Source organism: Ischnura elegans, chromosome X (assembly GCF_921293095.1).
Source record: "Ischnura elegans chromosome X, ioIscEleg1.1, whole genome shotgun sequence".
Taxonomy (NCBI): Eukaryota; Metazoa; Arthropoda; class Insecta; order Odonata; family Coenagrionidae; genus Ischnura; species Ischnura elegans.
The window spans coordinates 92,393,899-92,524,087 of record NC_060259.1 but is presented as its reverse complement, the minus strand read 5'-3'; the positions used below and the strand labels follow the sequence as shown (position 1 = coordinate 92,524,087).

Sequence of the window (130,189 nt, the reverse complement as noted above, 5' to 3'; positions counted from 1 at the left end):
CATCAGTTAATAATGCAACTGCCTTATAGAGACTCATAAAGACTCACCTAGAACTCGATTGGCTCTGATGCAATGAGGATCCAGAGACCCCCCCTCCTGATCTCTATGATACGGTAGATTTTGGTTTTGGGGGCCTTGATAAGTTAAAGACAGCTGCTGATTGGGGAGGAACCTGCATAAATAGAACCCAATTGAAGTATTCTCTTGATTTTTCTCCAGTGACTTTGAAAATAAAACCATTTAAATGGGCTGTGCATTGGTGGTATTAACCTTTGACCTTCCAGAGATTGTATTTTTAAACAGATTTGAACTTTTTGCCTCTGCATTTAGTCGAATAATCCTCAGCAAAAGTACCTAGCCATGAGTACTCCTCCTTACATGTTAAGTGAATGTTTGCTTTGAATAGCATCACATTCCTTGTTTTTAGACTACCCTACATACATGTTGAGTGCTGTCACCATGAGATTTGATTTATGGTAATATCTTCATTTTTTATAGCAAAGTTTATCATTACATACAGTAGGCTGCTGATAATTGGTATTACTAGATCCATCAATACTGCACCAAATTAAGGACCGTCTACCCTGTATCAATGATTGATATCTGGCAGAGATAATGAGATAGTGAGTTCAACTGAAAGTTTTCATTGAATAAAATCTGTCCCAATCTGCTAGGAACTGGGCAAAATATTTTTACTCTTTCATGAGTTGTAGGAATTCTGAAAAATTTTTAGGACTACCAATCTTCTATTCTTGCTCATTGCTTAACTAGCAGCTTATCAAAAACTTCTGAAATTAATTTTCAGTTGACCTCTTGCCTGTCATTTCAGCGTTCATGCATTCATGTTCAAAAGATGTGTCAGATCATTGGGGAAGTCACATATTTGGAATTAGATACTCTAATCCAGGTGTGTCCCTATAAACTGGAGTACATTGTACTTATGGTATTGGCATTGTATACCCTTCATCCCCATGTAGTAATGTTGCTTATTGTGAGGTGCAACTTAAAATCTTTGATGGTAATCTTAGTACTCCAAATCTTGATCGTGGATCCTTCACTGATCTTATATGAATTTCTCAGTCCCAATCCAGAAAGATAGGAAATTTTAATAGGCCACAAATTCTTTTTGAACTGTTTCTCCAGACCTTTACAAATTGTTGGCCCTTGAAGATTCAAAGGAAAAAGGGATTTGTGGTTTCCACAGTTTTTTATGCCTAAAACAGGTTTAAAGCCCCCTGAGCTAATGGGGTTATTTCCCTCTCATTCCTCACTGAAAGGGGGGCCAGTCATATCCTCTATCCTAACTATTGTCTGCCCATGGATACTCTAATGAAGAAGTTAGCATGCTGTAGACCATTTCAAAACTACATAAAGTTCCTATGTCTTACATTTTACAGATAGTTACCGCAATAAAAATGCTACTAACGGAAATTGAGCAAATTACCACAAGTGTCTACTAAGGTGTGTAGCTTTAACCTGTAAACACTGAGAATGACCATGTGGCTAGAAGAATTTAAACGAGTTTTAATGAAATCCAGTTGTCAAGGGTGACCATTGGGAAATTAATTTCAGTAGTTTATGGTTAAAATTCTCATTTTATAGATTGAATGTGGGAAATTGCTCAAATGAGTGAAATTTTGAATGCATGAACCAAAACTGCTTTTATCCACATTTTACAATATTACAGTTCTATAAGTAATAACAGCTTATACCACTAATGTCTACAGGTGATGCCCATTGCACGTAAACTACAAGGTGTGATCAAAAAAAGACCGTAATGAGTTTATTCTGAACAAACCATTCAACAGATCCAAATGAAATACAGAGTGCCATCTTGGGACACATCTGGCGACTAAAACAAGAGACGTTGCATTTTTTATACGGAGTGATTACGCAGCAGCAGTGGTACCTGTCATCGGCCTCGATGGTAGTGGGGTAAAGTCCTCGCCTGCCAAACCGTAGGTTGTGGGTTCGAGTTCAGCGTGGGTAGGTTGCCCCTACCCAGGGTATGGGTGTTTATAAGTCTATGTCAGTTGTTGAAACCCCACGGTGTTGGAAAGGTGTCTGCTGTTTTCAGGTGTAAAGGAAATAAATAAATAACCTGTTCATCACCATGTGCAACGGCAGCAATGAAGGAGCTAGAGGAACAGTGTGTGTGTGTGTGTGTGCATGAAATTTTTTCAAACTTCGCAGAAGCGCTACGGAGACATTTAGAATGATTCAACTAGCCTTTGTTAATGAAGCTATGAGTTAAAGCCAGTGCTTTGAGTGGTACAGTCGTTTTAAATTGGACAGAACCTCGACAGACGAAGATTCTCAAACGCCTTCCACATCGACAGACCCCAGCCATGTCAAATTGGTGAACAATTTGGTGCAGAAAAATCGCCATTTAACTGTTAGGGAGATAGCTGAGGAAGTGAGCAATAGTTTTGGATCATGTCAGACAATAACACTCCAGCTCACTCGCTGATTGTGACCAAGTTTTTCACAAAAACCAGAACTTCCATGATCCCGCAGCCAGCCTACTCTCCAGACATGGCTCCATCAGACTCAGACAAAGTTAAAATCAACCTTGAAAGGGCATGTATTCGACTCTGTTGTGGACATAAAACTAATTGTAGAGCAGACCTGAAAAGGATCCCTAAGGCAGCTTACCAGGCAAGGTTTGAGAGCTGGAAGAAACGTTTGCAAAGGTGTGTCATCAGCCAAGGCATGTTCTTTGAGAGCAACAAGTTCTATTAAGCTGAATCATTGAAATAAACAAGTTGTTAAATCAGTCCGGTCTTTTTTTAATCACACCTTGTGTGAACTTATCTGTATCTTGTGATAATATTTTTTCATTCTGATTATAATTTTTTTTCACTGGACCATTGTTTATACTGAACTGTTTATTCCTTCCTGAATCAGTTTTTGCAAGGAATGAGGTTTCTTTGGGAAACTTTTTATAAAGGCTTTATTTTTAAGGCATTTTTTTGTTTAAATGAGAGGATGTGAAGCTAAGGGGTACAGGTGATTTTTTTCTAAGTAGAGTTAGGTACAGAAATTGAGTAGAGAAAACGATCGAGATTAACTTAATATTTAGCAGTGAATTTTATTTTCCACACGATGTCAGCGCGAAAAAGAGACTCACTTGTATCTCTTGGCCTCCAAGTTTACGTATATTTCTTCTATCAATTTCTATACCTAACTCTGGTTAGGAAAAAAATCACTTTTGCCCTCGGCTTCTCACCCCCTTAAAGTTGTTTGTAATTTAGCCAAGCGATAAGAAAAAAGTGGCATTTATACACAAGCCAAGGTTTTTGTGTGAATCGTGGGGTTACTTTTAATCATCATCATCATTAGCCGATAATCCTAATACTGGTTTGACGCAGGTCCCCATTCCACTTCCTCCTCCGCTAGCCTTTTCATGGTGACGTATTTCTTCTCTTTTACATCCTTTAAAACCTGTCCTATGTGACTCATTCCAGGACGTCCTTTGCCCTTCTTCCCCTCCACCTGTCTTTCTACGATTGTTTTCATCTGACCATCATGTCTCATAATGTGGCCAACTAACCCACATAAAACAAAATATCTTCTAGATATCCAGGGCATATCCACAATGTCTTGGATATTTTAAATACCGACTATATGTCTAGAATATGTCTTTTCTATGAAATATGGCTACTGTTTAGCTTTCAGAAATGCCGGAATTTTAGATACTGAAAGTTATTTAACAAAAAGATTATTTCACAAAATGACACATATGTATTTCAAAAAACAAAAATATTCGCTATAAAAGAGCACACATCTAAAATTTAAGCAAAACATATTATTTTTTAATTAATCATAATTGGTAGGTAACTATGAACTGTCTCAGCTTAGTTACCATTAATAAAGAAATGCAATTCAGTGGAATAAAAAGTAAGTCAAAATTCCTGTATCTTCTTTTTTAATTAATTCACAGCTAATTTTTTTACTATTGAAACAAATATTGCCTTAACCTTTTTTACGTATCATAGTTATGTACTCATTCATTTAAAGCCCTGATGTAGGTGTTTATATACGTTGGCAAAACTTACATTAAAATTCTTCAAGGCCTATACTGCAAGACACTGAATCAACATTCATTGATAATGTTGCAGGCTACTTTGAGAAATCTAAAAGGAAATTGTAAGCTGCTTTGGAAACTTCAAATGTGGAATCGGAGGAGGAAGCCCGTATTAGACAGAAGTGAAAGCCAGAGAGTCTCCAATAGGGTAGTTTCCTTCATCAAAGAAAACGAAATGCATTGATTGCGATTCCTTACCCACCATTAGTGTATTATTATATACAAATTATTTGGTTTTAGTAATCCTAGTTTAGACGAATGGCAATGACCAATTTTAACCTCATTTGAAAAAGGCCAGATTGGTGCCCATGAGATTCCACTCCACGTGACGTCACAGGGACCTAGTTTCTAAACGAGTAGATAGGAGTTTTACATCGTCTGAGGTTACCAATGCATGCATGAGGCACAAAGCTCAGGGAAACATGTCTTAATAATCACATATTAAAACTGGCTAAGGTGGGAAAGTTTTCTTCGTTTGATAAGGCATTAATAATCCTTATTTAAGCCAAATGCTAACAGCTAGCATGGTACTCAGCTACCTGCTAGCATCCTGCGTCGTATCAGCGCTCAGAGCCTCGCCCCAAGGTCACCTCACTTGCGGCAGCAGGAACCAGAACGACGTCACACGGAGATTTCCCGGCATTCATACTTACCCGTCACGTTTTCGCGCGCTTGAAAATTTTCACTTTTCATTTAAGTGCAAAAAATTGATATCGTCATTTAAAAATCTAAAAGTGTGAAATACGTACTCTAGGAGTAATAATCTTTTGATTTAGGCAATAAAAAAATAATAGGAAACCACCCTATACTCAGGAAGAATACTCAGGAGACACCCTACCATCACCTCCTGCTCCACCAGCAGGCTGTCAGTTGAAAAATAAACTCTTGTTATACCAAAACATATTATATTCGAGTCATTTATCCTGAATTTTTGTAGTGGGTCCAATTTGAATATGAATGTCTAGAAAAAAAATTCTCAAGATATCTTGTAGATATCAGAAAAGCAGACAAAGACATTCATATACACATAAAATGTCTAGAAGATATTACAAGATGTTTTCTAGATATTAGCTGAAGACATTCTAGGTATTATGTAGACATCTAGTAGATATTTTCTGCTATGTGGGAAGTTGCTTAAGGTTTTTAGAAGACTTCTCTTCTCTCCCACTCTTCTGAGCACTTCCTCGTTACTTACACAGTCGATCCATTTTATCGTCATCATTCTTGGGTAACACCACATAATGAATGCTTCCACTCTTGACCTCTGTACTGCTGTCAACATCCAAGCCTCGCTTTTGTGGAGAAGCATGCTCTATATGTAGCATCTGATTAATTTTTCCTTACTTCTATACTTGTACTCTTAGCTGTATGAAGATTCTTCTTTTTGTGGAAAGCCCTCTTCGCCTGTGCTATTCTACTACATATTTCTTTCTTGCTTTGTCCATCGCTGGTAATTTGGCCTCCCAGGTAAGAAAACTCTTTCACCTCTTAAAGCTTATGCTTTCCTAGCTTAATATTTGTCCGAGCCTATTCTCTATTGCTGCAAACCAATATTTTAGTCTTCTTTTTGTTGATTTTCAACTGATATCTGGCTATTTTTGTTTCCATATTTGTCAAAGTCTTCTTCAAATCCTTCTCTTCACGGCTATGACTGCTTTGTTGTCAGAAAATCGCAGCATTAAAATTTTTTCTCCATGGATTTTGACACCCAAGGCCTTCTCCTTGATTTCTTTGATGGCTTTCTTGATGTAAACATTAAAAATTATGGGGGACAGTGCAGGTCCTTGTCTCACTCCTTTTCGAAATCTTGCTTCTGCACAGTTGGGTTCAAATTTTATCACAGCTACTTGGTTTTTATACAAACTCAGCACAATTCTGCAATCATCGTAGAGCATCGTAGATTTCTTTCAAAATTCTAAGCATTGAATTCCATTCCACATTATCAAATGCCTTCTCTAAATCGAAAAATGCAAAGAAAGTCAGTTGTACTTCTCCATTCTCTTCTCTATGTGCAGCCTAAGAGCCAAAATGGCTTCTCTTGTGCCCTTGTTTTTCCTAAATCCGAATTGGTCCTCATCCAGGAATTCTCCTGCTCTTTGTTTCATTCTCTTGTAAATGATTCTTGTCAGTATCTTTGAAGCATGTGTTGTCAGGCTAATGGTCCTAAAATCTTCGCACTTCTCTGATCTCTTCTTTTTGGGAATAGGAATAATGATGTTCTTTTCAAACTCACTAGGTAAATATCCTGGTGAGTACATAAGCAGATAGTTTTATGCAGTTAAGACCTTTTCTCCTGCATTTTTTATTTACTCTCCTGGAATATCATCTATTCCTGGGACCTTATTCTTTTGCAGGTCTCTTTTTACAGCATCAAATTCCGATCTTAAGATGCTGGCTCCCATGTCATCCTTTTTTATTTCACTTTCCTCTTCGATTACTTTTGACCTGAGTTTGCTTCCATTGTATAACTCTTCGGGGTATTCTTTCCATCTCTTGGTGTTGTCTTCGTTTGCAATTAGAATATTTCCATACTTGTCCCTTATGGTAATACATCTTGTGCTTTGTTCCTTGTAATGGTTCCTCACTATTCTATTGGCCACTTCCACTTTCCCTCATTTTTGCAAATCCTCGCATATGTTCATCATCCATGCTTTCCACGCTTTGTGATAAATCTCATTCCTTATTCTCTTGTAGCAAGCCTGTCCTTCCGCAGTATTTGCATTCTTATACTTTCTCCGTTCATCAATGAGGTCTTGGACTTTGTATGTGATCCATGGCTTTTTCTTAACACATTTTCTTCACCCTAGAACTTCTCTAGCAGTCTCCTGAAGCTCACTTTTAATATTTTTCCTGCTATTCTCCACTGATTTCTCAGTCTGATCTATTTCCATCTTGCTCTCCACTACTTCCTTGGAGGCCTGTTGATTTTTTGATTAATTTAGTTTCTTTAATAGCATTGTATTCTTTGCTGATTTCTTCAGTTTTATACAGACATGTGAGGTCTTCAAAATGTGCATTGATCTCATCTGTATGGCTATAATGCTCAAAACAATCTTAAACAATTCAGTTGAAACTTTTTGAATGCTAATTCCTTGCTTTGCTTCCCTGTTTGGTTAGTTATGCAGTGACAAAAGTAGCATGCTGAACTATTGCTATAAGCCATGAGCCTCAGTCTATTTTACCCAGTGGCCAACTTTAAGATACCAGCGATGCAATTTCTTGTCCAATTCAGTAATTACAACAGTAAATTCTTTAAAACTTTCCTAATCAAAATTGAGCCTTCCACAGTTTTTTCCTAGAACTGTCTAAGTTCTACATTAAAAATCCCCATAAATGTGAACAAGTTAAGAAACTATGCCAAACCACCGAGATGAGTTTTCATAGCTACCATATATTTTTGAGACATTCCAAGAGAAATTTACCCTATATTTTTATTAGCGTTCTAGGCAACTTTCCTATTTGTTTATAGTCCGTTGTTCTTGCTTTCCATACTTTAAACTCGATTTAGCCTACCTGTTTTAAAGTTTATTGATTCAGAGAAATTGATACTTGTATGGAGGAAGGACAATTAAAGCTTAACAGAATGAGGGCCCTCTTGTTGGAATCCCTTCACTTAATTTAAGTATTGGAAGTAATATCACATATGTACACAATAGCATCTTTGAGGTGATGTACATCTCTCATTATTATCAAGTATCATACATTGTTTCTTCAAAAAATACATTATCATGAAAGTTGGAAGTGTTTTGAGGAAAACTTAACTGTTTTCATGATGAGCAGCACTTTATGGTAGCTCAGGTCATTTCAGCTCAAGTGTTTAAACTTTACATTCAGGTTTCAGAATAAAAAGTTCTAAGGCCATTGTGAGCCCTCAAGAGCTCTTTGATGCCAGACCTGCAAGCCCCCTTGGCCCTGTTCTTTCTTCAATGTTCCCAGAGTTCAAACTTAACCCTTAGGCTGCGGGAGTTCAAGATTTTAGCTGCCAGCCAGTACAGAAGGGACCCCCTGTGCATGAGTCACCCCCTGCCACGAGGGCTGCTCTGGTAGAGTTAAGCCTCTTGGCAATCCTTATGGTCAGGTTAAGTGCCCAATTGCAAGATATCCTGGTAGCAATAAACATTTTGGGTAAATTCCCCAGTCAGTGTTTAAAATGTTTAAAAACGTGTCAGCACTCTAAGGGTTAATTCATGTCGATCGAAATTTTTTAATATTTGTATGATATAAACACAGTTTATGGCACTTATAATTTTTTACATGAATGTATAACAAAATCTAATCTAACATGGTTGAATTTTATTGAGTATAAGACCTGAAAAAAGTCTTTTACTCGAGCTTTTGCCGTAGAAGGATTTTATTAGCCCAGGAACGGTTTAATTGAGCTTAATGACATAGTTTTTTAGTTATAGAATTTTTAGGCATGAAAGAGATTATTTTACTACTTATAATTAATATTTAATTACATTTACTTGATGTTAATTACATGTTTAATACATTTTAACATTTAATAGTGAACATTCATATGAGAAAATGCATGAAGGCTGAGAGTTAATGAGATCAAGAGCAGAAAACCGAAAGTGTTTATTTAATTAAAACCAAAAAAAATACAGACAAATTACAAATACTTGCAAATTTTTTCTGTCTATCCATAAAAAAAATAGATCATATTTTTCAGTGTATAAAACATTTGTGCTGATCATGACTCGACACTTAAAGAAAAAAACCTTGTTTTTCAGGTATAAAATTTTGACCCTTGGTTGGAATACATTTATTTTATAAAGGTATGAAAAGGTGAGAAATAAATTTATTTTTCGTATTTAATCAAAGCAAAATTTAGAAATATACTTTTAACTGGGGAGACACATTTTTATGCTGATTCGACTACATATTTTAAGGTTCAGCAAAATGATGAAGATGATAGCAATTCAATCACACGACATTATGCTCCTTTTGTGTGTAAATTAAAATCGACCAATTTCAGATTCATTGGTAAAATCAATTATGATGTCAGATATTGTATATCTTAGTTCCATTTAATTATCTAATAATCCAGCAGTAATTACTTTGAACTTCTCAAAAAAAAACTTAAGAATGTAGATTTCAGCCAGGTTTTATGGTAGTTCACTCCACTGTGTGAAGTGACGATTCAGAACCGCTACTTTGGTGCACCAATTCGGGACCACTACTTCAGTGCAATTTAATTTTATTTATGAAGCAGAACTGTCACAACAGAAAACCACCCAGCCCGATAAATGGTGACAATTGTGACGATATGTAATCATTTTAAATTAATGTGAGCAAAAGCTCGATGCATACCGACATAGCAATGAGTAATAACGCAAACCGACTTCATTTTATGTGATTCACAAAATGGAGGTGAGCAAATACTTAATAGTAGACTACGCTCACATAAAAAATTAAAATAATGGAAAAGTATTTTGTAATGCTATGATTACTCAAAGTTATCATTAACTGGAATTAGAGATTGGATAACAGCAAAAATTAATTAAATTTAAAAATAACGGTTGCAAGCAAAAATCGCCAGAATGATTACCGGTAACTTAATTACTAATACTCGATCATGATAGTGGCCATCACTGATAATTAGTAGATGTGATTTCGTTAAAGAAATAGTAAATAGCCTTTTTCAAAATATTATTTGGCTTTTAAAATATTAGTACGTGAATAAGCGCCGAATGCAATTGATGAATGAACAAACGTACTACTGGAAAACGCGGCAGTAGGAAATGGTCGCAAGTAGAATTCAAATTTAGCGGTAATGTATTCAATTAAAAGCGCCACAGTGGGCGCCTTGTCAACTTCTAGATTGTCCGCTAGAGATCCCGCGCCTGGGTTTTGAGAGCTACAAGGGCATCTCGTGATCTTCGATTGTTTCCGACTGAGGTGTTGTTGATATGTTGTTTTGAGATGAACTTGTGATCTCAGACGTACCTGATCTTCGTCTAAGAGACTAGGTTAAATTCTGTTTGCGTGTGCGAATTCGTTCCACAAAGTTCGCGAAAAGTGCCAAATTTCTGTTATGAAGTTGAGCAGTTGTGATCCGTCGCATTCAGTACTTAGTGGATTCAGTATTTAGTCGTTTACTGAAATTGCCTCTACTAGTTAAGGTTTATTTGATAAAATGGATGGAAACAATCGCAAACGCATATGTTTCGGCATAAGGTCCGGCCTTTTACAAAATGTGGCTTCCAATAAAGTTATTGATGACGAAGATACTGATAGGAGTGCGTGCTTAGGTAAGTTAAGTAGCGAAAATGATGATGCTGTGAAGACGCTTGATGATGTTCAAGGTGGTGGAGATTCATCCCTTGTTAGTAAAGGAAAGCGTAAGCACGATTCATCTCACAACGTTGAAGAGACCGATGGACAAAGTGCTAGGCAGAACTCTGCAAAAAAGGCCAAATGTTTCGACATACAGGAGATGTTGGAAAAGGCGAAAATATCTTCCAAACAGAAACCTGAGAGTGAGTACTGAAGCATTTTAATCCAATTTGTTTTCGTCGAAGGAAATAAATGTGTCCTGCTATTTGCTGTTGTTGATTAATCCTTCTGTACATCATAACATATAATTTCCCACAATTCAATATCATTCATGCTTTCAAGTTTAAGTTCACATATTTTGCTATTCAAGGTTACATATTATTTCCAACTGTTCAGTGTGGTGAAGTCGTTCGCACATAATCAATGAAAGAATCGTTGAAATTCTACTTATTTCACGAAGAAATGGGTTCATCAAGTATTTATTCCATTATTTTTACAATTGATAATTCCTTATAAATTGCTGTGTTTGTGTACGCGTTATTGTTAAATGGTTGAAAACCCCCATGTAAATGGCCCTATGTTTTCAGTGGTATGGCAATAAATAAAAATTGAATGACTATTTTGTATTAATTATAATACTCCATTGCTGATATTCTGACCATTTTTGGATTTTACCTCCTAGCCGGATTTATATTTAACAATTTATGAACCATCTGTGTGAATGTTTGTAGAATATACACTGTATTTGTTGAAGTAAAGAAATATTTGTCATCTATCCCATCTAGTCCTTCCTGATTGTGCCGGAGATCGTGATAGAATGGTTGGAAGCGATGGGGAAGAAGGAAACATTTTGCAGCCCCCTGCACCAAGTCCTGATCTCTTATCCGATTTGAATGAAAGTGGATTTGGGGATAGTGGGGACAGTGATGCAGATTTAAGTGATGAAGACAACACGGTAAGAAAAATTCTGAAGATAGTATGGTTAGAAAACAAGCAGAATTTGGAGTTTTGTGTATGTTCATCTGTTTATTCCTTTTCAATGTGAGGCAGTTCTTTATTAAATCCATGACCTAAAATGATAAATGCCATAAAGTGAGGAACACTCTGGCTTTTGAATTACCGAGAGTAGTGGTAGCGAGTAGACGAAAAGAGTGCATTTTTTTCAAGAGAAGAGGACAATGTATTTCATATTACAAGCAAATGGCTTGTATGAATGCTAGTGACCAATGGATGTAAGGGCTACAGGATTCAGAGATGTACTTTTGATGACAGGAAACGTTGAGATAGTTTGTGTAATATATCCAAGGGTACATATCCTTATGAGATAAGATATTAAAATATACAAATTGCTTTCCTTGCTTTTTATTTAATGGCGGCAATGTTAGGATATGCCTGGGTTATTCAACACTCCTTTGTCCATTTACTCTCTGCGATAAGGGCAAGCATGCATCAATATATATTAGCAGAAGGGGAAAGGAAGGGATAGGAACACATGACAGAAAAAACAGATGAGGACAACTGTGTTATTGAAGATGGTGAACTTAGAACCTTCTGATTGTCGGTTGGATGCTCTTCCCATTGTACTGCCAGGACACTTATATTCAACACGATTTTGGTGGGAAGTTTATAGAGCAGAATACCCCTTTAGCTCAGCCTGCAGAAGTGACCCAATGAGTGATTGAGGTAGAGCATTGGAACAGTAATTTGGTAAAGGTTCTGGTTTCAAGTCCCAGTCAGGCTGTATTTTTATGCTCAAAATTTCTTGCTTTTAGCATTGTCCATTTCATGCTGTGTATGTAACAGGTTTTGCATATGGGACGGTGTCAGTGATCTTTCCCATTTTATTCCCACTCACAACTTCTTCCCATTTCTTCCTTTCCTCTACATGTATATAAAATTCAGAGGCATTATATTTGAAATGGATATGCTTATATGAATTGTAGCATGATTAATATTAACTTGGGATTTAAGGAATTTAGATGCAGATTCATCATAAATATACAAATTTATACATGTCGCTAGACATATGGCTACTGCACTTGGCTGATACATAAATCTTACTGCTGCTTATATTCATTCCTTGTTTCATATGAATATCTATTGGGCTCAAAATTTCAAACTGATCTAGTGCAAATCTTGACGGTATAAAAATTTTAAAGTGTAATCCAGGCTGCTATTCTCTACACCCATTTCATAGCTTAAGAATGATCACTGGAGCCCTTGAAGTATGAGAAGTTGTAGTTTTTAATGTTGAAGAAGCTGTTTTCCTATAACTTATCCATTGGAATTGAATAAAGTCTTATCAGTTTTTTCAGAATTTGTATTAATTATTGTAGTTTGTTTAACATTAATCCACTTTTAAATGTTAGACAAGAACATTGGTATAGGGGGAGAGGTCCATAGAATTTTATTCAGTCCTCCCACGAGTATGCATAGAAAATTATCTCTAGATGTCGCACATGGGTACTAGAGTGCAGTTTGTAATGCATACTCTAGTGAAGGGAAATTTTGTGTGGATGACATAGGTTGCTTTCAACTGAGGTGTGGCTATTGGCGAGTATTTATGGGCTAGCAGGTGGTTGAAAAAAAGCTACAGTGATGTGGTTTTTCTGTCCTTCATCTCTATTCTCATTTAAGACAGAGACAATTTTAATTGTCCTTGATGCTTGCTGATATGCTTATTACACGTTATTTTTGTTTTCTTACCGTAGGCATGCAGCCTCAAATGAAATGGTATAAATGTATCATTGTGACTTTTACCATTTATTGTGAACCTCTCATACATTGGAAAGAGAATCACTTTCAATTTATGATGAAAGCCATCTGTGATGATGCTTCTTGCATGAAATCCTTACATGTCCCAGCCTGGTATTTGGACACAATTTGCTGAGTAAAGGAAGATAATTTTTCAGATTTTAGGTGACCTTTTTCTGTCGCAGCTGGTGGGAAAGTCAAGAACTCTTCCTACAAAAGGGGGAGAACTTTTTTTTGTACACTGGTCATTTACATGAGAAGATTTTCTTTTTTATTGCTGTAGCAATTTCAAATTTTCTGAATTTCAGATGTTTTTTTCTGTTGATGATTTGATATATATAACTTGAGCCATGCCCCAGCTCGTTAGCCATTGGGGAGCATGAATTGGGACCCTATGCAGGTGTTGCCATCTGCTGGGCACTAGGCCAATGAAAAACAAAGAAATTTGGAATGATTTGAACAAAACCCACATTATTAACATGTGCAAGTGATTTTGAGGTTTGGATGTCAAAGAAAAGCATTTTATCATGATTTTAGTGTATTAGGGAACCTTTTTGTTTTAGCAATAATAAAGTAGGATTTTTTTTAATTGGTAGATTTATTTCTATATTAATAATTGTTAATTAACAATTGTTTTTTAAGTCGGTACATAGTAGCTTAGTTTGTTTCATAAGTGCAGCATATATACATTTTCTGTAGTTTATCTGTAGTTCCAATCATTCTCTCAACCAAGTACGTGTTAAATTTCCTTATCTTTCAGCATTTTAATTTCTAGTTTCATATTTTTAAGGTCAGGGTCATTTAGTCTATTTATAGCATTAGTGTCTTTTTTGTAATTATTTTCTGAATCGTTTAGAGGTTTTCCATTTAGATTTTTAGCCAATTTATTTGAATATAATATATTTGACGTTTATAAATCAGGCTTCGGCATTTTGTTGGTCCATTCTAATTATCACTGTAGATTTTAATTTTTATTTATTTTTCTGATTCGAATTTTGGCTTCCGTCAAATTATGCCTCCTTCTCTTTTCTAGTTCTAACTAATTTCTCTGTGGTGGAAATACAAGTATTTCTTATGGGCACAATGTATCTTCGTGACCAATGAAAGAATATGGATGTAATTTGCTGGGGACGCGCGTACGACGATTCGCAATCAAGCATCACTAGAGATGCTTTGGTTGTCAGCCCCATTTTTGAAACGTATTGATTATTTTGTTTTCATATGCGATTCAGTATCTAACAACTCATGGTAATTATATGGACCATTGGCATGTATGTGGACTTAATAATGAGGATGACCATTGCCTTTAAGGGTAACCATTATAGCCATGGTAAAACTTGAATGAGCATATCTTGGTAGGTATTTCTGTTATATCAATGAAATTTGGAAAATTTAAGTGCTAAAATGCTCGTTTTATTATTAAAAACAGAACAAAAATTACCAAGTACTCTAATTAGTCTCAAAAAATCAACCCTACTTGCAAAAAAATTGTTGACAGCCATGTTGCACTTCCTCTTATTTCACCCTGAAAACGCTTTCCATGCTTTGAATAATGGGTGAAGGATGCATTCATGGATGCCCAAATTTGGTGGCCTAGTTGGCTGCCCTAATTCCCTCTCTTATGCTGCCTAACAAATTGGGACATCTTTCCAAGATTACGTCATACTGGGATTTGGGTAGCTAACTGGTGAATCGGGACACAGCTTTAAAAACCTTAGAATTCCCTGTGTGGTAATCATGAAAATAGATTAAAGTGTCACACAATTTGTAAATTTATCATCACAATTTTGAAACCAATGGAAAGTACATAAATCATGCTTTTCGAAACAGAGTAGAAGAGGAGCAAGAATAGAAAATATTCTTGCGGGGCAGTGATTGTTTATTTCCAACTGCATGGTTTCAACTGACCAACACTGCTGGATGATGAATTGAGAGAGACCAACTCGTCTCATGACATAAAATGTCTGTTGGGTTTTCTGATTCGGCCGATGCGGCTAATAGAGGCCCTGGTGGCATCTAGGTTGTGTTGGCTGCCACTCTAGTACTTGGCGGTGCCACTGTCAATTAGGCCCACAAATGTATCGCACCTGTGTGGAAATGTAAGAACTCTTGAATCTGTTTGCCTATATCTAGGAGCCTCCTGACACATGGATCCCAGTGAGTGAGGAGTTGTCTTTGCAGCATGGACACAAAGCTGTGCTTGCATTAGCGGCTGATCCAGCAGGTGCTCGCTTGGCCACTGGATCCATTGACTACGAAGTTAGATTTTGGGATTTTGCAGGAATGGATGCATCTCTTCAAAGTTTTCGTACTATGCAGCCCTGTGATAAGTAAGTGTATTCTCATTAGTGATGCATTGGAACTTTAATTAAAGTTAGGAGTGTTTAATGCTGGTTATAATTATGTCAAAAATATTGTTTTGCAGTCATCCTATTAAAACGTTGCAGTATTCGATGACGGGTGATCACATATTAGTTGTGTCTGGAAATGCCCAGGTTAGTAATTGTGTATCAGATAACTAGCAAGATGTTCATGAATAGATTTAGTAATCCTTTAATGATGCTGAAGATGAAATTAAATGTTTGAGTGGAATGCATTTGAGGACTGCAAAACTGCTGATCAAATGATGGTGTTCTACGTGCCGGTCTGCTTTCTTGTCTACTTAAAGTTACTCATGTTGGAAATATTAATGTGTGTTGAATTCTGTCATTGTCATTAGCATATTATTATTTCTCATTTTCTTTTTGTGATGTAGGCGATTGTCTTGGATCGAGATGGCCTTGAAGTGGCTCAGTGTTCCAAGGGTGACCAGTATATTACTGACATGGCACGTACCAAAGGCCATGTGGGCACATTGAATGGTGGAGCTTGGAACCCCCGCGTAAAAGATGAATTCATTACGTGTAGCATTGATGGGTAAGTCTTCATGCATTATATATGATGTGTGAATGTGACAACTTTATCTTGTGCTTCATAGTTAGGCAGCCTACATCAGTGTTGGAATACTTTGTTTTAAATTGTTCACCAAGGAAATATGTGGTAATTTATTGAGTGTACTTATGTAGCCTATGAATTTGCATCATACCATTCGATATTTAAAGCTTGCGCATGTCTAACCAACTACATTTGCTGTTGAGTGTTTATAATTAATATTACTATTAATATATATAACTAATTTGCACAAAGCTGCACAAGACACAGTCATAGTGGAATGCAATACCATGAGCAGGCAGCAACATTGGACCATCCACAGACATTCATCTTTCTTGGATGAATCCACATATAGCCATAGGTTTTTTTGCAAACGAGGTTGCCTTTGTTCATTGTCAGTAATTGTGACCAGTCAGTGTTGCTCAGCATTTCTTTTGGCTCATCTAGAGTGAGAAATACTTATTTCCCAGATTGGATGCTACTGTGGTTTCAATTTGTTTCATTAATGACATTAATTAGATCCAATTGGGGTTGTAACGGACCAATGATAAAAAATAACAAAGCAATCACTGGTGGAGATCGGTGGTGTGGGCTGATGTTAACTAGATTCTTTTCCAATCATCCATTTTCCACATGGCCTAACCAATGGAAGTCTATCACAAATCCAAGGTAACTCTGGCCTTCACCCTCACTCTCATTTTGCACTGCCGTCTAATTGGTCAGATGCCTCAATAAGAAATTATGCACAGATACCAAAAATAATAAGCAATGCACAGATACCATCAGTACTCTCTGGTAAGCATGATAATGCGTCATTTGTGGATCATGGAAACTATGTATTTAGAAGTAGACTTAAGTGGATACATGTAAATTGTTCTTATTTTGATTGCTCTTTCAGGACTTGTAGAGTTTGGACCACCGATCAGGCACACTGTCACAAAAGTGTCATCAAAACTCGTGCGCAAAATGGTCTAAAGTCAATACCAACAACTTGTACCTATAATAGAGATGGCAAATATATCTCTCTTGCCTGTTTGGATGGATCTATTCAGCTCTGGGATACACGGAGACCATGTGTAAGCAATTACTACTTATTAGGGTGGTTGGTGATGCTTTCTTTGTTTTCCATTAAGGTGCTATGTTCATTTTAATTCTCATAATGGGAATGTATCTTTTCTCTAGATTAAACCATCACAAGTTGTAAGGAATGCCCACAAGTGCAATGAAGACATCACAAGCATTTGCTTTTCTTATGGGGGATATCTTTTAGGAAGCCGAAGTCTGGACTCTACGCTGAAAATTTTTGATGTCCGTTTATTTAAAGATCCGGTGAATACAGCAAGTGACCTTTTTTGTCGATATGCAGTGTGAGTATTGCATCTAAAATATCTGATTAGGGAACCGGCAAAACTGTGATATCACCTCCAAAGTACAAGGGATCTCATTGCTCTGATATGAGAGCTGATTTTTAATAGTATTTAATTTGGAGAAAGTTCATCTTCTTACACTCTCAAGAAACAGCTAATTTTTCTTTTATATCCATTTGCAATCACTATGTGAGTCCCACTCAAGAAATCTGTTTCTATTGTGGCTTCTTAGTTATAGGTAAATTATTTATCTTTGCTGTTGCTTTCCCAGCTAATTTCAAAATGATCGACATGGGCTCAAAAGATGTCACTTGAGTGGGAATTAAAATGTGTTTGAAAAAAATGTGCTCTCTTTAGTGCCAAGTTAAAGTCCAGGACACAAACAGCTCCTGTTTTTGGACTAATTTTAAAGGTTTATGTTTGAAAACTTTAGAGAAACTGTAGAGATTACCTACCAAATTTTCTCCCAGATGACTATTAGGAAAGAAATACATATGCAATTTATTCATAAGTATAATGTTTCTCTCTCCATGGCTCATCATCTTGCATGTAATTACGTATTGCATGTCAGATATTATGTACATTTGTCCCAAAAAACTTCCCTCCCTGCCAAATTTATCTATGGATATGCATTTGCTAACTACTCTTAAGCAAAGTCCATTAATTACAGATTATAATTTTTGGCATAAGTAAATTGGAATGGTAAACTATTAAATGAAACCCATTTTCCACCTCACTAAGGGGCTTACATTGGACCAGTCAGCAGTTTTATAGAAAATGGATGCTTTGTTTTAGTGGAAATGCGGACTTGAAGTTTTTCCTGTTGAGAATGGCTAGTACTTGTTGAACAGACTTATGGACATTAACATAGCTTTAGTTTCTGATGCTGCATATCTTGCACCAGCAAAAAATATCATTAATGTATGTCAATATGGGATGAGAAAGTTATGGATTTCGTTCAGCTTGCTTTGAATAATGGTGCGATTTATAAGTCACTCGCTATTGTATGTATAACTATGTTGGCTGTTGTCAGAGTAATGAATTTCTGCGATAGAAAAATATGCTTTTTGTTATATATTGTTATATGACTAAATAGTTAATTTACACATTCACATCTACAGGTTGTGTCAGGAGGAATCTGTAATACTTTTGGAGGTGGTACGGGAGACATTTTATGCATTTTTTGTCCTATAAACATGGTGTCACAACTTCTTACTTACTGAGCTATGGCAATGCAAGCATTTTATTAATGCACTTTGAAGTAATGATGGAAATGGTGTTTCTTGGGTGTCCAGCTTTTTTGACATTTTTATTCAATATGTACTTTGGATTTTTAACACGTTGCGTACCAGGGTATTTAAATTCCTAGGAATGCCGATTCTGAGAAATATGTGCCTATTAGGGCGTAATGCCTTTGGTTTAAACATGGTTAAAAAGCTAATGTTTAGAATATAACTTTACCCAATCAAACGTTATGATGCATCAATTCATTATGAATAACGAACAACAACTGAAAACATACTAACGAATACGTATTGTACGTTTTAAAATTGTTTAGGTTGACGTGCCTAAATAATGAGAATCTTCGTCATCCGTCCGGAACGTTCGGGAAAAAAATGACGAGAATTTTTGCCATCCGTACGCAACGTGTTAAGGACATTAAATAATCAAAGTTGGATGGAAATGTGTGATTACAATTGTCTGAAACAATTAATCTTTTAGCTTTACTAAACGAGACCTTTGTGCGAGTATCTACTACTTATATGATTGCAAAATCTCACCCATTTTGAGATTAATTATTTCAGACAATTGTTATCGCACATTTTTGTTTGCACGAAGGAGTTGCAACCCCATGTTTATGGACAAAAAATGCCTAAATTGTCTCCCCTACCACTTCCTGAAGTATTGCAGATTCCTCCAAGCAAACCCTTCGAACTGTTGAATTGCCAGTCTTTCCACAGGAAGTGTAATTATTCCCATGTAATGAACTGCAATCTCATCACATCTATATTAGAAATTATTGTGTTAACATTCACTTTTGTTTTACTTGAATTCTCTCCCTCCAATACTTCATTTCAGCACAAATTGCACATTCAGTCCTAATGACAGGATGCTCATTACTGGAACGTCTGTTGCGGAGAGAGGGGGCCACGGGAAAGTCCACTTCTTTGACTGCACTTCTTTTGAGAAAGTGAATGAGATCAATGTTCCCGACACGGTGAGTGCTATCTCCGTGCCACCTCCTTTCTTGTGCTCCTCGTTTCCATTGTATTTTATCCAATTTATTCTACTTCCCGCTTCCTTCCTTCCATAGAGGATGCATGGCTGTCACTTTTTCATTCCCCTTCACTCCCACTCGGCACACTCCCACCTGGAGGTATGTGCTGCGTATACTGAATGTTAGTCCATTGAAAGTCACCATTATTGCTTCACACATGTAAACGAATTGCACCCCTGGTAAAAGCATCTGTACATGATTTGCACATGATCTGTACATTTCTAATTCTTGGGAATATTTTGAAACTATTGTCAGATGATCGTGCCAATTTTAGGCAAAAAATTAATAAATGGATCTTTTGATTATGAATCATTTGTGAAAACCTTGCATCTCTCACTTTTATTTGGCTGCCACCTTGTGAAGTCGTCAGTAACAGGTTGGTGGCTGCTTTAGACAGGTTTCAGAGGACTTCTTTTTTGTCAGCATCCTGGCACTAATATTAAAATTATTCTGGAATGGATTTTTCATTCTGTAATGGAATCATCATTTTTCTGGAATGGAGTTTTCATTGAAAATGTCTTTTTTGTTCAAGCATGCAGGTTTTAAGCAATCATTTGATTTTAATTACAAATTCTTTTTTGTGGACTCAGGCCATTTAAAAAAATATTTCCTAGTTCAGGCCATCCATAGTCTAGGGAGTACCGATACACACCGACTTTGAAGTGTTTTTCCACAAATTCCTCTCACTCTTCCATGGGCTGTGAATCTCAAGAGATGGTCATTTGTTTAATTTGTATTTTAATTTAGCCCATGAACACGAAAGTTAATAATATGTATCGATATGTATTTAAGTTTTGATGAAGTGGAAGATTACTTACATAGCAAAAATTAGACTGCTTGTGTTGAAGGCGTTCACAAAGCATAAAATTGCGAGATTCTTGTTAGATGGTGTGGAATTTGTCCAGATTGGAATCATGAGAGGATATTAGCTGCACAAATGTTTTTGACAAAGTGCATCTTGTTATTCCAGTGTGTTCACATAAGTTTCACTTGCTCTGGAAATAGCCACTTTGCATAATATATTTAGCTAGGTGTTTCAACTCTTTATATCTTTTGATAATGGTTTTCATTATCATTTGGGTGCTTGTTATTTAATAAATTAAAGTATTATTTTATTAAGCTTGTGTGCAGTTGGTATGTATGTAAGGATGTTAATTGCTAATCACTCTCAATATTATCTTTTCAGCATGCGATTAGGACACTTTGGCATCCTAAACTCAACCAAATAATGGTTGGTACAGGGAATGGCACTGTTAAAGTGTATTATGATGGTGCCCGCAGTTTTCGTGGTGCTAAGCTATGTGCAGCTAAAACGAAAAAGAAAAGCAAGCAGGTATAACTCTCTCCATTGTTGGTGATTGCTTATCTTTTCATACAGTTTCCTGTCTTTTGGTCTGAATCCTTCCATGAACTTGCGTCTGTTGTGGAATACTTTTTCAAATGAAAGCTCTTATTTTCTAATCCTCCATTTTGACCACCTTCACATCTGACAGTTATGTCATCATGATGATGGCATGGTAAAATGTGCAGTTTAATTTTTTTTTAATGCTGTCACCTATCTTCAATATCCAGGAAAGGGTTTCTGTGGTAATTGGAGCTATGGTATGAATCTTCCGAGTCTTGGTGGCCATAGTAAATCAAAATTTCATTAGGTCACCCCCCTCTGGGCTGGATCAGCTCCATCCTGGACATAAATGTTAGTTTGCATTAGCATTTTGTAGAATATTTAAATAATGAGCCATTTAAGAGGCTCTTTGCATCAGTTCTGTAAATACATGAACCCCCTCTGTTTTGGAGCAGGAAATGACTGAATGTTGTTAATTGTAGTGAAGATGATCTATGGGTGAGGGAATGGTATGCTGGCCATACTTTGTTGCTACTAGACCAGGGATGGCTGTGAGTGATGCAGTCGCATGGGCTCTCAAGGAGAGGATGCAATAGGAGAGAGGAAACAAAGGGGAAATAGGACTTGATTTGCCAGCATTATTCTCATCTGTCCACTGCTGTATTAGTTGCAGGTCATGTAGTGTCTAATCGCAAATCACTTTAAGTCTCATATGGTATATGAGAAGACAACATAGACATTGAATGAAGATCTAAGAGATTGACTCATTTATGGGAGATTATGTGGCTTGATTGATGTCATAATGATAATTTTTCACTTGAAATATTTCTCGTAAGGCAAATAGCAAAAGTAAATGGGGCAAATTAAGTGTAAAAATTTTGAGCTGGGAAATAAGTTAAAAATTTCTTTAATGTAGCTGTCTAGTTAAGCTGTAAAAAATCCCCTTAACCATAAGATCCTGGTGGTAAAATTTTATGCTGATATCCCTCTAAGTAATAGCTTAATATATTTAATAAACTTTACTTTGCTCCATTAACAGGTGGAAGTGGTTGCAGCTCAGCAGATCATCACACCTCATGCATTGCCCTTGTTCCGACAAGACAAGCCAAAGTCGGTCAGAAAACAAATGGAGAAGGATCGACAGGATCCAACCAAGTCACGCCGACCAGACCTTCCTATCACTGCTGGTAATTCAGATTGTGCTACATTTGTAGTCACCTTCCCTCGATTTATATTCATAGCATATGTTTTTAATGTGAGGACTATTAGTACCTGCATGTTTTTGGCCACTTTTACTTATGGCCATACTTACAATGCCATTGGTCTAGTACATATGGTTTTGGTACTAAACTAATGAAGGAAGGAGAGGTTTCTAAGATTAACAGGAAATTTCAGTTGGAATAGATGTGTAGTTGGGATGATCATATATTTTGACAAGCTGATACCTTGGCCTGCTTTCTGGTAATCACTATGGAAGAAAGGATAGGATTTTACTCTACGTGCTATTTGATGATTCTGTCAATTCTATTTACTAGGCTGATTAAAATGACAAGTGTGTGCCTTCCTGAAACATTGTAATCTGATTTCCCCAGCTAAGAGGACTCATCACTCCTTAATCTATAAAAGTTTCTTTCTTGCAGAGTGCATTTACGATATCAAATCTCCTGCCACTTCTAAATGTTTTACTTGGTAAAATTATGCATATATTTATACTTCAAATTTTGATTAATTTTTGGTCATTGTTGGTTGCATATTCATTACTAAAGTATAAAATTTTTAAGTTGACCCCTACTACCTTAAGTAGAAATACTAAAGATTGACTATGTGCTCATTTGGTTGATTCAGTCTGTGCATTCACTTGGAGACTAAACCTGGAACGTCTTTGGTCTGCAATGGACACGAGGGCCATTCTTTTTTTTCATACATGTGCTATGTTAAAATTTAAACTTGCATGGTGAAAGTTGAATTTTGGATTTAGAAACATGCTGTAAAAGTAACGGTTTATGCCTGATTTAGATTCAGCTACACTCAATTTATACTAGAGATGTGCGAATAGTATCAGCGAATACTCGAATACCTCGAATATTAGAAAGTATTCGATATTCGAGGTTTCGAATAGTTATGCGAAAAGTACCTCCTCGAATACCTCGAATACTTTGAATTTCGCGTCATACACTGTCGCACGCACGTCGTTGGTAGTTGACTCGGAAAAATGTAGAGAACTGTAGTCATTTAGTGCTCGCCGCGCCGTTTTACGCAAGTTGACGAATTACATCAAATTCGTGGATTTTAGCGGTGAAAAGAGTTCGACGAGGGGAACCGAAAATAGTCGGGTGAAAAAATACTAATATTCCCGATTCCCCCCACCAGGAGAACCTCAGTGCCGTGGGATAGCAACCTTAGGGCATTTCCCACGATCCGCTATCCCCCTCCAGTCAGCACTCGCCTCACCCACTCTGACGCTTTCCTCTTCTCCGAAATCAAACAAAAGGTCCCACCTCGCGCAGGGATCGCATTACGAAGACCCCTGCTTCGAAAAAAATATCGAGTTACGAGAACAATAAAAACTTGTTTCACGCCCTCCCCCTCCCTCCCCTTTCTCACCCACTGACCTTTTTCTGGCTACCTGCTTCGAAGTTCCCCATTTCTGGAGGTCGACTGCTGTGTGAGTACCGTGGGATACTTACATTAGCGCATTTCCCAAGATCCGGTATCCCTCTCCATTCAGCACTAGCCCCCCCCTCTGAGGCTTTCCTCTTCTTCAAAATAAAAAAAAAGGTCACAGCTCGCGCAGGGATCATTTTACGAAGACCTTAGCTTCGAAAAAATACCAAGTTACACGAGAACAATAGAAACGTGTTTCGGGCCCTCCCTTTTCTCCCCCACTGACATTTTTTTTCCTACCAGCTTCGAAGTTCCCCATTTCTTTGGAGGTCAACCTCTGCATGAGTCATCTATTAGCACAAAAGGTGTCTAAGAATGACTTTCGTCAATTGATGTGACACCTTTATTGAATTGAAACATTAGTAATGTGCGCGTAATTTCTAAAAGAATAAGACCAAACACGACGTATTTCTGAGTTTATTTAAGCATTTTACGCAAAGAAATAAATGTCAAAATACGACGGAGACTTAGCATTCTGGCGAAATTCGATATGAGCAGCAGAGCTTCTCGGAAGTTGATGCGGTATTTTTTTCCGAAAGCATATATCAAGTTACAATAGGGTAGTTTCCTTCATCAAAGAAAACGAAAGGCATTGATTGCGATTCGTTACCCACCATTAGTGTATTCATAATACACAAATTATATGGTTTTTGAAATACCGGTTTAGACGAATGGCAAGGGTCAAATTTTATCCTCATTTGAAAAAGGCCAGATTGGCGCCCATGCGATTCCACTCCACGTGACGTCACAGGGACCTAGTTTCTACACGAGAGGATAGGAGTTATACATCGTCTGACGTTACCAATGCATGCATGAGGCACAGAGCTCAGGGAAACATGTCTTAATAATCACCTATTAAAACTGGCTAAGGTCGGAAAGTTTTCTTCGTTTGATAAGGTATTAATAAACCTTTTTTAATCCAAGCGCTACCAGCCAGCAAGGTACTCAGCTACCCGCCAGCATCCTGCGTCCTATCAGCGCTCAGAGCCTCGATCAAGGTCACCTCACAAGGCGGGAGGGGGAACCAGAAATGCGTCGCACTGACTTTTTCCCATCATTCCTACTTACGCGTCGCGTTTTCGCGCGCTTGAAAATTTTCACTTTTCATTTCATCGCGAAAAATAGGTATCGTCATTTAAAAATCTAAAAGCGTGAAATACGTACTCCAGGAGTAATAATCTTTCGATTTAGGCAATAAAAAATAATAGGAAACCACCCAATTAATGAGTGGTGCTATAAATCTTTATTGTTATAGTCCCAGACAAAGGGATATTTTCTCAGAATATTTGGTTTCTCCCTGATAGCAATTCCAATTCATCTTCTTATCTCGTGAGAACTCCCAAAGATGGACTGAAAATAATTGAAGAAAATCCGGTGGAATAGAGCTTGTATTTTGCAAAATGCCTCAGATTGTCAGCTAGCACTTGGCAGCAGAAGTGGGGGTAAAGCGATGTTAGTTGAATTAATGATATGCCCAATTGTTTCCATATAATTAAAATATTCATTAATCAGCTAAATTCCTGTTCGAATCATTTAAAGGAAATCAAAATTACTCCCCAAAATCTTGTGTTGCCTGCTGCATAGGCAACCGAGTCAAATATTCCAGCATTCATCATTTAGTATTCGAAATTCGAAGTATTCGAATATTCGAGCAATGATTTAATATTCGAATTCGATATTCGAATTCGAGAAATCTGCTATTCGACCCATCTCTAATTTATACCCTCAGGCAAGCAATTATTGCAGGAGGTGACACTCTCAGTTTATCTTCCTCTCAAAGCTTAAACCCAAGATGGTGAGAACATAGGGAATGCCGCCTCTTCCTAATGGCTTTTCGTGATCTTCTTCCATTAGTTTATGGTGTCTGATGGTTCTTTCCGAGGCCTAGTAAAAATCTCTGTCACTGTATCTGTTAATTTTGAGCGTGGTATTTAAATGTTCCAATTCAGTGGGAAGATTTACATATCAGCTACCATTTTGGCTCTTGCTGGAAGGTATTTTACGTAGGCTTTTGGGAGGGATGGTGGTGGCTTCCTTCATTTTGGTAAAGGTTAGTTGAGTAGGTTTTCTATACACACTTCACTCAATGGTCCCATCAGGTTTCTTTTGAATTAGGATGTTGAGAAATATTTCTCCTCCATAGTAAATTTGATTTTCGGATGCTGCTGATTCATTTGATTCAAAAAGTCATCCGGTGTATTCCTTCCATGTTGCCAAATGACGTAAGTGTCATCCATGCTCTGGAAAAAATATCTTGGCCGAAGTGTAACCAATTTCAGAACCTTTTCTTCAAAATCCTCCATGAAGAGGTTTGAAATAGCTGGAAAGACTTACAAGGGGAATACACAACCATTGGGTGGCCGATCGAGCACTAATTTTGTGATTCTGTAGATCATGGCTATAAATTCAATATTTCAAAGCGAGACGACGCACTTACCATAAAATTTTGAGAAAAAAGCAATTGAAGATCACAAAAAAATGAAGCTACGGTATATAACCTGTATTGAATGGCATTAACTCCAAGACAGCGGCAGCCCAGTGGTTACGGCAGTTAACTACAAAAGTAATGATAGCGAGTTTGATCCTTGCCCGCGGAACTTTTTTATTTTATTTTCCAAGGAAATTTTTAAAGATGTTGTCATTTCTTCGTAATTTCTATTAAAATGTTTTTAATGAATTTTTTTAAGTGCATATTAATAAGTGCTAAACAGGGTAGGAAATGAAGCAAGGGCTATAATAACCTTTACAAGGGCAATTTTGTATTTATTTGTTCTCTCTAGACGTATATTAGAGTATTGCGAGTGTAAATTGTCTTATGGAGGGGTGGGCTGGGAATAATATCATTTAATTAGTGGCTTGGAGGGAAATCTACCCTGGAGATTGATTGTGCTTTCATTGGGAAAATAAAATGGATTAGCTTGTGATTAGAAAGAGAGGATGAAGGGTGGATGGAAACCCGGCATCGGAATGGCACTCTTAACTCTTAACGAATGACCTGTGGTCCCACCACAACTGTGGTTCTTCTCGAAACTTTACGAGAGGTGTGTCGTCTCGCTTCGGCATATTGAAGTTGCAGTCATGATCTACTGAATTGCAAAATTTGAGCTCGATTGGCCACCCGATGGTTGTGTATTCCCCTTGTTCATCTTAACCTAGCTGAAGCTCTGGGCAGAGCATCATCCAAGTATGAAAACTGTTGATTGATAAAATACTACGATCATGGACTCAATTCAAATTCCAACACCCCTGATCCAATTAAAATTGGTTGGCCAACAATGGGTGTCAACCATCCTTTGGGTAGATCATTATGAAAACCCGCCATGGACCAAACTGGGCAGTCAGTCAGCCTTGATGACAATGAGGCAGTTTCTCATCGAAATGTTGGCCTTAAACAGCCTTACTCAGTGCCAAACCCTAGATGATATTTATCAATAGTATTCGCCGGGAAAGCCAACGATAATGCTGTAATCTTCTTGCTGTTCAAGCAATTTACTACATTCCAAGTGGATTTGTGACTGTGAATGAGGATGTTTACTTCCTTTAAAACTGATGAAATACATATCATAGTTTTCAGTGAGCATTGTGGAAGCTTTGCTTCAAAATAAAAATTTCATGCAAGACATATTATTTCTTTGGTTGTTGTTTCATAATTTTCTTTTGCTCTCATAAAAGTGTAATTTGTGGCAGTGAAAAATGAGAAGTCGTTAAATTTCTTCCCATGCCAATGCAATGCCTGGATTTCTTATTCCATAATAATTCCTCTTGCCTCATTGCAGGTAATTATTTAAATGTTTGCATTTATTTTCTTTGCAGGTCAAGGAGGCCGTGTGGCTGCTTCTGGTGGAACACTGAGCTCCTATGTCATTCGAAATCTCGGCCTCAGCAAGAGAGTGGAGGATGATCAAGATCCCCGTGAAGCCATTTTACGCTTTGCCAAAGAAGCTGCAGAAAACCCATACTGGGTGTCCCCTGCGTACTCAAAGTAAGCAATGAGGAATTTTTTATACTAGCCATTATTTGTATCAACTTGCTATTTATTTCTCATGTTGCAAAGGATGAAATTAAGAAAAAAAGTCGAAAGTTGGGATGAAGGGTAACTTTCGGGGTATTTATGATGTCCTTGTTACCACTTCTCAGTACCCTGAAAATCATGTGTTTTGAAAGAGTGTTGTCTTGAAGTATACATGTATTTTGCTCTTAACTTTGTCGCCAATTGGGTGGTTTCCTATTATTTTTTTATTGCCTAACTCAAAAGATTATTACTCCTGGAGTACGTATTTCACGCTTTTAGATTTTTATATGACAATATCTATTTTTCTCGATCAAATGAGAAGTGAAAATTTTCAAGCGTGCGAAAACGCGACGGGTAAGTATGAATGCTGGGAAAAACTCCGCGTGACGTTGTTCTGCTTCCTGCTGCTGCAAGTGAGGTGACCTTGGGGCGAGGCTCTGAGCGCTGATACAATGCAGGATGCTAGCAGGTAGCTGAGTACCATGCTAGCTGGTAGCGCTTGGCTTAAATAAGGATTATTAATACCTTATCAAACGAAGAAAACTTTCCGACCTTAGTCAGTTTTAATAGGTGATTATGAAGACATGTTTCCCTGAGCTCTGTGCCTCATGCATGCATTGGTAACCTCAGACGATGTGAAACTCCTATCCTCTCGTGTAGAAACTAGGTCCCTGTGACGTCACGTGGAGTGGAATCGCATGGGCGCCAATCTGGCCTTTTTCAAATGAGGATAAAATTGACCCTTGCCATTCGTCTAAACCGGTATTTCTAAAACAAAATAATTTGTATATTATGAATACACTAATGGTGGGTAACAAATCGCAATCAATGCCTTTCGTTTTCTTTGATGAAGGAAACTACCCTATTGAATTAGTTTTCATTACATACTCAGACTCTCAAGGGATGTATCATCAGCTTGGTACAGCTTGCATAAATTTTTATATTTACAACCTGAAGAAAATCAGCATTTCCTTTATGAAACAATGATGAATTTCTCTTTAGTAATCTGCCTGAGGAGAGCCTGTGATTCCGTGTTATAATGTGTCTTGGTGCCTTTCTCCAGGGTAGTAATCAACTCTTTCCAATGCAATGAACAGTTGAGGACCCTTCTCTGCTATGAGATTTTTTTTACTGATATCTTAAATGTTCAGTTTGGAGTGATCATTTAAGTGCTGTAGGTTTCATCTTTGATAGATTAGATTAGATTATTGATGGTGGTGGAGCATTATGCCAAAAGTACCTAGGCTTGGGTAGTAGGGAGGATTGGAAAAATTGATTTTTTTCCAATCCATCTGGCCCAATGAAAAAAATGTTTCAGACACGGACTGAAATTTAGCATTTTGTGGCTAAACAGTGGTAGATACATCAAAATGCATGAAATTTTTGCACTGTAAGAACAGTAACTATAGGGAATGACCATAAAATAATAAATTTTTCAAATTTCAACCCTTCCCCATCTAAATTGCATTTGAGCGAGGGTCAGGGGTTCACTATAGAGAGGTGTCAGTAATAGCCACCATTTTTTCATATCCTTCGGAAATGAAAGGCTCTATGTACTGTCTTTTAAACCATAATATTTATGCGTTTAAATAAACATGCATGCGTTAGTGAACATATATTTATTATTTAATAATTACAGAAAGCGAGTGCTATTGCATGATTTTTACCATGGTTGGAGGGAAAACGATTTGATCTCTCTTAGTCACTTCAATAGTCACTTAAAATGATTGGGATAGTTGGATACTTTTTTTTTCTTATTTACTGTTAGGTATGCTCTCATATGGAACAAAATGGCCACAACTAATGATCAACGTGAAAATTACAGCATATTAAAGGTATATAAGAAAAAAAAAGAGTGAAACATTTACTTCTGAAAATGTCATTCCATGTACGTAATCGCGGCTGCATTAATGGTCTCTAGTTGTCTTGGTACAAATTGTGGAGGTAGTAAGGCCATCACGGGGGGTCTCCTTGGTATGATAAGTGAAGGTTTTATGAGATAAAGAGGTTCACTACAAAGAGGTTTGCCAATAAATTTACGTGTAAATCTGACGGGATTGTTGGGGTGGTATGGAGTATGGAGGTTTATGATGTAAAGTGGTTCATTACATAGAGGTTTTACTGTACTATTGTCGCATTGTTTACAGTTTTATTACTTATTTACTGGAAGCCTTAATATTCCTATGGAAACTTGGTATAAAGTGTGCTGGAAAATGCTCGCTATATTAGGCACGTGTTATATCTGAAGCTAAATGATCAATGTCCTCAATTTCTGTATTCATGTTTACTTACCATCTTTATTACGTATCGGTCCTATTCCACACATATATAAGGTTTGCCTATTTGCCTTTTATTTTGATATTTATCCATGGTTTTGTTAATGAAATCTCACAATATGATAATTGCCACTTGTTACCTAAACCATCCGTCCGCCATAGTGAGCAATGTGTGGCCATGTAATCTTGGATCATCTGGGGTAGCTAAAATATGTTCAGTTACCGTGTGATGGCAGAGACCATATTCCAGACACTGGGCCAAATTATCACATAGCATATATTTGTAAGATAGCAGGTATAGTGTGATGTGGTTCTGTGAGCATGTGGAGTTATGGCACCTTCTTGCTATCTGTAACAATCAGAAATCATAAACATATTGCTCTTGTAAAGGCAATCAACACGCAATGTATGTACTGAAAATCCTTGATTGTTGAGAGAAAAACAAATCTCCATGCTTATCCATTCAGCTTATTTTGCCAAATGGTTTAGGGTGTAGTCACTCTGCAGTGATTCTGAACATTTTTTTTATTTCAGGACACAGCCAAAGACTATATTCCAAGGTGATGGGCAAGAACAGGAAGACAAGGATAGTGGTGACAAGAAGACATGAATGTCTTATTAATTTTGTTTATTGCATGAGGTATTTATTCCAGACTTTTATTTATATGAGGACCTAACATATGAAAAACAGGTTAATATTTGTGGAAGACCTAAAAATCAGTCTTTGAGATGAAGTAGGTCACTTCTTCCATCAGAATACATAAATAGAGTGTGATTTTATTCTCTTAGTAATTACATTGCCATTTTTGTAATTTGTAGTTTGATTTCCTCATTTATTCCAGTTGCTTTTTTTATGATATAGCAGCTATATTTTGAACCAAGATTTTTTCATAAGAGTGAAATTGATGAAAATGATGGTGCATAAATGTGTTAAATTTGTCATGTTTGTTTTCTTGAGTTGCTCGTCATTATGTAAAAATAGTTTTGTTATTCTTTTGAAGGCAATGAATTGCCGTGACTGTTCTTTATCAACCTTCCATTTGTGATTTTAATTGTATCCATTGCACATTCATTAAGAGTTGTTAACTTTTTACTGTAATTAAAATTATTGTGAAAATTCATAACTGCGTATTGTTGTTACGCAGTGATTTAAATTCCTTCACAATACTTCAAGGTAACATATTGTCTATGTGTTTACTTCATTGCTCAAATATTTTGTTATTCACGGCAGAGTTCATTTAGGATTCAACTTGTGTGTTGAATAAATTTTATTCTTTTTTCACCCATGTTATAATTTCCATCTTGAGATGATTTGGATGGTTTTTGTCAGATTTTAATATTTTGCTGTGCGATTTATACATGCAGTTGGATTAATGGCTGTTATGGTATAACAGGCAGTAAAAGTGGTACGTATCCAAATTTTCTCCTGGATATTTTGGTTGAAGTAGAATTTGCTTTAGTGTGTTGTTTTGCAAATTTTGTTCTGCCACTTTCTATTTCATGCTCAGAAAAAGGCAGTATTAGTGGGAGTTACTTTGTTCTCTGGTCCACATGCATCATCCACCCTTCATTTGCTTGCATAGAGTACCCCTGTCATCCTCACTCCATAAGTTCCACTCGGAAGACTAATGCATCGCTCTTATATTTCATTTTGTATCTTCAATATAATATTTGTACTCTTCATAAGGAGTACATAAATTATTTGAAAGAAAGCAAAGTAATGCCATCAAGGCTGTATGGACTAGCACAGCGTTGTATGCATTAAAACCATGAAGGTTCGCGAATATGTGACATTGGGGGAACTAATGATTGATTTTGTATGGGTGTGTAGCATTCCAAAAAATAAAGAGGCCAGTGTAAACTAGAGGCAAGCAAAATCCACTCTCTCCTAGCCCATGGTCAGCTGAGCCTGTGCCTGGGTCTACCAAGGTTAAGGAGGCATCGGAGTGTGCTTGGATGCCCGATCTTCTAAGAAGAGTGATTGGCTTTCTGTCGTTGGCATCCAGAAAGAGAGTAGTGTGTGGAAGGCAGTGGGTGAAGTCTTACAAAGGGCTTTTCCATATTCCCTCACACTTAATGGTGAATATTATACTGCCTCCGCCAAAACCTGAGGCCAACAAATTCGGTTCCCTTATCATTCAGTGACAAAATTCATGCACCTATTTGCCACCATTAATTTGGTGCATAATTCTTGTCGTCGTTGGCAGTGACCTGTGCAGGATCTACGTTTATTGCATATTTCCTTGAAGTGGTTCCTCACTATCCTATCAACGGTCTCGACTTTTCCATGCACAAGATTGTTCATTATGTTTAACAGATATTTTTCATCCAAGCCTCCCTAGCCTTCTTGCTTTACAATATATCTACTTTCTTATTCTCCTGTAATTAAAATCTCCTTCCTATATTTTGGTGGCATTTTATAATAACAAAGTTGTGATTAAATAAAAAGTGAAAATTTTCAAGTGCGCGAAAACACGTTGGCTAATAACACAAAGCTTACAAGGAGACATTGCGAGAGTTATGTCCAGGATTTTGATGCCAATGTTATTTTCTGGAACTATATAGGTAAGGTAGAGAAAGTGTCACGGCTTTTTTCCACGTAGGCCCGGGTTCGAGAGGTACATATTTGCATGTAAAGATTTCGTGCACCATGATTGAATAATTGCTCACTTGCAATGCCCTGATCCACAATTTTTTCTTAAGAAGGTAACTCCCTTCAAAATGAAGATAAGTAAATGATTTTTTCACTAAAAATAACTTTGTAGTTTTCTTCAAATTTAAATTTATAAAATTATAAAAAGTTTAAATTAAATTGATACGCAGCATATAGGGACTTATGACGTAAGAAATATAAGTTAGTAGGTGACTACTTTTTAACTTACAAATATCCAAATTTTCATGTACATAGTCAACCTTATCGCCTTACCTTGCCAACTCCTTGCATGTGGTGGGAAAATTTTTGAGTGGAAAAGGAGATTTTTGTCAATCCATACTAGGACATATGTACTCCTTTGTTAAATATCCTGAACTGAGAATACTCATACGTTTTAAAAGCAATGTTTTTATTTCAATACGTACATTGAAACATGAGAGGCTTGGAAACAAGACGCAAATTTCGCTTTGGGTCTTTCTGTCGATCCCCGGGATCCAAATAGAAATAGAGATAAAATATCTCATAATCCGTGCAAAGCACTACCCCTTCCAATGCATGCCTTTTACAAAAGGGCACTCTGCATTTTACCTCAAGTTCCATTCATAGGGTACCATAAAACATTTGCACGAGAAGTGACCCCAGCCAAGGGGCCAGGGGAAGAATTAGCATTAATAAAAGGGGTTCGCTTTGTAGTTGCATTTTTTGGAGTGAACGAGTGTTGTGTGGTATAGTATAAGTTTGAGTTCTGTGGTGTTTTTTATACCTGTCTCTGCTGTAACATACCCTATCACTATGTCAGATACGAAGAGGAGGAGAATAGGTGAGAAGCTCAGAAGCTACAAAAGTGAGTTGGTGATCAACGTTTTCTCGTACTTCACAAAATTTCTCAGCGTCACTGAAGCCTGCTGAGAAACTTCGAGAAAGGCAACTGGGTCTACCGTATATAAAGTGCGAAAAGGTTCCCATGGTTCATTTATGATAGCTTCAAAAACTAAAAAAAATAGACCCTTACAGAAATTCGAGAACAGTGATTTTCGACAATTTTGTGAGAATCAGTATTTTAAAGGAAGGCAAATGAATCTTTCCTGGAAAATACTCCGTGGACTTTAAAATCGATCTTTAGCTTGGTAAATATGGATGGTGAGATTTCAAAAGGACTACTTATATCATCGTCTTGAGGGCTTAGGCTTCGGAAGACTAATGCATGCGGGTACAAATGTGGAAGAAGAAGAAGCATCCTTATTGAAAGGAAGGAAATTATTCGTTGGCGGCTAATTACACTAGGCGGCATGAAAATCGGCCCTGACACCATTCCTGCTGATTCTTATGTAAAATGACCTAAATCTGAATATGAACTACGTTTTTCCCCATCACCCACCATTTTTGGGGGAGCTCCCCCCTACAATTTTTATCACTTTTTGGTCATTTGGAGGAATTTAAAGGGTTATTTTAGCATTTGAATTTTTTCTAGGGGTTTTGAGGGGAGCAAAATCCTAAAAAATTAATATTTATGGTAGAGAGGTAGATTCGGGGGGAATTAGTCTCCGTAAATTGTGTAATACTTTCTATTTATACAAATAATATAAGATTGAGGTTTTTATACTCTCATTGGAGTTAAAAAGTATTCTTTCTCCTTAATCATGGAGTTCCATAAAGTATCAGCCACTCAAATCAATTATGTATATTGAAGTTGTAGTCACCTTCCCTCGTATACCTCTCGTGATCGCAGAGTCAACTATCGGTGTTCTGGACAAGGATCCTTTTTTCAAAGTAGTTTCAATTGTGCAAAACAGTAAAAGTTCTTTTACTCCGGCTTTTTCCAAGTGAATACATATCAGTATGTGGGCTTCAGTTGTGATTATTACTGTGATTTAATGTGTAACTATGTTACGCGTGTGTAAAAATCATCCTCATCGCTTCTGCTATGTTTGCGGTGAATTGACTTAAACATCGCAACAATAACCTATTTCTTTAATTCTTAAAACTGCATATAAATTTTACTCTGCCAAATTGGCGGTCAGGACTTGGATTATGCTCTTAACTGTTTGCTGTACCACTTGTTACAGTAATTTGACGAAATACTTGGTCAAACTACTATTGCTGCTTCTGAACTGCTTCCTTTGTGAATACAACAGCCGCACCCGAGAAAAACATTACATCTTACGGAATTGGCCTCTGCGAGAAAGCTTCACTCATGGTTATAAAAATGTCGCTCATGTTTCCCTAGTTCCGGCAGAAAATATTCACTTGCCACCATTGCACATCAAATTAGGACATATGTGTGAAAGCAATCGATAAGACAGGAGCTGAATTTCAATTTTTAACTTAAAGTCTTCGTTTTAGTGAGGCTGAAACCAAGGAAGAAATTCGTGGGCCCCCAGAAAAGTAAATTTTTCCAAGGTTCGACGTTGATGAAACACCTGAATCATAAAGAAAATTGAGCTTGCTCTGGATTCTGAAACGTGTGTTAGAACTTTTTGGGTGACAAAGAAGAGATGATTATGTTGCCCATGTCGAGGAATTGCTGTCAGCATATTAAACCATGGGGTGTAACATATCACTAAAAATGCATTTCCTTCATTCACACCTGGAACTTTTCATAGAATATTTTGGAGCAGTTTCAAATTAAAATTGGGAACGGTTACATGAAGATATCACCAAAGGAGAGGATATTTTCATAGAAATTAAATGCAGGCATGTTGGTATGTATATTAGGCCTACTGCTGGTTTTTGTATGATAAACTTCTACCTCAGTGTATAAAGGGAAATCAAATACCAAATTACTTATGTTATTCATTGCTATTCACATTTGTTACTTTTCTCTTTGTTGATGCGCGTGTGGTATTGAGGGCGCCAGCATGGTAGCGTACCTTCTGAACTGTTGGCACAAATTTTCATTATTTTTTCTATGCCGTGTTCTTAAATATTTTTATTAATGCTAATATGAGCTGTTGATATATTTTTCCATTATTCTTGGATATTTTGGGTAGGGGAAAATGAAATGGGTGCTGAAAAGTGAAGAAAATAAGTGAAAAAATTGCCAAAGGAATGAAAGGTTGATAATTTTTAATGCGTTTTTAAAATCATTAACGGAAACTATTCCCCCCAAATCTACATCCTTACCATTAATTATCATGTCTTACAACTTTTCACCTCTCAAAAACCTAATAAGAAATATAAATGCTAATAAAATCCTTTTCATTCCTCCAAATTACTGCAAAAGTGATGAAAATTAGAGGGGGGATTTCCCCAAAAATGGTGGGTGATGGAGGAAAATGGATGCCATATTCGGATTCAGGAGGTCATTTTACATTAGAATCAGCAGAAATGGTACCAGGGCTCGAGAAAAAATTATTTTTTGATGTTCAGTGTTATTTTAGGCCCCTAACAAATATTGTCGCGAACAGAGGATCATTGTATTCACAGACATAACCTGGATTAATGTTGGAAAATCAGCAGAAAAAAATAGACTTGCCACCATTGGCGTTCCCAGTGAGGGGCAGCTGCCTCCTCCAGCCCCCTCCTAGAAGCAAAAATTGCATGTGTCTTTAAGGAAAATAATATTTTTTCAAGCAAATAATTTTAAAAACTCATAAAGAGCTGTTATAATTTCTTTTAAATTTTGGTTTCATTCACCTTTTTCATGCTTAAATCTTACCTATAACTTGAAAAACCAATGCTTGCCCTCCCCCCCCCCCCCAAGTTATGGTCCTGGGTTCGCCCTTGCTTGCCGTGACAGAAATAGAAACTACGTGTCAGACTTTCCTTGCTGGACTTACTGTTAGTACTCGGCATTCAGCCCCCATTTCCAGAGGACAATTTGCAATTGTGCAAGCACGGGTGAAAAAAGGTCTCATGAAAGAAGCATCGCATGTGTTTCTATGCAAGAAGAATTGGTTGAACTCGATGGATGGGTATGATGAAATTGATGTCGAATGTTAAGAGAGATGGTTTGAGCCCTCAAGTCTAGTTAACCTAGCCGAAGGCTTTTTCATATTGGTAGATCATGCCTCTTATCTTTGAATCCTTGCCAATCACTAGATGGAGGACAATACTGGTAAAGGAATTAGCTTTGATGAGGACAGCTTGAAAAGAGATCTTTTATTTATGGTTAACCAAGTACGGAAAAAATGAGATTGATGAATTAGCTAAGAAATATGGCTGTAGAGTTCTAAGGCTACCACTGTATCATTGCGAGTTAAATCCCGTTGAGATGGTTTGGGCTCAAGTAAAATGTTTTGTACATTACATCGAAATTAAAAATTCAACTATCAAGAAGACTGAGGTAGAAAAACCTATCGTTGTCTTATACAACATCACCTTTCATGGAATAGTAGCCAGAGCCAAATATTATTACATAATATGGAAGGATTAGAAATTTTCAGAATTGGCGATAAATTTTATTATCCTTCACTAAATTGTTAATTTTTATATTAAAGATTTTTCAGTAATCAGCTTGTGCATATTTAATAAGTACATATATACGATAACGAAAGAATTTTCCTATTATATTGCAGCAAAGATATTTAAGTTTACGCAAAACATTTCTTCATTTATGCCGTCTTTCGTGAGATCCCGATTTCCTTTTCGGACCAAGCCATTTTGGCTCTGTTATGGGTAGTTGCATACGCTGGGAGGATGCATGCCGGCGGAGTGGAAGCTTAGCAACACTGGGTGCTTACTGTTCTCCAAAGAGCTGTCTGTGCTCGTGGTGTCAACTAAATGTGGAACCCACTTTTCAGTTACACATTTTTTTTTTATAGATTAGGGCGTGTTTGGCTAATTGCACTGGACATATACAATAAGAGTTGTCACTAAAAAAGACATACTCTAGACATCTACGGAATGGCACATTGAGTACGCCGTGCAAATTATTTCTTGACCTCAACCATAATAATTGTGTGAAGCGACAAATCTTTTTATTTTTTCTGGTAATATTTGCGTAAAACATATCGTAAATGATACTAATTCTTTCCCTAATGTATTAGTATTTCAAATTAAATTGGTACATGAAATGACGCGTGCGTTAAAATATAAAGGCCAAACCTTATTGAACTATGCCACAAGAATGCAATTTGAAGCGAATGTCCCGCGCTTCGTAATGGGGGCTACGCCTCCAAGCTGATGGTTTATAATATTGCCGCAAGAGAACATTAGCGGCGTTCGTCCCGTCCCCTCGGTTCGGCGCCTTTTGCACGAGGATCGCTATTTATGGAGGTTTAGTGTACTATATTGCACACAGGTGTCGCGAGAATAGTCAGATGAGGAACGGTTTTGGATTTCGGCATGTAAACGGAAAAATTCAAGGGACCTACGGTAGAGACATGGTAACATTGGTCAGTGAGGAAATGGTAACAAGGCCGGTTATCGATCGTTAATCATTTAGTTGGTGAAATAGTAGTGTTGTGTGCTTTATATCTGCGAAATGAGGTAGCTTCAGTGCTAATAAGTGTTGGTACGGTGTGATACTATTTGTGTTACTGATGGCAGAGTGTTGTCAGGGTCAGACTGAGGAATGGGTGGTGATAATTCGTTATGGAAGAAATCTGGATCGATCCTGGGAGTATTCATTGTACGTCGAATGTGATGGATTACGGTATATAGGTGAGTGTAGCCCGTTTGTTTTAATCAAAGCAATTCTCAGTCACGGATATCTGGATTTGTATTCAATGAGACCCAACAGGATTAATGAATTTTTGTCATCTATAATTTATTTTTGGTAGATGGCGATAATTCTCTTGTGTGGATGATTGGAATCGTTATAATTTTTGTGCATTCCTATTAATTGATATTTTTCTGTCTTGCATACTTGTATGTTTATTTAATATACTAAATTTAAGATTTATTTTGTCCACCTTTAACTATATGGTCCTTAAATTACTAAGGATTACTTTGCTATCAGTTTAACATCAACGTTGCCAATTTGTATTATTGTTAATATTATGTTGTTTAGCAGCATGTGAAGTTAACCGTGGAGAATACATTACAGATATGTGTATTCCGTGCAATTTACTCTTTTGTTGCTTCAGATTTAATGATGCGAAGTCATCTACATTCCATTTTCTGTTTATATCCTCGCGCACTTGTTAATGATACGAAATACGTTACGCTCGTCAAATTTTATGAATTAGATTACTGCTTGTGATAGTGTTGTTGACACCCGACTGTGAGGTGTATTTCAATTCTGCCGCGTTGACGGCTGTGGTATTATTATTAATTATCTTTGGAATCAAGGAATGGGGTAGCGTAGCGGTCTAAAAAATGGCCCGGAAAGCCAAATGACTGTGATTCTATTCTCAGTTCCGGGTAATTGTTTGCCATGGCAAAGAATGTGTATCCCAGTTGGTAAGTTCGTGAGGTTTCATTTTGGGAATGTATCTATGCAGGAAAAAATTATTAAAATGGGGATATTTAGTTTGATAACGAATCTATATTTTCTTAATTTAAAATATCTCAAATTTTGCATTGCTTACATGTCTTACCATATTTTTAATCTTACTTTTTGTGTACTTGGAGCTTTTCCTTAGGTGCATCTCTCAGAAAGTCACTGATTATTAAAATTCATTCAAAGGTCATAGTACTGTGGATTTATCATTTTGATTTTGAATGGGCGTTGTCCACCTTAAATGCGCCTAAATAATAGGATACAAAATATCGGTATCGCTCCTGCTTTTTTAGTGTTTAATGGCAGTGGGTGTGTAGAATTTCTTTTGATGTCGTTTTACGGCTCAATAACACGGTACAAGACGCATACGAGTCAATGTGTAAATTTATGAACTCCGGAATCAACGCAAAATGCACCCTGTTATCACTCAACTTGTGCAAATGCTTCTAAAGAAAATTGAACTTGTTCTACTTTGATTCATGCAATCTTAAATTTTCCGTCCCTGTGCCCCAAAATCGTTCGTGCATTTAGGCATTAGCACGTACGGGTTAATGTACTGTGTAACCAGGCCTTGAAAGGAATATGCGATGGTAAAGCCATTTGGGATAGTATATGGCATTCGAGAAAGCTCAATTTAATCGCGCACTCGACTCTAGTGTTGAATATATTTCGTTTGAATGTATTTCACGTAGTCATTGTCATTCAGTCAGTGTTTTCAATGGCATCCGGTATTATTTTTTGGTGTAGTGGTATTAAGAAAAATCATGATATTGAAACCATGAATATTCATGTTCAGTGCATTGCTTTGGTGCGAGATGAAGATGATGTTTTCGAAAAATGAATTTAAAATTATTTTTAAATGCAGCGCAGTTATGGAAATAATTTAATGTACAAGTGCGATTTTACAATAAAAAAGATGTGGGGATTCCCCGTCGATTTCCTCCCGACTGGTTTAGGGTGTGACATGCGAAGGGGGTGTGGGCCGAGGAATATTTTTAGTCTGCACTCAGCTATTATGTCCTGATTTATCGGAGTGCTTTGAGTATGCTCTTTACAGCAGTTTGTTATATCCGTTAGATTACTGTTCTAAGTACTGAAAATTTTTACATGTAATACATTTTCAGTTACTGAGATTTGTTCTCAACAGAGCGAACCTTGAGGATTCTTTTCCTCCCCTCAGCTAGGTTGCCAGTCGATAATTTCCCAACACTGTTCATGGCATTCAAATTGTTTCGATGGTTTCTCTTTGTACTTGATGCTGGCCTCTCTCCTTCCAGTCTGGGAATTATTTGTAGTAACCTTAAGATTATACCTATTCCACCTGTGTCATCGAACAATCTTTACATCCCGCCACACTTCGACGCGGTCATTTTTTCCGATTAACCATTAAGCCTTGCTCTCTCTCTCTCGACCGCTCGTATTTTTTGTCTCGGTGGCAGATTACTCGGATTAGAACTTTGGTCATCATCATGAAGTAACCAGGATATATAGAGAATACCCTCGTCTGCATTTACTTGTATGCTTCATAAGAAAAATACCTCGGAGAAAATCCTGTTTGGAATCTTTAATGTCTGGTACAGTGGCGCAGCGAGGGGGGAGTTTTGGGGGTTAAAACCCCAGGGCTCAGAGAAATTTTTAAGTTTGATCCATTTTACTTAATTGGATTTATATTACTAATAGAACAGTGTAAGGATTAATAAAATAACCCTCAGAAAGCCGTAAAACTCACCATTTTGAACAGTTTATCTTAAAATTCCGCAATTCATAAATCTCGCACCTACCGTTTATCCTGGTGGGTATTCCATACCCCCACACACCCCGGTATTAGTTGCACCTAAACCCCCCCAGCCTCAATTCCTAGCTGCGCCCCTGATCTGGTACTCTCTATACACCTGTAAGTTTCAACAACGTAATCTAGACGGCATGAAATGAAGACTGTTGGAGTGGGGGTGATGCCTCATCTTAAGGAACGTTTTCCTAGGAACGACTGTAGCGGTGATCGCGATAGACTTCATGCGCTGTTCTGCTGTATTTTCCTCCTATAGTCTGTACAAACTGGGAAGGCGGGCAAGAGACCGGACGAGAGCCCAACTGCCGTCCGTCACACAATAGCCGGGGTCGTTCGACCGCTTGCATAGTAAGTCATGAATCTCTGAAAAATTATCACACATAAGTTGACGTAATTTGTAATTTTTTATTACAGTTTTCATTTCTACCTGCGATTTCATGGAAAAGGAGTTTAAACACGATGGAGTTAAGTCAATTAGTTATGCAACAATAAGTGTTTGCAAAAAATTTTATGTTGCTTTTTTTTGAAATGTTACAAACTGATTGATATAATTCCATCGTGCGCGCACGCGGTCGACCAGACCCCAGCTACTATTTGGCGGATACGCGGCTATTGTTGGCCTCTCGAGCGGTGCCTTAGGGCGAAAGTTGATTGCCCCGTTAAACGATTTTCCTATTTGGAGTGACGATTACGATACTAACGTCGTGAAACCTTCGCTAATATATAACACTGCATTTTTTCTGCATAGTTTATCTAAATTGACATAAATTGGATATTGTAAGTTTTACATGTTGTAATTAATTGAATGTATATTATTTTTGGAAAAAAGTCACGACTAAAGAATTCTAGCTAAGTTACCAATCTAATGAGTCTTTTAAAGCTAATGTATATGCAGGTGTAGAGTAATAAAGCAAATAATTATAATAATGACAAAAACACGACCCGTCGGAGGAGGTCGCGAGCGGCGAGTTGGGGAACTAGAACGACTCATCCGCTCAGGGGGGCTGCGAAAGCATGGGAGGGTAGTGGCCGTGGTGGGGATGGAGAGTATTCTCTGGGTGTTTAGGAACTCTGCCTTCCTAACAGCGAGGCACTGGAGAGAATACGAACGGGAGCACTGGAGGAGCGTGTAAGAACATGAAATTTTGTGAAGTCTTTTTTTTTCTAGGCAGAAACGTGCGAGCTAATTGATTTGTGCAGTTTGAGTTTGCATTCTGTCCCCTTTTATTTATTTTAATAACACATGCCTGCATTTTTACGGTTCTTACATATATTTTAAGTTCTGTTGATGGAATACCATATTTTTTGTGCGCTGAATCCGAAAATGTCGTATATTGACTAGATTGAGTCAGAACTTTTTTTTTAAAATCGCCATGTGTCAATTTCTAAACTGTCATGTATGGAAGAAAATCGAAAATATAAGACGCACAATTACATGTGTGCTAACGTGTAGAATACAACTTAATGTGCACATACCTACTTTTTCTACTTATTGCATGTAATCTTTATTACTTTCATAATTGGAGGCATCGGTGGAAACAATGTTCATACTTTTATGCTAATTCAAACAAAATTATGCTGTTGTAGTGAAAACTACTCATCGCTTTTTGGGTGCGGTCTAAAATACGAACTAATGATTCATTGATAAATCGATGAATAAAAGTGACGGAACCATGATTAACGAAGTTAACTCATGTCGAAATTGCGTCATATTTGGACCCATACTTAATATTTGGTGTGCATTCCTATTCTTGAAATTATACGGAGGTAAAACACTAATTGCGGGAAGTTATTGGTAGTCATCGAAGAGCACAGAACATAGTTGACTTATCCTATCAGCGTGTCTCAAAAATTGGAGACCTGGAAGGCATGTCACGTGAAAGGGGGGAGCTTGTAAGAAGGATAGGGGGGGGGGGGGGAGCGCTTCCCATTGTTCTCAAGTAACTTGAAACTTCTACTCGACTTCAGCGAAATTTTCTCCGGCTGTAAATCCCCGGGCTCTTTCCATTCCTACATCCCATTCCACTTCCATTTTTAATCAGGGCGCTAGGATCATCGCTAAAATCGCTCCTCGGAAAACGTACCTTTAATCGGAAAAAATGACCTGTAAATGTCCGCCCTTTAGTTACTTTTATCTTATGAATTGCGCCAGTGATGGAATATAAAGTTGATTCGTCGCAGTTCCTTAGTACTGGCGGCGTCGAACTTGGTAGGTGCGTGTATGACATTTGGCCAAGTTAAGTATCTTTGTTTTTTCGGTACTTCGGAGCTCATCTGACTCGATTTTCTGCTATATGCTGAGAAGTAGGAGAAATGTTAGATTCCCACCTGCCTCATCGACCACTTCGTCGTTGATACAGTGTTCGGGAGTAAGTGGTGCAAGATTCCGAGGAAACCCTTCCGACTCTCGTTTTCCATTGTACTAGCCATCGTCCTGCTCACATTCGCGCCCACCCGCGGCTCAGAGCGCGCGCATTGAGAACCTGATCTAATCGTGGTGACTAGGGATGGGCAAAAAAGAACCGAACTACCAACATGAACTGTTCACTGAAATGAGCCGGTTCGAAAATGTATCCGGTCCAACAGATATGGTCACCAAGTTTGAACTGCAGCTTACTTCGGGAAGTGCGTTGTGGCTACAGCAGATGGTGGTTACGATGCAGACCATCCAAGCCCACCGAAGTGCGTCATAGACGACCGAGCCCCTCCCCATCCTCTATCATTCCACTCCGTCCACGAATACGAAAAGTTTAGCTGCTGAACGGTTCGAACGCCCTAATATTCCGAGCTGGTGTTCTAGATATTAGGTTCCTTTTTGGCGTTCGTTTCCTCAGGGTGTTCATTTTTCGGAGGCTGTTCGTTTCCCCTGGCCGTTCATTTGGAATCTCGCGTTCACATTCATTTCTTGTTCATTTGAAAATTTGCGTTCGATGAACAGGATGCGATGGTTCAAGTTCGCGGTCAATTTACGGGTGTATTATCTGTTCGTAATTTGTGCTATGATTCAAAGATTTTAAATATTAGGTTAAAACTTTATTTTGATTAGTTATATTAATGCAGAAAATCAGTTTCAGCAAATGAGTTACCCAGAAATGGTTTAACTATGTTATATTCACTATATATGTCTTTATTAAATTATTTGTGATGATATTAACTTTTAACTAAATCTATATTTTACCCTACGTTGATTTAAGAGGTCTGAACTAATGATTTTAGGAAACAAAAACTGACACAGACTAAAGAGGAAAAAAAATTTATATTACCAAGGAGTCTTAAAGAGAGATTCACAAATGACGTTTATACTAAAAATATTTATAAAGATCAGTTAGCTCTGTATGAAAGTCTAAGTTGCCCATTAGAGGAGCATTTGAAAACTTTTCTGGTGCTAAATACTTGAATAACGTCAGACGATAGGTTGATAAATATTAATTTTGGCTTATTCTACAAGTGTACATCAGTTATTTTCCTGCAAACAGATAACCAAGTAAAGACCCGGAACTGAATTTTCTTGAAATTACTAAGACTGTGCGCAAACCATATGATACCACACTAAGCTTTCATGTACTCTCAACGGCCGATAAACAGTATTTTATACCTGAATGTTATTGACTGTTCGCCATGATTAGATATTTTGTACTGTTCTTTTTACTGAACAGGATCAAAACGAACGGTTCATCAAAATGAACTCTTTAACCCAACGCTAGTGGCGACTTTTTTGACTTATTTTTACCTGGTGCGAATTGGCGTGTCGTTCGTAAATATAGACTCAGATCCGTTCCTGGAGGGTAAACTTGGAAGATGAGCATGTGGTGCAGTCAACATAACACAACTCTGCTGCTTTTTATCATCGGATATGGTCATTTCGTTTTTATCTCACGCATATAATGCACCCGAGAAAATTATCAGGTAAAATTCTCGAACTTGAGTTACGGCCAAATGTTGGAAAGGGCCTTCTGTACATATATATGAACATTTCCAGCTGATACATGAGTAGTGCATCGCGAACGGTCTGTTGGCCTGGCTGGCTTGTTCACTTGGGTGCATTATTGAAGTTGTACTGTTTTTTATAGCCAGTGAATTACATGTAAGGTTTACCTACACGTGACACTTTACTTACAATTATGGTGTGTGCACGAATGAGTGAAGTGCGAGTAAAAATGCGAACGAAAGAAATTCGTATATATCTGTACGTTTTACATAATGTTTCCAAGTTCCAGTGCGTATGCATGATGTACTTAAACACTACCTATAAGAATATTTCAACGATTACGAGTGAATAATGTTCATGAGGTATATGCGAGTGAAGCGGCCGTAGATTCTAGCTCATGGAATAGTTGCTGGTTATCACCGTTCAGTTATCCACTCGGGAACATCATATCTAACGCTTAGGGGTGTATTCTTTGGTGCGTAACATGCATTATTACGCGCACGCCCTTCAATAACTCGTGCACGCAGTTGTCTGTAAAGACCTTAGGTGTAATGCACCGGTCAATTTAAAAGTTTTTTTTTAATTGAAAAGATATACATATTTGATAATGCGAGAGATTGAGCGTATAACTTGCTGGCTATCATAAATTACTGAAAGGGTTTGAAGGTCGTAATTTCACTTTGCTGGTGTTGTTTATTGCTTGAATCGGTCTTATTTCAAATGGCTGCAACCTTTCGTTGATACTTTTTTTAATTTTAAGGTTTTATCATGATGGAGCAGTTAGAGTGACATAAAAACCCTGGCATATTTTATATCAAAATTTTGAATAAGTTACATGATGTAAATACACTGTTATTTTTCTTTTTTCCATTGAAAGCATTATGTTGTCGTTTCCACGGAAAGCTTCTCTTTACAGTGTCCGCGTTCCTTAGGCTACGTTCTTTCTCGCTTCCTTGCGCAGGAGAAAGCGAAAAAGCGGCGGAGCATTTTGGACGGTGTTTCGGTGTCGGTTTGTTTCATGGAGGCTGGTGTTTTATGGCATCAAGCGGGTCCAGCTAGTCGGACCAACTCAATCAATTTTTCTCGTTTACTTGATCTCTATATAGAGCACTGACGTTGTTGCTGGAGTGTTGTGGTATTGAATGGCATTAAACTGTAAAAGAAGTTTTTATTGAACTATCATCAATGTTCTCTGGGTAACGAGACGGTACAACATGTAGAACGAACATGTTCGCCAGACTGGGTACAACAAGTCTCACACGGTCTCTTTAGTCTCCAGAAAAGGGACATTTTCTTGTGTCTTGAACTTCCACTGCCAAGGAAGGAGTGGCACGTCACGGAATCGTTCTTTTCTGACTCTGAAATCGATGTTGTGAGTGAGCGGCGGTCATTGGCTTGGCCCGCAGCCGCAGTGAAAGTTTGGGCCTCCCCGTCGTGATCGAAACTGCCTTCGCGAAGGTGACGGAGGTTGATGTCGCGCAGCTGTAAGCCTGAAAGGGCTCGCATGTGATTGAAGGGGATGCTCTCGTCGATCGCGCACACTTTTCTCTTCACGCACGTGATTCTCGAAGACAAAATGCGCCTTTTTGAAAGGTCGACTTTTGAAAGGTCGTTTCTTCAGCGGAAGTGAATTTCTCGTTGGCTTATGAGGCCTCTCTCCATGGGCCGCGCGCAGGTCCTTAATAATATTCCCGTCTCTCGAGATCCTCACTCAAGACGTCCGCTTCCGATGTGACGTTTCTGACGTTATTAAGGAGTCTTTTGATCCATTTGCTTTGTGTTCCTGAAATGTAGATTTTTACATCACAAATATTTGTAGTTCTAATAGGCACCTTGAAGCAATAGATATATACAACTCCCCTGTTGAGGCAGCATGCTAGTTAGTATGTTGGTGAATATACCACATCCATAAGCTTTTAAATTGTTGGATTTTGTATTTAATTCACTTGAATTTAGCGATAATTTGACGTGTCCATAGTTTCTGTGAAAAAACCGCTGTCGATGTAGATACACTACTTATTTGAAAAGGAATTAGGACATTGGTCTCTGTTAAATTGATTTCAAAGCCTTAAATATTTGATTAGTGATTTATGACTCGCATTTCAAGCGTAATTTAGAGAGCGCGGTAGAAAACACATAATTTTGCGGAAAAATTCGCCGATATAGGGGGAGTTGTTTTTTTCAAAGGCTCTTTGAAGACTCTCAAAAGTCTTTACATATTTCGTTTGATAATTAATGGAGTTAACAAATCAATTGGAAAAAGTGTCCTTAGGTGTGAATTGTTTTTGTTTATATGGACTTGATGAAACGATAAACCGTAAATTACTATTTTTCAAATCCTTAGTTTGATGAAAAATGTTAGTAAGGCCATTCCTTACAAGTAGTTGCCTTTGAATTAAATAATTTTTCCTCAAATTGCTGGATAAACTATTTATTTTGAAGGGCTACTACCACAGGATTTCAGTAAATGGTATTTATTTTTTCTTTGGTTTGTAAACCTTTATGGGGCGTGATCCTTTTGCAATCCTCTTGAGCTATTCTTTTCCGCTATTGAGCGACAGTTTTCTGTTGTGCGTGCTCGCCGTATTCAGTATCCAAATTCAAGTGATGTTTGATGCTAATATACGATACAAATTTATTGTTTATTTAGTTTTCACCTATCACGAATTGGCTATATATACATACAGCTATCACGATAAAGAAGGCCTACGTCATGATCATAATATTTCCGCGTCCTACTCAAAAAGGTTTGTGTCATAAAAATGCATTAAATTTCTTTGTTTATATTTAATTACAAGGGAAATTCATGTTTGGCTTATGGACATTAGCACAAATAAAAACTAAGCTTCTTTCTTCTTCATAAGTTCCTTAAACTTCTGGTGCCAGGTGTAGACTTTTTCCTTCGCTGGTGGACAGATGCCCGTTACTTCTTCCATAAGCGGCATATATCTTTGGTTGTAAGTAATTTAACTTAAAATCTTGAAATTTGACCGTGGTATCGTAGCCTTATGCGATCGCAGGAGCCCGTCACTAGAAAACAAAGGAAAAGCATTGAACATAATCAGAACAATAAGATTTTGAGGAGATGAAGCATTGATGAAGAAACATTTCAAAACAGAATGTATTGCAGCAAATAGTTTGTTGATAATCCCATTTTTTCTTTACCGATATCCTCCTCAGAGAGAATTCTACAATTTTACTCACAACAAGATCATTTATTGCAGGAAACCCGAATAAATCGTACCATTTGCCATGACAACCCCAATGGAATCAGTAAGTGGATTCACCTTTATTGCTTATGCCTAAAAGATGGATATGAAAACAACAATAGCAAGCTCTTGTGGTGCTATATTTATTAAGGTATATTTTATGCAAAAGAAAGAGTGTTTCGGGTGGGGAATGGGAAAACAGGAGGGCTAGGGTCGCCGGCCTCCCTCCTGCTCTCTGAGATAGGGCGTCCAGGGTCCTTTCTAGAGGTACTTTTTGCCCTCGAGGCTTGCAAGACTGGTAGTTATACGTGAAACGCGAACAAGTACGAGCCGCGGACCTGACATTTTTGTCCCTCTAGAAAATTCAAAATATGCCCTCACCTTTATTATATGTAGTTGGACGATGGTACTTGGTGACTTTAAATTAATTCTAGACTTCTCTTTTCGAAACAAGAACGTGACGATTAAACAAATAGGTTTTGAAAAAAATTTACACACATAACGCCGCGGATGGCATATTTTTATCCCATGCGGCGATTTTTCAAAGCAAATAATATTTTAGGGTTTTTGGTGATTTTTTCATCGTAAAATTTGTGCATACATCATTTCTTTTTGTGAGAATTTTTGTCAACCTTGGTATCTGACTTATCGATAGCTGAAAATTAAGTTTTTAGGTTGCATTTATCCTGAAAATATATCAGCTAATCTTGACAATGTACTTAAATACTGCAAGTGCGTGCAAGACATGAGACGTTTGACCTGGTTTATAAAAATTTGAGGGTGCAAATATCGGTGCAAGGCAAACCGGGAAGTATTGAAACTGGAATATTGTGAACCACACCCTGGTCGTTAACATTCTGCGGCCGTGGGCATACCCAATGGAGACACCGGAAATAATATTTTTCTTTGGATATCTGGCCACCTATAAATCGTGGTATTCAGTCAAGAAAAATAGTTCGATAAGAATTATTGCAATTTTAAAATTTTCTATCACTCCGGAATTATACTATAAGGCCTTAGTGGTCATGCGACCCGTACTGCAAGTACCATTAATGCCCACTTTATTGCTTTCGTGGAGCAGTGCTGGTGGGCATCTCATCTATCACTTATTATCACCTAGTGTTAAATGTCATAGAACATGAAGTGTTAGAAATGTTGATGGAGGCTTCCTCGGAGTGGTACAGTAGGCGCGGATTGGCGTCCCGGTTGTCCTCCTCATCGACTCAGCTTCGTACGAAAATTTCGCCGGCGTTGCCGTAGGCGTTCTCAGTCGCGGGTGCAAGTTCATCCGTCCGTCCGCATACAAATTTAGCCCAGTCTTTATAGTTGGTAAGTAGCCAGCTGCCTGTGAGTATGAAAACCACCTCTTCAGCGGTTCGAATCGTGTGAAAATGCAGACGTCAGGGAAGAAATGACTCAACAAGAGTATAGGGACCAGTGTAACCTTTCCAGTCTAACAAATAGTGAAGGAGAATTAGGAAGACAGGCTACGAGTTACCGCGTGTAAGGCACTCTAAAACTATGAAGACATCGAAGTCGCGAGTGGTCCGATTGGGCTAAAGTACATTAAAATACGAAAACACTGTTTGTCTCGAGTTTTCATCGATTTTTTCATTTTATGTCGGATGCAAGTTTTTTCCCGTCTTAGATATATAGGCCTTGGTTTTGGCCTGGTTCGTCCTGATTGGTCGGTTTGTGTAAGAGTTTCTTCCAGGCGTTGGGGAGCGAATAGCTGTCCTCCCTGTTGAAATAAGGTGTTTTGGTTATTTCAATAGCCTCTCGTTTGAGTCGGGGTTAGTAAGGCTTCTCTCTACCGATGAGTTTAGCATTTTCCAAGTCCACGTTGTGCGTTGGTCCATCCCATACGTGCTCGACGATGGCAGATGAGCGTAATTGTCTATTCTTGGTGGGCATTTGGTGTTCCTCCATTCTGAGTTTCAAGGCTCGTGATGTTTGGCCAATGTAGGAGTCTCCGCACGAGCACTTGACTCTATATTCCGCTTCGTATCTCCATGGGCACACGGTCCTTGGCCTTACATATGTGATCGGCTGTTCTCGTGGCACAGTGAAAGCGTGTGAAACTTTCGTACGAAGATGAATCGGTGCGGAGGACAACCCGGAAGCCAAGCTACGCCATGGAGTGTTAGGTTAATCATTTTCAACTTCTATGAAATCATATTGGTAAACATGTATCTACTCTCTTCATCCCTGCGTACTATTTGTGAAGATAAAGGTAAGAATAAGTTCTCTTGAGACGTAAGTATTTATTTCTTAATTAAACCATCAATAGGGCGGACTACTTTGGACACAGGTTTCTAAGTGGGACCAATGATAGGGCAGACATTACTTCAGAGCGAGAAGAATTACGGAGGTGAGGAACGCGATGTCGGGCTACTGAAATGAAGAAATTAACTGGGCGTTCAAGAATTTTCAGGAGGGACAGGCAGTGGAGTAGATTACGGAGCAGTATTCGAGGATTGGGAGAACGCATTCAGTGAAAATAGCTCCCATGGCAATAGGGTCGGTAAAAGTAGTGAATCTATATGGAACTGCCACGACTGACATGGCCTTTGATTTTATATTGTTGAGGTGCGGATCAAAAATGAGTTTGGGATCGAAAGTAACACCCAGGTCATTAACGGAGGAATCAATCGGAACAATTTCATTAAAAATAGTGTATTTATTATGAGCGACGGTGCGTTTTAAAGAAAAAGGTTTGTATTTGGATTTGCTCGTATTAATTTTCGGTATCTCAGAGGTGTCATACTTTTATATCTTCGCCAAAGTATGCGACGCGGGCATTAGGAAGTAGCAAGCACTGAGGTAACATTGAACCATTTAGCCAGGCCATATCGTATGGCCCGGCTAAAAGTCTTAACGCCCTTTCTGCAGGAGAGTATGAAAAATATAATTGGTACTGATATAAATTTTTTAATTGAAAGTTTAAAGGTTAACTTTTTATAAACACTGGTCATTTTTTGGTAAGGTATTTTGTTCCAATGAAGAGAAAAAATCAATTCTATGGTCCTTAACCGTAATGGACTCTAATTAAAGGATAAATTTGGATTTTTATATTAGTGAATTGTACATGTAATGAATAGAGTGAGAACGTGAGATCCCCTTGTCGTTCTAACCCCCTTCCTTTCCTTCCAATGATGTAACAACTGTCTCATGGGTGCAATCAATAGCTCCCAAAAGCCAGAAAATCCAGCTAATGTACGAAATCTAAAGTATCATTGATCAATTTTACTGTCAGAGGCTTACGTTTAGGAAGCTGTATACATTTTTAACATCAATATGAAATTATAATTCTTTCCTTGATTTGTGGACGGACTTTGTTCTTTGAAATCGACTTACTGAAGATTGCCTGACTGTCAAAAAATGTCTCGCTCTACGTTTTTTTGATACCCACCCTCGTGAACCGTAATGCAACGAGGACCTTAAAACACTAAACAATTCAGAGCGGACATTTCAAGTTACCTACAGCTTGTTGAAACAAATAAGTAAGAAATCTGTCAGCATATGTAGCACAGAAAGCAAATAAAAGGCCGTTCCTCCGTTCACTTCAACAGAGCATCCATTTTAAAAGTATTTCTAACTTTTTAACTATAAGTGAACGCCAAGTCTATCCAATAACTCTACTAACAAGGTAATTAACAACTTCTTTTGACGAGCGGAAATACGTAATAAAAATATCATCATCATTTGCGAACGGATTACAAGTATCCCTTATCCGCCTCATTATCAGATGAAATCGACGTCTTTCTTTCATATATCAACTCAATACCCGTTGAGTCCGCATGTGCTCCCCTGCAATATTCATATATTTCATGAAACAATCGCTATATAATCGATGACACTGCGTAAATTTCGCTTGTAAGTCCCTAGGCGTGAAATGTTATTTCATATGGCCCGTGTAATGACTGTGTCCTAGGCAGGTCATAATATTACAGCCTTGAGGCCTTAGCTACCGCCCGACTTATGGCCTTTTGCATAGATGAGAATCGCTCGTATCTCAACTCCGACCTCTCCTCGCTCGAGTTCTCATTTCCCATGTCCCTCCTCCGCCGCACTTCTGCCCAAACTTCGCCACCAGCTCGGTCAGTGAGATCTTGGAAGAAGGCCGACTGGGAAGCCATCAACTACACCCTCTCCCTCCTTCCCTGGGATCTCCTGGAGAGCGGGTCCCCGGATGACGCTACGGAAGTGTTTTATGACGGTGCACGGTGTCACGGGAAATTTTGTTCCCTCCCGAAGGATATCGAAGAAAAAACCCACGTGGCTCACACCTGAAACCTCCCGAGTTCTTCAAAACAAAAGAGCTGCTAGGAAGCTTTGGAAGTCTTTTTCCCAATCCCTACACATATGCCTCATTTTCTTGCCTTCGTATTGTCGCGGAATCTCCTACGCCGCGATTATAGCAATAGCATCAAATCAATTACAGATGACATGGCTTCTATCCCTAAACGCTTCAGGTCACTATTTAACTCGAAACGGAAATGAACCCGAATACCCATCGTTAAATCAGACCAAGGGTCATTCTCGGGGCCTGAACGATCTTCAGCCTTTGAGAATTACTTTTATTCAAACTTCGCCAATTCCACTCTACAAATCTAACGTTCAACACTTTATCCGGTTTTCTCTCAATCACTCACCATGGTCTCTGTTACGCCCGAGGAGACTCTACGCCTCCTTAAATCTTTGCCTCTCAGCAAAGCCTCTGGTGGTGACGACCTCGGCTCACTCTTTCTACACCGAACCGCTGATACTCTCCACATCCCCCTCTGCATATTATTCAACCGATTCGTTTCAGTGGGACCATTTCCTTCAGCCTGGAAAACAGCAGTTGTTACTCTCATTTTAAAATTCGGCATAAAGCAGAATGTAAGTAACTGTCGTCCTGTACCTATCCTCCCCATTCTTTCTACTATACTCGAACGTGTTATTCACGACCACCTTTTATCATTTACTATCGCTTTCATCTCACCCCAGCAGCACGGCTTCCTTCCAGCTAGCTCCTGTGCTACGAAATTATCTATTCTTCATCACCATATCACCGCTGCATTCGAAGCCTCTTCTCAATTGGACTTTTGCTATATTGACTTTGCGAAAGCCTTCGACTCCATCAATCACACTCTTCTCATTCCCAAACAGTCTCATCGATATAATTTCCACGGTTCTTTTTGATCAATACTCTCGAATTTCCTAACCGACCGCACTCCGCGCGTCGTTGACGGATCGTCTTCTCCAAGCATCCCCATCCTTCCAGGCGTGCCCAAGGCAGCGTTCTCAGACCTCTTCTTTTCTCCCTCTTCACTGATGATAATGCCAGCTGTGCACTTTCCAACGCATGCGGAATTCTCCTCTTTGCATACGACTGCAAAATATTCCAAAGTTGAGAATGCTTCTGACTCTCAGTCATTGCAGTCTTCCCTTCATTCCCCCAAGGTCTGGTCCCTTCAGTGGCAACTTAAAATTAATACGAACAAATCCAAATACAAACCTTTTTCTTTAAAAGCACCGTCTCGTCCATCAGCTTTGAATGACATTGGACATATGTGAACTTGTCCTTGTCGGGAAGGTAAACAATGGGTGACTGAATCCCATTAGAGCCTATGCTGACTTGTATTCCACTCGTGATTGACTTCCAACAAATGCCATCTTGCGTCAATCGTAGCAACTGATGGATTGTGCTAATTGACTTTCTACCTTGTCTATGCCATTGGCATTTGAATGTAAAACAACGAAAAACAATTGAAAAAAAAACGAAATTTCAATTTCTTCTGACTTACTGCTTTTCCCATTTCAGCCCTGAAATTGATGTGTGTGCATTTACGTTCTTTCAAAGGACATATTAATTATTTGAGAATTCGTTTGGGTCACTGTGCTTCCAAAGTTTTTATATGTGATTTTAAAATTCTGATGTGGCGTCAGTGGCAAGATTGACGCCACGCGCTCATATAATTCACGGAATCAATCATACAAATTAGAACATACTATAAATTTCATTCAAATGACAGAAATTTCCGTTTTACACGGTGAATAATAGTCATTTTTATGATCATTCGATTGAAAATTCGCCGTGTAAAACGGCATTTAGAAAGGAAATCGTACAGACTGTCTGTGTCCGCAATCTTGAATGGAGCGGCCCCGTGTAGAATAGCACTCTTTAGTGTTATCCAGCTGTTAATATCTTTCGCTAAAAGTAACAGCCGTGATTTAGAGGTGCCATTTTTAATTGCTGCTTTGTCAATCAGGAAGTAAAATAATAGAACCACAGAGATTTTATCATCCAATTATTTATGAAAAACTTTCTAAGTATTTCTGAAACTAAGAATACGAACCGTGTGTGAGTTGGAGATGATATCTCGAAGCTGTTGGTTTCTGTTGCTGCATTAATAGACAAAAAAATGGGACGTTCCAGCGTTTCAAAATTTCTTTGGGTAATCACTCAACGTCGTTCGATAATTCACGTGTTTTCACGTCGCATTCCTCTTTCTCTCTCTCTCTAACTAAGTTAAACCACTAAATTACAGCTATCGCTTCTAATTTCAGTTACGCTCCCAGCGAATGCAACGAAATATTGAGTGATCTTGCCGTCATAATGCTCCTTTTCCACTTCCTTCTTTCTGTAATTATCGATATTGTCGTAGAAGGGATCAAGATATAGGTGAACTCCATTTCTTACCCGTTCTGAACAGTATTTAGGCGCACTGCTGCACTACCTTCAATAATGTAGTAATTAATTCCTTAATATAGAAACAGAAATAGAAAATAACAGAGCAAAAAAATTCATTGGTCGGATAATAACATATTGTAATATTTCATCTTGAATATAGCAAAAGAAGAACAATTTTTTAATGTTTTTACGCAGGTTGTTACAGTGATGACAAGCAGTAACCTAGAAAGAATTTTTGAACTTAGTCGTGCGATGACTAGGAAAAGAAAGATACCCAGGGTCACATCGAGGACACGTATCCCTAGTGGAAGGTTTCACAGAAAACATGTAAAAATATTCAGGGTATTTTTCTTTTGACAGTCAGTGCAAGGAAAATCCGAGGAAATATTTCCTTCGGGTTAATATCGAGCCATTTAACTTGATCGTAGTAGGGGGGCATGTGGACATCTCTGCTAAGTATAAGACTAAATCTAATGCATGGATTTAGTGGACGGTGTAGTGTGGAGTTATCTTCTTCATTTAAGTCGTTGTAAACTAGACAGCAGCAATCAATAACTGGGAGGACCAACGATGAAATGAGCATTTTCCTAGTGTATTGAGGAAGAAGTTTTGAATGCACTCTACGTTCATGTAGGATGGAGTTGATTTTACGAGAAATTTAATTAACATGATGACACCAAGACAGACTTGAGCTGATAATAATACCAAGATTTCGAACTAACTCGGAGTAGCGAATGAAGGTGCCATCAACAAATCACTTGAGCTATTTACTATACGAAGGGAGCTATTTTTGATTTTGGGGCTGCCAATAGTTACTGCTTTGGTCTTACTTGTGTTTAGAACAAAGTCATTTTGCGGGGACCAAGCAGAAATGACTGTTAAGTACTCATCAAATTTTTTGACTGCATCGGCAATTTCACCAGGGGAAAGGTGACGATATATCTTCAGCTAATCTACATAAATCATGTAGTATGTGGAAGGTCAGTGGCGACAGTGGAAAAGAGCAGAGGACCAAGTACAGAACCCTGCGGCACTCCACAGCAGACTGTGGCCCAGCTGGAAAGGTTGCCGTAAGTGTCCCTTACGGCTTATCGATGATGGATACGAATGTAACCAGTTGAGGACCGAACAGGTGGAGTTCAACGTCCTCATTTTCTCAAGTAAAAGAGCATGGTCAACCCGATGAAAGGCCTTACTGAAGTCGAATAGAACGAATATCATCAAAATGAATGGCATGAATATCGTCCATTACGAACATCATCGGTGATTTTCGGAAGTGCCGACAGGGTGAAGAATCTGCGTCGGAATTCGGATTGAAATGGATCAATTTTTTGTTACGTGAGAGAAAATGAACAACTTGGAAATGAACACTACGTTCTAGCGTCTTGGAGATGTAGCATAAAATGGATATATATGTGTAATCCTCGGGGTGCGCTGGATTTTTAACCTTTTTTATTGGTGCTATGAGTGATGATTTCCAAAGGGTGGGGAAGGTTGTAGTGAAATATTTAACAAATCAAGGACTACAGGCATTGTTGTAGCAGGATAGGATGGTTTTAGCATTCTTAAGATATTTCGTCTATCCCTGTGGATTTAGATTTAGAATGGAAAATAAATGTATTGAAGGTATCAATATTGATATTGTCGAAATAGAAATTTGAGTCGCTGTAGGGAAAAACAGTGTTAGATTTGGTAACTGGAGTAGGAATAAATGCGGTACTGCTTGGATCTGCTTGGGAGACAGTGGAGAAGAAAATATTGATTTGGTTGACGGTAATATTTTGTCGATGATATGCGATACCTAAATATCTTTGTTCACTCCACGTACGATTAGAATCATTACTGCCCGAAAGAGCACTTGCAAAATATTTCCGTTTGATTAAGTGTATCGTCTGATTCCTTAAATTGGCAAATTGAGCATGCAGGTATGGGTTGTTGGTACGAATGAAAGCAGGTCGAATACGATTTCATTCCCTAAGGCATATAGGTTTTTTAAAACTCCATATTTAGGTTGATCTATTGACGGAAGCATATGATTATTTGATTTTGGGATTGAACGAAACCATTATTCATTTTTTTCTACACTGGGATGCGGAAAAAAAAATTTTGTTAGAATCATGGAAAAAAACTCACGCTAAATTGGAATTAATCTGGAAAGGAATTTCTTTGGAGGGTAAAAAATTCAAAGAAGGTCCTCCAAAACGGTTGAGTGGACAAGGCTAGCCTTACTGTTTTGAGTATGATTTATTTTGCTTAGTGGGATGTATTAATTATCTAAATTTGATTGGAATATCCTATATAATGAAATTAATGGTCTAACAGTTGCTTTATAATTTAGTGTATACCTTTACTTCAACTTACGGATATGTGCTCATGTTTTAGTTTTGATGGAGTCATAGTGTCTTTAGTTTGTGTGTATGATGTCTGCGTTTTGATTGATGAGTTAGAATTCTGGGACTCCGATATTTACTCTAATGTGACATTATTCATTCAGCAGTGCCCAGTATGAAAAGGTTTGGCAGTTATCCAACCGTGAATAAAAGTTACCCATAGTTAAGATTGGATTTTTATTACTATTTTATGGGCATATAGGTCGAAATATTGATGGCTTTATTATATTTATAATCTTATTTGGCCATATCTCCTCATTTGGCTTTATTTTTAGTAAGCTTATTCCATCAATTGAATAAATACCGTATTTCATATTAACTCATTCATATTCTCGTTATCCAAGTTTGAAATTTCTCCTCGTTTTCTATATCTGTAATATATTTGCCTCCAGGCATCGCCTCAACAATGTTATCGTATATTTAAGTTCGGTGGATTTACATCACACTGAATTTGAAAAGTTTTTGTTGTCGCAGTTATAAAATGAAAATTTTGTATGATTCCGACTGTTTTGAGTAGCTAGCGTCATGGGTAACCACTTCCTCGAAAATGTGTTACTTTACCAAGATGTGAGTTGAAATTCAGGAAACATCTTGATGCGCTGCAACCCCCTGAATCTCTGCTCTTTGGTCGACACTTTCCCATCGCGTGTTGCATACGTCCAAGGATAAACCGCGTTCACGCTTCAAAATTATGAGGACCCGACATAGAAATTAGTGGATACCAATTACCTGTTCTCTTTATCCGTAATTGTTAACTAAATTTGTTCTTACGTGAGGAATTAATTGATCAAACGTATAATGAAATTCTCGCCTTCAGTAATCAAATGGATGAGTCCCGCGTGCAGCTGGGAACCATCGTCATTCTGGTGACCTTTGCGCCATTTCGGGTGGCATTGTCTGCGCAATCTTCGGCCCATATCTAGAAATGAGTTATGGTTTTATAATGGAAGGGGTGGTTACTTGTGTTTCTATGTAAAAATTCCAGAAATACTGGACGATATATCAAAAAATGTAAGCAGACGCACTCGTGTTGTAGAACGCCGAGCTTGCACTCTTGCCGAGCTCTTTTTCTGGGTTCCGTTGTCTCTGGCGTATCTTCCTGGACTTCACTTAGGATTTTGAGATGATAAGTAGGATTTAGTTTTTCCAAATCGTTGATTTATTACAAAATGATACAGGTGTTGACGAGGGTCAACGTCAATAGTCGCATTAGGAGACATCGAATAGATATTACCACACTGCTGGGACGATGTAAGGGCTAATTTTAGTTGCTCTTGAAGGCATGGGCCATTATCTTGGGAAATGTACCTTATATATTCTTTATTTTATTTGTTATTGTGTAAATTTGGCAATTACCAACGACCATTGCGGAGTGCTTCCCAATTAAGTGTAATTAAAGTTATGGCGAAGGAGTTATAGTGGTTTATTTATGATGCTTGGAGTATAAGAAGAAAATAAAGCCTTATTGCTCGAATTGAAGTCACGAGGTCCTGTATAGTACCTCAGTTAACTTCATTGTATTATTTCAAAATAGCTGCGTGAAGGAGGTTTACCCGCGAGCAAGCAATTAAAAAGAAGTCTCATGTCCAATTTTTATAAATTCTAAGCAACGTAAGTTTTAAAAAGATCAGTGTAATCCGTTCATTTTATGTAGCAGCAATTTCCAATGTGGCATTAGATTACTGAATGTGCTTTGCTCCTTACCCAATTTTCAACAATAAGAGTCGAACTTGTATCATAAGACTAAGAAGTTTTTATACTTCAGTCAAAGCATGGGAGATAATAAGATAAAATTTCCATTAAAATTGGATTATTAGGACAATGTAGTAGTCAGCGAAAAACATTTTTTTAGAGTCAATCGCATGTGAAGATACTGTGTAAAACTTTCGAGTGGGGAAAAACCATATGTCGTTGCCGGGTATGGAACCTGAATCCTGGAAAACGAGCGCCAAGTCTTTTGGGGTCATTTGGGCTGCTATGAAGCTGTCAAAATTCCTTGGCCAATGATGGTGTGCCTGGTGGCTTGGACCTCCTCCCCGACCGTGCATATCATTCCTGGGATTCCGGGTTTGAATGCGGACAGGGCAATGGTTTCTCCATTGCGCGATGTTCAAAATGCGTTTGGGTTATTAGGGTTTGAAATGTTTGTTGCGTGAGGGAAGGGAGTTTGTGGGCGCGTGGTGCATGAGAAGAGAGGGGGGCCAATAGCTTGTTGCTGTGGAGAGAAGTTCAATGTAGGGCGGGGGGGAGGGGGAGTCGCTATTTTTTCCCAGAAAACCATCCTAAACACGTAGTACACCTTAGTTAGTATTAGTTAACCTTTTCGTTGGTAACCTCGGGCAGGTTGTGTGGAGGACTCGATCTGTGGCTTAGATCATTTTGCATTCGGGGAAGAAGGGCGGAGAGGTATTCTGTGCCGGCGTGAGTCTGTTCTTAACGAAAATTTGTCTTGTGGACCGCAGCTTAACTTCCACTTAGAACCCGGGCCCCCGGGATCCCCAGCACTCTAGCTACCATATCATCTCGATCTACAAAGTAAATATTGAATGATAATTATATCCGTTTCCTATAACTTAGGGAGCTTTGAAAGGTTATATCAAGGATGAGTCTGTGAACTTTGGGTATGAGTGGGCTTTTCGGGTTAGCGTCGCTCGAGTCGCGCCCTTAACGCTTGACCCCGCTTGGCCGTGCCCTCCAAGCGCACGCGCGCTCTCTCTCCAGGCCAAGGTCGAACGCGTCCCCCTCCCTCCGCGGTGACGTCACCGAGGATGGCCTTGGCGCCAGGATGGCCGCTCCGCGGCGCCACCCTCGCCGATCGATGCCTCTGCCCCTCCCCTCATCGTGTCGTCCCCGCAGGTGCGTAGCGGCGTCGCTGCGGACAGCAGGCCGCGCTGGATGGCGTGACGCGCGGTGGACATGTTGCCGCGGGGCGGCGGCGCCGACGGCCCCGTCGAGCTGCTCGAGATGGTGTCGTTCGGCATGGACCCGCAGTGGTGCGGCCAGCTGTTCGCCGTGTGCGGCCCGCACGACAAGGCCGTGCTCGCACTGCCAGACGCTTTCGCCATCTCGGCGGCCGCCGCGCCACCCATCGACGTCGGATGGATCGCCGTCGCCGGCACCTTTGGCCTCCAAGTGTGCCGTCTCTCCTGCTCCCTGGATTCGGGTGAGTGGCCCTGACAGCCTCCCATCCTTGTTTCACCCGCCTCCGCAGATTCTGTTGGAAGGGTAATACCGCCGCTTACGGCCGCTTACCTTTACCGTAGAGAGCGTGGTCAGGGGTGTGTTTTGCTCCTACCCAAGGATTCCTCTCTCAAATCCTTGAACAGCCTTTGGACTCCATAGAATTGTTCTGTCAAAGTCTTCTTGTCTTATCGAGTGAAAAGTGAAAAGTAACGGGAGGCTCCACTTGAACTACGCAATTCGATTTGTCTATTCTTCATATGTGCTGCGAAGTTTTTTATTTCACTATATTTTTATATTAGCAAATTTATGTATGTTCATGGTTTTATTACGACTTCCATCAACTTTAAACAAAAATATTAGGCTTCGCGGAGTGAGGAAAGTTGAATGAGTATATTTTTAAATTTACTCTATTTCTTGCTGTTGGAAGTAATCGTAGTGGCATTTGTTTTTGTTATCATGGAACATCTAAGTCGCTTTGATCTAAATTGCAACATCCATTCGGTAATAGATCCCAATGAAATTTATTGTAATTCGTGTGCTTGATTTTTATCGCTATAGTTACGTGTTGGCGTAACGTCATTCTTCACGTCCGATTTTTTATCTGCAATTTTCGTCAGTGTAGAAAGGAGTCTTCGGAAGAGCCTGTATAGAAATGCAGATCTTTAAATGAATTTTCGTATTAAAAGGTCCCATGTGTTTGATCGTCAGTCGATGAAGTACCAATGGAATAGCATACGTTGACATTTTCATGTGAATGGCGTATTTATCGGTGGCACGTCCTCCTCCTTCGCCAGTCTCCGTTTTCCTCTCGCCCGTGGTCTGCGGGGTCAACGTGCCGCTCTTTCCCTAGGTCGCGGTCTGGCCGTATTGCGAGCCGCACTCGCCGCCTCCTCGTTGTTCTGTCTGCATAGCCCTGCGATCGTTGCACATCTAGTCGTGTTAACACGGAGACAACTCTCCAATGATTTCATTGGCGGACCTACAAATAAACCATGTCGTTATCAAGCTGTTTAGTTTATGTTGAAACCTTCATCATTCAGTAATAATATGAGAAATGTACTTAAGTCTTGAGTTGACCGCGTCACCTGTCACAGGTTCATAGCGCATCGCCTGTTACTCTAAGGTATACCCAAAGAATTCACCGAAGTCATTGGCAAATTACCATTGTGCGTTCCAGCCCCATCCTGAAGTCGGGTCATCTTTGAAGAGTTTGTGCTTATTTTGTTTGTTTTTGTCCATGGTTGCTCCGTTGCTCCGTAATCGTGGTTTATGTAATGTGGTACTTGTTCCTTTAATTTTCATTCGCGATTCTTCTGGGATCCATGAAGAATCCAAGATCACTTGGATCCCTGAAGACAATGAGCGTGTCGCTCGTCGAAACGTCGGATGGAGAGAGAGAAAACGTCACCCGGTGTGGAAACCGTAGACATCTTCACTAATACACGTGATATCGTGGTGGTCAGTGAATGAGACACATCGGCCGTGATCGCGGACATTTCGATCTTTTCCCCGTGCACAGTAATTGCTGATTGTCCCTCTATCTCACATATCTTCTCTGCTCCAAACCTACGGCACTTTTCCTTCGATGTTCTTCTCTTTGGTTAGCGAGGAAAAAAATCCATGTCCATCTACCCGTCTATTCCTGAGATGTGTTTGATTTAATTCATTTATTATTAATGCCATCATTTATGGTAGTGCTACTTTTTTGCGATTAGAAAGCGCCCTAATTATATATAAGCAGTTGACATTCTTATTGTTCTTGTTTCATTGGAAATGTAAGTTGTAGTAGTAGTATGTAGTTTTCATCGCACCTCGTTATATTTGTGAATGAATCTTGTGAGGATGTCAACGATGGAGGGTACGGTAAAATGCAATCGTCATGAGGGTACCTGTCGCTGATTGAACACTCATGCGATGCATTTTATGTATCGCATGAGTGGTCATTGGTCGAGTGGACTTTTGCCATGTTTTGGTTTCTCTTAATGCTGTTTTAAGATGAAACATTTGTCTTTAGAGTGGAAGGGCGTTGAAATCTGACGAATTTTGGACAGGTTGTTTTCATTTCATAGTTAAATGGATAAAACATTTTTAACCCTTAACCAGTGACGTGCAATTCTTGTTACACTACCAGTGACGTGCGGTCTGAGAGACCGCAATAAATCAAAAATTCATAAAATATTGCTATGTCATTTTTATTGCTTTGTTTAATTTTTCTTTGAATGCTTAACTTTTCTAAAACGTATATTAAAATTTTTACACTCCCAATACCAACCAATTTGTCATAAATAAATTGTGATTTGAAGCAGGATCAAAAAACTGATGCCAAAAACACTTGAGTTATAATTATTATATTTATGTATCAATATTTCGCCAGATTCAGAAAAGGCCTTAAATGTTAAAGTTGGAAGGCTAAGTAGTAAGTAGCCATGAAATGTATCCCGCTTATTCCTTTTCTTGATGCATTCTTAGTAAGTGACGTGCGGTCTCACAGACCGCTAAACTAATTTAATTGCAAATTTACAGAAATTAATAAAAGGAACGTTAACTTTAAAGAGTGGGATGTCCTTGTTATGCAAAAATATGAAGCTAACGAGACTTATAGATATTTTGAAATCTTAATTTTGAAAATATTCATAAGTTTAGAAACGCAGCGGTCTCTCAGACCGCACGTCACCGGTTAAGGGTTAAGCTGAAAGTTTCCTTTACTGGATAATTCTGGATTCAATTTGATCGGAAGATATTTCTAGAGAGAGAGAGAGAGAGATGTTTGTTTTTATCGGGATAATTAAATATTTAAGATTTTTATTTTATTTTTAATTCTTGTTTATTTATTACTGTTATTCAATTTTTTTCTCACCTTCGCACATACTCTATAGCTTTTGTATTTTTCTGCATGTATAACCCACCTTATGTCAAAATATATGTTCTTATGGCATTTACATTAATGATAGAAAATGGGTTTGGGCATTCTTTTAATTAGGGGGCGACTAATTTCAGTCTGCGCAAATAATGGCGAGTTTCTCCTTTCTTAGATTCTCCATCGCCGAAGTCCAAGTCATGCATTATTTGGCAGTATTCTTCATGAACTACCTTAAGTTATGTCTGTGGAATAGAACTGCATATTTCGCGCATGATGCTTCTAATAGTAGCTCAATATCGATAATCCCCTTCGAAGGTGATTGCTGTTGTTTGAGCGCCCGAAGTTTTTGCTATTTGCTTAGGTTGACGGAAATAAGTTAACACATTTGATTTCTAAACAGGAAGGAAGGAGTAGTGGAAAGGACTGTACCGATAACCTGAAATTAACTTCCATTTTTCTCGCGAATAGATTTATAACGTCCCCGTGACTTGCCGAATCGAAGTTGCGATGCGGGTCGCACGTTTAACTGTGGACTGTGGGCCCTTGCCCTTGGTGTCGGGAAGCGAATATTCATACATAAATATTTAACGTCTTCAACCCAAAGTTTATTTTCGTTTAAAATGCCAAGTGCGATTAAATTAAATGAAAAGGTTGATAGTTTGAGGCGTTACTTTATGGAATTTATTCATATTAAATGAAAATCAAACTGTTTTTCCGCATAAAATACTTATAAGATCACTACCATGGTTTCGACGCTCCATGTCATCCTCAGGCCTCAGGTTTAATGAATGAATTTGAGCGTCTAGAATAGCCAAAAGTTAAGGTATCACCAATGTCTCGGGGAAGAGAGAAGGTGCTGGTGATGACTCGGGTGGATAGCGAGGCGCATCGGGAAATCCCGCTCTTCGATTCCCACTGACGGCGACATTATGACTGACGAGAGATGAGGAAGTGAAGTGGTCGACTGAATGGAGTGTTCTCATTCCCACTTCTATTCCGTAAAGCGGATTTTGAGCCTATTTTAAGGAACGAATTACTCGCTTACGAGCAGTCAACAATTTTATAGTTGACTAAAGGTGAGTTTTACATGCAGGCATTCCTGACCACGTGCTGGTACATTTGCAGGCCCACGGAATACCAATTGATGTTTAAAGGGAGATGCAAGTCGATTTTCGTCATGATTCTCTCATCATCATGTACCGTACTGATTGTTAGTAGCCGGGCGGAGCGTTTGGTTAGTTATCAAATGGTCCCGAGTTCAATGATCTCGTGAAGCCATCTCCCATCGTGTCTTCACTCTTTGAGGTGGTCCAGGGAAATAGACTTGCCCCCAACCCTGTATTTTCGATATTCGCACACCTTTTCATCTGACGTGAACACTATCCCCACAACTACTGGTTAAATCCGTAAAGGCCGTTTTACACGGTACACGGAATTGCGCAATCTGACGTTCGTGCGAAGGCGCAATCAAAATTGCGTCGTGTAAAGCGGTGAATTGCTAGAACACATGCGAGAATGCGTGGATGCGAGACGGCAAAATAGCCCGTTTCAATTTCGCTCATGCATCCGCGCAATTCCACGCCATTTTAGAAATTAATGCAGCTCTAACCTGCGCAATTCCGTGCCCCGTGTTAAACGGCCTTAAGTTTTACGAAGCATGCGGCTTTTCTGTAATTTTCCTCAGGACGCATAATTCTGGTTGTTTTGCGATTTCGATGAAAAATGACATCAATCCTTGGAAACAGTTGAATCATCTCAAACAATGCTATTCCAATATTCGCATTTTCCATATATTCAAATTAAAAAAAGGATGATCCGAGGAGTTTTTCTCCTTGTAAGCTATATCACTCCCAAGTGAAATGTTTTCCCCATTGAATTATGTGTATTACAATGCTTGGAGGTCCTTACCAAGGTGAATAAATGCGCATTTTTTATGTTGAGGGGAGTAGGATTTCGTCATTTCGTTGTACTGGTTTGTGTGTGTGGTCCCCTTGGTGTCGGTTTCATGTCAAGAATAACACTATCGCTGATTGCTATCATATTAATCATTTCCCCTTCTACGTATTTTTATCTTCTCCCTTCTTCCGCTGTTATTGTTAATTCCGACAATGCAATAAAATGCGTGTTGCCGCGAAACTCGAGACGAGACCTTAGTGGCAAGTTGGAGACGAGACGACACCTCTTCCGCGAAACTCTCAAAATACTAGTTTATGCGACTAGTTCGTTTATAGGATAAAATCGACCTACAAAACTACGCCAATCACGTGATACGAAATAAATTCTACTTTTTCCCAATACGATAAATACAATGATTACTCTGCGATGAATTATTTGGCAATACAATTTTTTTCCGATGCTGCCCTCTCTTGTAGCATGATCCAGGCTCGAGGAGCCGAGTGAGGTAGTTACATTAGCATGCGGCATTTCCTTATCACCTTATATTGTTGTTATCTCGGAAATTTTATTTTTCTAAAATATTTACTAACTTCTAAGCAGTTATTTCTTGTGCTGACTTCCATGGTCAAAATATTAGTTACCTTAGAATAACCTTCTGTTGAGGTCATGTGCTCTGCGCAATTCGAATTTGTGCCATCATTTTCTCCTAGTATGAAAACTATAAGCAGGATTGCAAGTGTTTCTGGGCGATACTTTACACATATGCGAGTATAATCCAAGATATTTTTGTCCTAGAAGTAAGTAATGAAAATTATCACTTTTAAATAATAGTCCTATTTTCTCTGGATAAATTTTCCAAGATTATTATCGCAGGAAACAAGGAAAGGTAGTCAGACATTAAAACTCCCATACTTGGCTCAAGAAGTTATGCTCATGAATTCAAAAATTGATTTTTCGGCCAAATTTCTCTTTTAATCGAACTTATTAATCGAAAAATTATTTTAGAATTATATTTCAAATTTAATACTTCAGATAAACCTCAAATTCACTTCGTCTTAACGAAAAGACATATTTTTAGGGATAAAGCTATACAAAATACCAAATAATGACATATATCTAGATTGCAAGACTTTAGAGAGTCTCGTGGAAGTAGTCTCGTCTCGTTTTCGAGTCGAGGCGAGAAAATCTCAAGTCATGCGCCAACACTAGGAGATGCATAAAGAAAGAATCTCTTTACGACCCATAGTGAGTAACATCGGGGCGGGCACCTATAAGCTTGAGCATTACATAGCCCGTGCGATGCTACCAAGCACTGAGAACACGGAGTCAAATGTAAATAATTCCGTGCACTTCATGGAGGCTATTAAGAAGTCTAACTCCGAGAACAGGATATTATGGTAAGCTTCGATGCGGTGTCCCTTTTCACGAACGTGACCATTTATGACACTATTCGCCTAATCAAAGATCAAAGAGGACGTCCTTGATCTTGTAGAAATCTGCCTAAGGAACTCTTGTTTTATGTGGAACGGAATATACGGCGCCACCATGGGATCTCACTTGTCCCCAGTAACAGTCAACATTTTCATGGAGAATTTAGAACCAGCAGCTATTAACAGCCACCCGAAAAAGCTATTAAATTGGAAGAAATACGTTTATGACACCTTTATCCTATGGCCTCATAGGAAGGAAGAGCTAAAAAGCGTCTTGGGTCATCTTAATTCCCTGCTGGAATTCGGACGGAAGACTTGGACTTGCCGTCTACCGGAAGTCGATGGACACTGTCAGATACTAAAGCAGAACACCTCAGTAGTGAATATACATTATTACCTCGCGCTTTCAACATATTTGATGGATAATCACTCTCCAATGAGTTACAGCTCGTGACATCAGCCCTGGAGATGAATGACTTCAATAAGAAATTTTGCCCTGCAAAAGATCGCAAGAATGAAGAGCACGATGAAAAAATCATGGAATCTAAAGGAAAACGGAGTAAAAGCCCGAAGCTTACGACAACATTACTTGCGAAGCCAGGGCATCGGAGATGATCGGAAGACTCATCAGCAAACATTATAGCCACCAGATTTTCGTCGGCCAACCAGATAAGTAGCAGCATACCGGCACCGTAGAACCGCATTCCTGACACTCGGCAAGAAGGCGCCTTCAGAGTCAAATTATATTGAGGGCAATCATACATAGGACGGACGGGCAGAGCCATCTCCTGCAGAGTCGATAACATCTAAGAGCAACGGAAAAGAAGCAATTTCGACAATCGGCCATTGCAGAACATGCTTGGGTCAGTTCCAGGCCATTACATTCTCTCTGATGACGTACAAATGTTGGCGAAAGAGAAGTGCTACTTCGCGACATTGATTAGAAAAGCGATCGAGAAAACGAAAAATCCCCATAACTTGAACAGAGAAGACGGCTATAACCTCCCAACAGTGAGGAAAAGTGTGCTGAAACCCCCAGCCAATCAGAAACAAGGGCGGGAAAAACATCAGCCGGCCACGAGTATTTATAGTTTATCGGCCAGAATCCAGAATACTCAACATCCGTTTTTATGTCCACCCCCCCTGCCAAACACCCTCGAAGTGGCTCGCAGGGTAATATGTAGATGTAGATACCAAAATACATGGGGTCAATGGAAATTGGAGGGTTGACGGGGAGAAATACCGTTCCCTGAAATGTAGAACTTACTGTTCATTCATGCGTGTGGAGACATTTCTACCTGTCTGGCTGATTTAAGTGGCTCCGCATTTCTCCAAAAATCTGAGTTCATGCACTCCACACTGTTTGGCTTTGTCTATGGGATCTTTGTCGGTGCTTAGAGATTTGTGAAGATTGATTAGTGTGAGGGCCCTCCTGCCTGCTTTTCCCGTGGGACCACATCCCCTCGTTGGCTGTATTTTCCCCGAACAGTTATCCGCCACCTCCCCACCCCATGCTAGGGGATGGACATAAAAATGGATGTTAAGGAGTCAATTTACCAGGAGATGTAGTACTCTGAAACTGGCCGTATTATACTTAAGTTAGTGGAAAATAGCCAAGTTTACTATTATTAATCCTGCTTTTAACTACCTATTCTTAAGGAGATGCTAGTTTGCGATCAATTTCCTCGATGGGTGGACATGCTGTGCTGGGTGTTCTTGACTTCGTTCCACCGAACGGTAGCCACACTGGGAGGGCTATGGCTGAAGTTTTTAGGAATATCCTGCAATCCTTTGAACTGGAGCAAAAGCGGCAAGGAGTTACCGCTAACAACGTCTCCGCGAGTACAAAATTGATGGAGAAACTCAGCATGATACCAAGTTTATATTGCATTGGTAAATGTTTTATATGCATGGCTCATTTACTTAACCTCGAACAGGATCTTATAGGAACGTTGTGTCTGGAGGTTTCTGAAGAAATTTTTAAAAGAAAATTTTCGGGGTTTTCTGGTAGAAAATTTCCTCAAAGTTAAAAAAATTTGAAGTTATGGCGAATAAATTAGAAAGAGAAATTACGTAATCCTTCCACGAATTACCGTTCCATCGAAGTTGTTGTATGAGAATAATGGTGGAAAAGTCGTCAGCATACCATAAAGAAATGCAGGTGAGAAAAAATTGTCACTTGCATGTCCAGCTTCTCGGGGCAAGATGTGAAAGCACTACCCCCCGACGTACTGACGTACTGGATTTATTGCGTAGTATTAATATTCGATCCTCGTCATGAATGTGAAACATTTTCCATAACGCCATGGGGAAAGGAGATGCAGGACAAATCCAGAATCCGTTAGATGCTACTCAGTGTGAACTCTTGGTTGACGTGCTATATAGCAAGTCAAATAACAAAATTATCCTTATTCACTATTTTAAACTTACAATTTTAAAAGTAAAATTTGAACAAAAGTTTTTCATTCTATCTTGTAATTTTTATGCTGATTTCAGTCATAGTTTTTGCCGTATTTGGATTGATTCTTACAAAAATTGTGGCTACATAGTCACTATCATCGATTTTCTCTATCGTGCTAATTGTCTATCCACTTAGTATATATGAAAGCATTGTTATCGCTTGCAGGTGGATGCCTTCGGTGTTATGTTTATGCATATTTATCATTTTCATTAATTAAATTCATTTTAGATCGTACCGATGCAACGATCATATGCGTTGATGTAACTATTTCTTTTTGTATAATGAATAGATTTTCCTAGAGACGAGATTCGCGACCGATGCAAGGCTGCGGGAATGAGGCTGCCTCAAGTTTCGTCTGTTCTCGCGACAGCATTCGTGGAATGGCTCACGAGTGAGGCGCTGCTAAAGGGGATCCTTCCCGACTAGCAAGTCCTTATTTCCAAATTTTCGTTAATGTTATTGGAAAATGGAAGTTTCGCTGGTGACACCTCTTGATGTTAAATAAGCCAATTTAGGCTATATATCTTACAGATTAGTATTTTAATTAACACATTCTCTCCGGTTGGAATCTAATTAAGTGCTCTATTTGTTCATTTGGCTTATTTATACGTTAGTTATATACAGGATTTAGAGTTCGGCTGCCCCCTTAGTTAAAAGAAATTTTTGGGGCTTCTCCTTGGAAGTGTCATTGCTAATTATAATCTACCTCAAGTCCATTGTAGTGGGACGTTGCATGTGGCGGAAAATAAATTTTATCCTCTCCGACCAGGTGGTAGACCTGCTCAGAATTCCTCATAAAATCGTATCGAAGTCACTAACCCTTGGATAGGATTCATGAAAATGTCGCGCTCTCTCTGCCAAATTTTTCTATTGTGGTTAGTCAGGTATTCTCATTTGCCTACATATATTTTATTTTGATCATTATTGTATGACGACTTTTCAGCAGATGTTCTTCTGTAGTGCAAATATATATTTTGTTGTAGTTTTAATTTTGGACGTATCGAGTCAAACGTCGCTATGATTTCCTGTAAAATCTTAATGATAAAATGATGCACGTTCAAAAAATATGAAATGGGAAGTGAAATTGCGCGGTTGCATGCCAAGCAGAGTATCGTTAATAAGTACGGTTAATGTTTGAAAATTTTCTTCATTGCTGTGGCCTTGACAGTGAGATGCGGATATTTAGATCAAAACCATCGTGTACCAACTCCTTATCTCGTAAAAAACAATATATCTAACCTTATCAACATTGCGGTGTGTACGCTTCTTACAGCAGCAAAGATAAAAACTGTATACACAGGAGGTCGACCATCCAATTAATTTTTTTCCTCCAAAACCATTTCTTACGGTTTAATATTCAAGCTTTGTCAAAAACTAGTTAAATGTTCGCCATCAAAAGAAATGAAAATTTTAATTCTTTTGGATTCGGCATTGTTATATTATATTTAATTTACCTCATGCGTTGATTCCACCTCAGTGTAAGCTGTCCACTAACAATTACTGCTTATTTTTCTGTCCTCGAGTAGTGAACCACCACAATGAGATGATAGTGCTGGACGGCTCATTGGTTTCTCTGGCCATCCAGCAACCAGGCCAGCACACGAGGCCATCGATTGACACCATTCAGCCTTCCCCTCCCCAAATCCTCTCCCCACCCCCCTTCCACCCCAAGCGCACACACACTGAAATCCGTTTCAAGCTTCCGGAGCAGAAAATTGTTAATCCGTTCCCTGATTATCTTATGCAGGATAGACCCGATTCTTGGAGTTATATTTGAGTTTTTCTCCTGAGGCAAATGGCGAAGGGAGGGAGAGGAATGAGGTTCACGGAAAGAAACAACATTGACGGAAATAAATTCCGAGCTTGAGACTGAAATAACACGTGAGGATGTGAACAGATGGGGTTGACTGGAGGAAGTTCATTGTTTGTGGCTTTATGGTGTGGGATTAGGAAATGAACACGTACTCCGCGTGGACACCAAATTTTCTCATCGAGGAAATTAAAATCCTCTTCCTACATTCCACGAGGACACTTTATTCACGATATTTGTTTTGACAATACTGTGCCATTTTCTTGAGAAAAACGAGGAATTTCCGAGAATTTATTGTTATTTAGAATGCTTAGAGTGGATTTTTATTTCCTTGGTGTGAGGAATTGATTAAGTCTTCCAGAAATACATTCTACAGCCGTAAACCCTGTAGTGTTCTTTAGACATGAGGAAGTTGCATAGTTGACTTCTTTTGCAGTTTTTTCAGCTATTTTAGCCGTGAGGCTTGAAGATGTCAGAATTACGAAAAGGTTATTCATCACTTGCCCAGTGCCCCGACCTGAACGTTGGTTAGGATAAATGAGGGCAGAGGTCACCCCGGATTAGGCCACTGCCGCGTGAAATTCACAAATTGGTATGCAATTCCTTTCCCCTAGGACTACCTTAAATCTGATTATGGGTTCCCTGAAGGATTAACCTGGAATTTGAAGGCGGGACCCTTCCGTGCGTGGCACCACGCGCGAACTGTTTCGGGCTAATCGCTTCCTCAGGCAACGCATCTCCACCGCTCAACTGGCCGTCTTTTTTAGGGGTCTTGCTTTTAACTTACTGAATAATTTTGAAAATTTCAGGGTTTTTCTCTTCAATATTTGCCCGTATGTTAAAATATTTTTTTTATGCTGAGAAAATATTGGGTTAAAATTTTCAAATGTGAGATTACAGGCAAATGTTGACGAGTTCAATCGACTTTACCAAAACCTTTGGTAAATTCGTGATGTCACAGAACGCTGGTCATTTGTTTATTTGTTTATTTTTCCATTTTTTGGGCCTATGAGGCCTTTCTTAAAGCATTGAGTGAAAGTTTAGCCGTATTTCCTGTCTCGCCAGCGGAGTTCTTAGCATTAAAGTTGACTGAATTGGTATCGTTAGGCAGAAAATTAATTATTTTTGTTCGCATATCGCACTGTCAGGTAGCATTGAACCCGAAATGTATACATCAAATTTTGCAACTTCCACATGGCGTTCATGCTTACTGTTAATGGTGATGTATTGTGTATGACCTGTTTTTTGGTTGATTGGAGTGATATTATAAGTTCTAAAATATTTCCATAAATCTTCTTATATGGTGAATTGGGGAAAAATGCAAACATTTGTAAAATAACTATATTTCGTCCTATTTTGCTTTTTTGATTAAACTAAGTAGTAAATATGTCTAAGACTAGTCTATTTTCTGACGTACACACAAATACGTGTACTTTATATCATTCTTCTCTTAGCTGTAAGAATTATTTTTGTAAAACGTTACCTCTCGACGTCTAACCCGTATGTTGCGGGTGACATGCCGCTCCTACAAGGGTGATACGCCGCATGTTATTAAAACCGTCTAAACCTAATTTAATAACTAAGATTTCAATGCAACTAAAATGCAGGTGGTAAAACTAGAGCTATGTTTATGTCATTATTATTTAAACATAATCATGAAAAAAAATGTTGAAAAAAAAATAAAAAATGAAACACGACATTTAATAACATGGATTATATTCATCCAATTGTTTTTGAAAAATGCAAGTTGAACCGAAAAAGTTAGCTTAAACTTAATTTATGAGTTTTTTTTTGGAATTTCAACATACAAGTTGAAAAATAAATTTAGGCAATTAATTTAACTTATACTTTGCTCAAATCAAAAGTTGCTATTGCCTACTAACTGGGCATAGTAATGCTCAAAATATGCATGCAAATAATTAAATACTGCGCAACAATAAAACAATTTTTTGTTTTAGTATGCACGATAAAACAGTTATAATTTTCCAAATATCGTGTTATAATTCATCTGGAATCATTTTTCATTCCGTGCGGCGCATGTGTGAAATGCGGCATTTGTACCGAAGTTCAGTGCGGCGTCTCTCTCTTTCTCTGCGGGTGAGACGCCGCACCTCGTGGCTCTGTGGCCTATAAGGCTAATATGGCGTAAGTGGACTGAAAAAATTCCGAGCAGAACTTACTGTTGCTGCAAACCTCAAGCAATCGTAATATAACAGTGGTTCAACGGCCGATACGAATTTAGTGCGAGGAATAATTTTGAAGGTAAAATACCAGACTTATCCCAGTGTTTGCGCTTTAAAGTCTCTGAAACCAACGAAAAACAAACGGGATTACTCCTCACTTATTCCCTGGCATCTTATACTGCGCATCTGCATTGCGCATCTGCCCGCAATCCGTCAAGAAACACCGAAACCAAGAGGGGGGGGTCTCACTCTATCCCGCATGTGGCTTCTCTCCCCAATTTACCCTTCCATCTTATGGTACATACAAGGTAATAGATTAAATTAGTCTAATATGTCGGCCTGATCGGGTCATACGTTGCCAAGATGTGCGTGCAAGAAACCATAATATTGATAAGTTTAATATTCCATTGATGTAATAGGTTAGTTTCCTTCATCAAAGAAAAGGAAAGGCATTGAATGTGATTCGTTACCCACCATTAGTGTATTCATAATATACAAATTATTTGGTTTTATAAATCCCAGTTTAGACGAATGTCAATGGTCAATTTTATCCTCATTTGAATAAGGCCAGATTGGCGCCCATGCGATGCCACTCCACGTGACGTCACAGGGACCTAGTTTCTATACGAGTAGGTAGGAGTTTTACATCGTCTGAGATTACCAATGCATGCATGAGGCACAGGGCTCAGGGAAACATCTCTTAATAATCACCTATTAAAGTTGCCTATTGTCGGAAAGTTTTTTCATTTGATAGGGTATTAATAATCCTTATTTAAGCCAAGTGCTACCTGCTAGCAAAGTAGATACTCTGCTACCTGCTAGCAGCCTATATCGTAGCGGCGCTCACAGACTCGCACCAAGGTGGCCTCACACGGGCTTTTCCTAGCAATCATACTTAGCCGTCGCATTTTCGCTCGCTTGAAAATTTTCACTTTTCATTTAATCGCAAAAAATAGATATCGTAATTTAAAAATCTAAAAGCTTGACATACGTATTCCAGGAGTAATAATCTTTCGATTTAGGCAATAAAATATAGGAAACCACCCTATTGTAAGCCATGTACAGAATATTCAATATATAGAAGCACAGATTCACCTATTGCATGTAATCAATCAGAAAAGAGCGGTATAGTGTATTTTACAAATTGGATGTAGACAATAAGGGATAGTGTCTGCAGCGGTGACGTCTGGCGCGTTCATCACCCTTAAGGTGGAAATGGATTTGAACTTCGACATGCTGGGAATCAATGAAATGCAGTGGCCTAAAGAGGGAGACTTTTGGAATGCAAGCTATAGGATTGTACACACTGGATCTGTAAACGCTAATGCTGGGTTGTGATAATGCTCAGAAGGAGCGCCGGAATGCGTGTGAAAAGCTTCCTACAGTACAATGAAAGGATAGTTTTGGTAAAGTTGGACACTAAGCCGGTAGAAACCGCAGTGGTACAGGATTACATGCCTACGACAGTCAACGAGGATGAAGAGGTTTAAGACGTCTACGATGATATTTTTATTTTATTTTATTTTTATTTTATTCTCAAACCACCGGATACAGCTCTTATTGGCCATTTTACACCGGGGTGTTCAACAAATGTAACAAGTAAACGTACACAAACGACCATGCCCTGGACCGGGGAAACCTACCCAGGCGGGGCTCGAACCCGCGACCTCTTTTTTGGCAGACGAGAACGTTACCCCTACGCCACCGAGGCCGGCAAGGCAAGTAATCAAAGGTGAAGGAAACCTTATGGTTTTAGGTGATTGGAAGGCTGTCGTCAGCGAAGGTGAGGATGGAAGAATAACCGGAAAATATGAATTAGGAAATCGAAATGAACGAGGAGAAAGACTCCTGGAATTTTGCACAGAACACAAATTAATAGTTGCCAACACACTATTTATGAATCACATGCGAAGAAGATATGCATGGAAAATGCCAGGAGACAAAAGAAGATTTCATCTAGACTATATTTTAGTGAAGGTTTAGGAATCAGATAAAGGGCTATAAAAGCTACCCGGGGGCAGATATCGACAGTGATCATAATCTAGTGATGAAGAAATGCCATCTGAAATTCAATAAATTAGTGAAGAACACTTCAAAAATCAACGCCTTTCAAGAAGTAGTGGAGAGCAAGATAGTGTTAGATCAGACTGAGAAATCAGTGGAGAATAGCTGGACAAATATAAAAAGTGGGCTTAAGGAGGCCCCTTGAGAAGTTCTAGGGAGAAGAAAATGTCTTAAGAAAAAGCCATGGATCACGGATGAAGTCCTAGACCTCATTGAAGATCGGAGAAAGTATAACAATGCGAATACTGATGAAAGATAGGCTTGCTACAAGAGAATAAAGAAAGAGATTTGCCGCAAAGCGAGGAAAGCCAGAGAAGCTTGGAAGAGGAACATATGTGATGACGTGCAAAATAACCTCGTACAAGGGAAAGTGGAAGCGACCTATGGAATAGTGAGGAGCCATTTCAAGGAACGAAGAACAAGATGTAATACCATAAGGGACAAGTATGGGAATATCTTAATTGAATACGACGACAAAATCGAGAGATGGAAGGAATTCCTGGATGAATTATACAACGGAGGCAAATTCAGCTCAAAAATTATCGAAGAGGAAAGTGAAGTTGAAAAAGATGGCTTGTCAGCCATCATCTTAAGATGCGAATTTTACGCTGCAATAAGAGACCTGCGAAAGAATAAGGCTCCAGGAATATATGATATCGCAGCGGAGCTAATAAAAAATGCAAGAGAAAGGCCTTAACTCAAAATTCACTAAATCTCGCTATACTTTGTGGTATTCCATTATAATTAATTATGAATCCATTATTAAATAAATTTATCAATTCAATTATTATTAATTTAATATATCCAGGAAAACTTAGGTCTTAACTCAACAGTATAGAACTATCTGCGATATGTACTCACCAGATTTACTTAGTGAGTTCGAGAAGAACATCATCATTCCTATTCCCAAAAAGAAGAAATCAGAAAAGTGCGAAGACTTTAGGGCCATAAGCCTAACGACACCTGCTTCGAAGATACTGACAAGAATCATTTACGGGAGAATGAAACGAACTACAAAGAGGAGAATTCCTGGATGAGGACCACTTTGGATTTAGGAAAAGCAAGGGCACAAGAGAAGCAATTTTAGATCTTGGGCTGCTCATGGAGAAGAGAATAGAGAAGAAGAAACCGATTTTCATAGCATTTATCGATTTACAGAATTTTTGATAATGCGTAATGGAATTCAATGATAAAAATTCTGAAGGAAATACGAGTGCTCTACAATGATCGTAGAATTGTGCACAGTTTGTTTACAAACTAAGTAGCTGTGATAGTGTGTGGACCCAACTGTGCAGAAGCAAGAATAGGAGTGAGACAAGTGCGTGCACTCCCCCATAATTTTTAATGTTGACATAGAGAAAGCCATCAGTGAAATCACAGAGAGGCTTTGGATGTCAACATCTATGGAGAAATAATTTGTATTTCGTGATTTGCGGATGACATAGCAGTCATAGCCGAGACAGAGAAGGATTTGAAGAAGACTATGACTAATATGGAAAGGATAATGGCCAGTTATGAGCTGAAAATCAACTAAAAGAATTCTAAGGTACTAGTATTCAGTAAAAGAGAGGAGGCTGGGACAAAAGTTAAACTAGGAAAACAAAGCTTGGAGATATAAAAGAGTTTTGTTTCTTAGGAAGCTGATTAACCAATGATGGATGAAGCAAGAAAGTAGGGTAGACTAGAAGGTAGCTCATCTAGTGGGATAATTAATTATTTAACTAAACGTAGCCTCCGAAGAAATCCGCTTTGCAAAAATGTTCACAGGAAAGTAAGCGTTGGAGCAGTAACGCCGGACGATACCGTCAATATTGACGCCAGTGAAAGAAAACATACCAAATATAATTAGCACTTCCAGTAGAATTCCACCACCTAATGCACAAAAGCTTATACAAGAACCATCCGAAACTCCAACTACAAAATATGACATTTACCGTTGTAGTTAGTTACCGTTGCGTAAAAAACAAGCGCGCCGAAATCGAGCATATTTTTCAGGACGCTAACGTGGTCATGGGAACAGAGAGCTGGCTTACGGAAGATATAAGCTACAGCTATGTTTTTCCTCCAGGATATAAAATTTACAGATGCGAACGACGCAATAGAACAAGTGGCGGAGTTTTTATATCAGTTAAATCACATTAACACAGAGCTGCGCACGAAATAATTGACAGCGAAATAGAAATCGTATGGTGTACCATTAAAGAACGAAACAAATGGAGTATTAATGATTGCTCTTTTTATTAACTTCCTTACTCTGAAGTTGATATTATTTACCAACTAGAAAATCAAATATCCGCATTTACGCTGAGAGACAATAAAAGTATAATAGTTATCGGGGGGGGGGGGGGGGGGGATTTTTATCTTCCATCTATAAATTGGTATACTTTCACTGTGAAACCAAATTCAAGGTATAGATAAATAAGAGAGATCTTACTCAACGCACTTGCAAATCACTCTCTCAACCAAAGAGTTGATAAGCCTACGAGAGGAAATAAGATATTAGACCTTTCAGCAGTAAGTTGATAAAACAAGTCAATATTATTGACAGAATGACCACAGTAATTTTTGCAACGTTAAAAATTGATGTAGTATCAGCTGTAAAGCCATAAGGCAATATTTACTTATTTGATAAAAGCAACTTCATCTAATTTGGAGATATACTAAATGACTTATACACAAAATTCTTAACTATAACAGAGGATTATAGCACAGATGTAACATGGAAACACTTCCTAGAAATTCTGCGCCAAGGAATGAACGTACATTTTCCGCAAAAACTGAACTTTGATATTAAAGAAAGTTGGATACAACAGTGATGTCAGAAGGGAACTTAGGAAACAGAAAGCTGTACAAATTGCGCAAAAAGTCCATTGCGTTAGGTAATAAATGGAATGAACTTGCAGCAAAATATAGTTGCGCTGCACAACGCTCAATAACCAAGAAATCAATGCCAACGGCACTGTCAAAGTCCAAGAAAAAAGTACTCGGCGAATTACTCCATGAAAATCCGGAATCTTTTTTGTCGTCTGCGAGAGAGCTGCAGGAAAATCTTCAACCTTAGATTCTTTGAATAAAAGATACAGTGTCCGGCGTGATGCGGTGGAAATCTTTGTTATTCAGCTTATTAAAACAACTTGTCTGTGTCCACACTATTTTATTTTCACCGACCATGGTTTCGGCAACTTGTGCCATTGTCAAGGTCACCTTTGTTGTGTCAAGTTGTTTTAATAAGCTTAGATTCTTCATTTGATAAAGATGCTAAACTTGTCACCGAAAATATTGACAAAGCTAACGCGTTAAATTCCCACATCGAAAGTGTATGCACTACAAACGATACTAAATTTAATTTAGACAGCCCATCTATTGAGGTACCGATGGAAAAAATCGCTGTACAACCCGATGGGATAAATAAACCACTACAATCGATAAAGAATATTAAATCTCTGGGTCTGGAGGGAATACCCGCGCGTGTCTTCAAGGAGTTAGCTTCACAGATCGCACCTTACTCAAGTCATAGTATAATAGTCAAGAAGTCACTGTCTGAAGGAAAGTTACCGCTGGACTGGAAAATTGCAAGCGTTACAACGATATCCAAATAGGGAAACAGACATGACCCAGAGACCAACCGTCCAATTTCAATTACATCGATTATTGGCGAGATACTCAAGCATATCGTCGTCGGCATTATCATGACTTTCTTGGAAAGTAGTAACTGCCTACATGGCTGTCAGCACGGATTCCGAAAAGATAGATCATGCAAAACACTACTCGCGGTCTTTCTTCACGACGGTCTCAAATCTGGTGAAGCGAAAAGACAAGTCGACGCATTATTTCTAGATTTTAAGAAAGCTTTCGACGCGGTACCTCACAACAAACTTATACAAATTGCTGTCATGCGGATTAAACGAAACAGTGGTAAACTGGATTCGCAACTTTCTGAGTGATCGTAAGCAAAAAGTATTTCTTGACGGAATTAGCTCTGGTGTAGTTAAATTGACATAAGGTGTTCCAAAAGGAAGCGTAATCTGCCCCCTTTTTCATTATATACGTTAACGACCCCTGCTCCCGAATTAGCAATAAAATACTTTTTGGCGTTTATTTGCTGACGACGCTATTATCTATCGCGAAATTAGTGATCACTCTGACTATGAAATTCTATCATCAGATTGAAACAACGTTCATCTGTGCAGCCAATGGGGACTCGAACTTAATCTGAGCAAATGCACGGCGTCACATTTCTTGCGGAGGTCGTCCTACAATCCCTATGTATATGCTACCGATGGCGTTAACATTTAGGCGACAGATGAAGTGAAATACCTGGGAGTTACGATAACTTTGAACCGCTTGTGGGGAACATGTATGAGGAATATTTGCGGCAAAGCCCTGTAAAAGTTTGGATTCGTCAAGTGTACTGTCGGAAGATTTCGAATGAAAAAGTAAAAGGAAGTTGCTATTACGCACTCGTCCGAGCACACCTTGAATATGTAGCGAGCGTATTGGACCCGGTGCAGAAACACTTAATCCGCGAACTGAATAAAATACAAAGAAATGCTGGGAGATTCGTGGAAAATTACTACGGGCGTTACCTAGATGTTAAGCGAATTAGTCTGCAAGCCGCTAGAGACTCGGGGGCTTCACGCTAAGCTTAGATTGCTTGAGCATGTGAGAATGGATATCTTAAAGAGCGACTCGGATAACATCTCATTAGTGCTCCACTTTGCTTCCTGGTCCCTCGGAAGCGATAAAATGAGAGAGATTGGAATTCGTTTTGTAGCAAATCATAAAGGACTTTAATAAGTGCTAGTCGTAATTTTGTTTGAGTAATTTTTTTATATGTAAATGGCTGGTGTCCTAACTCTTCCCGCCACACGCTTTTTAAGCGACTTGCGGGTCGGCATGTACATGGTTCGCTGCCTGCCGGGTCGGACCGACATACTAGACGCTAGACATAACTCCACTAGCGTCCAGTTCGCCTGCGGTAGCGTAGCTTACTATCTATCTGCATAATTGCCTGCGAGCCACCTCTAGGGTGTTTTACAGGGGATGACCAATCACCAGCATGCATCATGCAAAAGGATCCCCTCATGCATACCACAAAGTCGTTGAGATGTTACCCTTAAGTGCAAAAAATACGTGCGCATTCTATCAGTTGAAACTTGGAAACGGTCCGTAATTTATACAGTAAACTCATGCACGGATTGAACAATGGAAAATTAAAAACTTTCAATGAGTCATTCTAGCGAGTGACGCCATTACATTTTTTCAATCGAGACACCGTAGCTATCCGTAATAGTACGGGGAAAGAATGATATTTCAAATTTCTCAGTGTTGAAGCCTATTTCCTTTATTTTATTGCCGTGATAACGTCTACCATAGAACGACGGTAAACTGAGGATATGATCCACGTCGCCTGAGAAAAAATCTTATCCGAACTTTCTTTTTTAAATTTAACCTATACTTTAATGTATGCTCCGCATGCATTAAATATTCCCATCCAAACTCGCCTAACGAATTAGAAACGTTGTACTTTTTATCGTGACGACTCAACACGAATTTGGCTGTCCTGCGCTGTACTCTATTGATTTCAGCTATCATTCCTACTCCATAAGGGTACAACACGCTAGCACCGTGTTCCTAGTGAGGCTTTACGTCTACATAAACTACTACTCGCTCCTGAGTCTAACGAAACGGTCAATATCGGTGTTTAAATATCGAGTTTGAATCGAAACTCGAAGGTCATGGCTCGATCTCGATATTTGACGGCTAAAAATCGATTTTCCATCTCTTTGTGCCCACAAAATTTTAAAAGCCGCATCTCGAACGCCCGAAGTCAATGCAAGCTGCGGAATAACCGAGAGCAATTCACGCATGATACTCTTATACCCAGGCGTTGCTCATTTAGGAGTCGAAGAAATCAAAACTTTGCATTTTCCACATGGTGATTTATTTTGTCCGACCACGGTTTCGTTACGGCGTAAATTTTCCACGCTGAAACGAAACCATGGTGGGACAAAATAAATCACCATGTGGAAAATGCAAAGTTTTAATTTCTTCAACTCCTACGATAAAGGATTTCCACCAAGTCACGCCCGCTACTCATTTTTATATGTTGGTAATGTTTTTTTCGGGTGCGCCTCGCGTACTTATTCGGTTTGTTGCCCGACGTTTCGTGGCCGTTGCTGGTCACTTTTTCTTCGGGAACAAGGATAGTTTTTCCGTGGAGGGTATTTCTAAGGGTTCATGGAGGAAAGGAGGTTGAGCTTCAACGAAAATATAAACCCACGATCTGTAACTGCTAGAGCTTGCATAGAAACAACCATAGAAATATGAATCTTGCAAAGAAATGTGAATCGGTGAAAATGAGTGTGGTAAAATTTTTTTTCAGCTTTAAGCTTAGTCATCAATTTCACTTTTACGTGAGAGCAGGGCAAAACGATATTTTACTTGAATTTCCACATAGCGCTTTGCATTGAAAGAGTGGAGGCTTTAGAGTGCCTCGAATGCCTTCAGATTCCTACATGACGGAATGCGTAATCGCCAATTTGCCGCATCCCCGATATCGTTGTTATAATAGATATTGCTACATGATAGAATAAAACTATTTCATACTCATCATGGATGGATATTGTTTACAGCCAATGGGCTAAAATACTCCTCACGGATTCCTTTAGCAGCGCCACCGGTATGAATAGCCACATTAACTAAGAATATATGCTCTTCCGTAGTATATTTTCTGCGTTCATTAGCGACGCAACCTTCTAAAATAAATTGATAAATTTTATGCTGTTACTGCGAAATTGGGAACTGTGGGTTTAGTTATCAGTGTTTATGCTTTATTGCCAGTACTCTAGCAACAGAAGTCTTATTTTCAGCCAGCTTAAAACGAATTAATACATTTTGAAACCAACTATTTGCGTTGAAAAATGATTTCATCTGATAGCATGTCGCAACCATCGCAATCTTCTTCGCTATGGACAATGCATTGTACAAACGATGTTATGAAATCATAAACAATAGTATAATGCTTCTTACCGTATAAATCATTTCTCATTGTCTTCCGCAGTTTGTTAAGCCGCCAGATAAAAGCAAGTTATTTCATTTATAATCATTGTTTTATGAACGGTTCGATGCCTTTCCTGGCGCACGAAGACATAGTGGGATTGGCAAAAATAACAAATATCCCATAAATCAACTGAAGGTGGGCAGTTGAAACTTCCATGAAAAGCGATTGTGCTCCTTGCGTCATTCTTTGTTCGATGATGTTCGAGGCATCGTTGAGCCGAATCTACAATGCATTGGCTGCTTGAGGAATTGATGCGTTACAGCGAACACCAGTTTGCAGTTTTATAGTCAACTCGCAATTCTTGCGATGATTTCATTAGTTACAGGCCTCGTAGATATCATAAACATTTAAAGGAGAGATATGTGAGTATGAATAGGTTTATCTCAAAACGACTTCGAAAATGCAAACAAAGCTTCATTTAGAGCTTGTTTTGCTTGAGTTAAAGCAGCACTCGGCATCCGTGAAAATGCTATGAGACAATCTTTCAGTGTTTCAACTCAAAGGCTAGTTTGGATTCGTGAGGGTCAGCTCCTCAGAACTAGCCAAAGTGCATTTATGAGGCCTTTTCAGTGAAGGGGTCAGTTCCTTTCCCTGGGCCACCACGTACGTCGGTGATTTTTACACGCTTTTTCTCAACTTGTTCCGTCTATTTCATCGGTAGAATCTTGTAATGGATTTAACTCACTTTCAATTGTCGGATCAGCTTGATTGCGCTCTTGGTTGCTTCTTATGACCGTACAATACTCAGTCGTCAGTAAACTGAAGACATTTCCTTAAATACTTATTTTTTATTTTACTCGGGAAACCAATTTTATGAAGATATTCGTTCATTTATTTTATATATGTACGATTATTTATGGCAAAATTATGGCAATTTTTATTGCCTAAAAATGCCTATTTTTCGTGTTTATGCCTTTTCTGCTGATCTCGCCGATTTAAGGGCCTAAAAAAGCAAATGTTTTCCAGCATTAGCAAAATTCTTTTTAGTACGGAGCTAGCCTATTATTCAGTTTTTTTAATGCCCTCAGCTTAATCATCAAACATTTGAAATTTTGACTAGGTGCCTTACGAACTTTCAGAGAAATGAACATTCAATAAATTCAAGCGTGCCCGAAATTTCAAATTTGGCGCCTTTGAGATTGGCCGATGCGACGCGATGTGGTGCAGGGGAATTTTTACTTTGTCTAACGAAGTATCAATTAAACTGTTGTTTAGTCAGTAACTGTTCAGTGTTGCATCCGTTCTCCCTTCGTGCGGGCAGGGAATTTTTTTCGGCTCCAACCGCGTTGCACGCTTGTAATTCTGTGTTGCATTCTGCAGGATAACTGCTCTTAACGATGCCTGGCATAGGTTTTTCAACTTAGGAGCAAGGTCTCGCATCTGGTTCGTATGTTGAGGACTTACTGTATAGAAATATCCTACTGTATAGAAATATCCTGACGGAATCTCGGCATCAGTTTAAAGGGGAAACTTTTGAAAAATATGTTGTTGTAATTTGTAATGTGACGTAAAATAAGTAATTTTTTTGTATTTTGCTTCCTCTATTTATAACCTAATATAATGTGGAGTTTTATTCTCTTTCCTCTCCATCAGTTTTACCGAAAAGTAATCATATATTTCAGCCCAAGCTCTCAATTTCAGATGCTTCTTTGAGGCAATAAGCGGCCGAATAATAATAATAATTTTTCAAGCCGGCCTCGGTGCAGAGTAAAGTCTTCGCCTACTAATTTTGGGATTATGGGTTGGAGTCCCACCCGAGTGGGTATTTCACCTCCCAAGGCGTAGATGTATGCCAAGTTCTGTTTGTCAGGTTCCTGGAAAACCTCGTTACACGTTTAACCTTTTGCAATTCCAGGAGCGACGGAATCATATGAAATGCAACAAATATTTTAAGCGCGTATTTTAAGTGCCTATTTCTTTATTTTTAGTGCCTAAATGTCCTCAGCTTAATCATCAGACATTTGAAATGTTGACCCGTTGTGCTGTAATTTATTCACTAAATTTATATATGGATAAATAGCTTTAGTAAAAGAAAAAACATGCGATGAGGATCAAATAAAATTATGCATTCGTCAAGCCAGGTTATGTCTGAGGAATATACGAGTTTGGGTAGTTCAATAGATATTTCGGCCAAATACTTCATATTAGCAGCGTGTGTTATATCATGAGTTTTGGTCCGTTTTCACGGAAGAGGCAGGAATCAAACTAAATCTCGGATGAAGTAAGCAGTTTCAAGCTGACAACATTGTCACCAGTGACTAGGGAAAAAGCTTCGCTTCGTTCATTTCACTCTTAATTCATACCGTCCATGGTTAAAAGAAATACGTGATATCCAGAATTAATAACCTCGATAAAGACAGTGTTGAGACCATGGTCAGTAAAAGTGAAGCATGGATTGTAAATAAAAAGCCTTATTTTTCCCACTCAAAGATTCCATTAAACAAGTAAAAGTGAAGTAGAACATTAAACGGTCGTAGATGACGTCCGTATTGAAGCGCTGATCGTTCAATATTTATTTTACTCTCAATAATCCTCTTTACCTTTCGCATACGCTACATCCTTGTCGCGGTGGAAAGGCTGCGTGATCTTATGACCTCTAGAGACTGGCGGGATTCATTCTCAATTACTCCCGGTAGGGCCAGATAGGTTGAAGGGTAGGAGCCAGACGAAAGGGAGTCCACGTGATGGTGTCACGTAAAAAACACTGTTGGAATGGAAGTGAGAAACCCTACCAACTATGTCTTAACTGAAAGCATGGATTACAATCAAATGAGACCAGGAAGCTCGTCCAACGGGACCTGTCCGCAAAGGGCGGGTGTCGTTCACGGCAGCGAAGTCGACAAGGTCCTCGGGGTTGTCAACATTCAAAACCCTTGCGGAGACTTACCATCAGCTGGAGCATCCAAGAGAGAAAAATATGATGGAGAAGATGAAGGCAGCTATTAGTGTAGGGACTTGGACAAGATTTTAAAGTCACGTGACGGAGATCGATAAATGCATACAATATTACATTTTACTCTTTAATGGTCGCTGCACACATTTCTCAATTAATTTCCCTAGAGAACTGAGTAACTTCCAACCTAGTGCACAGTAAGTTTTTCTTCACATAAATGATATTCCCACCATTTTATGCTACAGATCTAGAATAGTGTGATACCAGATTATAGTTTTCAATGTTTTCAATTTCCTCACTGCTCAACCTATCCTCTGTGAAGCATAATATATTATAAAAGTTAACGTCAACAGCTGCTTCCACCATAAAACGTTTTTCCGAAGATATTGGACATTTGCACACAGTAGGGAAGTGGAATTCAGAGTTACTTACCTCGTGCGGTGGATTAGTATAGATGTTTTCACTGTTTTTGGCATACCTCTCATCGCTTAGGGATTGAGCATTTGAAAACTTTGAACTGGGACCTGAGCGGTTGCCAATGGAGGCCATATTTTGTCGCAATTCTTTTCGCTCAGTGAGAACTGAATTTTTTAGATCTTTGGAAATGATCGATTCCACCAAAATTGAACAGATGATCTTTACCCATACCGTTTAAGTGGAGGCCGTGCCTGGTATGGAAAGCTCGGTCAATGCTGTTGATGTCAAGAAATTTTGAATTTTTGAAACCATTACACGTTTTAGACAAATCCCCATGCTTATTTTTGGTTTCCGGGTTAACCCGGAAACCAGTCATCCATATAATCACCGCGGAAGCCTCCGTAATAAATCCCCATACTATCTCGTAATGCCGCACTTGACAATTGACCCACTGGCTTTGGCATTTCATTTTCACGAGAACTTTTTCCTTTGTATTACTCCAATTGATAAACGCCGTAGTTAGAACAAGGCTTGACCCACTTCGCCCCAACAGAACTATATTCAAAGAAACAAGCATTGCGTATGCGCATATTAACAATGCGAGACGGAAATTAAACACTAACTGCGTGAGTCACGTAGCTCGCCTGCCTTTGTCTTGTAAGCAAAAACATCACAAAATGGCAAGGTTCTGCATGTTCGCCCCTTGAGAGTCCCTCGTTCTTGGCCCCGGTAGTTATCGCGCGCTCGCTAAGGGGCTCCGCTCCTTAGAACCACCGGAGCCGGCTTCGCTGTCAAATTTTGTTGGTGGTTGAACAATTTTTACGCGTGTAGCTGCAAAAATTTCACTTTAACTATGATAAGATTCGAAGTCGATCACGGGAGAAATCAAATTTGCCATAAGAAAATCGGTAGCATTTGTTCAAACTAGAACTCCAATTAATAGGATTTTTTTTTTCATAAAATATCGTGTCATTCTTAAATGTCGTAGGCCGAAACGTAAGCTAATCACCCAACAATTGGTGCCGGCGCAGCATCGGAACTTCCATGTTCATCCGCCAAGAACTATAATCCGAATGTGACAGCTAAGTTGAGGAGTCAGTGTAAGGCACGCAGCAGGGATTAAACACCTTGTCGTTGCTGACTGGCCGTGCTATCGGTCGCATCGAAAGCGTCAGGATTTGAAATTATTTTTTTTAACGGTTTTTGTAACTCGAGGAGTCACCGCTTGCGGTGGAAGGGGGTGTTGCAGCTGGAAGATGGCAGTTATTATCTAACTATAAATCTGTTGAATGGGGGGCGTGAGAAAGTTACTTTCGCTATCGAGTTACATGAGATTAGGACATTAGGAAGTAGATTTCTTTCAGAGCGTCACATTTCCTCCAACCCGGCCCTCTCACGTTTCCAATTTCAAGAGGACGGCTGCTAGTATGAGTTTGTCAGCAATTGCAAATTTTTCTACCGCTGCAACTTATCTGTAAAAGATAACTTAAAATTATAGAATCAGTCGGTTATTTTCACTTAGAATCTTTAATTCAATTCAACTGTAAACAAAGAAAAACATGGTTTTCATCGTATTCACAGACCTAGTATTCAACGTTAAAGAGAACGACTGCGTCGAAATAGAAATTCCCATTGCGTAATGAGTCTACACGGTTACCTATCTCACCTAAAGCTCGGCCGATATAAAATCTCTCTTTACATAGGAGAAGCCTAAAACGACCGCAAAGACGCTATTCTCACAAAATTTTGATTTTTGGATGGTTTGTACTGGTGCGTCATGGGTTGTACCTGCATTAAATATGTATTATTTCCAGCGCACAACAATTAGCTTTTCAGAGAATAATCAACCAATCCTTGTAGGTAAAAAGTGTTTGCACTACATCGTATCTTGCATTAGCCAACTACGAGGAATTGAGAAATATGCGCCGTTTTTTTTTATTTTTTTGCGAGAGGATCGATTCAACCGGATCACCTACGTGTACATTTTCTTACGTCAAATGCATTTTTCTGCATACAAATAATATGCCCGTCGTCGATATCTCAAAGGTACGTCGAGGAGAGCACAAGTATGGAAAATAATACAATTTTTGGCGATAAAAATGTTATAATAGAACATGAGTGCATTCAATATCTTCCTTAATGAACAACAATCATCCGTATCGCATCCATAGTTCGGGGGTATTAAAGTAAAAACCGAACGTTCGTCCGGAAAAAGTACGAAATGTCCGTCATTTCTTATTTTTCCCAGGAGGATCGATGCAACTAGTTTGAAAAAGTTAAACGTTTCCTTACGTCAAATGCAGTGCGTCATGTATTTACAAAGTGTAAAAGGATTTGGTCGGCTATAGGTTGACAAAATGGTGTGTAAATCTTTAGAAAATTATAATTTTTGGTGATTTTCCGTTTGATTGTTTAATTTTTACCGTGTTAACCAAGGATGACGAAAGCAAACTGCTACCAAAATACAGTAGAGAACACTGCAGGCATATGTAATTATCATTTCCGTCTATACCTGAAAGATACGTCGGATGCAGCATAAAGTATCGAAGAAATACAGATTTTGCCGTTAAATTTAGGGTCGAACGGCTTTTTCGCGACGATGAAGTTAGAAAAACAGCCATAACAATTACAATAAAACGTGGCTACATATATTAGCTTTCTTAGTAATCGAGAACCATCCCTATCGCATCTATAGTTATGGAGTATTATCGTAAAAACCAAACGCCCGTCCGGAAAAAGTCCGAAGCGTCCGTCATTTTATTTTTTTTGCCGCAAGAATCGATGCAACCAGGTGAAAAAATTTTAATGTTTCTAACGTCAAATACAGAGATTCATGTGCTGACAAATTTTATAGGAATTCGGTCGGCTAAAAGTTTCATTTCAAAGACATCCAAAATTGTTTAATTTTTATCTCAGCAACCATTTGTGGCTAAAACGAACTGTTTCCTATATACAGTGCAGATCATTGTTGGCATATATAATAATTGTTTCCATTATTGACATCACAAAATTACGCCGAAGGACGGAAGAAACTACAATTTTTTCCGTTCAACCTATATTCGGACGGCTTTTTCGCAACGATGAACGTAAAAGATCACAGAAAAAATTACAAGATTATTATTATCAAAAATTACCTGGCCACATTCTTAAGCTTTTATAATTTACAGCAACAATCTGTATGGCTCTTACAGTTCGGGAGCATTAAAATAAAATACTAAAGCCCGTCCCGAAAAAGTGCGAAATTTCCGCCATTTGAACGTCGTAACCAAGGGGACTGCATAGAGAAATCATCCCACATATGGTTGATTTCTATTGCCATTTCGGTCGCATTTTAATCGGCTTTCAGAAATGTCCGCGGCTCGGTAATGGGTGCAGTGCCATCTACTTTTTCCAGTATTTTGCATCATAATGTTTGTGAGTGGGAGGAATAGCATTGAAAAGTTATGAATTTGATAAATCACATTATCATGTATTTAAATTTCGGATTTTTAAAATATAATTTTAATCACTGAGAAAGCTTCCATAGCAAGTCTGCAGGATGCCTTAATGAGGCCTCATAAAAAAAATCTCAGCAATTTCTGTGCTACACTTATCCGTAAATAATATCCCTTTTCCAAGCTCCAAGACTGAGTGTCTTAAGATCTGCCTACTTCCATGTGGCTGAGTGATGGAGACCTATTGCACTCTTACATTTTTTCATTATTTAAAAGTCAGGATAAATTAATGTCTTATCACTTATCAGGAACTGTACTCTAATTCTCACTTAGTACCTTACATCAGGGAGTTGGTGGATGCCATGTACAGTTAACATTAAGGCTTTATATCTGTCATGTCATTTTAGCAATTGTCAATAAATTTATAGTGAACAATTTTCATTTTTACTGCTAAGAAATGTGCTTTGATTTGTGTTTTTTTTGGTGTAGTAATAACCTCATATTTTTATTATGTATTAATGATAATTTTTATGTGCATCAGTGCCTATTAAACAGGATTCAAAGTTATTTACTTTCATTTTTAGGGTTTCACTTATGTCGTCCTACCTCTCATTTTATTCTAGCTAAAACATTATAATGTTTTGTTTCTTGTTAGGTTCTTGATATCACTTAGTTTATGTTCACTGTCATTTGCTAGTACTCCAGTGATTGCTTTTTGTGTGTCAATGGAGACAAAATTTGAGAATAAATGCCATTAATTATGTAAATGTAATTGTTAGTTGTTTGGAAAATTAATATGGTGTTATTAATGTTGCAGTGAAGGCAACTGGAGTGATATTTCTGTTGGGTGTTGGGAGTTTGATGTTCTACAAGCTGTACCACTTGTGCTGCACAAGACGTCCCCCTCGGCGACCTCCTCACAGCCCCTCCTTGAGTGCCGCCGCCACCACCTACTTCCCGTTCTCCTTGCCGCTTGCCCATGTGGAAGACTCGGAAACTCTTAAGGTTTATTATAATACCAAATTTGGGTGTTGTGCTTGGCCACGATATGCAAATCCTCAATTCTCTTTCGCTGTAAATTTAATTTATCTGGGAATGCTAACTCAAAAACTTGGATTGTCAAAACTTATGGTGTTCACTAGGGTGGTTGTAAGATTGCAAGGATTTATATTTTTACTGAATGAAACCCCTGTCCAGGAGGTTTATGCTGAGCAGAGCATTTGATGCCCAGCAGCAGGTGCCTTGTAATATGGATGGTGGTGGACCTTGTAATTGTATTTGATAGATTAAGTCAAAACCATGGTGACCAAAATACTAGCTTTGGTGGGATAAGTATGTGGATGACTTTGGTTGGCCTAAGAAAACAGGTGCATCAGCCCTGGGCTAGTGAGAAAGTGCCTTTGTGGCAGGCTATTGAGGTTTAACACCAGATCATGGATGACATAGCTGCCGATATTTTGAAGCAGATGATGTTTCCAACGTCATGGCTGTTGACGATGGATGAGTCAGCTCTGAGAATGACTGCCAACATTTCGGAAACCGACTCTTTGTATGAAACATCAGGGTCATTCTCCCATAATCGTGCAAAATTATGTCCATGGACTGCCATTTATAAGCCAGTGATAGTAAAACAAAACTAAACGGCCTTATTATTTTTCTAAATTTAAAATCTATCAGTATACCTACAAGTTACAACAGTATAAATATTGCGAAATGGTCTTTTTGGTTTGCTTTTATTTCATATTATGTATTATTAAATAAAAAAAAAACATTTTTGCTGCCCAAAAAAGTAATGCCCGTGGAATGACAGGGAAAAGTGGGATTTATTCATAGGAGACGGTGGCAGCCCTGAACAAGCAGTGTATAGAGAAGGAGATTGTAAGCTAAATTGGGTTGTTTGAGTTTATACTTGGTTTAGTGCATGTTTTAATGCTGGAAGAAAAAGTTAAGTTCAGTGTGTTAAAAGAGCCAAGATCATTAACCATTTCCGTGGGCAAGTAAAAAGAGAGAACTCTGCACCTTTTATTAATTACAATGGAGATTTCTTTTATGGTTATGAGATGCTAGTTCGATGTGTTAAGGACAGCGTCCTACTTTGTGAGTAAACGTGTAATATTCCTCTTCTGTCCTCTCCGTGGACATATATATCATGCTCATAGACAAATGAATCATGTCTATAGACAACTCACAGTAAAATTTAAAAAACTGTAAATATTACTAATGATCTCTGCCACTTGCCATTAGATTGTATGAATGATGAATTGTAATTACACAATTTTGGTTCTTATTTTAACAAAAATAATTTTTTTTTAAATCTGCCCCTAGAAAATGTACGTTTTTGGGAGAATAACCCAGCAGCAGCCATATCATCCATGGTAAACCTGAATGGCCTTACCCCACCTTATATGCATGGAAAACACTTTGCATGCTAGATTTTATTCATCTTGATTGTTAGCTCTCACCTGATACACTGTTTCCCTGCTCTAGGGAACATGAGTGTGCTGACCCTAAGCCAGTAACTCAATTGTGATGTTTGTTCGGAGGCTTGGGATCCAAAGGCTGGGTCTTCAACTCTACACAGTAACACTAGATACTGTATAAACGTGTGTAAGATATGCACCCCTATTTTGAGTATCGGAGCTAAAGAAAAAATGTTTGCTGCATTTTTTTATCCTATCGTGTGGTGTTGCAGACGTATACCTGGACTTTTGACAGTTATCAAAATTTCCACTTTCAATGCTAAAAATTTACGCGACATTTTTCAGCTCAATTTACACGATATGTATGGTGCTAGGAGCTAAATAGGTATTCACTTGTAGTCTTAACCTTATGATGCTTACCAGGGATGGTCGGATCGGATACCTCGGATCCAATTACCCACAGTTAATGCCCTTCATCTTGTACTTAGGATCCAAAATTGTCGAAGAAATTGAATCTTAATCAGAAATTTTTATCTATGCTTTCGTGAATGCAACGTCCTATATGAGGGAGTAGAAAGAGTGCCGATCCTCTCTTCGCATATGCCGTTGCCCTGCAATGCTTGTCCTACTCATGAGCAATATTGTTTAAAAACTCTCGTAGGAGTATTGCAGTAGAATTTCAACTGTGGAAAATTTTAAGGCAAAACACGACAGGCACATAGTGTGAATCTTCCCAAGAGATTGAACAACAATCAGGGGAATCTCAGTGCCGTTAGACAATAATCACAGTGTAGATTTCACAAACCACCCTATGCCCTCCATCATCCCATGCCTTTAATTGTAAGATTTTTTTTCCTTTCTGAGACCACACAGACCATAAATGTACGTTTATGCCAGTAACTCAATTGTGATGTTTGTTCGGAGGCTTGGGATCCAAAGGCTGGGTCTTCAACTCTACACAGTAACACTAGATACTGTATAAACGTGTGTAAGATATGCACCCCTATTTTGAGTATCGGAGCTAAAGAAAAAATGTTTGCAGCATTTTTTTATCCTATCGTGTGGTGTTGCAGACGTATACCTGGACTTTTGACAGTTATCAAAATTCAACATCTTTGAAGGAAAATATCAAGTTACATGGGAACAATGGAAACGTCATCCTTACCCTGTCTCACTAACTGACCTTTTTCGGTCTACCAGCTTCAATTCTCCCAGTTTCTGAAGGCCAAATGCTAGGTGAGTCACCTACTGAGCCAGAAGATATCTCGATAGCTTTCAGCAATTGTATGACGTGCACGAGGTTTGCGAATGAGACCTAACGCGATGCATATATGACACCATTTAAGTTTTTCAAGCTCTAATTAATTGACACAAAGCTTTATAGTTACAACAAGGCTACTAATATTCAACATAGTCCAAGCAGCACAATTTCAGAAGAAACAAGTGTAGTATGAGTGCATTCAAACAAGATGAGATGGATTTGAAACTTCAGACAACGCAAACTACACACATCACATTGCTGCGCCTTCGCCTCTTCGCTTTGAAGGCAATGACGTCACACGCAAGATCGGACATGTTCGTCCCTTGCTTCCTCATTCATGGTTCGTTGCTTGAAAGACGGAGGGAGCTCGCTCCTTCCCCTCTACCTTTCCTTTTGCACTCTTCACTTAGAAGCATTTTTGATTTCTTCTATCCTCCATTTAGTCCAACAATGTACACACTCGTTTGAATTTTTGAAACAGCAAGTTTTAACACCAATATAATTTTCAATTGCAATAATCCTCATAATAGGGTCCAAAGACGATTTTTGAAAAATCAGGTCCTTAGCGTAACGGAAATTACTCGACAAGACAGATGTTGACTATTTACCTGGTATTGGCCTTCAAAACTATGCGTTTCTCCAAGTTTGATATGCGATTACTATTTGCAGTATGAATGCCGTGGGATGCCCACTCGTAGGAGTAACTTAAGGTACTTGGACTGGTGACTAGGGAAAGGGGGGAAAGATAAGAAATTTGTGTTAGAGATACACACCCATTTTCGGGTTCAATTGCTGGGCGAAAAGGTGCATCTCATGCACACGTTTTTATGGTACATATTTGATGACTAAAGGCAGGGTATGTGTATTTGTGCTGGCAGGCTCGTACCTCAGTCCCGTTCTGGGCCCACGGGTTGGCTCTGTACAAAGGCCCTTTCTCAGCCCCTTGGCCTCATTTTTGGCCCCTGTCTCATCCTCTCAACCTTTTTCTTAGCTCATAAGCCTCATACTTGGGAAAAGCATTAATCATAGTGTGATCTGCATTGAGCAGCTGTCATGCAAAATGCTTGAACACTTATGATATTTCAGCAATGTTTTTACATAGTTGATCCCCAGTCACTTGTCCACTAGCTTCCCTGCTCATCACACTTCTGTTGACATAGGTATGTATTTTATTTTCCCAGCTTAAGCCAACCTTTGAAAATGACACAGTGTAATGTCGAAACCTGGGTCAGTTATTAAAACTTCTGTGGAACGTACAACAGTGTATCTTTTATTTTGTTTCCTGTCACTAAGTTCCACCAAGTATCGCCGTCCAGCCTTGAGTTGGTTAAGCCAAACCTTTTAATATTTGTGCCTTTCCCGTTGATGTTCACTAAAATGCTAGGATGGGAGCTCCTGCCCACCACTCCCTCAGAATTTCGACCCAGATTGTTAGCTTGGACTGAAAATGGTGGAGCTCCCTCTGAGCTAAACCACAGGCATGTGAATTCTCACATTCTGGGTTGATAGGCCATTTTTATTCTCCTGGGGGCATGCGCTTGACCGTGAGTGGAAGTATTCCCATCAGTTTTCTTTGGGAAGAGTTGATTTCAATTGGTTGCAACATGACCAGAATTTGTTGAGTTTGAATTTTTTCACTGTGACAACTCACTGCAAGGGCTCATCTCATGATTTAAATATAATTTTCAAGCACAACATACTCTGATTGAGTAGTTGACCAATCAAAGTCAACTGTTATGAATGAGAAAGTGTGATACTAATTCTGATGATTGCCAAGCACATGCCCCAAGGCCCAATTTCATACCATGATTAGTGAAAGGCTCCAACTGTGAGGTTCCTTGCCATTTGTAATTGTTGGTAGTTTGCCTTCATCTTCACCCATCAAATCTCCTGAAATCCAGCTGAACTTAATCTATGTTCTTCTAACTTAACTAACCTTGCTTCTTTTTCCTAGCTTGTTATTCTCTCATGCATAAGACTCACCTCATAGTGTATGCAACAGCTCAAGGTTATGAGCTTGTTTATTCTTGTTTGTGTTGTGGGTTGTGGTTTTGAATGTTCACTACTAACACCATATTTCTGTACCATTGGGTCTGTGGTTTAGAACACCCATAACATGCCTGCATGGTGCTTTGCCTGATTTGGGCCTAACATGGTTTCAGGGCCTGTACTTTGGGCCACGCAGTCCTGCATGTGGTGAAGATGTTCCCTTCAGGCGGAAGCATTGTTCCTCAATCCAAGATGGCTCTTCCTCACCGAGCTCATCATCTTGTGTAAGTTTCATTTTCACAGGATGTACCTACCTATAGAGTGGAGGATTTGAGAAAATTTTTCAACGCTGTGAAGGTAGTTGGCCTGACTTGAAAATGTGATGAGTTCATGGTCAGCTTATCCTTGTACAGTGTCTTATTTTTGAAGGGAAAATAATTCTCTATTTCATCATCAAGTTTGTGTATCTAGTTGGTAGTATGTGGTATCCTGAGAATATGCATTAGGTTTTCAAACCACGTAGAGCTCCTTATTGTTTGCAAAATAGTCAGTGAGTTGGAGCAGTCATTGATAGCTCTGAGTTTTTGGTTTTACAACCTCTCAGAAACTTAAAAATTAAAAAGACTTCGGCTAAGTTTGTTGTTTATCCTGTGCTATCAAGGTGAGATCTGTTCTTGGTCATTTACCCATATTGAAATTATGTGGTAGTGAGCAAAGGTATTTTGTAACCAATGTTTGGCATTTCTGCTTTAATGATTAATATAATATATGTATGTGTATGAGATTTTGTGTGAATCCATTACCCTCAGCAGCTCACATGTATTTCGGTTAAATGAGTGAAAATTAGTTTTATGCCTGCTGTGCGTGATTTTAATAAAGCTAGGTCAATCTTAGCTATTGCCATATTTTCTAGTCATTAATATGTAGTTTCATTTATCAAATTCACAAAGTACAGTTAATCTCTTTACTTTCATAATTTCTCCCCTTCCTATGCTTTCTGCACGCTTACATGAACACTATTGATCCAGTGAAAGTGTACTTTATTCAGCATTTCTGAAAGATTTTAGAAAGTTCTGTTCATTTTTTATCATATCTATGTTTCTGGAAGGATAATCCCAAGAATTAGCACTTGTGAGCTTCTCCTTGATCCTTCATAGCAGTGTTGATGCCCCTTGCACCATTGCCAAGCCTGTTTGTATTTTGGATGGGAGACCTATCCCATTTACCTTTTGCAGGATCCAGGAACCCATTCCAAAACTAGCTTGATATCCATACTCCATCCTGATTTTTTTTGGAGTTGGACCATTCCTTTGGCCGTGTATATTAAGGGCAGAGGATATTTTATCTTTCCATGGTTGCATGCTTGATTGAGCATAGTCCTATGTGGTGGGGCTTTTGGCAGAATGTTTGGTGACCAATGGCATTATCCTATGCAGCTGCATTGCTACCTTTGGTTCTTCATACCTCACAGTGTCAAGGACAAGAATGATGATATTCTTTATAGAACAATGTGAAGCAATGCTTATTCTCCTGATGATACTACCAACACAAGGTATCCAACATCCAGCCAACACAAGAAAGGAACAAAACATTATTTACCAAAAGAATCGGCCTTCATAAGTAAAAGATCCTGTGAAAATCTTTTAACAAAAATGAAAGCATTTTTTTGTTTGCCATCGAATAATGCAGTATGCCTAAATTATTGGAGGGATTGATTTTCTAAATGAGTGCCCCTTTGGACTGCGCACATATGCACACTCTGCAGATGGAGTTGTATTTTACATTCATGGAGCCTGTGATATTTCCACCTTTTTTGTTAGAAAGCTTCTGAATGTCTTTGATGTCCTTGTGTTGATGAATAAACCTTTTTGATATCCAGTCCAAGATTTTTTTGTTGAAGGCTACCTTGTTTCTTGTTTAGGATGTGGAGAGTGTAAAACGAACTAGAGTATCATGAGTGAAATGCTTGTGCTATGGACCATTTGAGTAGTCATCATTTTGTGGTGACCATTTGTGTGTGATCTCAGGGCGGGACATCGTGTGAGGATGAGGATGGTCAGGATGCTGATATCTCAGAAGGGAGCTGTGCGGGGGAGCACCAAGGGGCCTTGAGGAGGGGAGTGGCGCCCGACACCAGGAACACATGGTCCCCGCCCGTACGTCAGAGAATGCATCCCTTGCATAAGGCACACTCGCGCCCCCTTGGCCATGCCTTGAACCCGTGTTGCCCTCGGGGTTGGAAGCGGCCCAGGCACTTTTCCATGCCAGTGAGCGCTGTGAGCCATAAGAGTGGCGCCACCTGGTCTGTGGCCAATGTAAGGAGTGTGGCTCTGCCTTCTTTCATCGAACAGGTTGGCAGGCGTCTCTCTCTATCTACTCAGAGAAATTCATTCATCATTGGGGTGTGCTCCCTATCCTTGTTTTATGTGGCTAAATTTAGGATGAATGAGATGATAAGTGTTTCATTAGTGAAAATGCATGATATAAATGTGCAACTAACTTTGTATTTATGCACTGAAAGGTACATAATGCTCATTACAGAATTAATTTATTTAAATTAGTGGCTTTTGACTGTGCAATTCAGCTATTCTCATACCATTATGCCTTTTTTGTGGCCAAGTCTGTAGAGCTTATTTGCTATTGTTATAAATAGATTGGAGGCTCTGCTTTGATAATGTACTTGTATTCCTTAACTTCTGCTGCAGTTGTATGTCACTTCAGAAATGCTGTCTCATCGATGAGATGTATTATTTTGCTTCTGTAATTGAACTTCTTCTGTCAAGTTCTCTCCATACTCTCTTGTAGTATGCTTTCCTCCCATATCAGTCACTACGAATACTCATTATTTCTTCTGGCATGCATTAATCATCATACTATCATCCTGTCATTTTTTTCTGGGGAATCTGTTCTGAACTATCAACTTTGAATAGCTGGGCACTTTTAGTCGCCAGATGTTTGTAATGATCTTGGTTCTTTGATTTGGTATAGGACTCAAATATTGACCTCTTTACTTGTGTTCCAATTTTCAAGTGCAGGTTGTTGCTTAGTGCTTTTTACGAGCTTAAAAATTGCTTCCCCATGGTACTCAACATTGTTGGTTTGACTGAGGGAATATTTGTGCCAGCCTTTTTTGCTCATTGTTTCAGGGAGGCCAGAGGAGCTTGCCAGCCACGCCTGGCCGGGGCTTGCATCAGGAAGTGGTGGGGAGGCAAGATCTGGCACAATCATCTGTTTCACACCCGTGGAGGAATTTGCCTGTTGGCTTGGAGACCCCCTGCCATCGCAACAAGTCTCGGCTACTCCAAGCTAACCCATGTTCCATCTCTGAAGAGCCGTCAGAAGGGCCAACTAACTCAAAAGTGTTCTGGGAGGAATCATTTGACTCCCTCGGGTTTCCCAACAATGTAAGTGGTGATAGTGGTAGAAACATTCCCAGGGAAGGTTCATTCGATAGTACCTGCTCAGACTTAAGCCTGGATTTCTCATTGCGAGAAAGTGTTGACACTAGTACAATGGCTTGCATGGATAAGCTGCAAAAGGAAATTGATCAGCTGAAAACAAATTGTCTTATCATGGATGAGGAGTTTGAAACCATAAAGTGCAACAGAAATCTTCCAGGCATGTCAAATTTGATGAAGGGAAATATTGTGAGTGATGTCAATGGGTCATCAGTTGAGGTGATGAAGTGTGCAAATGAAGAAACAGACTCAGTGAAACAGCAGAAGGCTAGGGCTTGCTTTGCTGGCTTGTACAGTTTAACAACAATCAAGAATAGTACATCGTCTGAAATGTCAGACTCATTCCCTCCTCCTGGTGGCCGAAACAGTGTCGGCTCAGCTGAATCTCTAGAGTGGGACTCTCCGCTGGCGAAAAGCCCACTGCGGGAAATTCAAGAGTCAACGCCATTAAGGGCTGATATTGAGGGAGTACCGCGACCACACATCAGTTTAGAATCACCTCAAGTGGATAGTTTTTCTAGTCATGTGGCCTTGGGTGAGGATGAATCAGCCATGGTAAGCTTGGAGTGGGACATGGAGGATTTGGTGGAATACCCTGAGGCACCTTTGGATGAATGTGTGGGTGGCGAGCAGATGCAGTCGCCAATCGCATTAAATATGGACTTATCGTATGGGAAAGAGCTAGGCCATTCAGTGCTCAGTGACCTGCAGGCAACTGTTTCATCGGAAGCAGATAAGAGTGAAGCTACTCCTCAAGGAGTTGGATGTGCACCAAACAACAGGTATGTATGGATTACCCATCGAGTGCAGAACCAGGATATTTTTGTGGGGGGAGCACAAGGGTCTGACTGGCAGACAATCTTCTCATACTTGAGATTAAAAACAAGTAAAAACCATTACTGTACAAACATTCTCTTTATTTTCATATGATAGTTATTAATGTGAAATTAAATGATTGAGGCTTTGTAAACACAAATCAAAAGAAACCTAATGATAGCCATTTAAAATTTTGTCTGTTTTTAAGCACCTGTGCCCCCATTCTCACGCCCCCCCAAATCCACCTATGTTACCCATTAGACAATTACCTCCAAGTACCCCATTGGTTGGGCTAGGGCCCAGCCACATGGTCACACTTGTTTCCATATGACCACAAAAGTTGACACTTTCAGCTCAAAGGTAAAAATTTAAACTTTGCTGAGTTCCAAGAATCTTTTTTTCCTCATTTAGGCTTAGAAGTGTTCTATTTTATTAAAAATTATCGAAATAAGTTGTTATGCAAAAAAATATTTATGTTATAGATGACCCTCGGATCTGGCAGAGCGCAAAGGTTGCGGCGCTCACAGTATATTTACGTAAATTTCCGGCGGCAACTTTTTGAAGTATTTTTTTCAAACTATTACACATTTATTATTTATAGGGTTGATTTATAAGGTTGCAAGTTATAAATTTAGATATTTTTTTATTTTTTAGTTTGGCATTTGTTTATTTTTCATACTTATCTGTTATGCCTTTTTATTATAATATTTTATGTGTGTGATGATTCATTTTACCGATCTCTGCTGAGGTAAAGCAACTTTAATTTCTCGTTACTTCCCACCCAAGAATATGCAGTGTGTCTAAGTAGTGTTTATAGATAATATATTAATTTTCGTTCCTCCGGGGGGGAACTCACTGTGCATCAAGTCAGGGTTGACCCGAATGAGCGGTTTCTGACTGTGGTGCTGCTGATCATGCTATTTACGTGCAAACATTCATTTGGGAATGGAAAAAAATATGATTAGTTATGAAAAAGTGTCCTATTTGTACCAACTCTGTACATTTGGAAGAGAGGACTTAATCCACGTCTCCCTACATGCACTTGAAAACTTGGTTATGTATGTAATCCGTCGAAAATGGCACTTTCTTGTGGAAAAAAGTTGCTGAAATATTCTCAAAAGGGTTTGATATCAATAAGTATTTTGGAGTACATTTTCAGAATGGAAGTGATTGATGCATTAAACCTGTTATTAGTGATGGTAAAGCTTCGTGGAATCTTAAATTCACTGAAAAATCAGTCTGTGCTTGGTCAATTTTGAGTATGCATGTAACTTGTCAAATGCACAGTATTAAAGGCATTTTTCATGTGCTTTTCATCCATTTTTTGCGAACTCAAATTAAGAATTATGGCAGAAGAAATCTTGGGATGAAAGATAGCATAGATATAAATGTGGAATGGGAAAAAGTGCTCCAGAAAAGGGACCATCCAGGGGCATCTAAGGGGCAACTCAGCCCAATTTTTATGGAGAATGTTCGGCTTTGTCACAGTCAGTCCTTCAAAGCAGGTGCATATCCAGACATTTGTCCAGGAGGGATGGGATTTGTCTTGTGTAACTTCTAGAAACTCAGCTTGAAACAAGATACACTGCGTAAGAGAATCAGTGTTCAGGGTCCCTGGGCTAGTGTTCTCTGCTGCAGATGTAGGTTTGCACAATAGGAAAACTTTCAATGGGAGTGGAGGCACTCCCTCCTGGCTACATGTCTGCATAGAAGAATGATAGATAATGTTCATGCATTAATTTTGTTCATAAATGCTTCAGACATTCTTCGAAGGTAATCCTTTTATCTTGTACTTTAATTTTTTTTGCAAAATTCCTTCTACAAACCATCTTTTACATTTATTGATATTTGAAGCACCATATAAAAGCAGTGGCAAATGAAGATGTATAATAATTTGATATGGTTCACTACTGTTTTCAGGTTGCATCAAGTGGAGGCATGTATGAGTGAGGAGAGGCAAATGGTTGACTCGCTTATGTCCGCTAGCTTTGTCTCCTCTCACTTGCCCAGCTTAACACACTCTAAAGTTTCAAATCTGGAAGCGCTCCCTTTGCACTGGAGTTCTGAAGAGTCGGGGTACATGGATTGGGATGGCAGAGCAGAGGAAAACCGTAGTAGTCAGTGGGTTTCACCAATGGAGCAGCAAAGCTCAGAAAGGTATAAAACTCTTATATAACTCATTTTTATTGCATGTCTTTGAATCCAAATTATGTTTTGTGCAGGATAAATCTTAAGCTGCTATCCTCTATGGATCTCACAATTTCTCAAAACTGTTGTAAAGTCCATTTTTCAGAAATCTTGCAAAATTAGCTGTAATTTTGTATTCTGAATGAAGTAATTATACTAGAGATGGGTCGAATAGCAGATTTCTCGAATTCGAATATCGAATTCGAATATTAAATCATTGCTCGAATATTCGAATACCTCGAATTTCGAATACCTCGAATACTAAATGATGAATGCTGGAATGTTTGACTCGGTTGCCTATGCAGCAGGCAACTCAAGATTTTGGGGAGTAATTTTGATTTACTTTAAAGGATTCGAACAGGAATTTAGCTGATTAATGAATATTTTAATTTTATGGAAACAATTGGGCATATAATTAATTCAACTAACATCGCTTTACCCCCACTTCTGCTACCAAGTGCTAGCTGACAATCTGAGGCATTTTGCAAAATACAAGCTCTTTTCCACCGGATTTTCTTCAATTATTTTCAGTCCATCTTTGGGAGTTCTCACGAGATAAGATGAATTGGAATTGCTATCAGGGAGAAACCAAATATTCTGTGAAAATATCCCTTTGTCTGGGACTGTAAAAATAAAGATTTATAGCACCACTCATTAATTGTAACTTGATATATGTTTTCGGAAAAAAATACGGCATCAACTTCCGAGAAGCTTTGCTGCTCATATCGAGTTTCGCCAGAATGCTAGGTCTCCGTCGTATTTTGACATTTATTTCTTTGCGTAAAATGCTTAAATAAACTCAGAAATACGTCGTGTTTGGTCTTATTCTTTTTGAAATTACGCGCACATTACTAATATTTCAATTCAATAAAGGTGTAACATCAATTGACGAAAGTTATCCTTAGACACCTTTTGCGCTAATAGATGACTCATGCAGCGGTTGACCTCCACAGAAATGGAGAACTTCGAAGCTGGTAGGAAAAAAAGGTCAGTGGGGGAGGAAAGGGAGGGCCGGAAACACGTTTCTATTGTTCTCGTGTAACCCGGTATTTTTTCGAAGCTAAGGTCTTCGTAATATGATCCCTGCGCGAGCTGTGACCTTTTTTTATTTCGAAGAAGAGGAAAGCCTCAGAGGGGTGGGCTAGTGCAGAATGGAGAGGGATACCGGATCTTGGGAAATGCGCTAATGTAAGTATCCCACGGTACTCACACAGCAGTTGACCTCCAGAAATGGGTAACTTCGAAGCAGGTAGCCAGAAAAAGGTCAGTGGGTGAGAAAAAGGGGGAGGGCGTGAAACACGTTTTTATTGTTCTCGTAACTCGATATTTTTTTCGAAGCAGGGGTCTTCGTAATGCTATCCCTGCGCGAGCTGGGACCTTTTGTTTGATTTCGGAGAAGAGGAAAGCTTCAGAGTGGGTGAGGCGAGTGCTGAATGGAGGGGGATAGCGGATCGTGGGAAATGCCCTAAGGTTGCTATCCCACGGCACTGAGGTTCTCCTGGTGGGGGGAATCGGGGATTTTCGGATTTTTTCACCCGACCATTTTCGGTTCCCCTCGTCGAACTCTTTTCACCGCTAAAATCCACGAATTTGATGTAATTCGTCAACTTGCGTAAAACGGCGCTGCGAGCACTAAATGACTACAGTTCTCTACATTTTTCCGAGTCAACCACCAACGACGTGCGTGCAACAGTGTATGACGCGTAATTCAAAGTATTCGAGGTATTCGAGGCGGTACTTTTCGCATAACTATTCGAAACCTCGAATATCGAATACTTTCTAATATTCGAGGTATTCGAGTATTCGCGGATACTATTCGCACATCTCTAAATTATACTTTAAATAGCCCTATAAGGCTTCTATAATATTTCCATGGCGTGGCTACTAATCAGTTTTTCTGGCTGGTGGACAAGAGTGATCAACCTGGTCACAATTTAGTGCTTGCTCTTGGAGATGAGGTGACCAGGATAGAGGAATGTAACATAATGGGAAATTCACTGTAGCTGTCACTTCAAAATTTATCTGGACAATTCTGGCTCTCATTTTGATCTTCAGGTTTTGCAAATTTTATGTTAACAAACTGACTTAATGTTGAAGTAAAATGATTGTTTAACTCTTAAGGAAATCAGTTGTTATAATTATAAAACAGCAGTTATACTGGATGATTTTCTGGCCTGGTGTTGGAATTTACCTTACCTTGCCAGGAAAGCGTGTTATCCAGAGCACAATCTTTGATATAGCTTATAAGTGAGAGAGTTTTGGATCATTATCTCCATAGCAACCCTATACATACATATACTACTGGTTATAAATTGAGTTACAATACTGCTCCACTGGAAGTCTGCTTCTTGGTGCAAAATTGAAAGTTCATTGAAATATTCCATGAATTGTCAATGCAGTTAACCTGTATGTAAACAAAGTATTACTCTGAATGGGATTTTTTTCATCGCAGGATTCTCTATTACATATTTAGTAATAATTTTATTGCAGTATCTAATGTGTGTGGACTACTTGGCTGTGTACAAATGGTCACCTCGATGACAATAATTGTACTCCTAAGATTTACTGATTCTCCTCACAAGATCTGCATGGTTGAAAGTTTATTGCAGTGTTCCACCATTTGATGAAAACACTCAGCATTGCACAGAATACATTGATTGAAACTTCAATTGGAGAATTTGATGTACCCATAGCCTGTGAATTCTCTCCAGTTGCGGCAATATCTAACCATGATTAGAAAACAATGAAAATAGCATTATGTTTTGGCTTAGATTTGGCCCATTGACATTGGACTTTCTGAATCAATATGAAGCTTACTTAGGCATTCCTCTCTCTCTAATTCATTATTATTATAATTGTGTGTCCTAATTTTCCACGTGACATTAGGGCTATTTAGTCCTCTCTTTCCCTCAGGTTTCACATATTCTTTTCATACTATCATAACTTAGTATCATGTTATGTACTTGGTTTATCAGTGAAACCTCTTTATATCAACATGGACTGGAATAAAATTTTGAGGTGATGATGTGAGGATGTTGTGTATGAGAGAGGTTTCAGTGGCATGCTCCAAATTACCCACCCTTTAAAAATTAAATGTGCTGCTGTCTTTTTAATCCCTCTATTTATATACAGTGGAACCTCGTTAAAGCGAGTACGGGATATAGCGAGACCCCCGCTATTACGAGAGATAGCCGAAGCACCGTCAATTGATCCTATAATAAGCATGTAAAAAATTTCGTTTTTATGAGGCCCTTTTGGTGTTGACTCTCGCCATAGCGAGGGTTTCACCGCCGGAAAAACTTACACCAAGACTCCTTAATATCTGTAATTGCTAGCGATCTGTTAGAAATGAAGTTAATGGAGTGCTCATTCTCAAATTTATGTGGTAAACTGTCGTTCGATAAATAAGTAGTTAATTTTCGTGAAAATATTGTGGCATTAGCGTTCGCGAATTCTTGATCTTCTTTTGTTCCTCGGGCGGCAGAAAGCAGTCGTCAGCATACCCCCACGTCCATGAGTTGCATGAATAGAAAGCATTTGATGGAACACACCATGGCGAAAAAAAACACCAAACACGTTTAAGCGAGAAAATAAAAATTAAGGAGTAATATGAGGTATATTGGCTATTATTTGCACCACCTCCGGTAAAGCGACAATTCGCTATAGCGAGTGTTTATTGGTGCACCGTGGGGTGTCGTTTTATCGAGGTTGCACTGTATTAACACTTTCAGCCCAAGGGTAAAAATTTGAACTTTGCTGTAATCAGAAATTTTTTTTCATCGTTCAGGCTTAGTGGTGTTACATTTTATCAAAAATGATCAAAATAAGTCATTATGCTTAAAACATTTTCTATTCTTTAAGAATATTTTTGCTGTCATCTATTGATGGCGCTTGGATCTGGAGGAGGTAAAAAACAGTATTTTTACTTAAATGTATCGCAGAAACAGTTTGAAGTCTCTTTTTCAAACCATTCCGCATTATTTATTTCTGGGGCTGATTTATAAATTGAGAGTATTAATTTAGTTTTAAATGTTTATAGTTTGGCATACTTATCCATTATGGATTTTAATTATAATATTGTGTGTTTGTGATGATTCATTTTACCAATCTCTGCTAAGATGAAGCAGATCTAATTTCTCATTTTGTCCTGTGAGGTTATTCACAGCGTTGTACTAGATGTATCTCTGTATGGGACAAGTATGGCAATTTTTTAATTGAAAACAAAGACAAAGTGAAGGAATTGAAAGAATATGTATGTGGAGGAGTTAGGCTAAGGACCTTATTGCAACTGCTTGATTTGGAGAGATAAAAATGTGATTCCAATGAACATTTACTGCACTACCGGGGTCTATTCATAACCCCATCTCAACTACAATGTCCATTTTTTATTTATAACATTTTCCTTGTGGGAATACACTGCCTCATGTATGTATCCTGGCATTTTTTCTGCCCTCAACCTTGGAGAAGGGATATGAAAATATCTTCACTCATCGTCAAGTAATTTTGATAATTTACGCCTGCACAGACAATTTTGACTGCTAAAAAAAAGACAGAATCCTCCACTTCACAAGCTTCCACATTTGTTTACATTAATATTGTATCTTGTTTGTTTTCCATCTCTTGGTCCAAATGAGAGGCATCATGGGAGACACTAGTTGTAAACAAATTTTTAGACCAAATGCTATTGAACCAAAAGATTTATCCAAATGTTTTATGCAAATTTGACCGTGGGACACTGGCTAACGGTAGTCCCTAGTCCCTGGAATCAGTCAAGGTTGGCAGCATCCATGACATGCCTTATGTGTCAGCAGCAAATTCATTTCTCTGCTGTCAGTGAATGTTGGCCCATCATTGAGTTGATACAGGAAGTGCCTTTCTCTTGTTGCAGGCTGTGGGAAGGAGGCAGCTGTGCAGTGGGCAGTAGTGGTGATACAAGTGAACTTTCAACCCCTGGCACTGAGAACTTTCACTCAGATGCATTTAGCAGTTCTGAGCTGCCAATAAAGAATATTGGTGAGAGGGTTAAGGTATATGAGTACGCTCTGCAGGAATGGCAGGGAGGGACACACAAGGCTCAAACCATTTTAAAGGTTAGCATGTAAATGATTCTACTGTAGCCAGAATTTTACTTTTAAGGATTATACGTATTAGGATGAAGATTATTTGGCTTGAGCAGAACTCACATTGACATAGTAGATCCCATTTATAGCCAAGCGTAGGAAGGCAAGAATTTACTCCATCATGTACAAACTTCATTATACAGATACAAGTACATATTGTAAATGCAAATCTTTAAAAAAATTCTCCTGAGCTTAATTTTGAATTTAACTGGAGCTATTTTGTGGCAATTATTATAGTGCCTAAAGTTGCTTCTTTCATATCAAGAATTGTAAAGCAGATTGCTAGTAGCCACTTCTATAACTTATACAGAGTGATGACTGGTATTTTATCTTGGGGGTCACTTCATGGAATTGGGGCATGTATGTTGGGGCATTGCGTCAGCCACGATATTTCTCCCGAACTCCTACTTACCCTCAATTCTCACTGTAAGTTTTTAGGCGAACCTTTCCCCTCCTAAGTTGCACTATCGTTTATGATTTCACTCTTTTGATGGACCTCAGTTGGAAGCACTGATTTTTTAGCTACTTACACTGGCATAACTAGTTTTGTTGACAAATTTTTTGCCCATTGTTCTTATAAACAAATTCCATTTGCTCCTGGGGACCAAGCCTGATGTTCGTAATTTCAAAAAATTTCATGTTTTACAAAACTTTTTATTTTCGAATGGTGCCATGTTTTACCATTCTCTTTTCGCTGCAACCACTATTTCTCTACGTATTATCAAAAATTTCATAATATCCTGCTTCGTATAATCGAGATTTTATTGTAATCTTGTCACATTAACTTATCTCCTCTCTTTCACACCTTGATTAGCTTGTTTTATTTGGATCATTTGAGGCCTTCCCTGGTCATTTTTTTGTAGCCCTTTGATGATCGTCTTTATCAGACCATCTTCATGATGTGACTGATTAAGCTGTTCTGTCTTCTATTTAATGTGTTCAGAAGACTTAGGCCCGTATCATATAAGTCCCCTCGAAGTTGAAGTTGAGGATGGCCTCGTTTGAAGCCGGCCTAGCTCGACGAGGAGATCCCTCGTCCGCGTCATATCATAAAAGTCTCCTCCAGCTCGGCTCATAGGAGGAGGGGTTTGAGCCAGCGGAAATGACGCATTGCTGAGGACGATGTTTCTGGTTTCAGAGTTGACAGTCTTCCAGCATTGTTCTATGTTCATTTTTTCGAATCGTATTTGCGCAGACATGCGCAGTAGCGATATATGGAATGCGGCCGGGGATATACCCGCCAATATCAACAATAGAAACAGAAATGGCTAACAAGGGGAATACACGACCTTCGGGTGGCCGATTGAGCTCAAATTTTCTGATTCGGTAGATCACGGCTATCAACTAAATATGCCGAAGCAAGGTGACGCACTTCTCAAAACTTTTTGAGAAAAAAGCAATTAAAAATCGTAAAAAATGGGTCTACAATATATATCCGGTATTTCCTTACCTTATACAAGGCAGCGGTAGCCCAGTGGTAACGGTGGTTGACTGTGGATGTAAAAGGATGGCGAGGCTATAGGTATACAGTGAGTCCTCGTTCTACGTCACCCCGTTTAACGTCATTTCGCGATAACGTCACGAAAATTTTGAGAACGTCATTCGTTTATAGCACCTTTGCTTCGCGATAACGTCAGGTCTGGTCAGGTCTTTTAAATTTCGCGCGAGAAAAAATGCGAAGCGGCGGGCGTTGCAGGTTGTTCGTTTTGTGGGCGGCAATACAGTCAGTCTAAACGAAGTGTAAAACGGTGTGTTAATTGTCAATTTCGATTACGTTTATAGCAAATTTTCTGCAAAATGAATTCTTAGGTAGGTGCGCAAATGTTAAGTGCGTAAATGTTAAGTAAAGTTTTAGCAAATTTTACTTGACATAACGGTTTTCTGGAACCTGAAAAGTGATTTCTAGGAATTTTTCCGGGTAGAACTCGGAGTATTTGTCGTCACTATTTCGCCGTGTTCTCAATAATCTTGGTTCCTGTAACTGCGACGATGTATCAGCGATGATGATGATGCCCAGGCGATGATGCCGAGGTGACCACCATAGCGAAGCCGAAAAAACAAACGCGGGATGATACAAAAATGGAGAAGGATGTACGTCGCTGCTGGTATTGCCGTCAATGAAGACAGGGACTCGTGTTTATGCCATAGTTTGGCATTCCCATCGTAAGAAATGGCCCAAATATGATACGCTAAAATTTTTTCGCGTAGGAATTGTGAGGTCTAGGAGCGATATTCACTTTTTACATTGTTTCTTATGGGATATTGTGCTTCGATTAACGTCATTTCGTTTATCGTCACATTTTTCAGGAACAGTAAGTGACGTTAAACGAGGACTCACTGTATTAGGGTATTGCGAGTGTAAATTGTCTTCTGTAGGGGTGGGGTCAGAATAATGACATTTAAATTATTAATTGGGAGGGAAATCCACCCTATCGACGGATTATGCTTTCATTGGGAGTTAATTAATAAAATTATCCGTAAGCGTGAATGACGCGTGTATACCGTCAAAAACACAGGGCAGTCGATGCGGCGGAGGAAAGAACGCGTTCTCCGTTTGTTCGAGTAGTATCCCGAAACTTGCAAACGAAGGATTTAGTAAAATAAAAACAGTACCGTGAGGGAGGATCGAACTCGCCGTCCTTACATCCACAGTCAACCACCGTTACCACTGGGCCACCGCTGCCTTGAACAAAAGGTAAGGAAATACCGAATATGTGCCGTAGACCCGTTTTGCTTCGGCGTGTTCTTGCTTCGGCATATTAAATTGATAGCCGTGATCTACCGAATCAGAAAATTTGAGCTCAATCGGCCACCCGAAGGTCGTGTATTCCCCTTGTAAGTCGGAGCGCATGGCCAGGCAGGGGCAGGAAATTTTGTGCAATTTGGTGGTCAAGTACATGAACATTCATGTATGTATGTTCATGGTCAAGTACAAGGACGTAATTGAGTGTAAGCGCTCGGATGCGGAATCCGTTTTAAGCAAGGCAAGATGTTGGCAGAAAATAACGGATGAGTTTAATAATCATGGATGAATAATCATCATCTTCTCGCAATGGCGGAAGTCACCTCAAATGCTTTGAGCCGACAATAATCTAACCTCAAAGTTTGAGCCGAGGCTGGCCTCAAAATTCGACGTTTTTGAGGTTGAGGTCGGTTTTATGATATCGCATCTCCTCCTTCTGACGACAATGAGGTGGAGGCCGGCTTCGAGGGGACTTTTATGATACGGGCCTTAATTTTTTCAGCCTGTTTAGTACTTCATTCACTCAGTAAATCCATTTTATCTTCATCGTTCTTCTGTAGCATTGCATTTTTAATGCTTCCACTCTTCATTTCTGTACTACTGTTTGTGTCCATGCCCAAGTGTCATTAAGAAACTTGTTCCATTTGTGGACTCATGCCTACTCAGATGCATTGCTTGTTATACTGCTGAATTTTATTGATTTGCTAGTCAAGTTTGGTATGGACTGTCAATTGGTAAATTATCTCTATTGACTCTGTGTTTATTGAGGTGCTTACTCTGATTATGTGTAGTTAGTTGTAGTCTAAGCAGTCAGGGCGCTAATCTTGCATATCTATGACCATACTTGTCTTGTAGGTTTTAATTAGCTGTAGTATCCATAAAGCTGAAATTTAGTTGAGTGGTGAGAATAATTTGATTGTTATTCCTTCATTCATGTGAAGTTTCACAGATCGTTTGCAAATTCAGTCATGCCTTACTACTAATTTTGTCTGTATGCTTAGAAAAAAAATGAAAAATGACTGTATTTGAAAATCTTTCACTTTCAATCCCTAGGGCTATGCTGAAATCCCTTCAATTTTGGACGTGGGCTACATACGTCGAATCCGAGGTGATAATTATTGTGCTGTTCGAGCTACAATATTTCAGACTCTCTCTCAGAGCATAGCTGTCCCATCTGGCCAAGAGGCTTACCAAAAGCTTTCATGTGCTCATGAGGGCCAATGTCACTGGTTGCAAGACTGGAAATTTCCTGAAGAACTGCCTTACTCTAGAAATAATGTTCTTCACGGAATGAAAGTGTGCCTGGAGAAATTGGACTATGTGGTAGGTTTTTTATCTTATGGTAAACTCCTGTAAGCATGCTTTTTAATTTATGAAGACACTTGTCTTGGTGAAAAATGGACCCTCAAATACCACAGCATAATAATTTGCAAAAATAAGATTTAAGATGTGCTCTGTCTGACAATTTCCTGTTGTGTGTGTTGTTACAGGCATCATATCTTGCTCATAGCAATGATAAGGAGACCACATTGGCCAGCCTGCTGAACAGTGATGCTTCCTTAGATTTGCTTATAGTGGAAGCAGTAAAATTGCACATGTTATTATGTGCAATAGAGCTTCATGGTCAGAGTACAAGTGGTGCCCAAGTTCCTCTGTTTGCTGTGCTACTGTTTGCCCGTGAGACTTCTGAAACACCAAAGGATTTCATGAATAACCATTTGAAAGAAGTTGGGCACACAGGAGGATTAGAGCAGGTGAGGGAAACAAAGCACTATTCGTTTAATGATCATGTGCGTGAGTCCCACTTTTCACAGTTTCTGATTCTACAGTGTCTGCCTCTTCATTCTTGTTCAAAATTGGAATTACTACCTGGATTGTGTTAGCACAAGTTTTGGGTGTATCAAAGCACATGTCAGGGGCTGAAAAAGGCATTATCCACCAGAAAGTGTATGTAAATTCCGATGAAGACATAGAAGCTCTCGTGCTATACTTAGTTGTACAGTTTTGATAAATCATTTTCTTGGTCTCTGGTGGAATAAACTGGATTAATGGTGAGAATAATCTTTCTATCATAGGAAAAAGTCACTCCTAGTACCAATTGCGTTTTCCATGAGAGTGATGCTTTTCTTGAGGTATGGGATAGGAATTTATTTGGATTGTTGGGAAGCAATGAGAAAATGTATTGGAGAAAGTTGAAGTCCACTCTAGCAACCCTGAGAAAATGAAGCATGAGACGAATCTTTGTTCTTGAACTAGGAAGAAATCTCAAACTTGGGTGAATATTCCTGACGGCCTTGGTTGGCCACAAAAAAGTTTTTCCTGGCCACATGTGATCTCAGGGTGGCTATATACTTCCAGAGTGATTACACACGTACTAATAAAATTAGAGGTTTATGCCAAGTTTGGCCAAATGGGTGAGTGTGACGTGGTATGTGTTTTTCATGCTCCGAGTGGCTTTCTCATTGGCAATGTTCTTAGATTATACTGAAACATGAGAGGACCTCTTGGGGTCAAGGAAAACTTTTATCATTCAATTATTTTAAGGAATTGAAGGTGTGTTGCTAATAGTGCTCTTTGATTTTCAAGTTGATCACCAAATTTTGAAATGAGGAAAGCTAAATCAGGGAATAAAGCTCGATGGATCTATTTACAGGCGAAAAGAACGTCCAATTGCCATTGCATTTTTTTGCACACCTTGTTGTGATGGTATCTTAAGGTTATTTATAATCTGCTTTTTGCATGCTTTCCTAAGAAAATCTTCAGTGGCAATGTCAAAAGGCCTGAGAAATCACCCTTCATGGGCAACAATATCCTAAATAAGGATTGATTTCTGCTCAATTCTAAAATTTAGACAATGACATAGCAAATTAATTTTTGGGTGGTGAAATCCTCGTTGGATAGATTGCAGACAGGACTAAAATCATTGTGAGAAATAATGGAGTGATACGGTCATTTACGACTGATACTTCTATAACCATTGGATATTCTCTTAATAGGGCAATGAAGAAAACAGTTTGAATAAATTAGTAATGCTGTTGTTAATTTGATTATTTTAATTTTATAGGGACACATATACCTATCCTTAAAATTAATCATTTCTAAGCCTGCTTCAGTTTTATTTCCATGTTGCAATGGACATCTTTCAATGCCTTTGGTCTCATAGGTGAGCCCATTTATATAAATCCTTTCAATGACAGACACCAGAATCTAGCTGGTTTGATCGTGAGTAGAAAAATCAGATATGGTATATTGTGCTATGCCTGAGTTTTCTATTTCATTTTTCATTTTCATTTTCTATGTTTGAAAGCTACTTTTCTTCACTGTCAGTGAAGGAGAAAAATCCTCACTGGTAAAGCATAAGTAAATGGCTGTTGAATATATATACCAAGGAACTTGAGGCATTTACCAAGTGCAATTGTGGAGCAGGGTCTGTTTGCTTTTAGACTTGCTCTTAAGGCCATTTTATTCAAGAGTCCTTTCTGTTTTTAATTGTGTAATTTAAATTGTAAGTGGGACAACTGCCCTAAAATTGAGATCACTTGATACTTTCCAAACTTGATTGAAAAAACTCCCATATCTTGGGAATCACACAGCCTAAAATATGCCCATCATCGGCCCAGTAAATACCCATGTCACTTTCATTGTGCTTTCAAGTGTGCATCTAACCAATTGTGTTTTCAGCTTGTGTAAAAAAATAGCTGCTTCAAAGGTTGAGTAAAATCTGCTTCAACTGGAACCATGTGCATGCCTGATACTTTTCTGTAGCTTCAGTACTCTTTGGTCATAGATTTCAAGTTTTCTGCTAACCTTCAGCAAAATTGATTAAAGGTAACCTAAGAATTTACGTGAGACAGTTTCAGCTACTTTTTACACCCATCACTCTATTTTTCTTATCTAAAGTGTGAACAATTGAATTCATCCTTTGGGTATTTTAGCTTGCACTATGAATTCATTAGTGCATTTCAATGTAAGGTTTTTCGTCTTATAAAGTTTTATTAGTTTTGGTGGAATGAAATATTTAAAAGCGTGGAATTCAATGATAAGGTCATCAGATTGCTCCAAGCAATTTTTAGTTGGCCTTGTTTCATTTTGGACTTTCTTTCTTCTACCAAAGACATATGCATAGTAATAATTCGGTATGTCCATTCTCTCTCATGTGTTCAAGTCTTTGTGAAACTTACATTTCGTGTTGAATTTTTCTTATTCGAATAAAATTTCCCAGGATTGGAGAAAAGTGAGTGAAATAAGTTTTTCTATGGTTCTTTGCCATGCACACATTTTGTTCTGATGCATTTTAACTGCCACTTATATGCTTGTTTCATGTGTTGACTTTCTTATTAAATTAATCTAATTTTTTCAATAGTTATAAAACCTGATTTTATGGCTTCTCAGTGGATGGATAGTTTAGTTGTTAGAATTCCTATGTCGATACATATTACTTCCTCATCAATCCTCAGCTGAAATTCAACATGTTCTCTGATCTGTGTGGCATGTATGCATTCCATATCAGTGTTTCATTCTATAGATTCACCAGACAATAAGCACCATTCACCCTGGCTTCATCGGTAACAAATTCTATGTGAGAATATTTTATTAAGAGACCTGTTATCTCTTAGGGTTATGAGCGTATGTTGGCAAAACTTAATTTTATAAATATGCATGCATTTGAAACTTTCGCTAAAGGAAAGAGGCTGAGATGAGTGAAGGAATTGGAGAGAACCATTGAGAGAGGAAGATTCAGGGGAAGGCATATTCATTACAAACCTACGAAGCCAGTATATTACCTAGGCTCATATGTAACTTTATTTTTCTCAGTAATCATGTATGGAAACATATTATGTATTGCTCCCTAAGGTTCATGAATACTTTCCTGATTTTCTTAATTGAATTCAACTTTTATTTTGATATTTCTTATTCTTGCTTGAATTGCCCAGCTGAATGAAGAAGAAATTCAAATAAATATTTTGAGATAGTGTTTCTGCGCCGTCCTATGACTAGCTACTCTTACTGCTCATCCATGTTTTCATTTTCAAAAGCTAAATGTACTGTGGTCATTGATCAATAGGTACCCCTACAGGGCTATTCTGTGCAGATAGCGGCTGTGCTATTATGACCAAGGATGCTATTTGGGTGCAATATAATGCCCCCCCTTGATTCTCCATGTCAAAATAGCGACCCACAAGCAGAGTTTGGGGTCGCTATATTTGGAGTCGAAAATAGCTCCAACATTTGGCTTGCATAATTCCGAATACGAACCCCTACCAGGGAATTTTCAACGGGTGGATCATAGCACTCAATTGTTCTGATTGAGATGGAAAAACCCGTCCATTACTATGGTTACACATCCTGTGCAAATTTATTTACTAGAAAGGCAATTGCTCCACCTGGAAAGGAGAGCGATCAGGGATCACTTGAATCCCCTTGAAGTCATAGAAGAAGATTTTATTAGATTGTTTCGAGCAACTAGGGAAATAGGGGAGGTACTTGTGCCAACAATTGGAACTGAAATTGTCGATGAGAGGTCAAAGTGGTTTAAAAACGCACACCCAAGTAATATAAGCTTGTCTACATTGCTCAAAAATGGGGTGCAGCCCTTGAAAAACTATAACTTAATCAATCAATCACTTTAATCAATATATAACTACAATCAGAGGCCATTTATTATTTTGTTCATAGTTATATAAGATTTTGACCTCTTTATTCCCTGTGGTCACCCTATCATCACATACACGCATGTTTTTCTTCCTTGCCTTCCCACGCAGGTCCTTCCTTGCCTAAATACTATTACATTAGATTTATTATATTGAATATAAATCATCAAATTCAACAGATTAATTAGGCATTGTACATTTACCACTTTTCCAAAGTTTTAAGCAATCCATGGAGGGTGAGAACAATGGCTAAATCTCCCAGTGTTTTTGATGATTTGCTCTTTCTACATACCTTTCAATTTTTTAAAACTTACTTACAACTTACTTAGTGCGAAGTCGCGATGGTCATTCAAATAGTTGACCATCGTTGTAGTCTGCTTCTGTGACATTTTAAATGCCCTCACTTTGTTGCTATAATTTTTCTCGTACATCATTAATTATCCCAAATATATGCATCCATATTTAAGCATAATTGCTCCAGTGAAGTTAATGCCATAATCAATGTATTATGACTAACCTTTCCATTCTGTGCCCTCAACTCTTATTTGCCGCTTTAAATATATCTTTATGTTCGATAAGTTTGATCATGATTTCATTTATTATTTTTGTAAATTATTATTAATTTAATTTTATTTGCACATTCAATGCGGGACCGATTTTCATGAACGTCGTCATTTACGGCCTTTAAAATAAGAAAGAAAATTAGAGATCGCGCCATAACTTCTGTTCAAATAATGCTATTTACAAATGGCACACACGGGTCGAAATCGGGAAGCTTGCTGATGGCCATACACACAAACGGAAGACTCGGAAGTGGATATTAGTCGCGTACAGAGGCGAAGAAAGGCCCCTGTCCGACTGGCAGAGCAAGTCAAATGACGTGCTTCGTATTTTGGCTTGGATGGGACCACGTCGATTGACGTGCTCTGCGCTGAATGCGTTAATATATGTTCATGAATTTGATTTTTGTCGCTTGAAATGCGTGGAACTGTTTTTGATTGTCTATTTGTATCTTGGATCAGCAGGTAGCATCATAAAATTTAAAATTGTCTTTTTGATTTTGGTACCTGCTTTTAACAATGAAAGAATTAAAATTGTGTATTTTAGTTGTTATTATCTCAAATAATTACATATTTATTAATTATTATTAACTGTATGAATTACTCTACTTGTATCATTTGCCCTACGATAATTTTCATACCGACTACAGAATTCACCAGGGTGGTATATTACACCGTCAAAAATCAGCATATTATAATGCAGTACAGTATGCAGAATCAAAATTGATGCTGTTTGAAAAAGGGAAGTAGCCGCAGCAGAATATTATGCCCTATAGTTACAGAATAGACTCAATAGAATTATTGCCTTTGTTTTAATCAGTTAATTGGTGCCTTTTATTCTGTGCATTCTTTGGAATATTGCCTATAATTTATAAGCAGTAGATTTGAGATTGTGGTTAAGTAAGACTGCAAACTTATGGCAGTCAGGGATTGACTTGGGCATATGAAGCCATGGGATTAGTGATGCAGTGATGAACAGGGCTGGGTAAAATACAGGAGTATTTGAAATACAAAATGTCTTTGACGTGGGTATTTGAAAAACAAACTACAAAATAATATTTTAAATACCTTTTAAAAAACAAAATACATTTGTATGGAAACTAAGAAATCTTGAAAAAAATATAACCTGCCTTGGCATGTTATGGATAGTTGCAAACATGAAGAAAATGAGTCTAATGAAAGCAGAGTAATCTCAGAAGCATAATGTTACAGAAGTGTTTTCAGAGCTTCTTCAAAAGTATTTTACAAATGTATTTTTATTTTAGGTTGTTCCCCCAATTTTGCAATAAGAAAATGTCTAAGGTGATCCTGGTAATTCCACGTGGAGAGGTGTCTGCCTTGTTGGCGGTTTTTTTTTTTATGAATCAAGTTTGTTCGTATCATCGATAAAAATATCTCTCATGGTACTTTTCGCTTGAATAGTCATGCTTGAGCATGTTTTTGGTATAGCCATACCTTAATTTGGTTGTTACTTCATAGCATAACTCTGAAAATTCAAATGCAAGCTCATTGTAACGTCCATCCGTCAGTCATTTGACTCTGCGAGTGAGAATCAAGGTGAAATGAATTATGTAGTTAACCTTCTTATGTTTGCCCAACATTGGTAAACTGATGGCATATTTCATTTACATTTTCATTTCATCTATCATTAGGCATTATATAGATGATGATTATAAAGTTGACATTGTGAGATATCATAAGTATATCTGGAAAAAAATAAAATTGGTGCCACTTTAAGTCACATAGCTGCTTAAAATTGATTTATGGTATTGGTGCATGTCAGGAGCATCCATGTATTTCTCTTTGGAATGAATAGTCCACTGATTGTTTGCATGAATTTGAACTGCTTGCCATAGTTTTCTTTTAATGCAAAAATTGACAACTTTTCACAGGTGGAAATGTTCCTTCTTGGATACACTCTTGGAGTTACCCTACAAGTCGTTCGGCCTTCTATGTTTGGGACAAATGAATTTATTTGCTGTTACCCTGACTGGAATGTCGGGTCTTGGCCTCAAGTTTCACTGATTGCAGAGGATGATCGTCATTACAATGTTCTTGTTAAGTGAAAAATGTGGTAATGTGATTGAATTTTTATTTATTGTGATTCAAATAGAGTTGTGAAAGGTGCCACTGCATTGGAGATGTTATAATCATTGCCAAATAATATTATTTATGTCCTCGCGTTCTCATTAAAGTACAGGATTCCTGGTATTTTGGATTAATGTAAAAAGGACTCATTGTATATGTTGGTCAAAGAATAAATGGATAGGAATTTTGAAATGAAAGGGAAGTTGGTAATAATTCATATTTATCATTGTGACCATGGGAAATGATGTAAATATTTCCAATGCAATTATGAATATCTAGTCATTAATTTGGAAAATTTTTCGTGATAAATCACAGAAGTTATTTTAATAATCATTGTCCCTATCTTCTAACCCATAAGCTGGAGAAATAATTGATTTTTGTGGGTTTTAAAGGTGTGGATATATTAAATGAAAGTGTGTACTCAGGTGGTTATCTTATGTACTGCACTAGCTCTTCATGCTAGTCCCACTTTGGTGGTAAATGGGAGGAGATTTACTTTAAGTTCTTAGATAAATGATTCAATGAATGGGCTGGTTCAAATTGTGCATTTAAGTACGATAATACTCTTGTATGTCACAAAATGTGGTTCAATACTGAGGTTGGCTTGTGTTTGGAATTGATTGTGTGAAATCAAAGATCTGTATTGCTTACCCCCTGGGCTTCTCAATTCTTCAAGAGTGAGTCTCAAACATAATATCACTTTTGTGGAATGGAATTCTCAGGATGGCAAATCAGCATAAGTTAATTGATGGGAAAGGGTTTACTGCCTAGATCTGGAAATAGAAAGTTGTTTTAAAACTGAGCAATGAAGACATCAATCACTCATCATCAAAAGTAAATGTGATTCAAAATAGGTATTACATAGTCGTGAACTCTTCTACTTTGAATTATTAAACAGTTTTGTTATTAGTTGTAGTCCTCGACTGTGGAGCACATCCATTCTGGATTTTCTGCCTGTGCAAAGTACACACACCAATCTGCTGAGTCTTTTTTGCAGTAAATGGTGTCATGATAATTTAAATGAAAAGATAATAAAAAAAATCAAACCCATTGGATATTTTCCCATCATAATGTGAAATTTCAAAACCATTGACAAGAAAAAAATTCACATTTTTGGGCTATTCACCAACTTGAAATAGCTTTTTTTTAATTTAAAGGTGTTACCGATGAGGATTATTTCATCATTAATTAATGTACATTAAGGGTTGCATGTGATGTTTACCTGAAGGATAAAACTGAATATGTAGTGGAAGGTAAAACAAGAATGAAATGTCATTGTATGCACTTTTAAATTGTTTGGACTAACTAGATTCACCATGTATGCCCGTATACAGGCGATTCATCATAAATCTTGATTTATTTATGGGGTACATTGGCCACAACCCTCTTAATATGAGTTGCATACAGGGTGAGTGGAGATACGAAAAAAGTTCATCCAAGGCTGCTTGTATTCGCTCATTTCCCCCCCTTGATAATGAAGCATTCATTTTTCATTGGAAATACAGCATCCTTTTTTTATTTGAGGAACTTCAAACGTATGCATTCAACTTGTGGTAATGATTCTATTGATGCTCATCAGTTGAATATTTTTGCAGTGATTATCATTCTTTTCCTATGATTTTTGGTTGCATCATTTCCCTATGTTTGAAATTGGCTGCAAATTACACGGCAGCTTTAAAGTAAAAAGTAATATCTCTGTATCTCATTTTTATCATGGGATAAACCAATGGATGCATTTCCTTGTAATTAAAAATCATAATAACTGCATCAATAAGAAAACAGGTTATTTAGAGTATGAGTGTTGTGGTCAGGGGTGGGTTAAGGTGGTTGTGTTTGAGGGGGAGAGACAATGTATTACTTTCCACGGTGCATTGTTGGTGTGCAATAACTCTCGGTGATAATGCCTTTGAGGTCTGATATTCATAGACACATTAGATATTCATCAATTATTTTTTATAGTTGTTTGTTAAGCTGGTGAAGTATAAACTTACATTGGAGAGCCACCTTAAAATTTAACATCTTTTCAACTTTTTTTTGGACATATTGGTGGTGCAACTGCCTCCCACCACCACTACCTTAATCTACCACTGATTGTAGTTGCACTACTTTTACACATACCTCATTACTGTCCTGAAATACCTTTGTTGTTTCAAAGGTCCTATGACCCTTTAAACATTTATATGGGTCTGAACACTTGAATAATCATGCCAGAATGTCACTGAGCCACAGCTTAGGAGTAATCAGGTCAGAAAATGTTTCTGATTTGTATTAGAGAGGCAGTTTCTTCTTTAGGAGTCCGTTATGTTGCATTAGTTATAGTTCTTCTGGATACCATCAGCTGAAATTGAGTTTATGCAATTGTCCTTGTCATGTCCATTGTGGCTAAATTATGATGTATGACTTTAGTTGATGCCTCATGTATAGGGAAATTCCATTGAAGGAACAGTGTTACCCTAATTTAAATGTTGAAAATATTTCCGGATTTAAAAAAATGTAAAACTGTAAATAGACTCGGATATGATTTTTCTCTGATGAGTATTATAAGCCATAATTTTAAATTAGAGAAAAAAGGGGATTTTCTGCCGTAGAAATTTTTGTGTGGCTGGTTTTGACATGCTAAATCATCAGGTGGTACATCAAAACAAGTCCCATTCAAATGTGTGTTATGGATCTTCTTCATGTATCAGATTTGTGCATGAAATGGCTGTGTTAACTGGCCGTAATTTGTTCAAAGATCATTAGAAATTGATGAATTCTTCTCAGGTGTGAAATTGGACTTCCAAAGAGTAACACGGTCTTGAAGATGGGAGACAAGTCGTCTCTCGAAAGTCGGCTTATACGACAGAATTAACCTGGCTGAGAGCCCGAGATGAATTCATCAATAGTATTCACCGGGAGAAATGAAAATCGTTTATCATTAGAAATGTTTGCATAGCCGTGAATCCGTGACAATGCAATGTGTGGTCATTTTATTTTACTTGTTCTCCGATGAAGTCCTACTGCCCATCGTAACTGAAATGTTTGATACTGGTGGTGTAATCTGCATTGCCTCTGCCATTTATTTGAAGCTGCCAATTTCCTTTTTTTTTAAATATGGGGGCTCTTAAGAAAAAGTGGGCAGTGGGTCTCCTTTAGGCAGAGTTTATATTCCTCTGGCGGTGTCACACTGCCCATTGCTATTACAACTTGGCCAATCAGAGACACACAGCTGGGAGGTGAAGGGGTCAGTAGGTGCGATAAGGTGGAAGTAAGGATTCTGTGAAAAGTTTCGCTGCCATATTCACCAAAATACCTTCAGCTAAAGATATACGTTCTTGACAGATAGATTCCGTGGGTGGGAGATTGGCAGATTGATTGGTATTCACGTTTAGCATGATGACTTCTTTTTTAACATTCTATCATAATTTATTCAAGCTTGGAACCTGTTTTTTGGGTCCAAAAATTTTATATGTATAGCTAATTTTTTGACTCTGCTGAAGTTTATATGTATACCAAAAAATTCCTTCTAGGCTCTGAAATTCTCTCAAGTTGAAATATTGCGGTTGGATGAGTTTTACCATTGTAAGCTGGTAGGATTGTATGACACAAAGAAAGATTCTATGGAAATTAATTAGTATTTCAAAATACCACTAAGTATCACCTCTTACCTCTTTAGTTTATGCCTCATGTATGGGGAAATTCCATTGGAAAAACAGTAATGGCCAAAGTTAAATGTTGAAATTGTTTCCCAATTTATGTAAAATTTAAAGCTATAAATTGACATTTACATGATTGTTCTCTGATGAGCATTATGAGCCATAATTTTTAATGAAAGGAAATTAGTTTTCTGCAATAGAAATTTCAATAAGACTGGTATTTCATCATAAATCATCAGGTGGCGTATCAAAACAAATTCAATTCGAGTGTACGCTGTGGGTCTTCTTCAGGTATTATAAACCATCAGCCACTCATTCCTCATCGCCCACTATCCCACACTAAACCATCACAGTTAACATGAAACAATGCACACATTGTGGTTATTACAGTCTCTTTAATACCCTTAATTAAACTGCCAATGCTTACAAAGGTTTTACTCCTTGATATTCTTAAAGAAACAAACTCCAACTCCACTTTATTATGATCATAAAATATGATGTAGATGATAGCTAATGTAACAGTTGCTGATAATTATTATAATGCTGATAATGATGCATTGATGAAACAGTCTGCTGATAATTATTATAGCAGGAGTGCAATAACGAAACACTGGCAATTTATCATTGGTGAGCCAATAATTATAAGAATACTCAAAATTACAACATCTAATTCTGTGCAGTACTATCACCAGAACTTAAATTATCTGCAATAGATAAAAAACAACCCTAGGAGAGATCACAATGAAAATAACTATTATATTTCACAAAAGAACCTCTTAGAAATTTCCGAGTAATGAATTAAAGTAGTGTTCATAGTACAAGCCGTGGGGCAGTCTCCACCAAATACTTGATACCTGGCTTTTCTGTACCTTCAACTGGACTGATGAAGCAATGGCATCAAAAAGAGGAGCGAAAATGTACATAGTATATCATACTATTAAATGAATGCATGTGATGGAATGAATGCAATTCAGGTGATGAAAATAAAATTACAATTGTGATGTATTTCCAGTGTACGTGACTCAGATTGTTTCATCGATGTTATTTATTACTAAAATTAAATTAAAAAGAACTTTGTGCTTTCACATTAATATTTATTCATGACCATGGTTTCAATGTTAGACATCATCATCAGGTGATGATGATGATGACGTCTAATGTTGAAACCATGGTCGTGAATAAATATTAATGTGAAAGCACAAAGTTCTTCTTTTTAATTTAATTATGAATCGCTTTCACCAAGTTACGCCTCAAACAATCAATGTTATTTATGACAAAAATTTTGGTGTCCCAATTCTCCAATTTCACATTCCTTGAATTTAATCTGATATTTATATTGAAATACCGTATTTCTCTGAATATAGTCCCCCTCTGAATATAGTCCCCCCTAATTTCGAGGCTTCAGTTTCGGAAAAAGTTAAAAAAAAATGCATTTGAGTATAGTCCCCCCCTTCACTTTTACCACGGCCATTTTTGGAAAAAAAAGGGGGGACTATATTCAGACATGTACGGTAATACAAAAAAAATGAGAATTTATGAGACTGTATTGTCAGATATTTTGTTTCAAAAATGTCAGCTCTGCTTTCTAAAGGTAAAAAATGGTCCGCCATAATGGAAACTTTAGCAGGTGGAGTCTCAAAGGCTGGGTAGCTGGTTGTGTTGTCTCACGTAACCCTGGTGGTCAGTTGCAATAGTTTATGGGCAGTTAGAGCATTCCAGACAATGCAGCACTGTCAGCTGAGTTTTACCGCGTCCAGTGACAAGCTCTTAATTGGTTCCTATAACTGCATTCCAAAGGTCATGCGATTCTAGGTACATAGGATACTTTTAGTTTACCCATTGAAGTTATGTTTCTGTCACTTTATTATTGTCTGTATTTTTTAAATATAAAACCACTCCAACCCTTTTTTAATTGAGTGGGTTTCACACAGAATAAATAATGTGGGACTTGCTCATTTAATTTCTTGTCAATGTCAGTGCTTTGCCTCATTCACTATGACTGATGCTCACTTCTTGGGTGGAAAATTTTCAGCCCTTTTTTCTCTAAAATAACCAGCGAGGAAAACTGTCATTGGTTCACATGTTAGACATGTGGCATTCAAGGTTTTTTTGGGATTGTTAATGTGAGAATAATTTGTTCCCACATAGGGTTGGTTTTAAAATAAATTTGAACTGTGGACAGAAGCCCGGAAAAAAGTTGTTTGTCTTTAGCAATATGCATATTTTATTACACTCAAGATGTACTGCCGAAAAGTATGAATTAATGTACACTGAAGCCAATCGTATAAGGTTAAGGTCTATGGTGAGGGTTTTTGTGACTTCATCACACGATGTGTAATGGAAGCTAACATTGTATATGGCAAGTTATAGGTAGTCAGGAGTATTGAACTTGATATCATAGAAGAAAAATGTATTGAGGATGAACATTTAAAGCAATTAAAGGCAATTTTGTCATTGAGGTATAATTTTCTTGAATTAATTGGTGAGAAAATTGGCACGCATGTCAGAGGTTGGTGTGAAATTGGAAAATTTTTAAATCAGTTATTGATATTTAATATCCAAACCATCTCATTTTAGATTAATAATTTTATATTAATTTTGGTGTTACCTTTGCAGTTCTGAGGTAAACTTACATAATTCTGTGATGTAAATGAAGTATAAAAACCTCTCTAGTGGTAGAAAAAAGCTCGGTGTTATGCACTTTTAAATTTGTATAATGCTTGGGAAAATACATAAATTGGATATTGTGCCAGAACTTCAGGGAATGTTGTGGGTAGAAGATGCTAGATTTTACTGATTCATCCAAAAAAGTCTCTGTGATTACCTGGATGTTTCCCCCTCATGACATTACTCTGTCAGTGACAGAATTTAAAGCAATGGTGAAGTCAAAAATTACCCTGCACCCCTAATCAGCACTAATTGATTTCAGTGAAAAGTGTTTGACCCTATGTAATAATGTCGTATTGTAATGGCAGTTGTATTTTGGGGATGATTGTATAGCCTTGGACCAGTGATTTCCAGCTGCATAGGAGACATTTGATGCACGATTCTGTACTGGTTCTGATTTTTCCTATTTGGCTGAATAATTATTCTTACTTGTAGGAGGAAGATTTTAATGCAATTATCCTCTGGCAAGTCTTAAGTGTAGAGAAAAATGTTTGTCTTCAGTCCTAAAGAAAATTATATTGACAGTAATTAGAGTATATATTTGAAAAAATGTTCCTTTTTTAAAGTATTCATTTATTGTATACTGTGTGATGGATGTTATGAATCCTAAGACTTCAGGATATATCTAGGCTGTGGCAAAAAAACTGGTATCACCTTACTTCATGCATGCATAACATGCTTACAGATATTTTATTTTGATATATAAGGTAATCATCAATATTCTTCTTGAAAATACACGGCAGTTCCCTGTATTTAGTTTAAAATACTAAAGATTTGGCATTTTTCTGGGGGTGATATTAAGAATATGCTTCATGACAAAATGAGTAGATGTAGACTGTTCAACTAATGGCATAATAAATTTATTGTAAGTGTTATTAGTGAAATGAGATTAAAAATGGAGATATGTAGTTTGGTGAATGAAAATGAATGTGCTATAAGCTGTAATGTGCACTGAATGTGTTCAACAGTTTAGACAGACAAGTGGATTAGATGTTTCCATTTTTAGTCCTTTTGATTGTGCAAAAATTGTTAATTAAATGAAGATATATTGTTTGTAGGACTATAGGTTGGTCATGAAGGATAGAATTGTATCAAATTACCCTCGTTTAAAGCTCATTAGCACAATGCATGTCGATATTTACATGAAAACACTTCATGCTAACAAAGATTTGAACAAGTGGATACGATACAGTTTCTGTCTTTCATGATGGGGTAGTTAAGCCACATCTCACCTGAGACATCTCATGCTTAAATATGGGTCGTCATTATCAATATATTTTAGAGGAAAAGTAAACAGATGAATTTGACCTGCAGAAGTATTTTATTTGCTGAAAATTGCACATTATGTAGTATGAATGCATGAAGAGTAATTGGCTCAGTATTTCCTGTATAAATAAGAAATTGAACATGATTGGTATAGGCTGGGGTGTGGTCAGGATGGGTGATATTTGCAAAATTGCGTATGAAATGGTACTAAATTTCATTGGTGGACATATATAATCTCCTAATGCTTTACTGAAAGATGTTATGTACATAATTACTGGCTTGCTCACAATAATAAGTAAATTTGAGAGAAATGAAAGATTTATTGTAATTGATCATTAATTGTGTGAGATTTTTGAGTTTGAGGTGAGAGGTGCCAATGTACATAGAAATTTGATGAAAAAGGTGGTTAATGCCCGTTTTAAGCCTGCTCCATATTGTTCTCTCTTGTTGGAGCCAGGGTTTAGTGCCTGAGTGAAAGATTATTTATTTATTTATATGTATATTTATACACTTGTGTGTCCCTTGAACAAATCTCCTATTTGTCATTAAAATCTCACTCATACGCTACTCTTCAAATAAGAATCATTTCAACCAATTGGTGTGCAAGTAAGTGCATGTATATGACACACATTACCCATGAGTACACAGCTGGCACTTTTTGAAAGCATCCCCATACAGATACCAAGGACTTGGAAGAAATTTTGTGAGGACCAATCATTTTCTATGCTTGCCTCGGTCAGCGAAGGCAGTGAGGTTTTCAGCAAATGGACCGAGAATGGAAAGGAGGAATGCGATTGATCTTGCAAAGGGAGCCATTTGGGAAGATATACCCTGCCAGGTGGGAAAGTGCACGCAGTTGGCAAGATCAGTGTGAGGAGATGTGCAAGTGAGTGGGGTTGGAGAGGGAGAGGGCTGAGAGGGAACGAGGAGAGGCAGGAAAGGACTCAATCATGCGATTTGATGGGATGGCTATCAAAAGTAGGTTGTTGTGTTCCACAAATACATATTTATGATACACATGGCCCCAGTTTGGGTCTCTTCGGGCCATTTTCTGTTGTACCATTCATCGCATTGTGTAATATGATACTATTGGTCTGAAAATGCAGAAACTGGGAGTGTCTGTCAAATGTTTGTATGGAATTATAGCAATGTGTTTTCATGGTCATGATGTGGTCACCAAGTAAACTTGCTGAAAATTGATTTGAGAGGGTGGGCAGGGAGTTGGGATGTGCAAGCGGGAGCAGTAGGTGCATCGGAGACTGTGCATGACTCGCCTGCATTCTGCAGCAGTCCCATCGCTCACATTCATTTCAGCTCTACGTAACGATTGGCCCTGTCATGCTTGGCTATGAAGGAATGTGGTAGGGGCTTGCCAGACTTTCTGATGTTTTACCAGGCAACTGAATTTACTCTTACTGATGGAACATGGCTGAACTAGTCACTTTGAAAATATTCATGAAACTCATATAGTGATTTTGGGATTACCCTTCTTCACTCCAGTGCGTACTATGGTGGGTTCTGAATCTATTCAGTGCTTGGATGCGAGAGTCAGGTGGAGGTGAGTGTGAGATTAACCCATTGTAGAATGCAGTGCGTATTTGTTGTAGAATACAGGCATGGGTAGTAGGTTGCTTAGGAGCCGAAGGAGAATGCAAGGGATTGTTTGTGCTGACGGTGTTCGAAGACAGCCTGAATATGTTTCCAGGGATTAATTTCAGTAACAAATGTGGTATTTCTGTTTTCATGGAAGGATTTTGGAGGTGATGGAGTTGATAGTGCAGATAGGAATGGGCTTTATTACAGTGGGTGAAGGCAGTGGTGTCATAGTTCAATATGGTTCTTAAATCTCCTTGGGTGGGTTCGATGTGAGGCGCTGCAAAACCACCTTTGTTGAAACGGAGGGAAGGGGAAGCAGTTGTGGGGGATTTGATTGTTATCTGTCAGCCATGCCTTTTACTCATGTATTTATCTTTGCTTGCATGAGCGATTTGTTTAGGCACATGAATGTGTTGTGAAAGAGAGCTGTGACCAAGTTTCAAGGGCCCTTTTTCAAAAAACATTTCATTGTCCTACTTTGTTAAATGATAGTATTGGTATTATATTTTCACTTGTAAATACGAGAGAAACCTTGTACGGTTATGGTACAATTTGTGATAAAGATGTGCTTGCCTCATCAGTGGATGTCAACCTTTGTCATGATTTCTGACCCTTATGGATTCAATACTTGCAGACTTATCATTCAGAAACCTTCATTTCCTTTCCTTAGAGCTTTAATCAAAATACATGGTGATGTGTATAGTTTTACATTCTTACATTCACAGTTGCCAACCTGAATGGTGAAAGATATCAATGCTATGCATGGTGTAAATTTCCTATGAAAGCCTATTTCACAAAAAGTATGTTCATTTTGTGTAATACTGTTGAAGCCTAAAAATAATATTTTTTTTACAATTGTGAGATTCATGCAATTTAAGTGATGCAGTCAAAATTTCGGCAAAGGCTGCACAAGTGTAGTGATAATAATACTTAGCATTCTAAGTGCCATGTGTATATAATAGGTTGCTGCATTTTTCATGTACAGTGTATGGAATTTCATTTGGTTATATATTTAAGATGAATAAAACAATAAATATTTGAATCATGTCCTCAATGTAACACTCTTCCGTGACCTGTATGTGTGTATCGGATGTTTGATCAAAAAGTTGGAAGGACATTGCATGAGTATCGTGGAGGGCAATAGTTGAATTCTGTCATAAGTTTTCCCTTTTTCAGGATTGCCAAGTTTAATCCCATGCTAGCTGCATAAGATGTACTTACTGTATTTGCAAATCTGCATCATTCCCCTCCTCTTTCCTTTGAAGGTGCATTGAAGCATTAAGCATTGGTGCTACCCTGTTCTATCCAGGAGTTTAATTCCCAAGCAGTGATATGTAATTCCTAAACGCATAATTTATACTGCCAAACCAATATTGTCCAAGTAAGCCTCAGCTTAAAACTCTTTTAATTTAAATGAGATACTTTTCATGTGTTTTCTAAAGCAATACTATCTCAATTCCTGTTTGTATGTTTTATTCCATTTTGCTATGTTAAATTTGCTCAAGAGTATTGCAACTATTGCAATTTATTCAAACTATTGAACTCTGCATTTTACATTTCCCTGCAATATGGACTAAATTCATTATTCTTGTATGAATTTCTTTCATGTGCACTGTCAAAAATTTTGTTTCCAGTTAAATTTCCATTTGGGCAAACTGTTCATTCTTGAAAAATAAATTCTTGATGTACACCTCTACTGTGTAGAAAAATGAATCATACTGCTGTATAGAAATTTTATATTTGCAATTTATTGTCATTTTTTCTGTCAACTTAATATAAAATGTGTTGTCGTTAAAAAGCAGTTCTGTGATTGAAATTGGCATTGGCGCATCTTATGTAGCTTTCAGTATGTGTTCTTTGATGCTATTGTCATCATTTTCAGGGTTGGTTTTCTGGGGCAATAGTTATGTTTTTGGCCACACTATATTTGATTAATGTTATATTACTGCTTTTTTATGTGACACTAAATGTATTGGTATACACTGAATGTGCTTCAATCTAGAATGAAATTCAAAATGCAAGAGAGACATTCAGTTCAGTTGGATATGAATGTGACATGGATGCTATTATTATTTTTGTCAATAAATAGTGAATTTTAATTGAATTTATTTATTTTTCCTATCCCTCAACTCTAGCAATTGGTACAGCTTAATTCCAGCAGTTGTTGCCTTCTTCATTTTTATATTAATTTCTATTTCTTTATAGCATGAATATTATTTATTGTGTATGAGTAGTAATGGGGTTAGGTAATGTGTATGGAAAGTTTCCTTCAGTACAATGAAAGGATAGCTATGGGAAAGTTAGAGACTAAACTGGTAGATACCCTGGTGGTACAGGTTTACATGCCTATAAGAGACTACGAGGATGAAGATTTTGAAGGCATTTACGAAGATATTGCAGAAGTCAAGGGCATATCCAGGATCATAACTAGGGGGGGCAAGGAAAGTTGTGACATTTTAGCATGGAAAAGGTGAATGAAGCCAACGTTTTAACCCGTCAGCGGCCAAAGTTTTTTTAAATCACACATCATTCATTTTTTATAAAATATGATACATATGGGCTCAACACGATGTACACAATCCAAACTGACCGAATAATAGAGGAAACCTTCTACCAAGTACATGCACCGAAATGTACGCTTAAATTAAAATACTACATATATGCATTGCAGGAGTATTGGCTTGGCACTGCACTGCACTGGGTGCCATATGGCACCCGTGAGCGTTGATGGGTTAAGAAAATTATAAATTTGATGAATACTTTCGTTTCAATTTAGTACTGATTTTGCGTAAAGAGTTAAGCGATTTTTGCTTTTAGAGGCTTATTTACAGTTTTATTTTTCTTCCAGTTAAATTTACCTTTAAAATTTTTTACTTGTAATATTGATATTTAAATGATACTAGATAACAGACACAATCTTAAGTTTTTTTTTAATAGGTCTCTACCAATCTTTTTTTTTGTCTAGCCTTGCAAATGATTCTTATCATCCACTTATGAAGTTTAAAAATTCTCTCAGATTTCGGGGATTTCCCCATGCCACATTTCAATCTGCTATAAATATGTTCATAATATAGACTAATGGCTGAATAGGTATCAGTTAGTTTTATCATCTTTCTAATTAAATAACATCCAGAGGCCAGATACTCTATGTGACTATCCCAACTGAGGCATTCATTTAAGTGCAAACCGAGGAATTAAGTACCTGTTGTACGTCCTAGACTCTGTAAACTTAATGTATGGACTTCAGTCAATTTTCTTTTGTGGCGTATGAAACAGCATATAGAATAATATACTCTTATATATCAGAACCGTATTATTATAACACCAACTCTCCATATTGTGACAGCTTCCTGAGCTGGTAAAAACCACATTTCCTGCCTGCTTTAACAGATGATTGGTATTGTCTGCATGCATAAAAAATGTTTCAATAAGGAGGTCAACTACATGCCATTCAAAGTCATTATCCAAATACAAATCATCAGTTATCTTACATTCATTGGAACATAAACCATTTTGAACGAAGATAAGCAGAAGAAGGACATTGCACATGATATTTGGACCATCAGCCTGATTTCTTATGCATCGAAGATACTGACAATAATCATCTACAGGAGAATAGAACGAATGTCGGAAGAAGTCCTGGATGAGGACCATTTCGGATTTAGGAAAGGCAAGGGTACTGGAGAAGTAATTTGAGGAGTAGCTTGGCCATAGGATCTAGGCTTTGGCGTTGACAGCAGCAGAGAAGTCAAGAGTTTAAGTATTTGAAACGTGGAGTTACTGAAGAATGATGAAGATAAAATGAATCGACAGAGTAAGTAGTGAGGAAGTGCTGAGAAGAGTGGGAGAAAAGAGAAGTCTTCAAAGAACCTACAGCAGAAGATGGGACAACTTAGTTGGTCACATTTTGAGGCATGATAGCCTGATGAAGGCAGAAGTAGAAGGACATGTGGAAGGGAAAAAGGGCAGGGGATAGCCCTGAATGAGTTACATAGGACAGGTTATAAAGGAT

At 38.3% G+C, this 130,189-nt stretch overlaps 2 protein-coding genes across 7 annotated transcripts; both read left to right on the top strand.

Annotated features, from left to right (window-relative positions):
* Positions 1–9,901: 9,901 nt before the first annotated feature.
* On the top strand, positions 9,902–31,275 carry LOC124170925 (gastrulation defective protein 1 homolog). Its single transcript, XM_046549985.1, has 12 exons — positions 9,902–10,569; positions 11,152–11,321; positions 15,254–15,450; positions 15,546–15,615; positions 15,876–16,036; positions 16,950–17,127; positions 17,234–17,418; positions 19,498–19,636; positions 20,883–21,029; positions 22,081–22,228; positions 27,519–27,687; positions 30,528–31,275. The coding sequence occupies exons 1-12, from the start codon at positions 10,227–10,229 to the stop codon at positions 30,601–30,603; spliced, it is 1,983 nt and encodes a 660-aa protein (XP_046405941.1). The 5' UTR covers positions 9,902–10,226; the 3' UTR covers positions 30,604–31,275.
* Positions 31,276–37,876: 6,601 nt separating this feature from the next.
* LOC124170851 lies at positions 37,877–121,653 on the top strand. 6 transcript variants are annotated; one of them, XM_046549848.1, is made up of 12 exons: positions 38,169–38,250; positions 59,883–60,189; positions 89,538–89,725; positions 94,564–94,674; positions 96,418–96,741; positions 97,537–98,630; positions 100,585–100,821; positions 105,740–105,941; positions 109,768–110,037; positions 110,205–110,468; positions 112,937–112,948; positions 116,818–121,653. In XM_046549848.1, exons 2-12 carry the CDS (start codon positions 59,943–59,945, stop codon positions 116,989–116,991), a joined length of 3,123 nt encoding a protein of 1,040 aa, XP_046405804.1. In that variant the 5' UTR covers positions 38,169–38,250; positions 59,883–59,942; the 3' UTR covers positions 116,992–121,653. The 6 variants fall into 6 exon arrangements, with proteins under 6 accessions (XP_046405808.1, XP_046405804.1, XP_046405806.1 ...); XM_046549852.1 differs by lacking the exon at positions 59,883–60,189 and having other exon boundaries at positions 37,877–38,250; XM_046549850.1 differs by lacking the exon at positions 94,564–94,674.
* The last annotated feature ends 8,536 nt before the right edge of the window (positions 121,654–130,189 follow it).

Bases quoted from the DNA above. Each gene is read 5' to 3' on its own strand.
- LOC124170851 (XM_046549848.1), top strand. From the start codon at position 59,943: ATGTTGCCGCGGGGCGGCGGCGCCGACGGCCCCGTCGAGCTGCTCGAG. The intron at 60,190-89,537 runs GTGAGTGGCCCT...TTAATGTTGCAG, and splicing joins CTCCTGCTCCCTGGATTCGG to TGAAGGCAACTGGAGTGATA. The intron at 100,822-105,739 runs GTATAAAACTCT...CTCTTGTTGCAG, and splicing joins GAGCAGCAAAGCTCAGAAAG to GCTGTGGGAAGGAGGCAGCT.
- LOC124170925 (XM_046549985.1), top strand. From the start codon at position 10,227: ATGGATGGAAACAATCGCAAACGCATATGTTTCGGCATAAGGTCCGGC. The intron at 10,570-11,151 runs GTGAGTACTGAA...TATCCCATCTAG, and splicing joins TTCCAAACAGAAACCTGAGA to TCCTTCCTGATTGTGCCGGA. The intron at 27,688-30,527 runs GTAAGCAATGAG...TTTTTATTTCAG, and splicing joins GTGTCCCCTGCGTACTCAAA to GACACAGCCAAAGACTATAT.